The 143875-nt window shown below is 43.8% G+C and overlaps 3 protein-coding genes across 3 annotated transcripts; all 3 read left to right on the forward strand.

The window, feature by feature from the left end:
- Positions 1 to 10473: 10473 nt before the first annotated feature.
- Positions 10474 to 60923, forward strand: LOC117061296 (ovostatin-like). Its single transcript, XM_033174035.1, has 36 exons — positions 10474 to 10716; positions 13710 to 13893; positions 17232 to 17388; positions 18419 to 18471; positions 18591 to 18611; positions 19984 to 20152; positions 22840 to 22924; positions 23751 to 23868; positions 27413 to 27542; positions 27707 to 27816; positions 28091 to 28249; positions 28530 to 28757; positions 31078 to 31132; positions 31890 to 32038; positions 32481 to 32630; positions 33822 to 33992; positions 34804 to 34927; positions 36024 to 36120; positions 36531 to 36759; positions 39014 to 39140; positions 39885 to 39976; positions 41730 to 41781; positions 42624 to 42707; positions 44266 to 44442; positions 45187 to 45268; positions 46458 to 46614; positions 49259 to 49333; positions 49787 to 49952; positions 50909 to 51129; positions 51297 to 51512; positions 51624 to 51748; positions 57907 to 57997; positions 59109 to 59171; positions 59273 to 59375; positions 59655 to 59725; positions 60735 to 60923. The coding sequence occupies exons 1-35, from the start codon at positions 10475 to 10477 to the stop codon at positions 59705 to 59707; spliced, it is 4515 nt and encodes a 1504-aa protein (XP_033029926.1). The 5' UTR covers position 10474; the 3' UTR covers positions 59708 to 59725; positions 60735 to 60923.
- A 13956-nt stretch (positions 60924 to 74879) lies between these two features.
- Positions 74880 to 130173, forward strand: LOC117061166 (ovostatin-like). Its single transcript, XM_033173851.1, has 36 exons — positions 74880 to 74971; positions 79018 to 79201; positions 81246 to 81402; positions 82559 to 82611; positions 83722 to 83742; positions 85124 to 85292; positions 86334 to 86418; positions 89729 to 89840; positions 91283 to 91397; positions 92083 to 92192; positions 94034 to 94192; positions 96398 to 96616; positions 98171 to 98228; positions 99156 to 99313; positions 100188 to 100337; positions 101776 to 101943; positions 103503 to 103632; positions 103779 to 103890; positions 105467 to 105695; positions 106876 to 107002; positions 109195 to 109316; positions 111445 to 111496; positions 113015 to 113098; positions 115409 to 115585; positions 117600 to 117681; positions 119965 to 120121; positions 120679 to 120753; positions 121024 to 121189; positions 122961 to 123181; positions 123696 to 123911; positions 125170 to 125294; positions 126498 to 126588; positions 127893 to 127961; positions 128048 to 128150; positions 128609 to 128684; positions 130140 to 130173. The coding sequence occupies exons 1-35, from the start codon at positions 74880 to 74882 to the stop codon at positions 128659 to 128661; spliced, it is 4401 nt and encodes a 1466-aa protein (XP_033029742.1). The 3' UTR covers positions 128662 to 128684; positions 130140 to 130173.
- A 2531-nt stretch (positions 130174 to 132704) lies between these two features.
- M6PR (mannose-6-phosphate receptor, cation dependent) lies at positions 132705 to 142828 on the forward strand. Its single transcript, XM_033174043.1, has 7 exons — positions 132705 to 132890; positions 134776 to 134948; positions 137962 to 138122; positions 138215 to 138324; positions 138875 to 139005; positions 141063 to 141189; positions 142318 to 142828. The coding sequence occupies exons 2-7, from the start codon at positions 134791 to 134793 to the stop codon at positions 142438 to 142440; spliced, it is 810 nt and encodes a 269-aa protein (XP_033029934.1). The 5' UTR covers positions 132705 to 132890; positions 134776 to 134790; the 3' UTR covers positions 142441 to 142828.
- Positions 142829 to 143875: the final 1047 nt, after the last annotated feature.

Consider the following 143875-nt stretch of genomic DNA (forward strand, 5'->3'; position numbering starts at 1 on the left):
TGCGCAATTTGCTGTCTCACATTATGTCTTTGATTTTTCAAAATTTCTGTGGTTTTGCAGTACTGTGAGTTGATTCAGAGTTCAACTTCCACTTTCTTGCTGCTTTTAAACATTTTGAAATGTCGTCTTGGGCATGGACCCATTACTATAAACATGACTTGGCTTCTGTTATGATCCAGTGGTGCTCAGCTCTACCAAGTGAAATGGCCGGCATTTTAAAAAAACAAAAACAAAAAAAACAAGTACCCTGCAAAATCTCAAAGTCACATTCTTTCTATTCCCACACATCCTTCCACCACCCATTTTGATGTAGAGAGAGTTCTGGATACTTTCCTGTCAATCTTCCATTCTCTGGCCAATCAGTTCTCTGTACCACTCAGCCAATCTCAATCCACAAGTATAGCCATCGCCAGAAGGTCCCACCCATCTGTCTCCAGGCAGAAAAAAAGCCAATCTTAATTTTACCTTGATGTGCAGCTTCCCTCTCATTTTCATTATCTCAACCCAAGTAACATGTCTAATATTAACTGGCTTTTGGGTTTGTCCAGGGGCTGTTTGGCGCATGCTGAGAGCTGTTCTCCTAACATTTTTCGCAAGGAGGCAGGAGTAAGGAGTAGTTCTTCGTTTGAGCAGATTGTATTTGCCAAGTGAGAGAGAGCGTGGAACAGAGGATAGTGTGAATTTCTTTCTATAATAAACATGTGTCTATTTTGCAACTCTTAAGCTATTTGCGTTTATTTTTGCACACCATAGGAGGAGAAAAAGCAAACCGTGGATAGCTTGTGTGTGTTGCAGCAGAAGAAAGACTGCTATCTGCTCTTGGTGGAGGCAAAGGATCTCCTTCTTGTCTTCCTTGAGCAGCTCCTCTGGCTTACTTCCATGCTACTTAGTGACGAGGAAGTACAGAAATGCTCTCCTCCCCCAGATTCATTTCTCATCTTCCAGCCCAGAGCTTCTACACCCCATGGATGTGTCTGAAGAGGTGTGGGTGTGGACCAGACTAATGCGAGGCCTGCAGGTGTCACATTGACATGCCCTTGTGGGCCCTTGTCTGCCTCAGCCTCCTAGAGCGTACTTCCCACTGTTCCTTACCCCTAGGGGCTCTGGCGATTGGTCCTGCTGCTCTGGTTCCTGGGCACTGACTTGCATTCCCTCACCATCCTCCATCATCCTGTGAAGACTTTCTGCCCCAACCTCTCCTTCTCCATCCCCAGCCTGCCCTGGTGTGCCCCAGTTATGGCTACACTGCCAGCTGGGATCCTCTTCCTCCTCCCTGCATGTCAGGGACTGGGCAGAAGAGGAATGGTGGAGACCACCTCCCCAGCCTGAATCTTCCAGAGAAGAAGAAGGCAGTTCAGAATTACAACAGGGGTTTGAGGGAGATCACAGCTCAAAGGCAGATGAGGGGGAAAGCTGGGAAATAATGGGAGAGAAGGAGGAGGAAGAAGAAGCACCAGTGGAGCCACAGCTGATGGACTTACTGTCTTTAGAAAGCATTCCAGACCCCTCCTCTTCCAGAACAAGGTGGGCCTTGAAAGTAGGAGAGCAAAGTGCTCAAAGGCAGAGGGCACTTTCCAGCACCTGTAGCAATTACTCATGAGGAAGTGAGAGAGATGGAGTGGAGCTTCACTCGGAGCAACGCCATTATTCCAAGAGGCTGCATTTCTAAGCCTCTCTCTGTGAATATTGAATAAAAAGCTGTTGGTAAGAACTTTCTGCAATGCGCTCTATGTGCGGCTACCTTTGAAGGTGACCTGGAAACTACAACTAATCCAGAATGTGGCAGCTAGACTGGTGATTGGGAGTGGCTGCCGAGACCATATAACACCGGTGCTGAAATACCTACATTGGCTCCCAGTACGTTTCCGAACACAATTCAAAGTGTTAGTGCTGACCTTTAAAGCCCTAAACAGCCTCGGCCCAGTATACCTGAAGGAGGCATCTCCACCCCCATCGTTCAGCCTGGACACCGAGGTCCAGCTCCGAGGGCCCTCTGGCGGTTCCCTCACTGCGAGGTTACAGGGAACCAGGCATAGGGTATTCTCAGTAGTGGTGCCTGCCCTGTGGAACACCCTCCCATCAGATGTCAAGGAAATAAACAACTACCTGACTTTTAGAAGACATCTGAAGGCAGCCCTGTTTAGGGAAGTTTTTAATGTTTAATGTTTTGTCACTTTTTATTATTATTACTATCATCATTAATTCTGTTGGGAGTCTCCCAGAGTGTCTGGGGAAACCCAGCCAGATGGGCGGGGTAAAAAAAAATATTATTAATAATATTATTTCCTTGTCTTATCCATTCCTGGCAACCTACTGTGAGGGTTGGATCCTCTGACACCTGACACTTGCAGTCCTGCCGGTTCATGACACTTTGCTGTTTTGGCTTATACCCTTCTTCCACCATCTCTCCCCACACAACAGAAGGTGAATCTTACCTGCGAAGTAGCAGTTGGCTCCAGAGCTTCTCCCATCCTGCCCTCCCTCAGCTAAGTCTTCTTTTGCAGGTTAACCTCTTCTCCACAGGTATGCGGGTGCTGCTACATCATGGTTGCTGTTGAAGGGCCAGAAAGGAATTTTCCTGCATGGGCAGGTTTTGCCTTTCCCGTAGCAAAACGTCACAACTTTGGCAGTTTCAGGCCTTGGGCGGAATCCTTTAGCCTATCTTCCTAAATTGGTGTGTGGGTGTGGGTGTGGGTGTGAAGCGGTGACCCACTCCCCCCTTGTGGTGGTGATCCCAAGGTTCCCCGTTAAAGGGGTCTTGAGGGGAGGCATTGGCCATACGCCGAGAGGTTGTCATTGCTCTCCCCTGCGACGGCGGCGAAAGGGGGGGGGCGGGCTCTCTGCTTGAACATATGTTCTGCAGAGCCAGCCCAATCAGCTGGGGACTGGGAAGGATAAATGCCCAATGCCTGAGCCAAGGCCTCCCTACACCTGAAACTTAATAAAGTTGTGGCCAATTTTAATCCCATAGCACGTTCTCTTGAGTCATTATTCCGCTCGGGGGTTGCCTGGGGTCGGGGGGGACTCCGCCTGTCCATGCAAAGAAAAATCTTATTTTTCGTGGTCCAAAAAAACATTTATCACAGGACCTTCATGCTCTCTAATTCTATGTAGCAAATGCTTGACAAGGGCAAGTTCAGCGGCAATGATTCTGCTGACATCTATGTATGTCCGTGCAAACCATTATGCATCCCTGGAAATGATTACATGCTAAGCTGGCCTAATGAATCTGCTGAGAACACTTAACTCTGTCTAAAGTAAGCAGGAAAGCAACCGCTGACATTTCAGAGATGAACAAACAAGGCAATAGGTGTCTTTACATTCAGTAGCCTGCAGAGCAAGTTTGAAGGGCACAAGCAGCAGAGTGATGTGCAGCTTTATATTGTTTTGAAATTCAAGAATTACCCAGTTCCCAGACACACCTTTTGTGGAATGTGTTATTTAGAGTATCAACCCAGCAACATGATCAGTGCAAAAGTATATTAGAATAAAAGCTGTTGTCTGTAACCCACAACTATGAGTTTCCTTGCAGATAAAAAGGTCATGCCACATTATATTTGTCTTAATCTGCACAACTGGTCTGAGTAAAAACTGCAGTTTGTAAGACTATAGCCCATAACTGCAGGTATCTTCACAATAACAGAAGCTACAAAATTACCTTTCAGCATGCAAAATCTGCAGATGCAAATCACAAAGATGCCTTTGAAAAGTGTTCGGAAACTTCAACTGGCCCAAAAAGCTACAGGCAGATTGTTGACTAGGGTTGGTTATAGGGTGTACATGGCTCCCTTGTTACAACAACTCCACCGGCGACCAGTCTGTTTCCGGGCACAATTAGGGCTGCCATATTTCAAAACCAGGACCCCCCCCCCGAAAGTGAGTTTTTTTTAGGAAACCAAAAATAAGTAAATTGTTGGGCTTTTTTTGCTTTTTTTTTTTTTACAGAAATGCCCACAAACACAAGTTTTCAATTGACTTGCCTAAGATCCAGGACAAAGTGCCGCCTTTTGGAAATTCCCTGGACATCTGGGGAAATCCATATGGCAGCCCTGGGCTACACAATGGCTCCCTCCTTGTTGTCCTTCTACCAGCAGATGAAGGCTTCCTTGTTCCAGCAGGCTTTTTGGAACTGGTTGGTTTTTTTAAAAGGAAAGAGCTTTAGTACTGCTGTTGTATTTTAATATATTTGTTTTTTATATTGTTTTAGTTCTACTAGACTTCAAATACTCCTTGACTGTTATATTTTATGTGTTTTTAGCTTTTTGTATTTTATCTGTGTTATTTTAATTTGTGAAGACCGCCTTGCGAAAAGGGTGGGATAACAAACAACAACAACAACAACACTGGTGATAAATTAGGAAATATTTGGGCATGAGACAAAGAGTGTTAAAGGTGCTTAATTTTAATTCTGCAATACATAGTATGCAATAGCCATTTCCCTCTCCCAGTCCAGGCTCAAAGGGCAATTTAAATACTGAGTGATCCATACAGGCGATCGACTCACATGCAGCCATGTATATGTGTGGCCCCGGGAAATCCATCCTTCCATCTATCTAAACCTGGAAATGGCAGGAGGGAGCTGGAGAGTCTTTGTGGCTCGCAAGAGGACCCTCCCTGGAGCCTGAAGAGAACGTTAGTGAGGGTAGAGGAAGCCCCAAGGAGACTGGAGGTTCAGCAGGGCTTTGTTTATGCTGCTCAGCCTCCCCACCTAACAGCTGAGGTGTGAGGTAGCGCAGCAGCAGCAGCAGCAGCCGCTTTCCTGCATGTCCTCCAGCCTCCAGCCGCCCCCAGTGTTTCAATTCTAGTTGTGGATATTTTTGGATACTGTATTTTTGGTCTGGATTGGAGAGAAAGCAGCAAGGAGGGTGTTTAAAGGTGTTTAGAGGGTGCCCCCTTTCCCTAGTTTATGCAATTTCACTTATGTGCGCAGGGGCGTGGAACATAACCCCCATGTAAGTGGGGAGAGGCCTGTATCCGATCACGTGCTGAATGCCAGCGATTCAGGTTTGGTCAGATTCCCTTTGACTTTAGTGGAGAGTTCTGCCTTCTTGTCTGTTCTTTGATGATTTCACTGGTTGTTAACTCAGAAGTAATTCCAGTATTATAGGAAGACTTGCTTGGCGAGTCCTCTGAATGACCTTTCACAACATTTATTAACTGCCTCTTGTATCCCATCAAAATAGATGTTAACAAATGCATGTAAATTACAGTGGTTCAGGAATAATGTAACAGTCATGGTGACTGTTGTAATAATTGTTTCTGAAACACAAATCGCCATATTGCTCCAACTTGCATCTGAAAAGGAACCCTGGGATGACAGAGTGCTCATTCACACCGGAGTTTAATGTAGATTTGAAGAAGCTTGTGTCTTTATTTGTGTGTGCCCACCCATGTGTGCATGATGTCCTTATGATGTCCTCTTCACCCAAGTGGCAGCTCTCTCACACACCCCAGCTAAATGTAGATTTTCTCAATCTGTGGCTAATTCATTATGGGGAGAAAATCCAACACACACACACACACACACACACACACACACACTGAAGTGGTATATACATTTTAATGAATACATAAATAAAAAATGTGTGCTTGGTGGGATTTTTTTTTAGTGCATGTTACATTTTTCTTGGCGCTATCCTTCACCACAACCCAACTCCATTTTGTTTCCATCCATTGTGTCCAGACGAAAAGATGCAGCCTGCCCATTTCCACTAGTTGTTGCTGAACGCACAACCTAGGTATTTCTATTTTTTTAAAACAGCTCATTTACATAGCAGCAGCAGCAGCAGCATGTATACTCTAATCATTACTGATGTTGAAGGTTACTGTTAATATGTCAGCTCCTGCAAGAACAAATGGATGTATGGGTTGCTAGGGGAGGGGTAGTACCTCTGGTGGGGGACATATGCTCCTTCTGGAATAAGTCTGTCCACCTTTGTCCCCATCCTGCACTCAGCTCTCATCTGTGGATCCTAGAAGCTGGCAGCATTCAACAGGGGCCACATCCCAGGAATGGATTTGACTGGCTGGCTAAACCAGGTGAGGGTAGTCAACTCTTGGTGAGTTAGAGACTTCCCCTACATGCGAAGACAGGATTCTGTGGGTTGAGCAGATGAGACCACTAGTGATTCCAGCCATCCAAAAAGCAGATGGGACATGCCAACCTGGGAAGGTAGCCCATCTAGGAGGAAAGTTCTGATCCTAAACCTCCGCTACCTTGCAGGATATTTGGGAAAAGAAAAGGCTAAGGACTGAACTCTACGCAAATCAAAAGTTAGGGTGCCAATTTGAATAAAATAGGGGGGGTGCAGGTAAGCCATCTCCCACATAATCGATCACAAGGTGTGGTACACACACACCATTTGAATGACAATGGCTTTGGGGGGACCTGGGCCCATCAAATATTTTATTGGGTGTGTGTGTGTGTGAAGGGACCTGGGCCCCTAGAAGTTGACTCCTATGTCAAGAGTGGACTCCCTAAGACAATTGGATGGTGCCTTGTATGCCTCCTTCTGGCAACTCCTGCCTCCAAGCTGGTGCCAAATGTATTGCTCTGCTTTCCTTTGGACCACATCGGTGAGGCTGAGAGAGGAGTCGTGTCATCTGGGCATCCCAGCACCTCCATAGACACTGTCCATAAGGTCACTTTTGATGCTGCTAGTGCAGCAGTTTGACTTCATCCCCAGAGGCGCACAGTCAACTGTCTCTTGAGACAGACGGATGGCAAGAACAATAGGAACAGAACGTGTTTTGCCACCAGGGAAATGGTTGCAACAAAAGTGTCTGCATGGTCAATAAGAAAAGGTACCTCCAACTATTCATTTATCTCTGGTCTCATCTAGGTGTCAATAAGCCGTTACTGGAAGGCTATTAAAGTCTGTCTGTGACTCACTCAAGGGTCAATTCTGATGCAACACTGGGCAATAATCTATTTGTTCTAGTTAAAGGCAGTTTTCTGCAGAGGTTGTTCACATGTCTGTTCTTGCTTTATTCATGTTTCCATGCACAACTGATTTAAGCAACCCTCTATAGTTCACTCCATGACACTTGTAGGAGGATATAGACTCAATGATGATGCATCTGCTCTCTGAACTCTCTACACCATATCTGTAGCACAGGCTGGCTCTAGAATATTTAGAACTGCTCTCAGAGCTTTCTGTAGCAAGTTACTCAGGTGATTCATACTCTACAGCGGTGGGAAGGAAACACCATGGATGCAGAATCAGAGGAGCCATCCTCCAGTGCAGAAAATAATCTGCTTAGAAAGGAGTCTAGTTGTGGAAATAATCCTTTCCATCAGTTTTAGCCTTCTTAATCTCTTCCAAGTCAAATCTTAGGAACAGAAATGCATTTACTACAGTCAAACCTTGGCTCCCGAATGCCTCCATTTTGCAATGTTTTGGCTCCCGAACGCCAAAAACCCGGAAGTAAATGCTCTGGTTTTTGAACGTTTTCTGGAAGCCAAACGTCTGACGCAGCTTCTGCTTGAGTGCAAGAAGCTCCTGCAACAAATCGGAAGCCACACCTCGGTTGCCGAACATTTCGGAAGCCGAACGGGCTTCTGTAATGGATAACGTTTGACAACCGGGGTTTGAGCATATATTTGAGGCACCATAATTACCCTTTGCAAAATGCAGTTTCTGTTTAGACCTCCCAAACATATGGAAATTAAATAATTTAAACCCCTATCCATTTCATTTCTAGCAATTTGAAATCCACACACTTTTCTATTTCAGGATTTCCTAAGCTTTCTTTGGTTATGGCTCAAGGTGCCATTTGTAAGCATTTAGGAATGCTTAAACCGGCCACAGTTAACATTTCTAAAGATGCACTTTATTGCTTTAGACCCAAATGAGATTTTTTTTAAAGTGGTGTGTGTGTGTGTGTGTGTGTGTGTGTGTTTTAATTTTTATTTTTTTTTATTTTTTTTTACCAAGGAACTTCTTGTGTTTTCTCCTACATCCAGGGGTAAGCCACATATATTTTAATGCCAGAGGCAGAAAAATCCAAATAACATTCACAACATAATGTGGGCAACAATTCAGAGAACCAAAATCATCTGCCAGAGGGAGCACCCTCATTGTATTTAATGGAGTATGTCTGGCCCAGAGGAAAAGAGAGTTTATTGGCCTCTTTACAACTCCCATGATATTCCATTGTAGTCCAGAATATCTAGAAAAGCTGATTTATGGAGTTCACTGTCACCCCAAAGTACAGTAACACATTTCATTATTGACATTTGGGAACAGTGTCAAGTACCTACATTTCTCAATAGTGTGTATGGAAGTCATTTTAAGACAATGATCACCATAGTTGTACTCACAAACCTGGAGCAGTTTTGGACACAGTCCAACAAGAACATGTCACTACACACCCACCCACAGAAATACCTGTAATCATAGTGAGAGAGGCTGTGGTTGTCTGACACATAGAATAATTCAGTGGAGAGAGGATGAAAGTTAAAACAGAGTCACACTAGAATACACAACGCAGGAAGGACACAACACACACACACAAGGAAGTTTAACATTCAGCACCCCCGGATTAAGACACTGTTGTCAGAGTGTACTTCACGTTTGACATTTGGAGCAGTTTGTGGCACGTATGCCAAGGATGCTATCAAAAAAGAAAGTCAGAGTTTCCAGTGTGATAAGATATTTTAGTAGCAGTTTTTCCGGCGATATAAAAATGCTGAGCAGCAACCAATTATTCCTATGGCTGTATTCTAGATACCAAAGTCTTTGGGTTCTGGGGGAAATACTCTGACATTTGGAGCAGTTTTCAGTTCAGTCATTTACAGCATGCCCAACTTGGAAAGGTACAGCATCTGTAGACTTTGTATGGATAAGCATAATGATATTTGGAACACATTTATATAAAAAAATATAGTCGGTTATAAATAACCATATATGTATTTGGATAATAATAACATTTATATACCTATATACTAGACAAGCATATAGGAAATTGTAGTTGTTTGCATATATAGTGGTATAATGTATCTTTTTTCTTTTCTTTTTATTCTTTTGTTTTGTTCAACTGAAATACTTTCAATAAAAAATACCGGTAAAAATGGAAAACAAAACATCATGACTCTCAGCCTTGCAGTGGGATCCTGGGAAACGGGATCCTGGCCTGAAACTCTGCTGACATTTTGGGCATCAATTAAAATCACTTGTTTCCTGTCATGGAAATATAAACCTCAGGGGCACATGCTGCTCATTTCAGATGTGAGGTGAACATTTCAACCCCATAATTTTTCGGTAACTCAGAATCAAGACGGAAGAATTATACAGGAACTCCTTTAAAAAGATCTCACCTTCTGAGGAATAAGATTTTTGGCATATGATTATTATGATTTATGAGATTAAGGTTAGTTGTGAGAAAGAAGATTTTATAATGTTATAAAGTTACTAAAGAAGATTAGAAATGAATGCAGAAGAGAGGACGCGAGGAAGTCCCAAAATAATGATTATAAAGAGGATAAGGATTGATAAGTGTGTGTAAGTTTTCTTTTTTGTATTTTTGTATTGTTTTGTAGTTTTTTTGTAGTGTTTGTATTTTGTATGTTTTTATTCTTAAAATCCAATAAATTCTTGTTAAAAATAAATAAATAAAAAGATCTCACCTTCTGGATGTGTGTGTCTTCATTTTTATACAGTGGTGCCTCGCAAGAAGAAATTAATTCGTTCCGCGTGTCGTTTTGTATTGTGAAAATTTCGTCTTGCAAAGCGTGGTTTCCCATAGGAATGCATTGTGCAAAAAATAAATAAATCACAAAATGTTTTCGTCTTGCGAAGCACGACCATAGAAAAATTCGTCTTGTGAGTCACCTAAAAAACCGCAAAACCCTTTCGTCTAGCGAGTTTTTCATTGCGCGAGGCATTCGTCTTGTGAGGTACCACTGTATTGTACATTTGCAAGTGGGCCCTTTGTTATTTTTAACAAGGCCCAGAAATTTTAAGTGTGTCATAAATTTAAAAAAATCACCACAACTGTGCACCTAACCAAGACAAAAGGCTTATCCTCTCAACGAAAGTCTGACTCAGATGACTCTTGGGGGGCATGTTGATGAAGATTCTGTGTCTTTCAGGTCATCCTCCTCACACAGTAACATCAGCTGCCCAGACTGTAAAAGGGAATGCTGTCTGGGGGGGGGGGGGGAGTTGGTTAAAATGTAACAGAGCCTTTGGAATTCCTTTCTTTAGATCCCCGGAGGAATTATCTTCTACTTTGTGGAGTTTGGCCAGGGCCTATTTATTCACTGCTTTAATTGCCCTCCAGCAAAATAGGCACACTGTGCTTTGAGCAATCTGGCTCTTCTGCAATAACAGCCTTGGAACAAACTCTGGGTTTAAGTGATTGACGTATTCGGCTGCTGTTGACAAACCCTTTGGCAACATGTGCAAACTGGATATGACCTACCTGAGAGAGAAGCCAAATATTTCAGCAATATGGGAATCTCCTGAAATCAATGCAAAGGGCAGCAGCAGAAGAACCGAGAGAGGAAGGAAATGTGAGGCAGTATGCAAATCTTGCTCCTCACATTTGCCACGGGACTTTAGAGGAAGGGGTGGAGCAAGTTCACCAAAGCAGTTTAAAAGGCACAGGACTCGGTCCTCACTTTCATCTTTCCCACACCAGAGCAGATATGGGCTCCTGGATTTTTCTGGTGGCCCTTCTTGCTCCTTTAAGTATCGCAGCTCCTCCAGACCCGTAAGTAATCACGTCTGTGTATAGCATTTTCCTGCTTTGGAGTCAAAAGCCTGGTGGTGGCAATTGCAAAAAACTAACTCAGGTGGTGGTCTATTAGGCACAGCCATTTGTTGCTGGGCAGATGTTCCTTAAAGATGCATGTTGAATGCAGCTGTGGCAGGCGTAATGTGGCAGCCCTGGAGGATACAGCCTCCTGACACCAGCATCTCTGCAGAATACCTGGGGAAGCATTGAGAAGTGTGCATCAGTGGTGAGGTTGGGCTTGCACAGGTACACAAGCATAGTTAATCTAGTGCTTCGGGTGGTGTGTCAGCACCTTGCCAGCCCAATACCACCCAGGTAAGCTACAGAGATGGTGGCTTTCTGATGCTCCTGAACCACATTGGCTCCTATTACTGACTAACTGGTATCCTGTAGTGTTTCAGAGTAGGACCCATGAATCTGTCTTTCTGCTTTATTATTATTATTAGAGTGCCTAAGGCATGTAAGTTGTCAAAATATAAAGTAATCCTTAAAAAAAAAAAAGTCAACTGCAGAGCTTGGTTTGAAGGAGTTGCTTTCATTGCTGCAAAGTGAATACTTCAGTCTCCACCCTGATTAACTAGGGCGTGAAGAGATTGACAGCAAGAGACACAAAAGAGAGAGACAGCAGGACGGCAACGAAACACCGGTGTTACCTGTTCGTAGCCCAACCCAATTTCTAGGGAATGAAGAGGGTGAGCAGCCACACAAAAAGACAATTAAAGCAGGACAGAGAGAGGAATCACAGGGCTGTAGAGTCGGAAGGGGCCTTGAGGGTCATCTAGTCCAACCTCCTGCAATGCAGAAATTTCAACTAAATCCATACATGACCATCCAACCTCCGCTTGAAAACCTCCATAGAAGAGCAAAGGATCCTGTTTCTTTAGCAGACAAATCCAAAACGGGGCTATTCTAATTCTAAAGTCCATTGCTGCCACAGACGCATGACGTTCCTAGCCAGTGTGGGGAGGGCCAAGAGAATGGACACAGGAGACTGGTATTGGGTTGAATTAGGCCACAACTTTCTTGATTACTGGACAGAGCAGGTTTGGCTAAGGCACTGGGCATGCATCTGGCATCAAGCAATCTGCACACTGCCTGATAGGATGGATGAGGTACGTTGGCCAATTGGTCTCTGTGTGGACTCCCTCTGATTGGATGAGGTACGTTGGCCAATTGGTCTCTGTGTGGACTCCCAGACAGAGTCACCCCTCCTGGACCCCTTTTATGCAATACCCCCACAACTAAGGATCCATGCCCAATGCCTTATCTGTCCAAGTTATGACAGTTGCTATGAGGTAGGTGAAAACCTGCAAGCCGGCCAGTTTGCTTGCAGGAGAAAATTCCTCCTTGGCCCTGAATATGGTGACCGAGTAAGCCACAGCAAGTTCCATGTGCCAACTCGCCTGCTCCCCCACTGGCAGGGCCCTAACAGGCTGGCTGGGTGACCCAGGACCCTGCCCCAATTGGCCTTGAGGGTGAGGCCTTCCCAGAATGGAGGGCCCAGTGTGGTTGGAGGTGGCAGGCACCAGGTGACCATCCCCTCCCCCAGATGCGCCAGAAGATGGACACACACACACACACACCCCCGCCAGACCAGCCACAGCTGTGATATACAGCAAATGCCACTCACCCAGAGCCCCAGGTGAACAATTACTCTTAAGTAGGCTTACTCATAACCAGGTTTGCTCATGAGGGTCTCGTGGTGCTTGTAGAGCTCCATTGTCTCGTGTGTGGGATTCAGTCAAATACCAGTATATTCAAGTTACGCAACTGAAGTGAGTTTGGCACTCTTGTGCAACAAACTCAAGAAAGCAAACATTGTGCAAAGAAGGAAGATGCACTGGAAAGTGGGGTGGGGTTGACAATTGCTTGGTGCGTACAGTTCTCCGACCTGAAAACCTACTCCACAAAGTGATGTGGCGAGTCATTTGGGGGGGGGGGGTTTCCACTTGGCACATGTTCCACGGTAACTTTGGTTAATAGTTTGCACAGAAAAAGACTGCTCACTTATTGTCCTATTTCCCAAGTTCTGCCTGGGGTGAGGTGAGAAATGGGTGTCATGGCTCCACGCTGCTGCACCCCTTTCCCACACAAATGCTTCCCCATATGTCCTCCCTCCTCTGTTCCATTTTGAAGGTCAAATAAATGTGTGTTCTCCCCCTTTCAGTTGAAATAACTTCTGTCCACAGTGAGAGTGATGGAAGTAAATACTCTGCCTTTCCGTCATGACTGCATAAAAGCTTGGGGGAAGGTGCACTATGTGGATAAATGGCATGGATATAAATTTTTACATTTCAAATTTACCAATAAGGTCATATGCATACACACACAATTAAATAACAACGAGACAATACTAAATAAGGGAAAACAGAATACATTGCCCTAAAGGTAAAGGTAAAGGTACCCCTGACCATTAGGTCCAGTCGTGGACGACTCTGCGGTTGTGGCGCTCATCTCGCTCTATAGGCCGAAGGAGCTGGCGTTTGTTCGCAGACAGCTTCCAGGTCATGTGGCCAACATGACCAAGCTGCTTCTGGTGAACCAGTGCACGGAAACGCCGTTTACCTTCCCACCGGAGCGGTACCTATTTATCTACTTGCACTTGACGTGCTTTTGAACTGCTAGGTGGGCAGGAGCTGGGACTGAACAACAGGAGCTGACCCTGTCGCGGGGATTCGAACCGCCGACCTTCTGAGCGGCAAGCCCTAGGCTCTGTGGTTTATACCACAGCGCTCTAATAAGATGTAATTCTGAAATATTCCATTGCAAGGTATATTGTGATGTAAAACAATGAGCTATTTCTGTTTCCCTTGAGCCAATTTGACAGATTTGGCTCTCCTTAAACATTTCCTTTTTTTTTTTTTTGCTTAGAATTTAGTCCCAATTCTCTGCATTGCTGGTTGCTTTCAAACTATGTCCCTTGATAGTGATTTGTTGCTGACAAGCTGTAAACCTTCTCTTTATTGCAGGCAGTACATCCTGATGGTGCCTGCAGTAGTTCAGAGCAACAATACAAATGAGGCTTGCGTGCAACTCCTCAACCTCCATGAGGCGGTCTCTGTGGCTGTTGTGATGGAGTACAACGTGGACCGCTTTCCCCTTTGGGAAGGGACTGTGGACAAAAAACACTTTTCCCAATGCATCAATTTTACGGTAAAGAAATCTTCATTCTTTCTTGCATCACCCTACATTGCCAAACACGAAGAGAAAGGCAGGGGGAGGGAGTAGCATGTAAAAATGAAATAATAATCATATCTTGTAACTGTTTTTCACCCCATTTGGGATGAAAGTTGCTGCATATGAAGGTCATTCTTAAAGGTGGGTGGCGCTATCTCTTCTGCTGCTTAGTGCCCCCATATGTAATAATAATAATAATAATAATAATAATAATAATAATAATTTATTTGTACCCTGCCTATCTGGCTGGGTCTCCCCAGCCACTCTGGGTGGCTTCCATCAAATATTAAAATACATTTAAAATATCACAGATTAAAAACTTCCCTAAACAGGGCTGCCTTCAGGTATTTTCTGAATGTCAGGTAGTTGTTTATTCCCTTGACCTCCGAACCTAGACATCATCTTAAAAAGCAAAGACATCACCTTGCCGACAAAGGTCCGTATAGTTAAAGCTATGGTTTTCCCAGTAGTAATGTACGGAAGTGAGAGCTGGACCATCAAGAAGGCTGATCGCCGAAGAATTGATGCTTTTGAATTATGGTGCTGGAGGAGACTCTTGAGAGTCCCATGGACTGCAAGAAGATCAAACCTATCCATTCTCAAAGAAATCAGCCCTGAGTGCTCACTAGAAGGACAGATCCTGAAGCTGAGGCTCCAGTACTTTGGCCACCTCATGAGAAGAGAAGACTCCCTAGAAAAGACCCTGATGTTGGGAAAGATGGAGGGCACAAGGAGAAGGGGACGGCAGAGGATGAGATGGCTGGACAGTGTTCTCGAAGCTACTAACATGAGTTTGGCCAAACTGCGAGAGGCAGTGAAGGATAGGCGTGCCTGGCGTGCTCTGGTCCATGGGGTCACGAAGAGTCGGACACGACTGAACGACTGAACAACAACAACAACCGATGGGTGGGCGTTCCACAGGGCGGGCGCCACTACCGAGAAGGCCCTCTGCCTGGTTCCCTGTAGCTTTGCTTCTCGCAGTGAGGGAACCAACAGAAGGCCCTCGGCACTGGACCTCGGTGCCCGGGCTGAACGATGGGGGTGGAGATGCTCCTTCAAGTATACAGGACCGAGGCCGTTTAGGGCTTTAAAGCACCAACACTTTGAATTGTGCTCGGAAACGTACTGGGAGCCAATGTAGATCTCTCAATGTACATTTGTCCCAGTCGCAGAGACTAAGGCACAGGCATGGGCATAGCCGGGGGGGCGGGTGGGGGGGGCAGCTGCCCCCAATCAATAAAAAGCAAAACAAATCTGAGGTTCTGCCTTCCCTAACTAAAGCCTGCCCCCCTTAACAAAAATCCTGGCTATGCTCATGGGTAGGGCAGGACGTTTTGTAGGAAGTGAGTATGAGGAACTGAGGCAGGCAGAGGAATGAGAGATTACGTTCTAGGCAGTGCCGGATTTACGTATAAGCTAAACAAGCTATATCTTAGGGCCCCATTCTCTTGGGGCCCCCAAAAAATTAAGGGGAAAAAACTGAATGTACTTTGATAAAATACATATTTTGTTATGTGCAAATGGCTTTAGATACCTATTAGGTCCATAAATTACCATATAGCATATATTCAACACAAAAAACAGCAGCAATTTGTTGTTGACAAAGGACATCTGGACATATAAAGGGCCCCATTACCTTCAGTATCTTAGGGCCTCATCAAACTTAAATCTGGGCCTGGTAAAACTGACAAATTGCTGGGTCTGGATAGCATTCACTGGAGAGTTCTCAAAGAAGACAAATGTGAAAATGCTGATCTTCTAACAAAAATATGTACCTTGGCCCTCAGATCAGCCTCCATATCTGAGGACTGATAACACCTTTTATTTTATTTTTAAGGGTTCCAGCGGTGATACTGGAGATTACAGGCTGGTTAGATTAACGTCTGCCCTGGGAAAACTAGTGGAAAATATTTTTAGAGCTAACATAATCAAAGATATAGAACAAGCCTCGCTAAAGCAGATCCAGCATGGCTTTTGCAAGGATAAGTCCCGTCTCCCTAACAAGAATTAAGGAGACAGGAGTTAGTTCTTTGTGAGAGTCAACAAGCAATATAGACAGAGACGAGCTGGTTGACATAGTGGGCTTTCAGAAAACTTTCAGAGAGGTTTCTCATCAAAAACTCATGAGTAAGCTTAGCAGTCACAGAATAAGAAGAAAGGGCTACTTGTGGATCAGAGATTGGTTAAGTAGCAGGAGAGCTGTAGAAAGTTTAGTTATTCAAGAATCATTATTCAGACCTTTGCTTTTTAACTTGTTCATGAACGATCTAGGGTTAGGAGTTCGCGGTGAAGTTTGCTGATGATACTCAAGTTTGCTGATGATACTAAATTGTTCAGGGTTGTTAAAACAAAAACAGATTGTGAAGAGATCCAAAAAGACCTCTCCAAACTGAGAGAATGGGGAGTAGAATGGGAAATGCAGTTCAATGTAAACCAGTGTAAAGGGATATATTTCCGGGCAAAACAAACAAACAAACTTAATTTCACATCTATGTTCATGAGGTCTGAAGTAGCAGTGATTGATCAGGAATGAGACCTTTGAAGGTAATAAAAGATAGCTCATTGAAGAAGTTACCCAGTGTGTAGCAGCTGCGAATAAGGGAAATTCCATGCTAAACCTCCCAAATGATGCCATTATGCAACACTATGGTGCAACTGTATTTCAAATAGTGTGTACAGTTCTGGTAGCCTCACCTCAAAAAGGAGATTATAGTGTTGGAAAAGGTCCAGTATGAGGGGATAGAACAGCTCAACTTTGAGGAAATGTTGCAGCATTAGGGACTTTTTAGTTTAGAGAAAAGGCAAGGAAGACGTGCCATGATAAAAGTGCATAAAATTTGTGTGGCATGGGAAGAGTGGGCTGTTTTTCTCCCTCTCTTGTAACACTGGAACTTGTGGGTCTCCAAGGAAGCTGAATGTTGGAAGATTCCATACAGACAAAAGAAAGTATTTATTCATGTAGACTGTCACAGGAGGCAGTTATGGCCACCAACATAAAATGCAATTCAAAAAATTCACGGAGAATAATGCTACCAGTAGCTACTAGCTGTGTTCGCTATGTTCTGCATCCACAGTCCAGTTGCTGGAAACCACAGGAGCATAGAGTGCTTTTATGTTTGTGTCATGTTTGCAGAGTTCCCACAGGCATTTATTTGGCCACTGACAGAATAGGATTGTTAACAACTTTCGAAACCATAATACAAACAGGCCTATTAACCTGATGCAGAATCACTTCTTGTCAATTTCTAGAGTGAAAAGGTAAACGGATCAGCTTTTATTCATTCTTCCCCTCTTGACTATTTTCTCATACACAGGTCCCTCCTGCTGATTCTAATTCACTAGCTTACATAGGTTTTTCAGCTAAAGGCTCCTCGATCAGCTTCAATGAAAGGAGGTCTGTGGCTGTTCGAAACATAAGTACAGTTGTCTTTGTCCAGACAGATAAACCTATCTACAAACCCGGCCAGAAAGGTGAGTTCAGCATGCATTGTAAACCCCTGCAACTACCTCTCAGAGAACTGAAGAATTTCCTTCACTGAGCCAACAAGTAGGGTTGCCACCTGTCCCTAGAAAAACGGAAACACCCCATTTTTGGACAAAAGTGTCCCTTGTCCCATTTGGACTTCCAACAGGACACCTTCGGCTGGCCCAAAATGGTGGTTGTGTCACCCCCTCCTTCCTTCCCTCTCACTGGGGCTCCCCCTCAGCTGCTACCCACTAGTCTAGCATGGTGTGGGTCTGCTGCTGCTTGGCCATCTCTACCACACCGACCTGACCTCTCCTCCTCCCTCCTCCTTCTCCACACTCAAGTCTCTTTTGATGCCAGCATAGGCAAGAGGCTGGAGCTACAGCTCAAGTCGCCCATGGGAGCTGGCTGTCTACCCCTGGTCCCTGCCCATCTTACATGAATTGAGGGGAACAGTGGGGCCAGGGTGGTGAGGGAGGTGGGAAGCCAAATGTGGGGAACCCCCTTCACAAAAGGGGGGAGGGTTTGGTGTCACGTGAGTGTGTGTGTACCCCCCAATCCTCATCCTGACCTCTCCTTTATTTTGCCTGACCGAAGGGGTCAATCCTACAGTCAGTGAAGTTGCAACAAGGCACAGGTCACCCTTCTGACTGAGATTTGGGGTTTGTACAAAGCAGATGCACATGTCTGCAAAATGCACAATCACAATTTCTAAAGGGTCTGCATTTTTTGTCGTCGTCCCCCCCCCCCCAGGAACAGTACTATGAGCTGCTAATATGGTACATGATAACATACACATAATATTAAACATGATGGCTTTATGAGCCCAATTGACAATTCTATATTTACTTTTGAGACTGGCAGATCCTGGATACTTTCAACTTAGTTATTTACCAAATAAAGTTCCACTAATCGCTAGAATGTTACATTGCTCGTGGATGTAAACGTGAGCGAAAAGTCTGTAGAAATGCAATTTTGAACCAACCGTATTTTTAAAAAGAGTAAATGGGTTTATTTTCTCTCCCCTCTTTTTAGTGATGTGTAGAGTTGTTTCTATGGATAAAGATTTCAAGCCAGTGAACAAAATGGTGAGTGTAATTGGAACTCAAAAGGTTTCCAAGGAACTCTGATGTTTTAAAAATAAGAAATTGTTCTGTTGCCCTTCAAATACAATGTTGACCTTTTTCTTTCTTTCTTTCTTTTCCAGTATCCTGCAATCTACATCCAAGTAAGAGCTACACCATGCTATTTAAAGCTTTTTTACCTGCTTCCTTGATTAAAAGAACACTTTTCCTGGCCTTGCAATTGCAGCAAATCCTAAGCACCATGGCTTTATACTCACTGACTAATGTGCAATAATTCTGAGCAGGAAACGTAACATAAAACATTTTTCTAGAGTTAAGTGGACTGACCCAACCTAAGCTCACTCCTTTTGCCTTTTCTTTTCTTTTCTTTATTTTTTTCAGGACCCATGTAGGTATTTTTGTGTTCAGGGAACTAATACTTCTGCAGAGGAATAATGGCCCCAGAGTGAATTTCCTTAGCTGGAATTGGGGATGGGTTACTCTTAATTCTGGTTCATGTCACTTTCACATGTATTCAGAATTCTGATTCATGGAACTTTTGCATTTTTTATTTTTCACTGAACAGTAATAGTCACCCTAGGTGGCTAGAAATGCCAGCAAATATGAAGTTCTGCCTTTAAACAAACAAACAAACAAGCCCTATGGTTCTTCTGGATAGTTACTTTGATCTATCTATTATGTAGTTCACATTTCAATGCTAAGGGTACCTTTTCCCCACGTCTGAGGTGCGTAAAGGCCAAACTAATCTGTACTAATCTAGTGCTAAAAGTATTAATCTTGTTCTTTGTTCAGAATATATAGCGTCTATCCCTTTAAGGAAAGGTTGTCCTATATCCATCATCTCCAAATTTTTCTTCATAAAATGCCAAGAGATGTTATCAAATGCTTTTTCCGCATCAATAAACATTAATGCAACTTGCTTATCGTTCCTGGTCTCAATATATTCTATTATATCAAGTATATTTCTCACATTATCTTTCATCTGTTGACCAGGAGGAAGCCCACTTGATCTTTGTGTATCACCTCCATTAAAATTTCCTTCAACCTGTTCTCTAGAATACTGGCAAATAGTTTGTAATCATTATTTAACATAGATATTGGTCTATAGTTTTTAACTTGTAATAAATCCGTATCTTGTTTTGGAATTAAAGTAATATATGCCTCCTTCCATGTCAACAGAATCTTTCCTTTCATCAAAATGTTATTCATAACAGCACTTAAATTACAGTATATTAAGCATATCCTTCACAAAAATGGCATTTATGCTGGCTAGATATAGATTCCAGGAATGATGACTGGCATGGTGTAAACCTTAAGCAACCTTGCAGTCCTTTATGATCTTTCTGATGCTGATGGATTGCTAGCAAGGCATTCCAGTTGACAATGACTAAATGTTGATAAGGCATAGAGATTCATAAACTGAATCTCACTGACCCAACCCCATAAAAGCTGGTCTCATAGATTGAAGAAAATATTGTAGAAAATGGCATGGTTTATCTCTTGCTGCTTTCCCAGGATCCTCAAGGAAATCGGATTGCTCAGTGGCTGAATCAAACACCTTCCAATGGCATCCTCCAATTTGAACTCGTAATAAACCCAGGAGCAATGTTGGGAACCTACCTAATCATTGTTGAGAATCCACCAAACTTTAATACCCATCACTGGTTCACTATGGAAGAATATGGTGAGTACCACTGTGAAGCGTATCTGCTTTAGAAATCTGATTTGGTATTAGTGGCAGCATTTTGGCACATAACCTCCCCAAAACTTTCTATAGTTACTTTTTCATAGAACCTAAGTCTGTGAGCATCTCATTTTTGAAGTTTGGCAGAGAAAATGGAAACATGTATATGAAAAAAATGAGCAGCGTGTTTAGGTGATATAACTGGACCCCTAGCAAGTTTCACATGCATATATAAATGATAGGAGGAAGTCATTGACCAGTAGACCAACTGCAAGGTCACTAGCAGCGTATTATATGGTTGTGTGTGAAATTTCTCCTGCCATCCCGTAACCAGATGAAAAAAGGAATAGCTCTGATCCCTCCATACCTTCATATAATACATTTCTGTTCCAAAACCATGATTCCAAAATCATCAATCTTGTTTGTTTATTTTTCATGTTGGTCAAGATACACTTTTAAGTCATTTGTATCCTTGTTTATTTTTGCCCTCCTAATAATTCCTCTTCATGTCTAAGCAGTTGTCTCAAAGAGACCACCTTCCTCGTTATGCCACATATCCAATCTGTTACTTGGCCCGACTAGACTTTCTTTTCTTTCCCCCCCAAAAAATTATTAATTTTTTTTTACATAACACAAACAAAACACAACAAAACACTACATACAATAAGAAACAATATAACAAAATACATACAAAAACACTTATTTAAACCTATCTATCCTTCTTTATAACATTGTAAATTGACTTCCTCACATCCTCTCCGTCTGCTTTCCTTGTAAATCATCTTTAGTAATTTCTTTACCTTTTTCTATTCTCATATTTATATTCTAATCATCTTATCTTATTTAATAACCTTAACATTACTTCATCTATTACTACATCTTATCTAACTTCTATATCTGGAGCCTATCTGTTTCTTCCTGCTTGTTTTAAATACTAATTTTAGCATACTTCTCTGGTCTCGGAGTTTCCCGGTCAGTTCAGAGAGCTCCATATAGTCCATCATTTTCATCTGCCATTCTTCCATCATTGGTAGTTCCTCTGTCTTCCAGTTTTTAGCTAATAAAATTCCTGTTTGCTGTTGTGGCATACATAAATACTGTTCTGTCCTCTCTTGGGATTTCATGATTTAAAATACCCAGCAGAAAGGCTTCTGGTTTTTTACTAAAAGTAATTTTTAACATCTTTTTCAACTCATTATATATCTTCTCCCAGAAGCCCTCTACGTTTGGGCACGTCCACCACATATGAAAAAATGTCCCTTCTACTTGTTTACATTTCCAGCATTTGTTGCATTGTCCATGATACATTTTTGCCAACTTAACCGGAGTTAAATACCACCTGTACATCATTTTCATAACATTTTCTCTCAGTCTATTACATGTTGAAAATTTTATACCTGTCTTCCATAGTCTTTCCCAATCTTCTAAAATGATGTTGTGCCCTATATCCTTTGCCCAATTGATCATTGCAGATTTTACCATCTCATCTTTCGTATGCCACTACAGCAATAGATTATACATCCTGGACAGATTTTTAACCTTTGGTTCTATCAGTTCTGTTTCCAACTTGGATTTCTCTGACTGAAAGCCATACTTCTTATCCAACTTATACAACTCATTAATCTGATAATATTGCAGCCAGTCAGATACTTTCCCTTTCAACTGATCATATGATTTCAATTTTATAATTTTGTGCTTCTTGAACCAAAATGTCAATATATCTTGGCCAATTACCTTCCATGTTTATTCTTTTATAAGCTTTGGCTTCTAATGGTGATATTCACCTGGGTGTTTTCCTTTCTAGCAAATCTTTATATCTCAACCAAACCTGAAACAAAGCATTCCTGATAATATGGGATTTAAAGCCTTTGTGGGCCTTGACCTTATCATACCATAAATATGCATGCCATCCAAATACATTGTCATAGCCTCCCAAATCCAACACATCTGTATCTTCTAAAGTAAACCAGTCTTTCAGCCAACAAAAGGCAGCTGCTTCATAGTAAATCTTTAAATCTGGCAGAGAGAATCCCCCTCTATCTTTAGAATCAGTTAAAATCTTAAATTTAATTTTGGGTTTTCCCCCCCTGCCAGATAAATTTAGATAAATCCTTTTGCCACCTTTTGAAACATTCCGTCTTATCAATAATTGGTAAAGCTTGGAATAAAAACAAAATCTTTGGAAATACATTCATCTTTATCACTGAAATTCGGCCATTCAAAGATAAATTCAGTCTTGTCTATATGTCTAAGTTTCTTTTTATCTCGTTCCAGAGTTTGTCATAATTGTCCTTAAACAAATTCAAAAATTTTGCTGTCATATTTACACCCAGATACTTCACCTTCTTGACAAAGTTCAAACCTGTTATATTCTGTAACTGTTCTTTTTCCAATGATGTCAATTTTTTTTACTAACATCTTAGTTTTGGCTTTATTCAGTTTAAAGCCTGCAACTTGCCCAAATTCTTCTATAGTCTCCAGTGCTTTAATTGCACTGTTTTCTAGGTCCTGTAAGGTCAAAACTAGGTCATCCGCAAAGGCTCTTAACTTAAATTCCTTTACCCCCACCCTAAACCCTTTTACACTGTCCTACTTTCTTATCATGTTTAGCAAGACCTCCAAGACCATTATAAACAATAATGGGGAGACTAGACTTTCTTAATCATATTTGTTATATATTTTTCCAGTGTTGCCAAAGTTCAAGATAGACATCAAAACACCAGACAGGCTCACTGCTTTCGATGAAGAATTCCAAGTAGACGTCAGTGCTCAGTAAGTTTATGAGGTAGAGCAAGTGTATGTGGAAATTTCAGCATCTTGAAATTTAGAGGGGGGGGAAAGGATACTATTTTGTCCCACAAACCCAGTGGAAACAGGTAGTTGGAACTGAGGCTGAGCTGTATCAACTTGTCCAGGGCTGATCCTGACTTATGCCTTGACTGGAGTCTAATGAGAACTTTGGGCGCTGGCTAGGGAAGAAGCATTTTCAAAGTGGGGATCAGGGGTTCTGTTATATTCCACCTTGCTCTGAAAGGTACCACATACTGGCCGCAACAGACACTTTGGACTCATACTGGCTTACTTTTGCCCTGCAGCTTCCCCCAAGAAAATCCAATATTTAATGCTGATGGGTTTTGCCTGGATTGGCATTTGCTGTGAATTATCACCCAAGAGTGGGTTTTCCTGGGGAAAGCACTGGGTCAAGGATAAAACTGATCAGACTCTTGCCTAGAAAGGATGAGACAAGTGGAAAACCACTCAGGACAGGAAAGCGCATATCTGGATGAGCCCTTGGAGAATGTGAGGTAATCTACAGCAGCACTGGGATGTTTCTGGGCAATAGTAGCGCCCCCCTTCACACACACACACACACACACACACACACACATGTTTCTCAAAGCAAAGAAGCCATATTTGCAAATGTCTGGAATGCATTGTGGAATTCCGAGTCTTGCTGGCGTGAAATCCAGTTATTTCAAATGGCTCCCTATTAAATCTAGGCTTCCCTGAAGTCAGTCACTTAACCTGTGACTAGACTGAGACTTGCAGCGTGACCTGAATTTTCCTTTCTGATTTAATTTATGTTTTGTCCTGTTAGGTATACATTTGGCCAACCTGTTCAAGGGACAGTCCAGATCAGAGTGTGCAGGAGTCGCTATTACGATCCAAAATGTAATCGAGATTCCGATGGGATTTGTGAAGCTGTTAGTGCTCAGGTAACAGGAAAATTGGTCCTCTGGACCACTGTAGAATGTTTTCAGGCAAAAACCCAAACCAGCCTGCTTTTGAAATTTGATCAGGGTATATTTTGAGACACTTAGAAAGAACTGAATGCTCTTTCCTACTTTATTCATTAGGGCTGCATGTTTGGGGCTGCACGGTTCATCAGAAATGCTACTCCTCACCTGCTTCAAATTTGTGTAGTGTTGTTACTAACTTTTTTGCATATAGATGTTGTGGGAGTATTGCGCGGTCAGGCGAATCCCCCCCGTACCCCGGGGCAGCCCCTGAGGGCAATAAAGACTCATGACAACATTCTATGGGATTAAATTGGCCACAACTTTATTAATATTTCAGATGTAGGAAGACCTTGGCTCAGGCATTGGGCGTTTATCCTTCCCAGCCCCCCAGCCGGGGTTCTGGGTACCTTCAGGGTTATCCAGCATGATTGGGAAGTGGGCTAGTCTGGAGAACATATGTTCAAGCAGATAGCCCACCCCCCTATGCTCGCCGCCGCTGGAAGGGGAGGGCAATGACGACCCTGGGCGTTTGGTCAATGCCTCCCCTTGAGACCCCTTTAACGGGAACCCTGTTATCGCCGCCGCAATGGGGGTGGGGGGTCACCGCCCCCACACCCCCCAATCCTGTAAATGACTAAAGGATTCCGCCCAAGGCCTGCAACCACCAAAGTTATGACGAATTGCTACGGGAAAGGCGAAACCTACCAATGCAGGGAAAGTCCTTTCCGGCCCTTCAACAGCGACCTTGTCATAGCAGCGCCTGCGTGGCTGTGTGGCTGTGGAAAAAAAAAGGGGTGGTTAAACCTGCAAAGTAAGCATTAATTGAGGGAGTGGAGGGTGGGGAAGCTCTGAATCCAACGGCCGCTTCCCAGGTATGACTCGAGTTCTATTGTGTGTACTTTCTAATCCCTCCCTCTACCTGGCCAATCCCACCGGCAACACCTCCCCAGCCAGGATTGGGCAGCTGCTTGTGTAGGTGGAGTCCACAGGTATCCCAACCTGGGAAGGTGAAGCCAGGCCAACTGCCAGGAGCTGCCACCGTGATCCAAAGGGGGCCCCTTCGCAACCTCGCAACATGCGCACCCCGTTTGATGTGGGGGAACGCTCATTATTTAAACACAGATATGGTATCAGAAAGTGTGTAGTTCCTTCCCTGCGTGTGTTGGCAGAATGAAGCCCACAGTGCGACAGGACTAAACTGCTAGTTGTTTAGCCCAAGTAGACTCGTCATGGAATACCAGTCTTATCACACAGCTTGATGGCCAGCTTCAGGGTGTGCAAAAGTGGGATTCAACAGCAAACTTTAGGCCCATCATTAAATGAGAGTCTCAGCCAAGGCCAACCTGCTTATGAGGTGGACTGAGGAAGCCGCCTCAGGCAGCAGAATCCCAAGGGGTGGCACACCTACGGGCTACTGCCAGAGAAGCAAGGAGAAGAGGTGGTGGCTTCTGGTGAGATCTCACAAGTTCTCACTGCTGTTGCCACTTCTCCTATGGCAAGGGGTGTCTGCCTGCCTGCCTACCTGCCTGCCTGCTGCCACAGCCGCAGCCGCAGCAGCTGAACAAGCAATGAGAAGTGGTTGCAGCTTCCTGGTTCTGGTGAAATCTTGCGGAGCTACTGCAAGATTTCACTAGAAGCCAGAAGCTACAGCCACACAACCCAGTGAGGTGGAGGCAGTGTGGCAACAGCACTTCCCTGTTTCACTTAGGCAGCAAAACGGGCCAGGCTGCCTCCATTTCCTGCATGTTACATTGGACAATTTACCCTTTGTCTGACTATAGATATACAGTACCGTATTTTTTGCTCCATAAGACGCACTTTTTTCCTCCTGAAAAGTAAGGGGAAATGCCTGTGCGTCTTATGGAGCGAATGGTGGTCCCTGGAGCTGAATTGCCCAGGGGCCAAAAGAGGATCATGCTTTTTATTTTACAAAGAGAAAAGGGAGTGTTGAAAGGACCCCGCTCAGCAGCTGATCAGCAAGAGATCGGGAGAGAGATAAGAGTCCCGGCTCCCTTTCAGCCCCGCCCTCCTTTGTTGAATGTGCTGCAGAGGGAGGTTGTTTGTTTCCCCAGGACATGTGACTGGCTGATTAGATTATCTGTCTGGAAACTGTAGAAATGGCTCCCTTTCCTTAAGATTTTTCAGAAATGTGAGTTAAACCTCATAAAAATGGGGCTTTTCCTCTTTGCTTTTCCCCCTTTGCAAAAGGAGCTTTGCTTTTCCCCCTTTGCAAAAAAAAGCTGCAAAACCTAGCTGATCCTCGGGGAAAAAAACTCAGGGCTTTTCCCTTTGCAAAAAAAGCTGCAAAACTTTTAGCTGATCCTAAAAAAAGCCTTTTGCCTTTGCAAAAACAGCTGCAAAACTTTCAGCTGATCCTCAAAAAAGCCAGGGCTTTTCCCTTTGCAAAAAAGCTGCAAAACCTTTAGCTGATCCTCAAAAAAAAACAACAACACAAAAAAGGGCTTTTAGAGGAGGAAAACCAGAAAAATATTTTTCCCCCTTGTTTCCTCCTCTAAAAATGAGGTGCGCCCTATGGTCCGGTGCATTCTATGGAGCGAAAAATACGGTATTTTGTTTTGGTACTGCTTTAAAAAGCTGGTTCGGTAGTGTGCTTGTCCTGATAAAGCTTGAAGAAAATGTTCAATCATATATTGTATACATTCAGGCTGCAGTCCTATAACTTGCTTATCTTGGCGCAAGTATTGTTGAATGGAGTAGGGCTTACTTTCTCCAATGAAAATAGGGACATTCCAGGATCAAATCTTCTGTAAATCTGGAACAGTCCCTGGAAAATAAGGACACTGGTGCAAGAGTTGCAGCTTACCGAATAGAACAATCCCTCTCTCCTCCCTTCCCCTGCTGCCCTGTTTTGGGTGTTGTCCCAATTCTCCCAGAGCAAATTACGGGAAGGGAAGAAATGGGGGAAGCAATCTGCTGACATGGGTCATCAGGAGATTCCCGTCCCAAGGACTGAGAGTGAATCATCCCAAGAAACAAAGGGTTTCCGTATGCTCATGACTACTTATCCTATCTTTCCCTTTGAAACAGCTACTCATGCCCTCTGACAGAGATGGGCAGTATTTAAGCCTGTAAGCCTGATTCTTATAGATAAAGCTGAGGAATAATTTTCCAGGGCCTTGTAAAGAACAGTCAGTACAGTTTTATACTGTAGAATTTGGGATCCATTGTAACTGGAGAAAGGGACTTTCCCAACACTGAAAAGCTATTTGTTTCTTTACAGGTGAGAATTCTTTCTCAATTGCTGTGCAACTTACCATTCATTAGTCCCCAATTTGATATTATTTATGTTTGGGCTTGGTTCAGAAATGTATTGCTTCTCCTTCTATTATGTGTTTATCTGGTCCTGTCCCATTTACAAACCATTACTTCTCTTCCCAGTTTCCCCACTCCCTCTCATACATGTGTTCGTAGCCCTGCAACTCAGACTTTTTCATACTTGACCCCAGTGAAGCTCCACATACCTTCCACGCTTTTATCATAATTTTCTTTCCCTTTTCAGCTGGACAAAGATGGCCGGATTTCCAAAACGATCAGCACCAAAGCATACCGCCTTTACGCAAACATGGACACGGAGCGTTATTTTTATGTGTCACTCCATGCAGAGGCAGTCGTCACAGAGAAGGGAACAGGTAACCGTTTTATAATGGGGCACAACAGAGTAGGAAGGGGGAGCTTTCAAAACCTTGCTCTGAGAATTGGCCTCTGGGCACCATATTCAGCATTTGAATACTCCAGATATATATATAATCCAGCTTGTTAAACAGGTTCTTTTATGCATTTATGTATCTGACAGGCATCCAGATTTCAAAGTCTAACTACATCTCTGTCCATCATCCAAAAAAAACCATCATTTTTCAGAATGTAGATCAATATTATAGAAGAGGGCTCCCCTTGACCGGACAGGTAGGACAATGGGGATGATCTTCTCTGTGAGGAACAAAATTCTAAAATGTGTATTTTAAGGAGGCGGGAAACAAATTATGTGGGGTTGTTGTTTTTAAGAAGCAGATTAATGCTGAAACAAGATGGAATGGAAAGAGACATGGACGAGAAATGGACTAATTGTTCCATCCCTGACTCTCTGCCGCAACGGGTGCCACCACTTAGTTTCATCAGTCCAAGTGCTAAGCACTGTTCCTAAACATTTTGCACCTGTATTTTCCTGTCCCACACCCAGATGAAGGTGAATGATGAGGATGGAGCACCACTGGCAAACGGGCTTATTTTTCTAGAGTTTGACGGCAAGGTTGTGGCCAACTACACTACGGACAACAATGGCCGTGCCCAGTTTTCCATATCAACTTCTCACCTCTCTGAACCTCGCTACACATTGAGAGTAAGTCACTGAAAACTGAGGTGGGTGGTGGTGGTTGATATGACCAAGTGGGAAACTGTCCTTTGCTGGTAGCTCAGGTGGGTCAAGCCCACATAACCTACTGATCCCTTACCCTTCCTTTACCACCCACCAGAGACATGTGTTACAGCCCAATCTGTGGAGTCATCCAGGGGAATGATCAAACAACTCCTTTTGGGAAACCCTTCCAGAGGAATCACCCTTCTGCGGAATGTTCTGTTTCTGGTACATTTTACTTTCTTTTGCACCTTTCTCTAATCAGGCTACCTATGAACCAGATCAGTGCACTGAGTATGGCTGGCTGGAAACCTACAAGCCAGAAGCTGTTCGTCACGTCCAGCGCTATTTCTCCCGGACCAACAGCTTTATGAAGATAGAACCGGTGCTGGGTGAACTGCCGTGTGACAAACGGGTAGCAATCTCTGTGCACTACATCCTGAACAAAGTTCAAAATGAGGAATTGCCCTCCGAGCTTCACTTCTACTATCTCGTAAGTGCAGAAAGGCCGAGTGGCTTTGCCATGACCTCCCTCTTAGCTTTTAACCCTCACTGGAGGTTGAATGAGTATGGAACCACCTGCAACGCCTCTGTCCACATGGTGGCAGCAGTTGCAATATGAGCACCATCACATCGCTAATCTGATTTCTATTCTGAATTGCTTAAAATGCCTCCAAGTGGAGTACAAAGAAAAAATAAGCAGGTCCTGGACAAATGCCCTACAAATATGCTTGACCCATACCCTGTAGTAGATCCATGACAGAAGTAACAACAACAACAACAACAACAACAACAACAACAACAACAAATTATTTATACCCCACCCATCTGGCTGGGTTTCCCCAGCCACTCTGGGTGGCTCCCAACAGAATTAATAATAATAATAATAATTAATAATAATAATAATAATAATAAAGCAATAAAACATCAGACATTAAATACTTCCAAAACAGGGCTGCCTTCAGATGTCTTCTAAAAGTCAGGTAGTTGTTTATTTCCTTGACATCTGGTGGGAGGGTGTTCCACAGGGCGGGCGCCACCACCGAGAAGGCCCTCTGCCTTGTACCCTGTAACCTCACTTCTCGCAGGGAGGGAACTACCAGAAGGCCCTCAGAGCTGGACCTCAGTGTCCGAGCTGAATGATGGGGATGGAGATGCTCCTTCTGGTCTACTGGGCCGAGGCCATTTAGGGGCAGTGTAGGAGAGGTTGGCAGGGCTTTACAGCCTTGGCTTTTACCCTTTAACCGCATGGTCTACTTGTAAGTAGAACTGTTAGTATTGATAAGCTTGCAAGATAATTTGTTCTTGGATAATTGAGGTTATTGGGTTTTTTAATGAATTTTTTTAAAAATTCTGTATTTTTTAAAATTGTGTATTATGTTATCATTTTGTATTTTTATGTTATGAATCGCTCTGTGATCTTTGGATCAAGGGCAGTATACAACAGCAGTTCTGGTGCATTAAATTTACAGAATGGCCAGGTGGAATGGCACTGTGTTGGGTGGATTCAGGAAGCCACTTAGTAACTGGTGCTAGCTGGTCGATTGAAGAGTCGTGAAGGCCTGTTCTCAAGTGTAGATGATCAAATCCAACCCTCTGGTGTTTGCCAAGGGGAGTAGCTACTGAGGGAAGGAAATATTGACAATGAGATAATTTACAGGAGATATTTTAAAGGAATGGAAAACAAGAGAATTGACCTGCTCTTGAAGAATTTTCAAGACACCTGTGCTGTGCTGGAGGCTCAGAAATTACCAATGAGATCCTGAGCAGGACTCAAGGGACTTGGCATTGGGTAGAGAGAATGCAGCTGGAATACTAATAGTGTAATGGGGCAGGCCATGACGGAGGTGCGTTGACAGTGCCCAGTGGGGTACTTGGTTGCAAGATTTCCATGTGAGAAAGAAGAAACAGCATGTTATTCTTTGAAAGAGAACCACATGAAAATGATTTACACGGGGTATTTAACTTCAAGTAGGCTTGCAAAGATGCATAAGACTGAATCAGATAAGTGTTGGAGATGCAAGGAGGTTGAGGGGACGTTTTATTCATATGTGGTGGACCTGTAAAAGAGTATTGGGGAATGATCCATAATGAATTGGGGGAAAAAATGTTTAAAAGTCCCTTCCCAAAAAAACCAGGCTCCTTTTTCTCAGGGATAACTCAGACGGGAATTCCCAGGTGTCAAAAACGGTTATTTATGCATGTCACTACTGCGGCCTGCGTTTCGTTAGCCCAAAAATGGAAAATGAGCAAAGTCCCAACTAAAGAAGAATGGCAACTTAAACTGATGGAATATGCACAGCTTGCAGACTTAACATATAGAATAAGAGAACAAGAAGAACATACGTTTAAAGAAGATTGGAAAATGTTTATTGAATATATGGGGTGGAATTGTGTACACCTGAAAACGCTGGCAGCATTAAGATAAATTCAACAGTGTAAATAAATTCTGAAGGTTGTAATAATGGAATACTGAATGGTTTTGTTTATGTAAAATATGTAGGGATTTATGGTATGCAAAATGAACCATGGAAAGAGAAGAAGGGAAGTCATTGATATTTTAAGGTTGTTTAAATGAATATTCTAAATTGTAAGAAAAATCTAATAAAAATTATAAAAAAATAAAGAAGACACCCCAGCTGAGAATTTCTCCATTACTATGTCTAACAGTCTCAGCAGTTTTCTGACCATGAAAAGCCTTCCAAAATATGGAATTGTGTATATAACTCATATGCACCATCTTGGAATAGCAAAACAAAATGTTTTATTTCTAGCAAAAATTATTTAAGCTTTGGTTTCTTTTTTGCATACAGATGATGACAAATGGTAGAATTGTTGATGGGGGTGAACACCTAGTCAGCATTAAGGGTAAGTAGTCTAATTCTGTTCATTGATTGTGGAGAAATGAAAGTATTTGGCAGTCTTGGAGAAACAATCAGCAGACCTGTAGAATGAGTCCTAGCATGACCTTTCTCTTAAAAATGAATTCCATTTATAAATCTTATAGTAAGTCACAGGCTGGATCTACACAGATATAAAAAAACGCCATGGAGAAAACGCCATAAAAATATACAACTCCCAATGTAATTTACCATTGACTTTGGATCGCTGCTCTACAGCACCATCTGGTGTTATATTTTTATAATACATTTTTAACATTATAATTGACCACTGTAGCTGAGTCCACAGAGTGACTGATTGTCACTTAGTCCAGCGGATATAATAATGATTTGATTCAGCATGAATTTGGATATTCTTCTTTGATTGAACCATCTGAGAAATTTCAAGGAAAATATAGAGTTACAGTAAGACTAGTAACACTTCTTCTCCACATCCCTAGCTGTCATGGACCTAAATTAATTCTTGATCAGCTTTTCTATGGTGTGTAAACCAGCAAGGGGAGCTTTGCTAGGGGGCAAAGTGTGTGATTATGAAGTACAATCCCATCCCCAATTATCTTGCACATCAGTTGGTTCCATCTGAGGGGAGACAGCAAGACCACCAATGCCCAGGTCCCTATGGGATTCACGCCTTAATTTTGTACGCAACAGAGTCAACTTATTAGCTCATCAGCTTCTCTTGACCTCTTTCCTTGACTCCTTTAATTTCATGTTTTTCCTCACAGATGGACAATATAGCAGATTCTCAATCCCACTGATGATTGACCAAAAATCAGCTCCCAGAGCAAGTCTGCTGGTTTACACTCTGCATCCTCATGGCGAGCTGATCGCTGATAAAATCTCTTTTCAGGTTGAAAAGTGCTTCAGAAACAAGGTAAGAGCTGATCAGTCTGTTCCCCACTCAAGAGTAAAGGGTGTTTTCTATTCCTAACTCTCTGTTTATGCTGACAAGGAGTACAAAAGTCAAATAGGAAAGGTTTATTGGAAGTGGAATGGTTGGCATGTCTTACGGATGGCTGAAAACAAGCTAAAAGTAGCAATGTATCTTGCCTAATCCATGTACCTTTTGCACGATTTAAAATCCTAATGAGTCATTGATGGTTTGTACCTAATCTGAGAAGAGCTCATGCCATGTTATAAAGTAGTGAACTATGGCCATACGGTCCAGACATTATATCTTGTGATAATTGCCAGGGGAATACACAGCTGTTAAGTAGGCTTTCACAACAGACAGAATAGCTATGGGTGGGGACTGTACCACAATAACTTCTGGGATGATCCCCTGACAGATATCTGACATCACCATTCAATTCCAGGTCAGCTTGCAGTTCTCTAAGAAAGAAGCCCTGCCAGCCTCAGACATTGGCCTTAACCTCAAAGCTGCCACCAACTCATTCTGTGCCCTGCGGGCTGTGGATAAGAGTGTTCTGCTTCTGAGGTCTGGAGAAGATCTGACTCCTGAGACAGTAAGTCCTGGATTTTTGATGCACCTTGAACCCAAAGCCATTCCAAGTATTAGATCTCCTTTCAATGGTCCCACCACTGAAAGCCACCATCTATAGAAATGAGCACAGAATCAGGTTGTCTACTCCTCTGGCAACAGAAACCCTCCCCCTGTGTCGTATTCAGAAGTATAACTCTGTGGGAAACCCTTAAAGACCCACTTGTATTTTGGTCTGCTTTATCCTGAGTTGTTCTGTTCCAGACATATTTTTTAAAGATATGGGTGACAGAATCCTTCAGAACTCTGTGTGAGCATGAGAAGGTACAAAAAGAGAACCTTGAAGAATGTTTTTTTTTTTTTTAAATGCAGCCTGTTTATGATTTTGATGAGGTTTAGGTAATAATACCGAATTCCTTTGGGGCTTCCAGAAACTGTTACCTGAAACCAAGAACAGAACAGGCATGTTATCTTTCCCCACTGGAAACTGGGAAGCAATGTGGCCAAGCACCAGGTTTCTCTAGAAATTTCTGTTCATTTATCTTCTTGAGGGTAGCCCATACCTTTTCCTTGACACACCTGCGGCAGGGTGGCATTTTCTGCAAATGTTTTTCAAAGAAAAGAGCAGTAATGATAACCAAATTTGCTTATGATGCTATTCAGTTCTGCAGGGAATGAGAAAAAGACTATTACAACCATATATTGGTGAATAGGCCTACATGAAATCTCTTTGACTCTTCCTCATCCCAGCAGTGCAATATTCTACCGTGCACTGAAAAATATTAATTAAATAGGTCTTGCTAATAAAAAGCTTCTACTACATTGTGTTCCAGGCATGCTTCATCTGCTGAAGAAAAATCAGAAGGAACAGATTTCCACTCATATATTAAGCCATTAAAGGATACACAGAATAAGAATGATTTTACCTATAAACCTTCAGTATCTCCATAACTGGAATGCCCATCTTGATGTTTGCTTGTAGATATCACTGCTCAGTGTTTTTTTTTTCCTACAAAAAAAAATGTTTAGGGGTACTCTCACTTTCCTACTCATATTTAAATACTGCTCCTCAGTGAGGCCAAACTTAGATTCGCAAAATGTTTAGGGGTATGCTTGCCCCTGTGTCCCCCCAGAAAAAGCACTGTCACTGCTCATGTAAGGCAGGCTTTTATGCTCCTCCAGGTCTCATCTGTGTTCATTATTCATTTCTCACCAGGTGTACTCTCACCTTCCTTATCAAGAACTTTATAGCTATTATTATAATGGGTTGAACCTTGACGATACCCCTAAAGAGCCATGCGTTGAGCTGAAAAATACTTTCTTTGATGGCCAATACTACATACCTGTGAATCTGACTGATGACGGCAATGTCTATGATGTTTTCAGGGTATGTTTGTCTCTATGCTTATATTGGGACTGGCACTGCTGCTTTTGGGGAGGGCAACTTGTATATGGCTACTACTGAAAACCAGTTACGAACTAGAGCAGAGCTGAGCATGAGTGGTGCTCTTTTAAGGTAAAGGTAAAGATCCCCTGGACGGTTAAATCCAGTCAATGGCGACTATGGGGTTGTGGCGCTTATCTCACTTTCAGGACAAGGGAGCCGGAGTTTGTCCGCAGACAGCTTTCCGGGTCATGTGGCCATCAGGACTAAACCGCTTCTGGCACAATGGAACACTGTGACGGAAGCCAGAATGCATGGAAACGCTGTTTACCTTCCTGCCGCAGTGGTTCCTATTTATCTACTTGCACTGGCGTGCTTTTGAACTACTAAGTTGGCAGGAGCTGGGGAGCTCACCCTATCGCGGGGATTTGAACCGCCAACTTTCCGATCAGCAAGCCCAAGAGGCTCAGTGGTTTAGACCACAGCACCACCTGCATCTTTTATTATAGATCACCCTTGCATTATAGATCACCTCTTCACAAAATAGATGGATTCAGTTTTCATGATCAAATGACTGTAGCAATTTAATCGACACTGCTCATCTAACGGCACTTTACCCCCTTAAGCCCAGTTAGTAAGTTATAAAAGGATGTGAAGAACCAGTGAGGTGGCTTGAAATATGTGTGGTAACTCTGGATAAATAATTTACCTCACCTAGAAAGAACCATATTATCAACGAGAAGGTCTAAAAAGTGTGGTAGGTTTGGTTGTCTAAAGAAATCAGCTAAACAGCGTTTTATCTATTCCTTTTAAGAGCTTGGGTCTCAAGGTTTTCACCAACTCTACACTACAAAAGCCCGTTGTATGCCAAAGCGACTTTGAATGCAAGAAGATTTCGTCTGATTGTCCTGAGAGTGTACCTCCTACTATGTCTGAAGGTTGGAGAAGGACTCGTTGAAATGTTATAAGGGTGATGGGCTGTTCTGTTTTAGGCTGATTGTTTCAATCCATTTCACACGTAAAGCGAAACAGACAATTCATATGTTCCTTTCAGGTGAAGGCCTTCCTATGGTCTTTACCAGCGCAGACGGTGTCATGCTAGTGCATTGCAAGGCATAAAATAAGATAAAGCCTCCCTCCAAAGTTTAGCTTTTAAAAAAAAGAAAAAAAAAGAACATGTTTAGACTCGCTATTAATGATCAAACCCATAGCGATATCATGATGATTGCCCCCAGGGCCATCTTAAGTATATCAGGCACGATGGCCAACTCGCTCTCCTGTGCTCCGCCGGGCAGCCGGAGGACGTGACGTGGCGGGCGCTGGTGGCGGGGCTGGAGGGCGGAGGCGCCCTCCAGGCCATGGCGCCCTGGTGCCTTGCGCCAGTTGGCTCAATGGTTAAGACGCCTCTGATTGCCCCCTTATTAGTTTTACCTACACTGAGAGACAATCAAACTAGATGTGCCTACATTTTCTTTTTAATGAACAGTCAACACCAACGAAAGCTTTTGTCCCATTGTGAGCAGCCGGCATTGGGATTGTGGGATTCCAACTGACATCAGGGTGAGAGCAAAGTCTTTATGCCTTCCTGCCCCTCACACCATGATCTCAGTCCAGTTCAGGGGACAGGACCCCACCACACTGGTAATTTGTTTAAAAGTCCACCTCATGTGACAAATGTCACGTCTCATTTGGCCGCAACAGACATAGGAGCCACAGAGTTTCTGATAAAGGTAAAAAATAAATAAATAGAGGAAGTCCCTTGTTGAAGGCTATCATTTCCCAGATTTAAAAATGCTGAAATCTTATTTTGTATAATGGCAGCAACTTGTGCAGTGGTGTGTCATGTTGGTGTATCATGGCCCTTAGAGCTGGCAAAAGGAGGTTATCCATAGTTTCAACATCATTCTTGCTTGATGTCCTTTTATTGTGAAGCATTAATTTCACCATTAAACACTAAACCTTTCCAGTACTATTTCTGTTATAGAGGCCAAACTCCCTTTTCTCTCTTCATTTTGTCCTTTCTTTGTTTTTCAGCAAGACTTGCTTATGGTGGAGACATTGGAGCTCGAGGTACAGCCACAAGGAGAACATACTTTCCTGAAACATTCTTTTGGCAGCTGCTTTGGGTTGAGTGAGTCTTTCTAGTATTCTATCTTGTTATTTTCATTTTCATTTTCTGGATTCCATTTAAGAGTCCTTGTGTGAAAAAAAAGTTAAGAGAATTATTAGAACCTCATTTACCTGGATAATCCTTTCTTCATTGTGGTTTTTTTTTATTGCTAGTTTTATTTTTAGATAATTGGGCAACTTGTTGGAAAAACACACACACACACACACACACACTCAAGTGCTGTAAAGCCCTGCAGTGTACTGTATGGGATGAAAAATCCATCCACAATATTGTTACCTGTATTTTAATATATAAAGGTATTTGGGGCATATGCATACTCTTATATGATATGAAGCTTATATTAGTTACAAATTTAATTGTAGACACAGATCCATTCAAAAAGTCTACAATTTTGTCCTCTTATGCTTCAGTTCTAGTGGGAAAGCCAGTCTCTCATACACCGTGCCTGACACCATCACTGAATGGGTAGCCAATGCATTCTGCATGAACGACAACATTGGGTTTGGCCTCTCAGGAACTGCCTCCCTGATAGCTTTTCAGCCATTCTTTGTTGAGACGGCTATGCCCTACTCCACTATCCGAGGGGAAGAATTCCTTTTTAAAGGCAATGTCTTCAATTACCTGAACAAGTGCATTGAGGTACGTTCTTCTGTCTCCAGTTGGTGCTCTTAAAACCTGATACAGGGTATGAAGTGTAGGTGGGTTCCCACGAGGCAAGACACAGCGATAGCAGAACAAACTTCTATTGAACTAACAGAACTGGACAACAGGGGCAAAGCAACTGCTTATATACATTCCTGAAGCCTGGGCCACTCCCACTCTTAACATGATTGGCTGTCTAAATTTCCAAGCTGCAAATCACAACTCAGAGTTCAAGGGCCGGTGGCAGAGGCCCAAATCCTGAAATGTTCTGTGATTGGACATCATGTATCGAATCAGAACACAGAATACTTAGACCAGACTCAAGCTCGGGCAAACACAGACCACTGAATACGTAACAGGTTAGCAAAACACAGAAGTGGAACACATTACAGAAACCCTGTCCCTGCAGGCAATTTTTTTTTTAAACTTACTTTAGCTGCTATTATGACTTGGCATCTTATATAATTTAGGAGAGCTGGAACTGAAGAATCCACAATCCTTTACTCATCATTCACTTTCCTTGGGTGCTTTCCTGTTCTATCTGTGAGCAGGACAGCAGAGAGCAAGAGGAAAGTCCAACAAGAGAGGGCCAATCTAGCTAAAATACAGCCAGTCATTCAGGTAGAGCAAATGCTGTATTTTTCGGTCCATAAGACGCTACGGACTGTAAGACGCACCTATTTTTTAAAGGGGGAAAAGCAGAAAAAAAATATTTTTCTGGTTTCCTCCTCTAAAAAGCTGGGACCAGTCTGGTGAAGGGGGTGTGGGAAGAAGAGGCAGACCAGTAGCGATGCTGTCAGGCTTCCCTTTTCTCCCCCCCCCCTCGCTTTCCCCGGTTTTGGCAGGGGCAGGGGAGGCAGCAGGGAGCAGGGAGTGGAGCAGATGCTGCTGGATCCTCCCCGCAAGCCTGTTTTTGTGAACGGAGGTGTGGGGAGCATCCAGCAACATCTCCGCTGCCGCTACAGCGGAGAAGCTGCTGCTCACTTGTCCCGCCGCCCGCCAAAGCCTGCTTTAGCGGGAGGCGGGGAGTGGTGGAGGAGCAAGCAGCACCTCCTCTGCTGCCCGCCTCTCGCAAAAGCCTTCGCTCTTCGCTCCATAAGACGCACCAACATCTTCCCTTTTTAGGAGGGGGAAAGTGCGTCTTGCGGAGCGAAAAATACGGTACATATTTGCTGCATAGGGTGCCTGACTCCAGGAAGTCAGTATGTTGCCTACCCTGGGTGGGGCTGCACTTTCCCTGAAGAAGCAGGTAAGTAGCCTGGGGGTCTCCTGGATCTAGCACCATCACTGGAGACTCAGGTCCCTGGTCACTAGGGGTGCCTTTTACAAGATTCATCTGCCAAAACAGTTACAGTCCTTCCTGGGTTGTGATCATCTGACCTATTGACATTTTCTGGTCCAGGAATGCAAGCTGCAAGAGTAGGAAAAATGCCTTGTGCTGGGTTACCAAATAGGCAGAGTAGGTACCAGTATATGGGGCCCACCCAATGGATCAAAATAATATCATCATCATCATCATCATTTTATTTGTTTGCCGCCTTTCCATAGTTGAAACGATTCTCAAGGCGGCTTACAACATGACAAGATTTACATAATTACAAACATAGCAGAAGTCATAAACGATAAATAAAAGACATCAAAAAGTACACATCCAAATGGAAACAATTTCCCCGTAAATCATAAGATCTAAAACTAAAGATACAACAACAATATCGATAACAGCAACAGTAAACAATACTCCAGCCCAAGAATCTGTTCAACAGCCTCAGGCCAGATTTGATCTTGAAAGAAAATGGCAATCAAGCTTTCTTTGTTCAATGTTATTCCTCTAGATAATTGGGGGGGGAGGGGTGTCGAGATTTTGATTGCCATGGGGACTCCACAGGGTGAAATCCGGTACTGCTTGTAATTTGCTCCCAAGTCAAGATGGCAAGGTTTTAATTGGCACATGGCAGCTCCTTATTTATCTTGCTACACACCACCCCAGTCGGCAAGTGGTGTGAGATTCCAGGAAGAGACTGTGTGCCTTGCTCATGGCCTTTGTGATGTGACATCACCCTATCTTTTGCATTCTCGAGTCTTAATGGTCCATCTCTTCAGGCGATTATTTCATCAGGAAGCCAGCCTGGCTTTTTTTTTTTAACATGTCTTATATTTTAGCATGCTAAATTCAATGTCTGGCACCCCAGAAGTAGAAGGGGAGCCCAGGCAACTCCACAAACTTACAATACATTGTTTTCCCCACTCTCAGTTAGATGTTGAGCTGGAAGAGTCTCCGGATTTCAAAGCAGAAAAGCTGTCTCCAGGGAGCAACTCCGTAACAATCTGTGCGAATGAAACACAATCCTACACGTGGAGAATTAGCCCTCAAAGACTGGGTAATCGCCTTCTCTTGCAGAATTTTGCGGTTTTAGCTTTCCTCTGAATTTCTTGAATTTCTTCCCAAATTGCAACTTAGAAAAATAAATAAATAAATGCATTTTTTAATGAAATGAGATGGAAAATGAAATTGGAAACCCCAATAATCCTTATGGCTTTGAGCAAGAAAGGGGCTGCTACTGTTTACTGCTAGGAATGCCCTATGTATCGGTACATTATAAGTGATTTGTATATTAGTTATCTAAAACATGCAGCATACAAGGGAATATATATGCTGTTCTTCTTGCTTCAGTGTCATGGCAGTGACAATTTGGACTTTAGATGTAAGTTTATGCTTTTTTTGCCAGTTATTTTTTTATTGATTTTTCATAATTTTTAACAATTTGTCACCAGGTGAATACAAATTAAATTCAAAGATTTGAGGAGTGAGGTTATTACCCCTCTATTACTGTCCGTGCCGGGTCGCTCAACCATTGCTACTGTGTCCTTTCTTTTAGTAGATCAGGTGACAGCAAAAACTGCAAGGTTTTTAGTGGGGGCAATTATAATAAGATCTATTATTTCATTATTGATGTAAACCTGCAAAATAGTTGAGTTTTTACCTCTGTCTTCAGTACATTTTATTTTATTTCATTGCTACGGCTAGTGTCTGGTGCAAATAAAGATCCTTCTGATTCTGAATACAGATTTAAAAGCTGGCTTCCCAGGCCGTATGTAAGTTTTCTTTCCATTCTTTCTTTCAGGTATGGTGAATTTCACTGTCACTGCTGAAGCCAAAGGAAATGAGCTGAATGATGGACGAAGGGACATCGTGATCAAGCCGCTTTTGGTTGAGGTGAGCATGAAAACCTTGGCATCTGCAAGAGATGGAAAAGGGTTTCGTGGACCACAGTGGTGCACATTAGCGACCAGCGCCGTTTAGTGGTGGAGAGGTTTGGGGCTGCAAAGGTTTAGAGGCAAGAGGACTGGCTTGGATTCATTTGTGCAGCCCTGCCCTGCCCTGTAAGGCTTGGATCTCTCTCTCACACACAAGCAGTTAATTATTTCAGATTTATTAGTCAAATAAAAAAATCCCTGTCGGAACTCAGCTGATCTCTGTCCTCCTCAGATAGCACAGTTGCCGGAACTGAGATCCACCCCCTTTCCCCCCAACAGGAAAAACCCCACCTTCTCTTCCTGTCCTTTTCGTGCTTCTCGGCCAGTCTTGTGATTCTACGAGATTTTGGAGAGGGCACTCCCTGTACTCCTGTATCCGTGTCACTGTCTGAGCTGACAAGTTGCATTCTTTCCCTGTGTCCAGAGATCAAGTTACAGCTGCTCCCTGCTGTTTCTCCCTCCCCTATGCACTCCACTCTTATCTGTTCTCTCTCTATGCCTGCGTTCTCGTTCCCTGTCAGTGAAGGAACGTCGCTGACATGCCCATCCATCCATCATCATCATACGGGGACGCAGGTGGCGCTGTGATCTAAACCATTGAGCCTCTTGAGCTTGCTGATCAGAAGGTTGGCGGTTTGAGCTCCTATTGCTCTGTCCCAGCTCCTGCCAACCTAGCAGTTCAAAAGCACGCCAGGTACTGCTGTGGCGGGAAGGTAAACGGCATTTCCATGCACTCTGGCTTCCATCACGGTGTTCCGTTGCACCAGAAGTGGTTTAGTCCTGCTGGCCATATGACCCAGAAAGCTGTCTGTGGACAAACGCCAGCTCCCTCGGCCTGAAAGCGAGATGAACGCCGCAAGCCCATAGTCGCTTTTTACTGGACTTAACCGTCCAGGGGTCCTTTTTTACCTCGTCATCATCTTTTCATTTGTATGCTGCTTTCCCACAGTTAAAACAATGCTCAAGGCAGCTTACAATTTGAAAAGATTTACATAATTGCAAACAGTGCAAAGTAGTTATAAAAATAAGTAAAACACACCAAAAACTACATAACCAAACCAAACAATTTCCACATAAAAATACAGATGCAAAAAAGTTAATATCAATAAGAACAAAAACTCCCAATTAAACTTTTCCCAAAATACCTCAGTCCTTGCTGGGCAGCAGCAGCAGCAGTTCTTACGAAGCCTGCAGGCTCCGCCCTGGGCCAGGTGGAGAGAGGCAGGAGCAGGGCCTTCAGGTGGTATATGAGCACAAATGCAGCTATGGAGAGGAACCAGTGTGTGCATAGGTTTGGCATGATCCATTATGGAAGCCTAGAAGTACATGGGTGGAAAGCAGAAGCTAGCTGACAGTCCCGAATGAGGAGAAATAGGAAGCAAATTGTTCCTTCACTGGTATGCATTAATTGGGACCTGCAGACTGGAGGGTCTTCAAATGAAGCACAGGAGAACTTGGGAGGCAGCTAATGGGCGCTCTGTATTATTCTGGCTTCCATTGTTACCTAATTGCAAGCTTTATGTTCTTTTAAAGTGGGAGGGGGGGGGTATTGTTTCCATATTTGTTCATTTTTAAGTTAGGCATTTTTGTGTTTTTATATTTTAAGCTGCCCAGTGATCCTTGGGTGGTATAGAAAATGAATGAATGAATGAATGAATGAATGAATGAATGCATTCTGTATTGTTCATTTAACCGTTTCCTCTGTCGTCCAGCCTGAAGGCATCAAGAAGGAGGTGACCCAGAGCTCTCTGATCTGCGTAAAAGGTAAAGGGAAAAATTCTGCACTACATGCATAGAATGAAAACTCAACATTTCCATAATTGTTTTTAGACTTCGACATCCATTTATTTGGTTTTGTTTTGGCAGGTGTAAAATACAGAATTGTACCAGCTGCCAAACATGTTTGTTATAGTTGAATTTTCTGTTACATTGTTGGCTGCCTTAAATATATATTTTTTTATTTTTTTAAAGGCAGAACACAAATGCTATAAATAAAAATATCCAATATTAATACCATTACTTCTTAGCTTCAATTACTGTTTGAGAATAATAACCTGACTCACAGCAATCCTGAGCCTCTAATAGCACTGTATCCAATACAATGCATTTAAAGCACTTTAACAGTCATTATTATTATTGTTATTTATTAAATTTCTATGCCGCCCTAATACCTGCAGGTCTCAGGGTGGTTCACAGGATAAAATCACAATATAAAGACACAAAATACACAATCAAAACAAAAACAAGAACAACCCAAGAACTTCGGCTTCTCCCAAGGAGTCCTGGGAACTGTAGTTTAAGGGTGCTGGCCTCAAAGAGCTAGAATTCCCAGCATCATTAACAAATGACTGTTTCCAGGATTCTCCATGGCTGTTGAAGTGGTATAAGAATGTTTTAAATGTATAGTGTAGATTAGACCTAAATACTGAAGTCAAATATTCACTGGCTATCCAATTATAACTGGTGGGTAAATTAATTTCAGCTCCATTACCACCATTTGCCAGTTTCTTCACTTAAAAGCTATGACAATGGCTCCCATGCTATATAAAGAATGTTGAAAGAGGACCCACACCCAATTCCCATTATTTATTGCTGTAAATCCTTAGGTACACCAATCTCTGAAACAATAACCTTGAACTTGCCTTCAAATCTGGTGACTGGATCAGAAAAAGCTACACTTTATGTCCTTGGTAAGTTCTTAGAATGTTATCATACTTGAAATCTTTATTTTCTGTTTGCGCCTTGTGTAAGATTGTTGTGACATTTCATATTTGATGTGATTTTTTTTTCTAGTATGGCATTGCTCCATCAATATACAGTTGTACCTTGGTTGTCGAACGGAATCCGTTCTGGAAGTCCCTTCAACTTCTGAAAACGTTCGACAACCAAGGCACGGCTTCCAGTTGGCAGCAGGAGCTTCCTGCACTCAATTGGAAGCCACATAAGCCGTGTCGGACATTTGGGTTCCAAATAACGTTTGCAAACCAGAAAACTCACTTCCGGATTTGCGGCGTTCAGGAGCCAAAATGGATGAGTACCAAGGCGTTTGACAACCAAGGTACGACTGTAATTGTGAGGTGTTTCCCCTAAGTCATTGCTTGATCTGATACACGGCAGTCTTCAGCACCCCTGAGTGTGCAGAGTGTCAGAGGACTGCCGTTGCCGGAAGGCAAGGAGTTGCCAGGGCTTTATCGGTATCGCGAGCCCCTGTCTCAGATGCTGAGCAATTCATCTTCCTCCAGTGGGGGAAGCAGTGAATCCTCTAGTGGGGAGGGGGAGATGGGAGCAGGAAATAGGAGTCAGGGCTCTGACAGGGGAAGAGAGCCCTCACACCAGGCAGAGGCTGGAGGAGAAGCACCCCTTCCATCTCCCCATTTGCGCGGGGGGGGGGGGAAGACACAGAGGGGGTAGGCGGGGGTTCCACATCCTGCGCCTTTTATGCTGGGCAAAGAACCGGAAGGGGTCATTCCCGGACTCTGCCGAAGGATGAGCTGGACATCTCTTTCTTAGCTGCACTGTGTATAATTGCACAATAAAGAAACTTAGTTTCAGAAGCTTCTGCATCAGCCTGCTTACTCATGAGCAGCCACTGAAAACCTTACACAGAGAAAGGCAAAATTTGCTGCTCATTCTCCTTTGCCATTCTAACATCAAACCTCCTTCCCAACACACACGTAACAATTCCCTTCTTTACTCTGTGCTTAGCCTGGAGTTGTGTATTTATAATGAACCAGGAATTAATTACAGACATGATAGTTGGCTAGGGTAAAGATTTGGTTTGGACCCCATTTTGGTGCTTCAGAAAAGAGCAATGTTTATCCTGTAGCCCTTGGGAGACCGTGATTTGACTCACTAGTTGTAGGGATTTCCCCCCCTAATGGTTATAACTTTTAAATTTTTGACAGGATTGTTTAAAAATTGCAGATATTCTAGGTGGGGGAGAACTAGAGGGGATTTGCTCCATGCCCTGTGAGTTTGTGGGCAATCATTTTATTATGAAAACAGCATTCATTGTAGAGGTAACAATCGGGGTGCCAACTTGAATAAAATTATTGGAGACCTGCCCCCACATAATCAATCACAATATGCAGCTCACGCACACCATTTGAATGGAAATGCCCACCAACTTTTGGGGCCCCCAGCCCCCTCAACTATTTTATGGGGTAGGGCTGAAGGGACCTCGGCCCTTAGGAGTTTGTTCCTATGTGACATGCAGTGCATAAATGCCCATATTCTTTTGCTCCCAAGGTGACATTCTGGGCACAGCCATGAAGAACGCTGAAAATCTTCTCCCAATGCCCTATGGTTGTGCAGAACCGAATATTGCCATTTTCTTGTCCCATTTATATATTTACTTCTACCTGACTGATACAAAGCAGCTGACAGAAGAAAAAAAATCCAGGATCATTGGAAATTTAAATGCTGGTGAGTACTTTCAAAACTGACACCGTGGATATTTGTGGTGGCATCTGCCAAGTCGCTCTTTCATTTCAATGGCTGCAATGTAGGCAGCCATACATGTTTAGGCACATGAAGGTGTGACACGAGCACAAAGAGGGCACTGGCATGTTCTGTCAAGTTGTACACATTTCATGCACACCTTTTGCATAAAATACATGCTTCCCCATGCATTCGCCAGTACAATATGCATTTTGTATGCGTATTTCATATACGATATGCACATTGTGTTGCAAAATCTAGAGGAGTGCATCAACCCAGTCAGATGGGCGGGGTAGAAATAAATCATCATTTCATGGGGAGCTGCGTAACAATTTGCTGGCAAGTTTGGGGCACATCAGGTCAGTGCACTGTGGAAAGCAGACTGAATAGATTCTTCCCCTAAAATGCAGCATTAAAACTTTCCTTCCTGGTGAAGGAGAAATAAAACCAATTTAGCAGCTCAGATTATAGACTAAAACACAACTGAAACATTGAGTCCAGGGGTTTTTGTTTGCTTTCACAGGCACGGGGGAATGGAAAGTTTTCCTTCTGGCATAAATACATAATGCACCAGGCAAGCCTCCCAGGGGAGCCTATTCCATAGCCAGGATGCCACCACTGAGAAGGCCATCTCTGTTCTTGCCATCTTCCTCGCTTGAAATGTATTTGACAGTTAAAGGGGGGAAGCACCTGAAAAAATTGATTTGCTATATTTTTCTTCCACTTCAGGATACCAGAGGCAGATGCCATTCAGACACCATGATGGATCCTTCAGTACTTTTGGGAGCAGGGAGGCAGAAGGAAACCTTTGGTAAGGCCTGTGAAGTTGCTTTAAGGCCTCGAGCGGAGACAAGATGGCAGTGCATTGTTCCTTCAGACATGGGGCTGATGGGCTTCCAGGACTGAATGCCTGAGGAAGGCACTGGGTTCCAACCCGGGAGCACTTGGGAAGATGAGTTCCTTCCTGCTGTTCCCACTGGTGCAGGCATCATAGGTTTGTCCTGCTAGATCAGAACAAGAATCCATTCAATCCAACCCACTGGCTTCAACAGTTGGCCGGCCATTTCAAGTGGGAAGCTCATGAGCAGCGCATGAAGTACTAGCCACTCCTCTTGTTTGCCCTCAGCAAATGCTGGCTCTAATCCATGGCTTCCCAAACGTGGGTCTCCAGCTGCTTTTGGACTACAGTTCCCATCATCCTTGACTGCTGAGTCCTGCTAGCTAGGGATGATGGGAGTTGTAGTCCAAAACCAGCCAGAGACCCAAGTTTGGGAAAATCTGCTCTAATCCATTTGGGTCCATTAGACTTGGGCTGGCCATTATTTATTTATTTATTTGTTTGTTTGTTTGTTTGTTTATTTATTTGAATTTATATACTGTCCTATACCCAGGGGTCTCAGGGCAGTTCACAAAAGAAAGTGGTTCACAGAATAATATCCATTTATTGATCTATTATCTGTGACTGCCTAATCCTTTGAAAAACAAAAACAAATTCAAGTGATAAACTCTGCTACCAGAGTTGGCTTCTATGTCTGCTATAAATAGGAAACGGTTACTTCCAGTCCTTCCACTGAGCTTTTCATCAGCACTGAGCTTTTCATCGAGAGCCAGTGTGGTGTAGTGGTTAAGAGCGGTGGACTCGTAATCTGGTGAACCGGGTTCGCGTCTCCGCTCCTCCACATGCAGCTGCTGGGTGACCTTGGGCTAGTCACACTTCTCTGAAGTCTCTCAGCCCCACTCACCTCACAGAGTGTTTGTTGTGGTGGAGGAAGGGAAAGGAGAATGTTAGCCGCCTTGAGACTCCTTCGGGTAGTGATAAAGCAGGATATCAAATCCAAAACTCTTCACCTCGCCTGGATTTATCCAGCTTCCCTAATTCCAGATGAATACAATCCCTTATGCATATTGAAGCATTAGAAGTGGTGACTCTGGTCTAGACTTCTGCCTGCTTTGCCAAGTGCTGTTCTCATCTCAGGCCCCTCTGCTCTTTATCCTTTCAGGCTCACCGCCTTAGTCTACAAAGCATTTGGACAGAGCTCACCTGTTATATTTATAGATGAAAACATCATGAAACAAGCACTCATCTGGATTTCAAGCAAACAGGGGCCAGATGGCTGCTTCAAGTCGGATGGGAAAATCTACAACCAAGCCTTAGAGGTGGGAATGGATTAATCGCTTTCCCATGGGAAGTTATGGACACAAAAGTATAAAGGGAAATTGTTTGTGTGCTACAGGTTCATCCCCTATTGAGGAATGTGATTTTTTAATACGATGGACTGAAACCCTCCTTCCCCCCCCCCCAATTTCCTGAAAATATGGGGGGGGGCAAAGTGTGCTTTCTCATTGGGGAGGGGAGGAAATTGTTGGAATTTGGTGTGAGGGGTTGTCACTTACCTTACAGTGTGTTTCCTGGAAGTGCAGCTGGTAGGGAGCTCTGTGCTGCTCTGAGTTGCATGGGTCTTTTCTCACTTGAAGAAACAAGGGGATAAACAGAAAACTCTTGACCACCTTGTAAGGTTCTGTGAGATATGTGGCAGCCCCTTCTAAAAAAAAAAATCCAAAATAAATCTATTATCTCTACCCAGTGAACTTTTGGGAGGGTTTTGTTTTGCCACTCACTCACCCAATGAATGGGAAAAAGAAATGTTCAGTACAGCTCTACTTTAATCTGAAGATTGCAGGACAGGGCATCGGACTTCCCATACCCCAACTCATATAAATAAGAGACCAATAAGAGACTGGTTTTGGGTCAAAACAGACCACAACTTTATTGAATACCTATGAAAGAGGCTTGGCTTGGGCATGGGGCAATCTAAGTACTTCTGGCCCACCCACCGGAGGTGACGCGTGGTCATTCCAGGCAGGGGTTCCTAAGACATACCTCAAATAGGGTGACCGCTGTCTGAGAGAGTGCCTTTGGCCCTGGCCCCCCTGGGCACATGGACATGGCCACTCTCCCCCGGATCCCTTTAATGGGATACCCCAACGTTTGGAGGGGTAGGCAGAGACTACAACCTCCCCTCCATCCAAAACAAAGGATTGCCCCAATGCCCAGGCCCGTCTTAGAGGGATCGGCCGCCCTGGCGCAGCGATCCCTCGGCGCCCCCAGCCTGCCGCCTCTCCGCCCGCCTCCCTCCCGCGCTGGCCGCCCCTCGGGAGGGGGGGTGGGCGAGCGGGGATGAGAGGCGTGGCGTTGGAGCGGGCGCCCGCGCTCCAGCGGGCGGAGGATGAGGGGCGGGCGGCCGGGCGCTCGCGCACCGGCGGGAGGGCGGGCGGGCTGCAAGCCGCCCGCCCTCGCCTCCCAGAGCCCCAGCTGGAGAGCTGGAAGGTCGCGCAAAGCCCCGCGCCGCTTCAGCGCTCCAGCTGGGGCTCCGGGAGGCGAGGGCGGGCGGCTTACAGCCCGCGTGCCCGCCTGCCCGTGGGGGCGGGGGCGGGTTGGGGAGGGGGAGCCCGGTATGCCGGTGGGCTTGCGGTGGCGCCCCTGGGGTGCCCTGCGCCCTGGCGCGCCGCGCCACCGGCCTCTATGGATGAGACGGCTCTGCCAATGCCCAACCAGGGGGCAGCTCCGAGAAAAGCCCACCATTGGCTCCATCGGCTCTGCCCCCTGGCACAGCCCAGGTCCCAGCCTGCATCCCCATTTGCCAAAGCAGGGTGCAGGCTAGGATCTGGTTCCTGGTAGGCGGCGGGGGCTTATGGGCATTCCGCCTATCAGGAAGGGCACTGCAGTTTGAATTCCTCCGTGGGGACCCCAGTGAAGCCTCCTCCGTCCTGCAACACTGTGGCACCAAAAGGGGTGAGCAGACTGGCAGACCAAATTCATACAAGTAGAAAAAGTGCAAGTCTACCTGGAAGAATTAAATCCCACTGATGAGGACTCATCCGCATTTCCACTTGTGCCATACCTAAAAAGCACAGATTCAAGCTGTTTCCCCCTTGCCCAGCTCATTTCCAATGGAAAACTCGCTCTTTAGCAATAGATCAGAACGAATGGCAATCCAAGAGTGCTGAAGAGAAAGCAGCAGGACAGTAGGAAGTGTGGAGGAGCCCTTTTGTTGTTGTTCAGTTGTTTAGTCGTGTCCGACTCTTCGTGACCCCATGGACCAGAGCACGCCAGGCACGCCTATCTTTCACTGCCTCCTGCAGTTTGGCCAAACTCATGTTAGTAGCTTCGAGAACACTGTCCAACCATCTCGTCCTCTGTCACCCCCTTCTCCTTGTGCCCTCCATCTTTCCCAACATCAGGGTCTTTTCCAGGGAGTCTTCTCTTCTCATGAGGTGGCCAAAGTACTGGAGCCTCAGCTTCAGGATCTGTCCTTCCAGTGAGCACTCAGGGCTGATTTCTTTAAGGATGGATAAGTTTGAACTTTTTGCAGTCCATGGGACTCTCAAGAGTCTCCTCCAGCACCATAATTCAAAAGCATCAATTCTTCGGCGATCATTCTTCTTTATGGTCCAGCTCTCACTTCCATACATTACTACTGGGAAAACCATAGCTTTAACTATATGAACCTTTGTCGGCAAGGTGATTCTCTGCTTTTTAAGATGCTGTCTAGGTTTGTCATTGCTTTCCTCCCAAAAAGCAGGCGTCTTTTAATTTCGTGACTGCTGTCACCATCTTAAGGAGGAGCCCTTAGTTTAAGGGTATTAAGTCTCAAGTATGTATACTTAGGGCTGCAGGTTGAATTTCATTTCCAGGGATTGTTGCAGGGAAGCAAAATAAAAAGTCCAACAAAATTTCTCTAGGGAGGGGGATTTTATGCTGTTATACTCCTGTTTTAACTGATTTTTCCTTTGCAAATAGGATGGAGCGGATCAAAATACCATACTCACGGCCCATATTATTTCATCTCTACTGGAGAGCAACCACAAGAGCTCGGTACTGATTTACTATTACTCTAGTTTTCATTGATATTTCTCAGACAATTCCTTTAAGATGTGTTAAAACTCCTCAGTTGCATTTCAGTTTCCATAATCTTTCATCTTATTTAACGCCACCGAGAAATGAGCATCAAGTCAATATAGAATCTCAGCCAACTCCAAGGAGATGTAACAAACCTTTCTTTTGGACCTTCCTTTATTATCTGAATTAACTATAACACAATGTAAAGAGTGCTCCTTCATTCAAAGTTCTAATTAATCGCATTTTTGCATGTCTCCTTGATCATTCTTGAGTACCTGAAGTAAACAAAGAGCACATCCACTGGGAACAATAAAATAAAACAATAAAATGGGTCAATAAAACAGTAAAACGGTGAGAGCAGCTGCCTCACCTTGCGTCAGAGGCTGGCAGCCATCTTGATAATATATAACCATCTCTCTTAAACTCTAGTATCCTGTGGTGCGGGCTGGCCTCTCCTGCTTGGATGCTGCTTCTGATGGGCGTGTTAGGAGCACGTTGGAAAATGCTCTCCTGGCCCATATACATGGTTTAGCTGGCAACGCAGAAAAACACAAACATTTCTTGGACGCCTTGATGAAATCTGCTACTAGAAATGGTAAGTGGTGTACTGTTCTGATTTGTGGCTTGCCTCCGTGAAATTTGTCATCTGGAACTGCTTGCATACACTTTTAGATTTCTAATAGTGGCACCACTTGAATTTTGGTTGTTTACTTCAGCCATGCCATGGCATTGGGTGGCTGTTCTCTGCCCATAGTCCTACCCATTCAGGGACACTGCTTCATCTCTGAAGTGTTGGAGGGTATGCAACAGGCTGTAATAATTTGGTGGTCCATATTGTGGCGGCACTGCTTTGGTGGTACCCCGAGCGTGAGCGCAACCAAATAACTGACCAAGAAATGAGTGTGTACGAAAATAAGCCACGACTTTATGACAAGCAGATGTAGGTGTCCCTATTAAATTTCATTATGTTAGTTTTGGCCCAGTTCTCAAATCTGTTAAGTTCATTTGGAATCCAGATTCTGTCTTCTGCGGCATTAGCTCCCCCCCGCCCAGCTTGGTGTCATCTGCAAATTTGATGAGCATCCCCTCAATTCCTTCATCCAAGTTGTTTGTAAATATGCTGAACCACAACGGGCCCAGGACAGAACCCTGTGGCACCCCACTTGTCACTTTTTCACCAGGATGAGGAGCTACCATTAATGAGCAGTCTTTGGGTTCAGTCAGTCAGCCAGCTACTAATCCACCTAAGAGTTACCTCATCCAGCCCACATTTTACTAGCTTCTCCACAGGAATATCATGGGGTACTTTGTCCCAAGCCTTCCTGAAATCAAGATACATTACGTCCACAACTCCAGAACTGTTCAGCTGCCTGCACCTCACTTTGGCAGATTAGAAGGAGAACTACTTCAAGTTGGTGGTTTGTCTTGCCCTTAACTTGTGGCACACACCTGAGAAAAGATTGGTTGCTGCTAATCAGTATGAAAGCCAGGAAGCTAGACATAGAAGTACATTGTTTCCCTACAATTTAATAGCCTCTTCTGCATCTTCAGGTGGTCTGCTGTACTGGGAAAGGAAAAATAGGCCTACAGCAGAACATTTCCCTTCTTTCTACACTCGTGCATCATCTCTTGAGATTCTGACGACCAGTTATGCGCTGCTGGCGTGGCTTAACCGACCAAACCTATCCCAGGAGGACCTGACAATTGGCTCACAGATGGCGCGGTGGCTGGTCAGAAACCAAAATTCTTTAGGAGGCTTCTCCTCCTCTCAGGTAACTTATACATTAATTGGGGACTGTATGAAGAAGTGCCTTCTGCTGTCTGTCCTGAATTGATTATCAAGTCAGTTTAACTGGATAACCCTGAGTTTTAGGGACATGAAAGAGGAAGGGAAACCCCTCTCTACCCACCTTCTCTATATATTTATGATTCTTTCCAGGACACTCCTGTAGCTCTCCTGGCTTTATCTCGGTTTGGGAATCTGACCTTCACAAAAGATGCAGAAAATACAGTGGACATCAGTGCTGGGGAATCTTTTAAGAAGGTTTTCCAGGTGACGAGTAGCAACAGTGTCCTGCTGCAACAGGTTGAATTGCCCAACATCCCCGGAAACTACAGTGTGGAAGTGAAAGGTTCTGGGTGTGTCTACATTCAGGTAAATGGCATCCCTAGCCCACAACTGCCTCTGCTACTTAGTCACAGAGCTATTGTCAGTAATAAAGTAGTTGCCCCTGTTATATGTGCTATACATCATTTTCTGTTTCAGACATCCCTGAAATACAACATCATCGTCCCTGCACATGGCTCTGGATTTGCTCTCACAGTGCAGACAAAAAATGCTTCCTGTGCAGGCAACTTTCTGCCCAGATTTGATCTTGAACTGAAAGCCAGGTAATGAAAAGACTGCTAAGTTATATTTATTCCCTGCTGACAACTTTGCCATGCATTGCTGTATAAAGCAATATAAGGCATTTTGGTTATTCCTGGTGCCTCGCTGGGAATCCGTTTGGTATTTATACAAGGGACAATATATGAGCAGCAGATCTGCATATTATTTGCTGGGGCAGATTGGGATTGGCAGGACTGTGTTTGCCGTAGCTCTGTTGACCTACGGAAGAGGTACAGAAATCAGCATCCTAAATTTGTCCAGGTTTCGTTTAAAAACAAAAGCAAGTCTAGCTCCTGAGGTTGTGAAGATGTGCTTCACATGAGTTTTGGGAGTCAGAGGGGAGGTGCTGAAAGATATATCCAGTGCCTGTTATAATGCCTTTCCTTTCTGCTAATTCACATAATACTTTGGTTTTTTAAAAGGCAGAGTAAGTTATGCCAAAGAAATACATTTGCATATTTTTTAGAAACTAGAATAGTTCTCAAGTCAGTACAGTCATTCTTTCTTGTGGGAGAATGTGAATTATCTTGGAACAGGATTCAGCATTCTGTGTCTGAAACGTGGAATTCAAAAATGAGGGTCAAACTACGCATTACTTTAATTGTGCAACATCTGGATATTCATTTTTAAATTTAATTGCAGACTTGGTGGGGGATAGATTATTATCAAGACTGCAGACAGTGAGGTGGTGTCCAACATTCTGCTCTCCAGCCTTGATTCTAAGAAAATCATTCCTACTTCTGCTATGCAGCTCAGAAAAAAGTTCCCAGTGGCAGCAATGAGAGTTTGTTGTTTTGTTTGTTCTTTCTATGCTACATAACCATATGCAGGTGGCATTTTTTTTTGTGGGATTGCAACTGGGGAGTGCAAGGTTAAACCTTCCCTCTCTACATGCTGGAGTCCTGGTGACAATTCCTCCTTCACTGCCTATAATTAAAAGAATAGTTGATGGTGATGAGAGAGAGAGAGAGAGAGAGAGAGAGAGAGAGAGAGAGAGAGAGAGATGTCAGCACAATTAAAGCAGTGTATTGTTTAAAGCAAAGGAAATTCTTTAAAGTGTACTTCTGTGCAGGGACCAAGGGGGATTTGTGACTTTAGTTTTACTTCCCTGTGGATTACAAATTGATTTAAGAAGACACCGCTCATCCTCTGGATTAAGGAGACCGGGTCAGTTACCGGGCAGCCATAGTTACGTCACAATAGACTTGATTGTTTGCTACTTTCGCTTCCGACTTGCTACTTTGAAACTCTGCAGAGTGTCCAAATGGATACTTGTTGACTTTTTTAACACTTTAACATTGCAACAACTTATCTTGGATTATAAAACAGAACTTTAGCCCTTTTTACTGACTCTGCCTATTAGTTTTATAGGATTACAGGATTATTGACTTTTTCCATTGATTTTTGCCATGGAAATTTTGGAAATTTTATGTGGGTGGACTCTGTTCAAACTCTGGCTCAACTGTGGATTGTTTTGTTGGAGATTTCCCACCATTACAACTTCAAAACAAGCCTAGGCGACCTTGAGATCCCAGCTGCAGACTGAACATTGAAATGGAAAGAGATAGTAGCACGCCAGTAGAACCTATCTCTTCAAGGACAAGAACAAAACCAGAGAAGACAGAGAAAAAAGCTTCAAAAACATTTGAAGAGCAGGTACTAGCAGGCTTTGACAATGTAAATGCAAATATACAATCAACTACAGAAAAATTGGCTCAAAGCATTAAAGCAGTGGAACAGAGCGTGTATGTAAACACTGAAGATAAGACAAATTGGAAAGGAAGTAGGCTCTCTGAAAATGGAAATTGAACAAGCTAAGGTACAAATTGCTGGAGTGCAGCAAAAAGTGGATGATCTTGAATCAGAAAAAATTCAAAGTTTGGAAAGGCAACAGCAAGAGGTGAGAGAGGCAATTGCTACACTACAGCTTAAAGAGAGAGAACAGAATTTGAGACTAAGACATCTTCCGGAACTGGAACAAGAGAGCCTTAAGGACTTTTTGGTTAAGGAATTGTCTGCCTTTTGGGAACTTGAGGAAGCTGATCTGGCAGCATCAATAGTGAAGGCCTACAGATTTGGAGCTAAAGGCAAGAGAAGCTCAAAAACAGTTAATGATTGCATGATAGTGTTTCAGAACAGGGAACAAAGAGATCAGATACTAGGCGTTCACTACAACAATAATTTGGTGGTTCAACAACAGCCTGTAATTCTTTACAAGGACATTCCTAAATACTTTTTGGATTTGAGGCCAGGATTTACAGACTTGACAACCAAACTAAGAAGAAAAAGAATCTTTTTCAGGTGGGAATTTCCACAAGGTCTTTCATTCAAATATAAAGAGAAGAAGGTAAGGACAAGAATGATTGAAGATAAAATTAAATTTCTGGATAAGTACGCATCAGACTTCGAGGACGGGACCCCATCGAACTTGGACAAGTTGTATCCACCACCACCAGGAAAAGGATTCATACCAGACGAAGAAAAAGGAGCAGTAGGAGGAGTGGATCCAAAGACAGGATAGGACTGTATTTTCTTCTATCTTCGCCTGGAATTCTAGAGAAACATGGCTTTAAAAATTCTGACTTGGAACGTTCACGGTTTGAACCAGAGGTCCAAAAGACACAGGGTGAATTACACATTGGAAAAAAAGAATTTGGATATAATTTGTCTACAAGAGACCCATGTAATAAGACAACACAGAAGAATTCTACAAAACAAATAATTAGGTCAAGGATTCATTTCATCAGACAGAGTCAAGAAGAGAGGTGTGGTAATTTATGCAAAAGAAAAATACAATCCAAGACAGGTGTTCAAGGATGAAGAAGGTAGATACATTGCAGTTGAAATAACAGTGCAAGGTGAAAAACTTTTAATATTGGGAATTTATGCACTGAATGATGGTAAATCTGACTTTTTCAAGAAAATCCATGACATTCTGTTGGATTATATGGAATATAAATTGATCTGTTTGGGAGATTTTAATGGAGCAGTTTCCACTTTGATGGATAGATCGCAAAGAGCCAAGATTACAAATGAGGGAAAACTCCCAAAAACCTTTTCGAAATGATAGAAAATTTGGACTTGATTGATTCATGGAGGTTAAAGAACCCAACAGAAACAGAGGCAACATATTATTCAGAATCCCAGATGTTGTGGTCAAGATTGGACTACATATGGATCTCTAGAGTACTTTCACCAAAGATTAACAAGGCGGAAATATGCCCAAAGACCTGCTCTGACCATAATGCTGTGCAATTAGAAATAAAAATCTATTCCAAGGACTCATTTAGATGGAGGATGGATGATTCTTTATTTAGAATGCCAAAAATTGTGGAAGAAGCCCAAAAAGCTATCAAAGAATATTTCGAGCTCAATCTTGTAACACAGGTGGAAAAAAGGACTATTTGGGATGCAAGCAAAGCTGTAATGAGAGGATTCCTAATAAGAGAAAAGGCAAAGAGGAAAAGGGAGCAGAACCAAGAGAAGGAAAAAATCTTGGAAAAATTGAAAGAGAAAGAACTAAGAGGACATCCCCAAAATCAACAAATACAGAAAGAAATAAAAGTCTTGCAATCCCAATATTCCAATTTGATAAACCAAGAAATAGAATGGAAAATAAGACTGATGAAACAGAGAACCTTTGAATCGGCAAATAAATGTGGAAAATTACTTGCATGGCAGTTAAAGAAAAGAAAGAAGTTAAATACCATCACAAACATCAAGGTCGAAAATAAGAATGTTGAGAATCCAATGGAGATTAGAAGATGCTTTCAGAGATTCTACAAACAACTATACAAAGAGGATAAGCAGGAGGAAGCTGAAGTGGAAGGGCTGCTGAAGCGAGAGGGGTCGAAGGCTCAGTATCGTGGATCACCACTACCCCTTCAGCAAGAAGTAGCAGCTGCTGGCAGAAGGAGCGCTTGATTCCTCCACGATTAGGATCTATTTGGACTTTGTAAGTACCTATTTAACATAAGAAAAATCCTTTGAAATTCGGCATGGCAGGGAACCAAATACGGAGGTCATTCCCTGACGACTGACTGCAGTAAGAGACAGTGTAACAGGATATCTGAGGCTGCGATAAAAGCTTGAAACAAAAGGAGACTTTTGTATCCCTTTTTCCCGGGGAAGGGAACTGGCTTTAGGATTGATTTGACTGGTCTGGGAAATCTATACCCCCTTTTTCCTGGGGTCTCAGAAAATTTGGCAAAAATTAATTAAAATGGCACTGAAGGGCAGAAAGGAAACAAGTTTGTTATGACTGGAAGCTGTTTTTCGACCTTCAATATGGATAAGCGAAAATGGACTCGGAGTTCTAGAAAAAAAACCTTGGAACTTCTGCAGCAGTTGATTGAAAGAACACAGCAGTGGGGGCAGACTATTAGAGAAGTGATTTCGCAAAATAAAGAATTTGAGACTAAAGACACTATGGAGGATTTATTGACAACTCAAAAGGAAGAAGAAAAAATCAACAAAGAGACAACAAAGGAATTGTTTGTGCCAAAGGAAATGGACATTCTCATGGTTCAGGAGGAAGAAGTCGTAGAACAGGAAGAAGAGGAATTAATGCAATCATCCAGTGCTGGGCAAATTTATTGGGAGAGAGTGGAGAGGCTGCAAGATGATGGACAAGATAAAAAATCAGCAATTTCTGACTCCTGGGGAGGGACTTTGGAAAGGGTTGGAGTAGGTTGAAGAAACTGGTTTTATGATATGCTATTTTAGTTTCACACGGATTGGATTAATGGATATGGATATTGGTAAATGGAAAATGTTAAGTAATAAAAATCAGCCAATTTTTTTTGGAGGCCAAAAGGGAAGGGGATTAAAAAATTGGTTAAGGAATTAGGAAGGTGCAAAAGTATAATGAAGCTGAGGAAGAAAAGAAAGTTTAGTAAATAATTACGGAATATATATGTTAATAAAGGTGTTAAGGAGGAAAGAAATTTGGTTTAAGTTAGGTTTGGAAGATGTGAGGAAAACTGGAAATTATATGTTACATTTGAAGTCAGTAGGGGGGGGAGGGGGAAGTCAATTTAAGAGATAATTTTGTTGAATGTATGAATACCCAGCCCAAGAAAGGGGCTGGGATTAAGCAATGATTTAGTGTAATATGAGGTTAAACGTGGAATAATTTTATGTGCTCCTGTGAGAGAGGGGTTTTGATATTTTGCTCCCCTTGGTGGGAGAGGGGGGAGTATGAAAAGTTTAACCATGCTATGATTTGTGCTTGTAACTGGGAAATCTTATAAATTTTTAATAAAAAAACAATATTTGAGAATTGAACTAGAAGATCAGTGAGGTTACAGTTATAGAAAGTTGATAAGATTAGAAAAAGATAGAAATTTGATAAGGAAATTAGATTATGAATAAGATTAGTTTGTGTCAGATGATTATAAGATGTTAAGAATTTACTAACGATGTTATACAATGAATGCAGAAGGAGGACGTGAGGAAGTCAATTAACAATGTTAAGGATTAGAATGATTATAGTTGTTATAGTTATTGTTTTTTGCTTTTTGTATTTTTGTAATTTGTATTTTGTATTTTTGTTATTCTTTGTTTAGTGTGTTTGTCTGTTTTCTTTATGTTTTTGTTATATTGTAGAAATTTAATAAAATTCTTATAAAAAAATAAAATAAAAAATAAAGCAATGTATTTTTTGGTCTTTAATGAACTATGTAAGACAGTGAGTAAAGGTAAAGGGACCCCTGACCATTAGGTCCAGTCGCATCCGACTCTGGGGTTGCGGCACTCATCTTGCTTTACTGGCCGAGGGAGCCGGCGTACAGCTTCCGGGTCATGTGGCCAGCATGACTAAGCCGCTTCTGGCGAACCAGAGCAACACACGGAAATGCCGTTTCCCTTCCCGCCGGAGCAGTACCTATTTATCTACTTGCACTTTGACATGCTTTCGAACTGCTAGGTTGGCAGGAGCAGGGACCCAGCAACGGGAGCTCACCCCGTCACGGGGATTTGAACCCCCGACCTTCTGATCGGCAAGCCCTGGGCTCTGTGGTTTAACCCACAGCGCCACCCGCGTCCCAAGACAGTTACTATATCCTAAAAGAGCTCTTTGCAGTGTCTTTGCAGTTTGCTTTTTACTAGGCTCATTCAGAATACAAAATGACCCCCTTTCCCCCTCCCCTCTTGTTTCAAGATACACTGGAGAGCGCAACACATCCAACATGGCTATCATTGACATCAAAATGCTGTCTGGTTTTGTCCCTGTCTCGTCATCCCTACAGCAGGTAAGATTCAGAACAAAGTGAATGAGTCGCCCTAGGAGAAAATGGCTGGATGAAGTAAAATGCCAGGCTTAAAAAGTGTCATCTTAAATGATGTCATAGGAAATCCATACATAGGAAATCCTCCAGCCTCAGTTCATCATTTCTGAAGCTGCGGACCAACAGGCTAAAGTCTGTGACCGTTTTCCAAGGCGCGATCACTTTTGTTTTCACACAGAAGTGGCACTGGTAAATCTGCAATCTTGTTTTTTTGCCTATGGCACCCACCCAAATACATAGAGTGTCTGCATGCCAGCAGCCACAGTAAAGTGCAGAACTGAAAAAGGAAGCCATGAGCCATGGGGCAGAGGCTCAAAGCAAGGAGGTTTGTGTCAGGATACCCCAGGGGGTTGCTCATGAGTAACGACAGAGTCCTCTTACTCTAAAGACTACTTTATTCTGCATAACTATTTACAGTGCAGAGCTAGCTAAAAACATGACTGCTCAGTCACTTGAAGAATCCGGAAGTGCTCCTCTCCGGTTTTCCGCCCAGCACCAAAGCCTTGGCACCCTAAAACGATGTCTTCTGGGTCTCCTAGCCCCCCGATGCTGTGCCTGCACCGGAAGCTGCAAGTCTTCCTCTGATCGCGTCTGGCTGGTGGTGCTGGGTCTCTCCCTAGCATCCCTGACCCTCTGCTCCTCCTCCTCTTCCGTGGGAGAGAGCTCTGGCAACGGGCTTTGAGGGGAGTCAGATGACAGCAGTGGCTGGGGCTCCCTGTACCTGAACAAGACCTTCTCTCGAGGAAGTTCTCTGCCCCGATCCTCCCCTCATGGAGGATCTCTTTCCCCTCTCTCCTCGCGAAGAGTACTCCCACCCTGGCTCTCCTCATGAGTAGGACCTCCGCCCAGGCTCTCCTCACGAGGAGAAGGCAAATCCCTGACAGTTTGAGATTTCTGTATGGGGTAGATCCAAAAGGAAGAGCTTGCCAGGTTCAGTAATGTTTGCAAAGCCTCTGGCTGTTTTTTTATGATCTGATTGCTATAAATCTATCTGAACTATTCTTCTTCACTTTGTCATGATGCATCCCTTTCCTGAAAGCAAAAGTATCTTTCTCTCCTTGCTTTTATTGTACAGCTCCAGAACAAGGTGATGCGTACTGAAATCAGAAATGACCATGTCTTCTTATATCTGGAGAGTGTAAGTTTGCCTGAAGTTGCATCATTACAACAAACCTGCAAAAGATCCCCCTCTCATAAACCACAATAGAAACTGTCGTTGATATTTTCTGTCTTCCTCAGGTATCATCAAAGGAGATTTCCTTGACATTAACTCTAGAAGAATCCCATCCTGTGTCCAAAAGCAAACCAGCTGAAGTTCTAATGTTTGATTATTATGAAACAGGTAAGAGACTTGCTCTCACAGTTTAGGTGTATTTTGTATATTTTGATTTCGTAGTTCCCAGGAGCCCATGTAGTTTCATCACTAGGGGTACCATAAATTTTACTGCCTCTTCCTTCAACAAGTATCCTATAGGAAATGAGTGTCCCATGTTTGTGTTCCAAAGCCATTTCAATTGTCTCTTCTAGAATTGAAGCTAGCATTCTTTTCTGAACACCTGAAAGTGAAAATGTGGATCCATGCAACATCTAATGTTGTACTCTCTCCTGTTCCTCCTACTAGATATAGCTGCCCATAGTGAATATAACACACCATGCCACCAAGCGTCAGCTTGAGCCCGAACAAAGAGGAAGGTAAGTCAAAGGAAGGGATGCTAGCTATGCAGGCGCTAACAGAACAAAGAAAAGCAAAACTTGCATTGATAAAGAAGAGCTATTGTGGACAGTGGTGTAGCATGGGTTGCCAGTGCCCGGGGCCAGGTAGAGAGGGTGGGTGGGAAACAGACAGAGTATGCATACACATCCAACTGCCTAACGGCATCCACATCACCCAAGAGATCACAGCCACAGAGATAAGGAAAGAAGACTCGTTCCGTTGTCTGGAGAGGTCACTTCCTGATTCTCATGCAGAAGCCATTTTCAATGGAGCCCAGCAACGGAAACATACAGCTGTATTGAAGAAACACCGGGTGTTGAAATTCAATCCCTAACAATTCTGCGCCCAATTCTGGCAACCTCCCCAGTAACCCCCCCCCCCCCGCTATGCCACTGGTTGTGGATTAGAGTTGCTCCTTGCTTTGAGGCACTCCCAGCAAGGATAAGTTTATTTAGTCAGATGAATGTGTTTCCCACCATTGCGCTGAAAAATACAGCGTTCGGGGTTATAGACTTACAGCATATAAAACTATTCATCGTACAATAAAAGCAAAGCCAAAAAATGATAAGCAGACAGCGCAGTAGAGAATAAATATTAAGGAAAACAGCCAGGTGTCTTGATTCCTCTCCTTTTTAAGTCTTAATGTGGTTTGTTTTATTTGTATGTTTGCATCTTATGCCAGTCTGTAACCATAATAAAGTTTTTTGTTGCTGTCTTTGACTGCTGCATTTTTTCTACAATTGTGGCCTTTTTTTCTTTTGCTAGATGTATTCTACCACTAAAATTGTGGAGTTTTTTAAATAATAAAATGGCATATAGATTGTATGAAATAAATAATTGCAACTTTTGCTATTCCCACTTACAGAGGGTAGGAGAAATGGCTCCAAAGCCCCATTTAAACATGTTGACGCAGCTAAGACTTAAAATCACATTTTCAACTTACTGATTCCTATGTCCATTTCTTAAATGTCAATTTTTTTATTTCAGCAGGAAGATCGGAAGCTAAATCCCTGTGTCTGGTGTGGTTCAGAAAATCACCTTTCCAGAAAATCTACTAAAAATATTACACTGGGTTGAAATGTTTTTGGCTGGGATCTCGCTCCACATCTTTCCGACTTTCAGAACTGTATTTTGAATGTCTCGTTTGTAGAATAAAACTATTTCTAGTTGCTACAACCATTTGCAAATATCTCTCTTTCTGTTGTGAGTTTCTTTGCTGTTTGATGATTAGAATATTTCAAAAATAAAACAATTTTTTTTTGGCAGAGCTGGATTGGGCCATCAAGTCAATGGGACAGGAATGAAAAGAGTTTTGTGTCTATCTGTGTTGAAAAGCATGCAGCCATTTTCTTCCATACTGACAAATTATTATAGAATCTCATAGTTTTTGCTGTGGGAGAAGATTGCTTTGTCAGCACAAGCAATTCGGGTTGCCTGATTGAATGACCTTCCTTCTCTTTGTGTGTTATGCTGGGGATTCTCTCAGTCTTCCCAGAGTCAATTTGTGGGGGCACATGGTAGGATGAGGGAAGGAGGCCTTGTTTGGGCTTCTGCTGATGGGGTTCATTAGCTGAATCTCACCTTAAATATCAAACCCTATTTATAATGGCTCTCTCAGGAGTTATGTGTTCCCTATTACAGTATATTCATTTCATTCATGTCCCACTATTCCTTATTTGATTGTAGCCTTTTTTTGGCAGACCTTTTCCGTTAACCTTGGGGTTCGCGTTGCACCACGAGGTGAGGGAGAAAAAGGGGTCAATAACGACTCCGAAGAAATGAAATAGAGAAAGAATTTATATTCTGACTGCCTAGGACTGCAGAAGGCATCCACGTGATAATTCACAGCGAAATACAACAGGCGAAAAGATACATACAGCTTTTATCCTCTTCAGAATCCCTCTCCCCTCATTCAGCCTCATGAGTTCATGCACGTCACACCATTAGTAACATCAAAGCAAAAAGGTACTCCAGCCAGGCCACCTGTCAATGACTCATCTTGTGTCTCTCTGGCCAAGACAGCCCTGAGTTTATTATTGGGTGAAAGTTAAAGCTTTTCACCCCCAAGATATGGGTCAGTCTGCCCTTTGGCTGGCTCCTATAAATAAAGCTTTTTGCCTTTCCCTCTAATTGGTAGGATCACCCATCAAAGGATTATCCAATCCCCTTCACATCTCTGGCCAATTTCTGTACCTTCCACGGGAAGGGGCACTCTGACCTACAGCTTTCCATTGATTAATGATATGCCAGCGAAGAGAGAATATACACAAAAAAATAAGTTTCACAAAGAGAGCCTACAGAAAAAGCTGAATATTAAATGGCCAGAAAATTATATGAAGCAAACAAAGGTATGCACTAAGAACATGTTTCACAAAAAGAGCTTATACTAATAACATCCAGAAAATAATATCAAATAAATGGGGCTAAAGTTTTACAAACTCAAATAAGCAAATAATTGTAGAAGCTACATGTCAAATAAAAGAACTTAAACCCCCCATTAGAGAGAGAAAGAATCTAAATTTAATAAGGCTTAAAAGAAACTTACATCAAGCTATCCAGGGAAGGTTTCCAATATAAAATCATAGAATAGAATCATAGGGTTGGAAGAGACCACAAGGGCCATCCAGTCCAACCCCCCACCAAGCAGGAAACGCCACCAAAGCATGCCCGACAAATGGCTATCAAGCCTCCGCCCAAAGACCTCCAAAGAAGGAGTCTCTCCTTGGTAGCAAATTAAAAGACTGTCTTTCAGAAGCAGAACCTACCTATATTCAGGGAGAAGGAGGGTCTAGCTTATCCAGGGGAAGCCTTCTTTTCCAAATAAGATTTTCAGCCCAGAACATCCAGCTCAAAATCCAGCTCTCTCTTTAGAAAGGCAACAGACTCCCAGAGGAAATAGACACAATCCTCAAAAACTTAAAATCACACAAAGCTCCAGGCCCAGATGGCTTCACAGCAGAATTCTATAAGAAATTCAAAGAACCCCTGATGCCCTACATGACACGCCTGTTTAATGACATCATGAAAGGAGGGCCCATCCCCAAAACCTGGACCCTCTCCAAAATAGTCTCCATCCCAAAACCATTGAAGGACAGCCTCAAGATAGAATCATACCGCCCAATTTCATTAATAAACCAAGACTACAAAATATTCACATCAATCTTGGCCAACCGCCTGAAAAAATTCTTATCCAAGCTAATAGCTCCAGACCAAACTGGCTTTGTCCCTGGTCGCAATATTACAGACCCCATCAGGAAACTACTGAACCTAATTGAACACAGCAAGGCAACTAAACTCCCATTGACAATTATGTCCCTAGACATCCTCAAAGCTTTTGATTGCCTAGAATGGAAATACCTATCAGCAGTACTAACTAGCATGAAATTTGGCCCCTGCTTCCTACAAACCATCAGACAAATATACTCTCAAGGCTCAGCAAAATGCAGAATTAATAATATGGACTCAAATACCATAACAATCCAAAGAGGCACAAAACAAGGGTGCCCACTATCTCCCTTCCTATTTATCCTGGAGCTGGAACCCCTAGCAATCCGAATCCGAGTAGCCACAGACATCAAGGGGGTGGAAATAAAAGACAGAACCTATAAACTAGGACTTTTTGCAGATGACCTAATGGTCACAACACCAGATCCCTCAAACACAGCACCCTCCCTAATTAGAGAACTCAACACATTTGCAACGGTTTCAGGCCTACAAGTAAACTTTGAAAAATCGGAAGCCATGTGCTTTAACACCCCACCTTACATCCAAAGAGAACTCACTAACACCACCAAGATAAAACTCTGCCACACCAAGTTCAGATACCTAGGAGTACAAATAACCAAAAACCTTAACAAATTATACCTCCACAACTACAAACCCCTATGGCAACAAATAAACAAAGACTTAAAGAGATGGAACAACATGAAGTTCACTCTCTCAGACAAAATAGCCATGATCAAAATGGACACCCTTCCAAAACTGACTGGAAAGCTCCAAGGTCCTGGGCACTATTCGCTTTCAAGTGTTATTTGGCGAGAGCAAGGCTAGAGGGGCTATAAGTGGAGGTATGCAAGGAAGAGAAACAAAATCAGTGATTTGATTAACATGATTATTATTATTTATTACATTTGTTAGACGCTCAATCTTGGCTAGGGCGACCCAAAACAGCTTACAAACAAACAGTTGAACATACATACATACATACATACATACATTAAACCCCACAGAGGTACATTAAAAACCAAGAGACGAGTAATTACTTTAAAATCACCCTGCATACTTCCATCAGGCAAAATAGAAAGGGTCAGACTGGAGTTACTGGGGGAAGGTTTGGGTGTGTGTGTGTGTTTTTGCTGGTTTTTTGCTTGCTTGCTTTTGCAACAGAAAGCTGACAGAGCTGTCCCTTTGGAAGCTGTTACAAATATTCCTTACTATTGTTTCTCTTCTGAAATCTGTGTCCTTGAACAATTAAAATTACTTGTAGTTACTCTTATTCTTGCATGTTGCTACTTTCTTATTAAATGCAGACAGAAATGTGTCAACTGGTATTCACAACCAACTAAGACTTCCGCAGTGTATGTTCCATTATCATTCTGAGATACCTTTCTAATGGTCAAATTGCCAGATTCCATGTCAATAATTGCTCCGTCCTTCAAAGGTGAATAGTATCTGCAGCCTTCATCTTCACTTTCAGCCACTGTATTTGCTCCTTCCCCCCCCCCCAAAAAAACCCCCGACTAATGTGCCTTTAAATACCGGTGACAGAAGCACATCTTTCCCTTCAATACCAGCCATGAGGTTCTTATTGAGGCAACCTAGAACCAAAAGCACAAAGCAAAAATGGAAAATAAACTGCTTGTTCGTTATAGCAGGACTGTAGGACTGAATGCTGGTAGAGAAAAAGGTTTCAACACACATATACACACATCCACAGCTAAAAAACACAAAAACCCACAAAAAACATTTGGTTACTGTGGCGATCACACAGGGTCCCCGGTCGTTTGACGGACTATTGATCCCTGTGCCACCACGCGCTTCGCTGCCACCAACCAGGATCCCCTCCCTGGTAATAACTTTCACAGTCAGGGTGCAATTTTAAACAAAATAATAAGTGTTTATTTAAAAACTCCAACAACTTAAGATAATGGTTACAACCCTGCCTACGCTCACCACTATACCTCACCACCAACCCTCTCAATCAACAACCACCCACCAACCAACTCCCTCGATCAACTCTCTTCATCAACTCCCCTAACTCCTCGCTCTCTAACTCTAACTGACTCCTTCAGCTGCCCCTAGCTCCTCCCCCCCTCTGTTTATTGGACAGCCTAGGGTCAGCCACTTAACCCCTTTTTCACTCCTGCTCTTATATGTATTCCCTAGAAAGGCAAACGCCACATACCTCCCCCCTTAAATAAGTTTGATTCAGGAGGGATAACTGCACAGAGTTATACTCCTGATCAAACTGCGGGACACATTAATTCAAACAAACATTTCCTATGTTTACTAACCTTAACTCCTCATCTTATACTGGCTTAATAATTGTTTTTCCCCACATTATATACAATAGATCATGCAATATTAAACCTTTAGTTAACTGCAAGAAAATTTGTAACCGTCCATTTTAATCTTTGCCTTCGGGTCTTCGTGATAAGGCATCTGCAACGATGTCCAGGATCCTTTCACGCTCCTCATTGTCCTTAACCGCCACAAGAAGTGTCTTTCTCTGGGCACCAGTCTTTTCTCTGCCACACGTGATGGGATGCGAGTTGTCTTCCTCCGCCATATGACACAGTCCCACCCCGATCCCTGCAGTCGATGCGTCTGTAACGATTGTGGATTCCAATCCGTGTAGAGTCTTTGTTTCTCAGGGTCAAAAGCTCTCTGGGATCACCCTTGCTCTCCTTCAGGATCTCTGTTAAGTGTTCAAGCTCCATGCCTTGTGCAAACGTCTCCAAGTCCTCAAAAGCAGCATAAGCACTGGTTATCTGGCTTCTGAATTCATTGGGAACTGCTTTCAGAAGTTTGTGGAAAGCTGCTTTTTTAATCAGCTTGCTGAAGCTTTTTGGACACACAGGTTTACTTAATGAAAGTAGATTAAAAAGCTCCAATTGCTTATTGCTCTTAGCAATCTCCCTTGCTGTCAGTTCATCTTTGGTCTGTGTTGAATTATCAGTTCCCACTTCAAGCAATTTGAAGACTACTTTTTTATGTCTTTGACGTGGTGGCCATGTTAATGCTGTGTAACCACGTTCATTTTGGGCATTCATTTGTGTTGCATGAGTAGCAGGGTACCCAACTTCCCACCACACAATCTCTAGTGTAGGAAACACTTTCACTTTCATAGAAAGTTGATGGGACACCCTGGCAACTATAACTTTCAGTATGTTTTTCTTTCTATATTTCCAACTGATGAATGTTTTATCATAACTTTGAATAGTTGTTCTAACTGATCTCACAGATAGGTCACTTTTTAAAACAACTCTGACTCCTCTTGAAGGGACATAACCCATAAGCTCAGGGTCATATTTTCCAAAAATCGCCACTGTGGTAATATGTGACCAGTCATAAACTTTCCAGGCCTGCCCCCCAATGTCAAATATAAAGACCTTGTATTCTAAATATGGGGCTTCCTGTTCCTCATCCCACAGGATCCCGGAAATGAGACTGTTTACTAGATCCATGTTTACTTTATATGGGCGCTGACATCTTGCCATGTCACTGCATGGAGCCCCTTGGAAAGGAACTTTTGCAATTGAACAAACATGGGCCTTAATTGAGTCTAGACAGGTATAATCATAGCCATACCATGGAACACTCATCACCATCTTCTTTGGATTAATGCCCATGTGAATGTATTTTTCATATTCCATTATGGTGTGGTTATATGGAGCATTGGCTCTGGCTTTGCATTGCAACCACACCTGACTCTGTTCATCGTACGGCATAACAAATATGAAATCACAAGACTTTGCAATCCCGGTGTCAGTGTGATGGACTACCCCTTTTGCTAGTCTTGGAGTATTACTGAAAATCCTTTTAAATTTTTGTAGGTTGTTTCTCATTTCTTCCTGCTGTGAATGGGTTAAGGTAGGGGCTAGCTTAACTTCTTGTATATTACATTCTTGCTCCCCTCTCCCCTCCCAGCATGATATTTCTGCTTCTTCTGGGTCCTCTCGGATAGCACAGGGAGCCCAGCTTTCGGTTTTCTGGTAAGGCTTAATCATGTTTACGTGAACTACCTTGCGCCCCTCATCCCCCTGCTGGATAAGGTAGTTTACATTATTTATTTTGGACACGATTTGGGATGGTTCCTCCCAGGCTAGTTGCATTTCATTCCCCTTTTTGGTTGCTCTAGGCACGGGTTGTGCCACGTCGTGTCCTAAACTCTGGACTGGTGTGGAGATTACAGGTAAAGGACACAGTTTTGCCTTGGTTTTGTCCTGACCTGATCCCCGCCTCTGGCAAATGTCACAGGCTTGGCAATACATTTTAATTTGCTTCCCCATTCCTGGCCAATAGAAATTTTGTGCCACTCTTTGTTTGGTCCGAGTTATCCCCATATGTGCCCCAAAAATACTATTATGGGCTTGCTTTATGATTTTTTCTCTATACATGTGAGGAACCACTAGTTGTCTGCGGTTTCCTCCTCCCCCTTTATAAGGTGTGCTAAGGGCTTCACGATATAACAGCCCCTCCTCTAGGCAGAACCTCTCTGGGCAATCAGGGGTTAATGGAACAGTAGATTTTGCTGCCTCAAAACAGCTGTTTAGTCCTATGTCATTCTTTTGTTCCTGAGAGAAATTAGTCTTTTGAGTAGTTTTAAAAGGTATTAGGAAGCCTGGCTCACTCAAAGTTTCAACTTGAGGACTTTGAGTCCTGCCCTCATTGGCAACTGTTTCGCTTCCCTCAGTATCAGTTGACAGTTGGCCCCCCTTGGAGCGGGTAATCACAAACGCACTTTGCACATGCTCCAGGAGATCCCAACCGATAAGGACCGCAGTGGGGATTTCCTCTGAAATGGCCACTTGCCACTTCCCCTTCCAGTCATGTAACTTAATGTTTACCTCAGCCATTTGGAGTCTAACTGGCTCTTTGGCGATTCCTTTTATTTCTATAGTTTTTCCTGGAATTACTTTATCGGGACTGATTACCTCAGGATGAACAATTGTGATTTGGGATCCGGTATCTTTTAACCCTAGATATTTTTTGTTTTCAATCCAAATATTTTCTCCTGACTTTCTCAAGAGCAAATCATTCTGTTTAATCAAGTAACAGTGTATTACTGAGGCCTCAGGAATCTCCTCTGTCTCAGGCCTAGCTAAAGCTTCGGTTTCCGTGGCAACCTGCTTAGCCTCACCCTGCCCTACTGAGTGGATACAATAAGAGTGTTTTTGAGTGTTTGTGCTCCCAGATTTAACTTGTTCACCAGTCTTACATTCAAAGCTTCTGTGGCCCAGTTTGTTGCACGACCAGCACCTCATATCTCTTCCCCCAGTATAATTAGATTTATTTTCTTTTACCTCAGAGGTATGGGTGTTAGTTTGGCCCACGTCACTTGGGCTTTTTGACTGTGGTATGTTTCCCTTTTTCATTGCCGGAGAAGAGCTTCCTTTAGCATATTGAAATGGGTTTCTGGGGTTCCCCCACAATTTCCCGCCAAATTTTGGACTATCAAATCCATGGTCCCTAATTTCATTAATTTGGTCAGCTATGGATGCTGCCTCCTGAATGGTTTTAGGACTTCTTTCCTTTACAAGATATTTCAGCTCCCCAGTTATGGTGGCATAAAATTGCTCCAACGCAATAACCTCTCTGATTTTTTGAATTGAATCCGCACCCTCCTGCTCTAACCATTTTTTGAGGTAATTTGTAATTTTTGCCCCCAACTGAGCATACGTTTCTTCTCTCAACTTTGTCACACTCCTGAATTTTTTTCTTAGTTGTTCTGAGGTAATTCCAAACCTCGTATAAATTAATTGTTTAAACATCTCAAAGTCTGTGGACTGTTCTTCTGTCATTTGGGCGTATATTTCTGCCAATACCCCACTAATTCTAGCCCTTAAGATCACCATTTTCTCCTCATCCTTCACTTGGAAATCTTTACAGGCTCTCTCAAATGATATCAGAAAAGCCTCTGGGCTATCTTTCTCCTTGAACTCAGGGAATCGCTTTAAATCCACTTTCCCTGGTGTTTGACTACCGGTGTTATTACTATTGTTTTGATTCTCCATTGCTGCTAATTCTAGTTTCCTCATTTCCAACTGAAATTGCATTCTTTCGCTCTCTTGCTGAGCTCTAATTCTTTCTTTTTCTAATTCAAATTTATATTGTTGTTCTAGTTTCCACTTTTCTAATTCTATAGAAACTTGTGGCTCTCTCGCCTCAGGTAAAATATTAGTGGCATCTTCTAAGCTCTGCTCTTCCCTCAGAGGATTCCCATTTTCCTCCCCCTCAGAGCTATCTTGAGCTGGTTCCCTCACAGGGTTCTTTGTCTTTTTAGGTGGCATATTGTGTGATTGAGGATTGACAGTTAAATTAACAAAATAAGAGAAATCTCCTCTCAGCACTGTTCCCCCTGGCTAGGTTTCTCCAGACTCGGGTCTCAAAGTTCTGCTATGGGTCTTCTCTCTACCCGTTAAGCTTACTTCCTCGGACCCCAAGTCAAAACCCCCTGCCAGAACAGATTTGTGAGCTCTCTTTTCTCCTTTTGTTATCTTAGCCTTGCAGCGTCCTTGGGTACCCACAACTACACCCCCGGGCTAGGTTATCACTTCACAGATTTACCCTTCCCCTTCCAGGTGTATTGTTTAACCCCAGCTGCTTCTGCCAATTTTGTGGTGAACAGGCACAACGATTTCAATATCCCTCCACGGGCTTATTGATGTCTCCTGCCGGCGTATTGATCTTATCCCGTCGCTGCCACCAGTTTTGTGGCGATCACACAGGGTCCCCGGTCGTTTGACGGACTATTGATCCCTGTGCCACCACGCGCTTCGCTGCCACCAACCAGGATCCCCTCCCTGGTAATAACTTTCACAGTCAGGGTGCAATTTTAAACAAAATAATAAGTGTTTATTTAAAAACTCCAACAACTTAAGATAATGGTTACAACCCTGCCTACGCTCACCACTATACCTCACCACCAACCCTCTCAATCAACAACCACCCACCAACCAACTCCCTCGATCAACTCTCTTCATCAACTCCCCTAACTCCTCGCTCTCTAACTCTAACTGACTCCTTCAGCTGCCCCTAGCTCCTCCCCCCCTCTGTTTATTGGACAGCCTAGGGTCAGCCACTTAACCCCTTTTTCACTCCTGCTCTTATATGTATTCCCTAGAAAGGCAAACGCCACAGTTACAATTACAAAAGAATACTTGGATACAATTATAAAAATAGAGATAGAATAAATTGAGGAAATGGGGTAATGGGCAGTGCAGGGAGGGAGGAAAGAAAATTGCTTTATTTGACAGAAAGGAGGGGAAAGGATTTGAAGGAGGGGAATAACGGGAGAGGCGAATTAAAAGGAGAGCAGACTAAAGGCAAAATAGAATAGAATAGAATAGAATAGAATAGAATAGAATAGAATAGAATAGAATAATAATTTATTGGCCAAGTACATTTTTCAATATACTCGGAATTTGCTTTGGCTACATTACAATGTAAAATACATTATACAAACAATAGTAATTTACAGAGCAAGAGCCAAGGCTGCCCTTCTCGGCGCCTCTTAAGCTGTGTTGGTGAGTGTTGGCCCGCCTCCTAGGCCCGATGGAGTTGGCCGGAGGAGGGAGCGGTCTTCCCAGACACTCACAGCAGCAGCAACAGCAGCAGTGTTGAGGAAAAGGTTTATATATCATCATCATCATCATCATCATCACTTTTAATTTGTATACTGTCTTTCTATTTTACAATATCCAAGGTGGTTTACAAGCTGAAGAAACAAAGAATGTACACCTTATAACAATCTAATCCAATACAGATATGTGATAATAAAACATAACTTTAAAATAAGGAACTTTAATCAAATAAAGCAATATTCAATAAGTGTATGCCACCTATCAGGAGCCAGATTGGCAAATGGGGGTGCAGGCTTGGACATGGGCTGGGCCAGGGGGCCAGAACTGACGGAGCAAGAAGGCTCCCCTCAGGTCCACTACCTGGGCATTTAAACAGCCCTCACCTGGGGCCCCACCTGCTTTTCCTTCGTTGATTTCTCCACCCACCCTTGGTTCAAGCTAATGGTCAAGTAGCTGTGGCTACAGTGGTCCCCATTTTATGGGGCTGGGTAGAAATTTATGCACCAGGCAAATTGGCTCCAACCCGGTGGTTTTGCCTACCTTATAGCAATCATCACAACTGGGTTGGGCATTGGGGCAATCCTTTGTCTTGGATGAAAGGGAGGTTGTAATCTCTGCCTGCCCCTCCAAATACTGGGATATCCCATTAAAGGAATCCTATTTGATGTAAGTCTTAGGAACCCCTGCCTGGATTGACCTATGCATCACTTCTGGTGGGTGGGCCGGAAGTATTTTGATTGCCCCATGCCCAAGCCAAACCTCATTTATCTGTACAGTGGTGCCTCGGTTTTTGAACGTAATCCATTCTGGAAGAGCCAAGGGACCCAGGTGGCGCTGTGGGTTAAACCACAGAGTCTAGGGCTTGCTGATCAGAAGGTCGGCGGTTCGAATCCCTGCCACGGGGTGAGCTCCCGTTGTTTGGTCCCAGCTCCTGCCCACCTAGCAGTTCGAAAGCACATCAAAGTGCAAGTAGATAAATAGGGACCGCTCCAGCGGGAAGGTAAACGGCGTTTCCGTGCGCTGCTCTGGTTCAGAAGCGGCTTTGTCATGCTGGCCACATGACCCGGAAGCTGTCTGCGGACAAACGCCGGCTCCCTTGGCCTATAAAGCGAGATGAGCGCCGCAACCCCAGAGTCGGACACGACTGGACCTGATGGTCAGGGGTCCCTTTACCTTTATTCTGGAAGACCGTTCAACTTCTGAAACATTTGAAAACCGAGGCGCAAAGGGCAGTCTGCAGATTCATTGGAGAAAATGGGGGGGGGAAAAACCTCAGTGGAAGCCATTCGACTTCTGAGGCATTCAAAAACAGAAGCATTTACTTGCAGGTTTTCGGCGTTCGAAAACTGAAAAGTTCGGCTTCTGAGACGTTCAAAAACTGAGGTACCACTGTATTCAATAAAGTTGTGTCCTGTTTCGATCCAAACCAGTCTTGGTGGTCTTTTATTTATCTATCTGGGGGTTGGGGACTGGGGAGCACAATGCCTGGACCTGCAAATATGTTTTGGTGAATGCTGCATCTTTCCCTTTGGATGAAGAGAAGCAAAGTAGGGAGTGGGGGTGGATGGCTCCTGTGAAACATCACCACACATGTCAAAGAAGCTGGCGCACAATGTGCCTCCAGAGAGCCAGTGTGGTGTAGTGGTTAAGAGTGGTAGACTCGTAATGTGGTGAACCGGGTTCGCGTCTCCACTCCTCCACATGCAGCTGCTGGGTGACCTTGGGCTAGTCACACCTCTCTGAAGTCTCTCAGCCCCACTCACCTCACAGAGTGTTTGTTGTGGGGGAGGAAGGGAAAGGAGAATGTTAGCCACTTTGAGACTCCTTCGGGTAGTGATAAAGCGGGATATCAAATCCAAACTCTTCTTCTTCTCTTCTTCCATTAACATGGGATTTTATATTGGATTTTCTTCTTTTATTGATGTCTCCCTGTTGTGGGAAGCTCTCTAACTTAATGGAGGTGGGGGGAGTGCAGGCAACCTAATGGATGAGAATGATTTCATGTGTATGAGGCAAAAAAATTTTTGAAGCACGTACAATTTCAAATACACACCACCCTCTATGGGTATGGAGTTATATACACCAGGGAAATCCATGGGGGATAAGGCTGGGTGGAGGGGGGGGTAGTCAGGAGCACCCTCACCCAATGACTGGTTAATCAAGGTACCTCATTAAATGGACCCAGGGGGTGCTTCTGTCTGGGCACCCAGAGGGGGGTTGATGGGCCATAGCACCCCCAAAATGGGGGTATTGGGGGGTCACCCCGATTTGATGTATGACATAGGGCAATCTTTAACCTGGGGTTAATTGATTCAAGATACACACCCAGTGCCTGTGCCAAAACTTGTTGACATCTGTAATTCATAAAGTTGTGGCCTGTTTAAATCCCAAATGGTTTATTGCAACTCCACCACTAAAGAAATTCCATGGATTATGCTGGGGTTTCTCCTGGCAGAGAAGTCCTTGTGCTGGCTTCTGCTAGCAGAATGGGTTAGTTAAATCTGCCTATAATTCCCCCCCCCCACACACACCTCCTCAGCATTGTGGGCCATCAAGCTAAAAAATGCAGCAGGTGCTCTTCTCATTGGGAACTAAAGTTCATCCCCAGGTCATCACAGATGCCTCAATCTCTTGTTTCCCAAAAGGAACAACCCTGTCAGGTAAACTATGGCATCCCAGTCTGACATGGGGAGAAGATATAGGCCCAGGGGGCAAATATCTGTGTGAGAAGAAAATGTGGCCTTTGAGCCTCCAGGGGGGTCATCCCTCTGTTAATTCAGTTTATTGCAAGATGTCCTTCGAAGAAGAGGAAGACATTGCGCAAGAAGGAGTTGGTGCAAAATCAGTTCTGGTGCAAATCTAACACAATCTGTTGTTCTTGTACGTCCAGCACAACCAGTTATTGCAGGATTTCTTTGCCACTGGGAAATTGCTTAATGCTAACACTATGAACCTCTGGTTATCAACTTTTCACTTCTCTATTTATTCTATCTATTGCAATCTTCTCCGGATGTGGAGAGATTCTTTGTTCTTATTTCTCCATACACCATTGTGGACGCTCCTTTGCCCTCTGCTTGGACAGTGCACACTTTGCTAAGAAGATGCCACAACTCTCAGGTTCTTTCTCAATGAAGTTAGCTAAATGGGAAACATTTCTAATTGGATGTTTTAACATCTCAGAAGTACCCCGTTTTGGTTCATTACAATATGATTCAATTCTCATGTGGTTAGAGCAGCTAGGAGGATGCCCTCCTCTTTGATTGGCTGCTTCAGGCAGTTCTTGAAGGGTGTGACTGTGTAACACAGGAAACGCTTCAGTACCTGAGTGAAGGGGGACAATCCCTGGAGGATGAGATTGCAAAATGTATGTTCCGGGGGGGACAGGACACAAAGGGCGGAAACTCATTGACCCCACAGGGCTGTAACTGCTACAGAGAACATTTCCTGAAGAAAAATGAAAAAACGGTTAATGAACCCTGGGAACAAAAATTGAATCCATTGTGTTTTTCGTTTTTTAAGAGGTGACCTTTCATAGAAACTACAGAATTATATAGTTGTGGAGTTCACCTTCTGCCAATGTTACATTTTTCATCTCACTGTGCACTACGTAGCTATGAGTTATACAACATGATTTACACAATTATTTACGTGATTACTGACTTAACATAACAATGCAATTATTTTCCCCACCATTCGTGCCAATGCAAAGACCCCTTTCAACAGACAATGCAAAATAAATGCAATTTAAACGAGACAGGGGGGAGCAGTCTATCACATATCATTTGCAGACTGAAAAAAAGCAATACCCATTGTAGACATGGGGCAAGTCAGTGAAGGCCAGCAGTTCCCACTGCTATTTCTGTTTTTCTCAAATCCCCTGACATCCCTGTAAGGTTCTGATTTGAGCACAATTTGAACAGAAGCTCAAAATAGTCATCAAAGTTCATTTTGATATGGTGTCAGATAATGTCCATAACCTCAGGTGTTGACCTCCTAACATAAAAGTGCCTGTGGGAATTTGTGGGGGTTGTGTGCCTGGCACATGCGGTACCGTCAAGGGCCAAGGTTCCTCGCAAGAATGCCCACTTTGCCCCCATTACATATTCAGCTGAATGGCTGGAGAGAGTTTTAGTGATGGCGGCAGGCCAGGGAAAGTGGAGCCATAGAGGTTCTACACTGCAGGTCTAACACAGTATAGCACATTTGTCATGGGGGCGGGCAGGGAAGGGGCATGCTCTGCATCACACCAGGCAGCCCCTGCCATATCCTTCCTAGGGGCGGGAGGAGACCAGCAGCACCTCCTATTCCCTGAGATGCCACTGTAGAGATGGGCACAGGGACTGCCAAGGAGGTGGCAGATCTGGCCTCCAATGAGTGTACCATAGCTGTTGCGGTTACTGTGCTCAGTAGCGGAGCAAGGTGGGGGCGGGGGGCAGGTCGCCCCGGGTGTCACCACTGGGGGGGGGGTGACAAAATGCTGCGCGGCACTCACCGCGGGGGTCTGCAGCATGCCCAAGCCACGCGTCTCTCCCCAAACGGTCCACCTGCCGCCTGGCCCTGAACCGCAGGGCAACTGAGTGGTAGGAGGCAGGCAGACTCCTTGGAGGGCCCATGGAGTGTCCTGCCCCAGCTGGCCCCGCCCCTGTACATGGCTGGCCCCACCCCCAGTCACAGGGCACACACACCGCCCCAGGCACTCGATTGGCTTGCTCCACTGCTGACTGTGGTGGCAGCAGTGGTGGTGGCAGGCAATGCATCCCTTTGAGGCTGGGTGTGCCCACCCTGTGGATCCTGCCACTGCAGGGGGTCCCCTCACCCCGCCTCATGGGTGGGCCAGCCCTGAATGTGAGAACACCTGCTTCTGAAATAGCAGAAGAGTTGCAGAAATGTGTTCTCTCCCCTCCCTCATTTCAATTGAAATGCCACAGGTTCCTGATTATGAAAGCTCACCTTTTCGATTCAGAAATGTGGCGGGGGATTGCCTTTCTAATCTGCTTTCCAAGTCTCCGCTCCCACTGACTAGCACATCTTGCCAACAACAAGTGGAGGAAACTTGGCTCATAACACAACCAATTTTCTTAATTTGTTGTTGTAGTTCATTCAGAGGCCGTCCCTCCGGGCATAAGACAATTTGATGATAATCCCTACTGGAATGCAAAAATATTGAATTACCAAATTCAGGCAATTAACATTACTAAAAGTACATGTCAATTGCTTCTTGTTGAGTAAACAAGATGGTTAGGAGGAATAAGTTTCTCACTTAAATGGTGGATATTGCTGAGAAGGAAACTAAGCAGAGGAACTCAGAGAGGGTGATATTTGCTAGGATATTTGTCAGGGAAGGATGGGGGAAATCCCCTCCCATGCATTTAACTGACAATAAAGAGGGTTTATATTTGCTCAACTGAACCAGTTGAACAATTTCCCTCCCCTGGGAAACTGTCCCTGCAGATAAACAATCGATTATGGGCTCATCCACATTTCTGCTTGTCCTGTGCCTAAAAAGATGGGGTCCAAGCAGTTTCCCCCCTGTTCTGCACATTTCCCAGGAGAAACCCACTTTTTAGCTCTAATTTGGAACAAATGGCAATCTGCAGAAAACTCAAATTGCTGTTTGCTCTGATTGAGCACTAAAGAGCAGTTTTTGCCAGCAGGACAAGAGGGAGTATGGACAAGCCCTAGGTTTTATGCAGCATGTAGACCCATTGAAATTAATGAACCTAAGTTAGTCATGTTCATTCATTACAATGGGTTTACACAGAGCAAAACTTAGATACACCATTCTGCTTCAGAGCTGCATAGCAGGGAAGTTCTGTACCAATCTCCAAATAACTTAAGAGTGTTGAAAAATTCAAATTCAAATGAGACAACATCATACACACATTATTTCACTGAAATGTGGTTTTTAATGATACCTTTATTATTTGACTGCGTATAACACATATACGTATCCTGTGTCTGTTGTGAAGGTACATGTTTTGCATAAAGATAAAAAACATGTTCCTCAGCTACCTTTGCCCATACTGCCATTTAATCCCAGGATGGGGAAACCGGACATATCATCATCATTTACTATATTTGTATCATGATGTCATCAACAAAAACCACAGAAGAAAAGCACAGAAATATGTGAGTATGGCTTGTGTCCCATGTGCACCTTGGTGTGACATTCAGGTGCAATGACTACAAAGAGAGAACTTGTGGGATGAAACATGGCCACAATTTATTTTAGTTATCAGAGTTTGGTATGGTGTGAAACAAGGGTCCATCTATTCGGGAAGTCCGCTTGCTGAGCAATACCTCTCTCAGCCCACCTGCCGGGCAGCCAAGAGGAAGTCTCCACAAACCTGGGCCCAACATGGCACAGGCTGCTGCAGCCAGAGCGTGTGGCAGGTGTCCTCTGCTCGCTGAATTAGGGCTGAGGCCTTAAAACTCCATTCCCCAAGCCTCCTTTTGGGAGTCCCCCCACAAGGTGTAGATCCTGCCCACAGCTGTGTCAAATTGGAACTGCAATACAAGCAGCACATAGCCTTGGGGAAGTGAAAAGCTCGCCACCTCAAGCCAGTTGAGTGGAGCCAATTCCTTCCCAACCCCACCAGCCAGTGGCCAGTCAAAACCTGAAACACAGAATCAAGGGAGAGGAGCAAGTTTTCTCACATCCAGGGCCAGATTTAGGTTTGATGAGGCCCTAAGCTACTGAACGTAATGGGGCCTTTTGTATGTCCAGCTGTCCTTTGTCAACAACAAATTGTCACTGTTTTCTGTGTTGAACATATGCTATATGGTAATTTATGGACCTAATAGGTATTTAAAGCCGTTTGCACATCTAGTTCATGCAGAATGTAGGCACCCTATATATAGAAATGAGCAAACCAGTGATATTTTAGGGAGCAGGCGAGGCCCATTTCTTACATGATAGGATCCTACATGACACAAAACACTGTTGCTTTATATAGGTTTTGTTTCATTTGTTTATATTTTGTACATCCAGGTTTTTTTCCCCTTTAAATTTTGTGGTGGCCCCCAAGAGAGTGGGGCCCTAAGCTATAGCTTGTTTAGCTTATACGTAAATCCGGCACTGCTGACATCACACGGGCGTCACAAAATGGCCCTGTTACGTAATGGCACTGTGCCAAGATTTCCGATACAACAAAAAATGAACAGCAAACAAGATAAGCTCTTCCCTTCCCACTTCAGATCAACCACGACAAGTAGCTTTTAAGACTCCATAAATGCCTTCAGAACTGGAGGCCAGGGACTGCCAATGCAAATTCAAGTGACCCACAACAGGCTTTTTCTGGCTTCATTATTTTTTTTACTTTCTTGCATCAGATTGAGGAGGATGGCCCAATTTTCCTGCACTAGGTCACAGAAGATATTTAGATAGCCACAACCAGCTACAGCTGGGTGGCAGAAAGTTCACCTGTTTTCTGATAGGTTCTGAGGAATGTCAGGGGGGTGGACATGTGGCTCTTTCATGTCTTGCTGGGGTTATAAAGCTCTGGCCTCCAAACGCATCCAGGGAGACAAAGGCAGAACTTGCTTTTCCATTGTGGAGATTGCAACATTGTGGTCATCCCCAACAGAGCTCCAGCTCTCAAATCATTCAGGGCCATGTTGGGGCTGCGGTTTTTCCTCGGTATTCTTATATTCCATTTTGCTGCTGCACAGGAGGCAACGTTGTAAGTTATAACCGGCATCTTCCTTTAATATTTATTAGTTTAGTGTGATTAGCTGCTTTGTTTAGCACAATGCTGCTGTTATCTGATGTTTATGAAAATCCAGGCCTTTGGTCAGGCTGACATTTCCAGCTAAGATGAATAGAGAGTCGTCGTAACTTTTCTCCAGGTATTATTAACAGGGCAGGGTTAATAAGAGCAAGGTGTGAAAGTCTTAACTGTAGGGATTTTTAAAAATATATATATATTATTGATTTATGCCCTGACTTTCCCCCCCAATGGAAAGACGGCTTACAGATAAAAACAAGAACCGCTAAAAAAGTAGAAAAACACTATGAAGCACTGATAAAACTAAAAGTATATACATTATAGATATACATGTATAAAATCAGTTTAAAACATACCAATGATTACAATAAGAACAGCACGATTTTATGTCAAAGTGTTGTCAAGCTTTCGTTGGTGTCAAGTGGCCAGCAGTTGTACAGAATGTCTCCTGCTTGACAAGTTTCACCTGACAAAATTCCCTTACCTGTATAGGTATTAAAGGTGCAGTAGCCTGAATGAACCAGAATGCATTTGTTCCTAATTGACTGTGAATAATAAAGTATTGAATTTTATAATTAACTCATAGTTCTTCTGGGTCAGTATTGCCTAACGCCATAAAAACTTTCCTCATGCATCTGAAAGCAGGGTTTTTGCCTAATAGCTAAATGATTTTTTCATGTGCTGCGAGTTGCTTTTGCTGGTACGAACTAATACAGCTGCTCTTTTGGGATTTCACAGGCAGTATCTCCTAATAGTACCTTCAGTACTGCAGAGTGACTCTGCAAATACAGCCTGTGTGCAACTTCTCAACAACAATGAGACTGTAAACCTGAATGTCTTTCTGGAATATGAGAGACGTAACGTAACTGTTTTCCAAGAAACTGTGCGAAGGAAAAACTTCTTCAAATGCAGCTACTTTATGGTAAGTATTTCTTGCCTCCATGACAATTAGAAAGAGACATACATGGAGAAGAAAAAGGGAAAGGGGACCGTAGACTTGTAGAGGTGGAAGGAACACCAAGGGTCATCTAGCCCAACCCTGTAAGGATGTTGAAATTACAAAATAGGATAGGGAAGAGGAGCAAGAAAGGATAGGAGGCCTATGAAAGAGCAGAAAATATTGTTACCTGCCCCCCCCCTCCAATCTCCAGGCGGTGCGAGATCCCAGGTGTTCCAGATGCTTACTCAGGGTTCACATTCACTTTTGGAAATGAGGCACAGCAGAAACTGTGGTGTCATTATGATATATGGTTTATTTACACATATATACAACCTCAGCTTACGATGGAGGGGTTCCAAGCAATGACTTTCAAGCAAATTCTTTTTCTCCCATTCCAGCCACTTTGGAGTCAAGTTGCTAGCCCACATTGTCCTCTGATCCCCATCCCCTCTTCAGTTTGCAGTGTTTTTACACAGGCACCTCCCCCCCTCACATCGGGCAAACTGCTCTTCTGAAACTCTCTCCTAAAAACTCTGGCATTATCTTCTGCCAACCCCCCAGAGCCCAGGGCGGGGCTCCACCCACCTACTGGCTGGCATATCCTTTACCTTCTTGCCTTATTTTTATTCTGTGAACTATCCTGAGATCTTTTGATGAGGGGTGGTATATAAATATAATAAATAGATAGATATAATGCATAAATAATTGGTCCTTCACCACCTCTTTCCCCCCTCTTTTAGTGGCCCATCTCTCTAGGTGATTTCCTGAATGGCTTGGCCTGTATTTTAAGCACTTTGCTAAGTCTGGCATCTGGCACACAGGAATTAGAAGAGAGATTCTGGGATGAGAAGGGGAGTCTTATAACAATAAAATAATTATTAGCTGAGAATGCAAGCGAAGCATTTTAAATGCTGTCTTTGCAATAACCCTTTGGAATAGGTCGTTATTCAAAATATTCTTATCTTCCTATGGCAGACAGTACAGAGGCGGGAGGCCTCACACTACTAAATAAAGGTCCCCATCAGGAACTGCTTAACTGAGAACTTCCCAACTCTCACCTGTTACTTTGCCATGGTGCTACATCACCCTACCATCAGAAACAGGGCAGCTGGTTAAGTTAGTCAGTATGCCTCTTTCAGAGCATTATCTATCTTGTAGCTCAAAATACAGTGCAAATCGAATTGTGCTTTTAATTGGAACAACTCATGCATTCCTGTAGACATTTTTCACTAGGCTTTCAACATGTGTTCAGAGAAAAGAGAATCTAACGATTTGCCTTGTTTACATCCTCACACTCGGGGTTTTTGTTGGCATTTGTCTGATTCGAGAGACAATGGACTGCGTCTCTGGAGGTGAAGTCAAACTGCTGGAGAATCGCGGCACCTGCTGTGGTTGCAGAGACCAGCAACTTGTAACAACTGCTGCCTCCTGTGTTGTTTTTGCTGCGTTAGCAGCACTGAAGTGATCTCTCTGGGGCACAAGCCTGCGCAGTGTGTATGGAGGTCCTGGGCTGCCCAGACAACAAGACCCCCTATTGACCTTTGCTGATAAGGTCCCAAGGAAATCAGAGTGATATGTTTGGCAACAGCCTGGCTGCAGAAGTTGCCAGAAGGAGGCATTCAAGGCAGCATCCAACTCTACTCCAGATTTGTGAAGGGTTTACTCCTTAGCCTTTTATGCTCCCAAAGATATCCTGCAAGGCAGGGGATGTTTAGGATTCGTTTTCCTTCTCCTAGATGGGGTAACTTCAAAGGTTGATGAGCCCTATCTGTTCCACAAGGCAGCACGGGGGAGATTAAGTCCCCAGATAGATAACATATCCAATATTAAACTGATAAGAACTTACTTTGGCTAACATCAAGTGTATTATCTGTTCTATCACTTATGTTTACCAGACAGGTAAGCCATGTAGCTATGAGACGCAAGGGGGGCAACTACAGGTGCTGGAATCCTTTGGACAAAATGGTGGCAAACCTCCACACACTTACAGGTCTATTGTAGTGTTGCTTGGTTTCTTCCCTCACAGGTCCCTGAGGCCAGTTCGAACCCTGTGGCTTACATCACCATCTCTCTCAAGGGCGCCACGGTCAATGAGACAGAGAGGAGGGTTTTGGCCATTCAGAACAAAGGCAGCGTTGTTTTTGTTCAGACTGACAAACCCATCTACAAACCTGGACAGGAAGGTAAGTGATGGTCACTGCATTATCTCTTCTACAGCAATGTGTAAAAAGTGTTTTGCAGCCCTTCTCAGACTCATCAGGAATAGTCTAAATGCTGTAAATATGGGGAATTATGGCAAGAACTGCATGTTCAGCAGCAGACCCTGGTCTGGAGAGCCAAGACACTACTTTTTATGGGACAAATTTGTGGAGGGGAGAATTATGGATACATCATCATCATCATCATCATCATCATCATCATATAATTTACTTATACCCTGCCCATCTGGCTGGGCCTCCCTAACCACTCTGGGTGGCTCCCAACATATTAAAATCACAATTAAACATCAAACATTAAAAACTTCCCTAAACAGGGCTGCCTTCAGATGTTTCGCAAAAGTCAGGTAGTTGTTTATTTCTTTGACATCTGATGGGAGGGCGTTCCACAGGGCGGGCGCCACTACCGAGAAGGCCCTCTGCCTGGTTCCCTGTAACCTCACTTCTTGGAGTAAGGGAATCGCCAGAAGGCCCTCAGAGCTGGACCTCAGTGTCCAGGCTGAACGATGGGGGTGGAGATGCTCCTTCAGGTATACTGGGCTGAGGCCGTTTAGGGCTTTCAAGGTCAGCACCAACACTTTGAATTGTGCTTGGAAATGTACTGAAACGTGGTCTGACTGCTGACATGTCCATAAATCTGCTACCAGAGGCAGTGTTAGGTTAGTGTAACCCATGTGGCACCACTCAGCACAACCACAATGCTATAGAACGGAGGGCAAGAGGCAGAGGGAGGAGCACTGAATTTTAGCATCATACAGGGTGCTGCGGAAATTTTCGAGCCCAAAGTCCACCACTTCTACAACAGATTAGTACAGGCTGTATACTGGGTTGGGAATGCAAGGAGGAAACCTAGAAAGGCTAAACTACTTAGGTATTAGGTATAATAACCCACATTTCAAACTCAACCCACTTCACAAACCATGGTGAATAGAACTGGTAATCTGAGTCAACCTTCGCTGTATGGCCGAGGTGGAAATTGAATGAAGGTTTTTTCATGTCCAAATTGATCCACTTGATCTCTTTTTTTTCCTGGATTGCAGTTTCCCAGAATGATAAAACCTTGCTGTTAGCCAGCGGGAAAGCAAGTGAATTTCTCTCAGTCTTTTCCTTTCCCCTTCCACAGTGCTCTTCCGAATTGTTTCTCTAAATACGCGTTTCGAACCTGATCCTCAAACTGTAAGTAGGCCCTATATGGTCAGGAGGAAGAATTTCCAAAAAGCTCCTGGTTTATATTTAAGTCTTTGTGAACCATCTCATCCACTTTAAGTAAGCAGATGCACAACCCCTAACCATAGCTTAACACCCAAATAAGCACACACAGTCTGAGGCAAAACTTTTTTGCTCCAGTGTTTGCTTGGTCTGCTTCTAAATAGTAGTCTATGCACGTAACTCCAAATGAGACTGAATCAGACGAAAGTAAACAGTTTCAAAGAAGCTCTTTGGCCTACTAATAAGTGCTTAGCACACATGCAGGATTTTTGCTTTGAAGTTAAAAGCTAATGTTCTCCACTAAGGTTCCTGCAAATGGACTGAACATATCTATTGTGTCTGTGAATGGTTTTGAATACTGCTTCTAGGAAATGAAGCAACTCTGGTCATTGTTGGAAAGTCAGTAAATAAATTAAACTTGTGGTAGATGGAATGGAAAGTTTAGCCATGAAACAAAGGGATACAATGACGTTTTAGTTATCCATGTAAAACGTATAGCAGCCTTAGAAGCTGTTTTAACAGCAATTGTCTGCATTCTTTGCAAACTTATCAAAGCAGCAAATCTACAACATACTCAGACAACAATGGTTTAGTACATGTTACCAATGCAGGCTGACTAATTTGTGAAAATCTAGAATTTCTTTTACTTCTGTTCTGATTAATGATGTCCTCAGGTTTTGCCATTTATTGGGGAAAAGACAGTCTGCCTTGAAGGACAGGAGAACTGTCTATGGCTGTCTGCTAGCAAGCATATTCACCTGATATATTTTTGTTCATCCGTACGCACAAAATGCAAAATATTGCAGCATTTTGGCTGCAAATACTAAAAGAAGGCTTGTTTCTAATCTTGCTCATTGCCTAAAACATATTCCCTTATTTTGTTCCACCATCACTGTGATACAAGCTATGCTGCCTCATATATTTAACAGAGCGAAACTGTGCTATTTTTCATTCAGGGTTCAAATCATCCCTTTAAACACTTGTTGATTAGGAGTTTTGATGCTCAACTCTGAAAAGCTGTTGACATTTAAAATATTTTTCAAACACTAACATTCTCTTCACATTCATCTCTTTCAGTATCCTTTGGTCACCGTTCAGGTAAGAGTCTTTTTTTTTTTTTAGATGCTATTCTGTATTGTATTGTATTGTATTGTATTGTATTGTATTGTATTGTATTGTATTGTATTGTATTGTATTGTATTGTATATTGTTGCAAGCCCAATTGTTGCACCCCAGTCTCTGAGCAGTGTGAGATTCCAGGGGCTCCAGGCATGCTTACCCAGGATTCATGTTTCCTTTTGGAAATGAGGCACAGTAGAGATTGTGGTGTCTTTATGATAGATGGCTTATATACACATCTATACAAGGGGTTCACAGCTTCAACACCCCCCAAAGGGTCTTGCTTCTCCCTTAGCCCACAGCCTTGGATTCAAACAGAACTCAAGACATTGCTCTCTGACCCTCTGCTTGCTGCTCAGAAACTCAGGCTTTGTTCCCCTATCTAAGAGGTGGAGAAAGGTGCTACTCATTTGCTGTCTAGCACAGAGCCTCCTTTTCTTTGTTCTCTTTATGGCCCATCACCCAGGTGATGGGTAGCTTATATTTAACACTTGCTGGATCCAGCAGATGGATGAGTCTCAACTCCCCATTTCCCAAACTCATAACTCTATTGTGCTTGAAACTGATTAAGTTGATGTGATTATTTGTAATATTCAGCTGCACCAGCGAATAAAGCAATTGGCAAACAACTTGTATGAGGAAAAGGAAAAGTGCAGTTTGGCTGGGCTTAAGGCACAGTCCACATCTATCTTTGTTTGAGAGGCGAAGGACTGGGATGAGGGTCTAGGAGGGAAGGAAGAGAAGGTACTTGGTGCCAGGGCTGGCTCCTGTGCAATGCCCCAGGCGAGCATCCCGTCAGGGACTGGCTAGCTAGATGAGGAGGAGTGGTGGGGGTACCAGTTGGGGAACCCCCAAAGGGAAGCTGCAGAGGAGGAACACACAGAGCCCTAGGATTGGTGGCGGGGCACTGAGGTGGGTCAGAGGAAGAATGGAGGGAGGAATGGTTGAATGCTGAAGAAGCAACATGCTTTATTTTAGTGAGCAAGGAGAGCCTGTGACAGGGAGCAGCTCCAAGGACACACATGGCAATGGGTAGGGCGGAACAGAGATTACAGGTGCCCCGACGTAATTTGAGGCTGCTTGGGAAACATCCGGCAGAGAAGGAGACCTAGAAGAAGTAGAGGGCAGGGACAGTCAGTCCTGTCAACTGTTGGCTTCCTCGCAAGCATATTAATAATGATGATGATGATGATAATAATAATAATAATTTGCCTCTATTGATAAGTGGCCTTCAGATTTGCACTGGGATTGACTGCTACCTGCTACCTGCTGACTGCTAATCTAGTTTCTCCTGAAACGAAGCAACCTGAGTTGAATCTTTGGCTTCTCGCCTTAATGTGCCTTTATTCTGTGCTTCTAGGATCCCCAGAGGAACCAGATATTTCAGTGGAGAAATGTAACATCTGAGATCTCTATTGTTCAGCTCTCATTCTCAATAATTTCGGAGCCAATTCTGGGAGACTATGAAATCATCGTGCAGAGTCAATCGGGAGCTAAGACCTCTCATTATTTCTCTGTCGAGGAATTTGGTAAACATATGTACCTGTTATTTTCTAAGGTTCAGAAAACAATTAGGACTTGCTGGAAGATGAAGGTCCTTAATTTTCTGGCAATTATAAGTGAAGGGCCTGGTATAAAAATGCAGCTACTTGGATTTTCAGAAAAGCCACATACAACACACAAAATGTTCAAAGGCAAACACATACTTATCAAAGCTGGAGTTGTATGTATTTGCTGGTAAACAAACCTATTAAATCAACCTGATGGTAACTCGACAGCAACCTGACATTTTAGTAAACCACCTAAAATGCAATTATGAAATGAAATGGTAGAACAAATCGTTCAGTGAGAGTCAACTGTTTGTTTCTAATGCTGTTTCCTTATAATAGTATCACCATTCTCTTAGACGATTCTCAGTGCAAATGACATAAATTATCTTTAGAAGGTTTTTCCCTTTAAAAGCAGTATAAAATGTATTTTAAATAATAATAATAATAATACTCAGTGGCGCTGATAATCATCTGGGAAGTGTGAGGGTGGTCTGTCTCAGAAAGTGGGTCAGCTGAGGAAAAGGCTGACCAGACAAGCCTCAAACTTTGCCTCACACACATGCCAAATCACTGGCAGAGCACATACTAACAGTGCCCCCAGGGGGTGTGTGTGCATGAGGAACAGCACATGGAGGGAGCCTGCCGCAGCTCACTTGCAAAGAGGGGGGGCACACTCATGCGGCACAGTGCAGCCGATGAGGGGGGCAGGGAAGCAGCTGTTGACTCTCCTCCTCTTTGCCCCCAGCCAGATCTGACCTGACCCAGGAGTGGAGCTGTGGCCTTGGGCCATTGTGAGAGGAAGTTGTCTCCACAGCTCCCTTGTGTGCCAAAGCAAAGCTCCAATGAGAGAGAGCCTGTCATGGGGGCGCCTAGTTGTGCCCCTCAAAAAAATGTGCCCAGGGCCACGGCCCCCTCACGCGCCCCCACTCCCCCGAATGCTACACCAATGTGCCAAAGTGTTCAAAATCACAAACTGTTTCTCTGGAATATATGTTTGAATGTGTCTTTTTCCCTCTTCAGTATTGCCAAAGTATGACATCACTATCAGTGCACCGAAAACAGTCTCTGTGGAGAATCCAGATTTCATTGTGAAGGTGTGCGGCATGTAAGTATCGGACCCAACGGCTGAAGTAGAAGTGTTTAGTGGTGGAGACTGATCTACTGGGGCTGATAGGGCACAACACTACCTTTGAAAATATCAGGCTATTATTAAAAATTCCCTACTTACAGTCTCAAAGCCATGTACTCTTTCCTGTCCCACACATAGTTCTCTCCATTCACTCATTAAAAGCTGCAGCAACTGCGGGGTGGAGCCAGGTAAGTTAAATAAGTCTGAGCCACATGTGCAAATCCAGAGCATTTTTTCCAGAAGGTATCTATGGCTCTGCTTCCAACAGACCCCTTCCCTAGCTTGAGTTCAGAATACCTTGAACGTAGAAGGATGAAAGAAAATGCTGTTACTATCATTTATAGCTTGCTTTTTGTGAGCTTATCAGTGAATTTTCAAAACAAAAAGCTTGGTCTCTGTATGTATCTGGATATGACTCCACAGCCTCTCCCAAACCTGGGAGATATTCTCCCAAACTTCAGTCATAGCAGCAGCTGATAATGATTATTCACATTTTTAAGACTGAGATATGCTTGGCAAATATGTTCTGCTGTGCTCTGATGTATTCAAATCAAATGTTTGTTTGCTTGCTTGCTTGCTTGCCTGTTGCTGGAATGCTTTGTTTAGAAAAGTTTTTTTTTTTTTTTAATAAGATTTTTATTATTTTCCATTAAAACAGAGGAAAAACATAACATAAACATCAACATTAACACCATAAAAACACACTACATAAACACATCAAACAATAACAATAAAAAGAAAAAGAAACTTATACAAACCTTAAAATAACACTAATCTTCATACTTTCCTTGTTTCTATCTTCTCTATTTGGGGACTTCCCCCCATTCCCTCCACTGTCTTCAAAATCATATATATCTTCTAGGTAGCTTTATATCTTATTCCATTAACATTTGCCCAAGTTTTTAATATGCTTAACTTTACTTAATTAAATACCTGATCAACTATAAGTCTTATCTTAGCATCAAATCTTAACACATTTTAACAAATACATCATTCGCATAAAAAATTTCCTCTTAGCAATTTTATCTAACATAAGTCTACTAAAGCCGATTCTATTTAATTCTGCTCAAATGTTCAATTTAACTGATTTAACTAAATAATCTTTAAATTTTTTCCAATCCTGTGACACCTTCTCCTCCCTCTGGTCCTGGATTCTGGCGGTCAGTTCTGCGAGTTCCATGTATTCCATCATCTTCATCTGCCATTCTTCCACCGTTGGTATCTCTTCACCTTTCCATGATCTTGCCAATAAGATTCTAGCCGCTGTTGTGGCATACATAAAAAACACTCTATCCTGACTGGGTATCTCTTCGTTGGTTATGCTCAGAAGAAATGCCTCTGGTTTCTTACAAAAGGTAACTTTCATTACCTTCTTAAGCTCATTATAAATCTTATCCCAGAAAGCATTTACCGCTGGGCACGACCACCACATATGAAAAAAGGTACCTTTCGCATGTTTGCATTTCCAACATACATCTGACATTTTGGTATTCATCTTAGCTATCTTAACTGGTGTCAAATACCATCTATAAACCATTTTCATTATATTTTCTCTTAAACTATGACAAGCAGTAAATTTGATACCTTTCTGCCACAATCTCTCCCAGTCATCCATCATAATATTATGTCCTACATCTTTCGCCCAATCAATCATTGACGATTTAACCAGTTCATCTTTCGTATGCCACTCTAGCAAAAGATTATACATTTTGGAAAGGTTCTTAAAGTTCGATTCTATCAGTTCCGTTTCCAGTTTTGATTTTTCTACTTGAAAACCAAGTTTTTTGTCCATTTTAAATGTTTCATACACCTGATGATATTGCAGCCAATCGGGGACCTGACTTTTCACTTGATCGTAGCTTTTTAGCTTAAATGAGTCCCCTTCCTGCTGCAATATGTCCATATATCTTAACCAATTTGCAGACATGTTCGGTCTCTTATAGGCCTTGGCCTCCACCGGAGAAATCCATCTAGGAGTCTTTCTCTCCAACAAGTCTTTATATCTAGTCCAAACCTGATACAAGGATTTTCTAACTATATGAGTCTTAAAAGTTCTGTGAATTTTAACCTTGTCATACCAAAGGTATGCATGCCAACCAAACATATTATCGTGTCCTTCCAAGTCCAGCACATCAACATTCTCTAGTTTAAACCAGTCCTTTAACCAGCAAAAGGCCGCTGCTTCAAAGTAGAGTCTTAAGTCCGGCAGGGCAAAGCCTCCTCTCTCTTTAGAGTCTGTTAAAATCTTAAACTTGATTCTAGGCTTTTTGCCCTGCCATATAAACTTCGATAGGTCCTTTTGCCATTTCTTAAAACAATCCAATTTATCCAAAATTGGTATGGCTTGGAATAAAAACAGCATCCTTGGTAGGACATTCATTTTAACCACTGCTATTCTTCCCATTAACGACAGTTTTAGTCTTGTCCATATTTCCATGTCTTTTTTTACCTTCATCCACAGTTTTTAATGTTTGATGTTTTATCGTGTTTTTAATATTCTGTTGGGAGCCACCCAGACTGGCTGGGGAAACTCAGCCAGATGGGTGGGGTATAAATAAATAAATATGTATTTATTTATTTGTAATATATTGAAGGGGTATGTGCAAAACTCAGTATCCCACCTTCCCCCTTCATGTATTCTCCATTTAGAGAAAAAGATATTTTGGGTACTGAATAGTTAAATAAATCTTGTGGTGGAGAGAAAACACTTGCAACAGGAAGCCCTTTCCCTTCACATTCTAAAAGTATTTGCATTGGGTTTTTTTAGTGATGGATGTGTAGGTATAAACAGTGCATGAATTCAAAAACCTATGTCGTGGTATGGTTTAATTTCTAAATATGCAGTTTGGAGTCAATCTTGTCTGAAAATCATACTTGCCCCCCTCCCTCCTTACATGGAAAGTCTTCCCTTGTCCATAGATGTGCAGAGAATAATTGATGTTTTTTCAGCGAGGAGGAGACAATGGTACTCTGCACATGTGTTACGGCACCCTTTCATTAAAAAAAATGATGCACAGGTCATGTTGTGATGATAACGGCAAGGTTAAAAATTGCAGCCCCACCACTTTAAGGAAGGTATGTTAGGAATCAACTGATGCCTACAAAATTTGTGTCAGCATGCAAAGGCAGCTGACATTTGCTGATGCTAAGTGCAAAACTCATCAGGTGCATTTATCATAGGAAACACATTTCAAATGCACCTGCGAATCTGCAGTCCTCTCTATATTTCTAGCTCTTACGTCTAGGCCATCTATTCTCAAATACTGTATGCTTCTTTCCCTTCTAGGTATACCTATGGGCAGCCAGTTCAGGGGAAAGCTCAGCTCAGTGTGTGCAGAAATCTCAATTTTTATGGAACTTGCAAGAGGGACCCTGTCTGTGAATCTGTTAATAAAGAAGTAAGAGACACAGTTCCTTATCATTTTCCGTGATTCTTCTCCTTCCATTGTCTTCTCCTGTTTTCCTTTCCCATTAGACCTTTTTGCACAGTCAGAAAAATTATTCCACAAATAATGATGGGTGTATGCAGTCCAGTTTTCAATGAAGTAAAAAGTGCTGTGTCGTCCAGTCCTTTGAATTATACTCCACAGACCTCAGCCCAGTGTAATATCCACAGTACTTCTCCTGCCCTCATGTAATGGATAGGGATGGAGCTGCGTGGGGGGGTGGTGTACAGACTTGCTGCCAGGAGGCAGATCATAGAGAATCACAGTATTGTAGAGTTGAAAAGGGACCACAAAGGTCATCTAGTCCAACCCCCTGCAGTGCAGGAATATGCATCTGTCCCATGAAGAGATCAAGCCGGCAACCTTCGCATTATCAGCACCACAACAGTGGCGGAGGAACAGTCTCCAGCGCCCAGGGTGGGATGCTGAGGGGCGGGGTGAGCCTTTGACCACTCTACAGCTGGGGGGAGGCAGGGGCCATCTTGTCACACACACCCCAGAATGGCACCCGGGTCGGACCGCCCCCTCCACCCCCCCCCCACTTCATACGCCCCTGCACCACACTAATCAACTGAACTAGCCTCCCCCTTTTTCCAGTCTGTTGGATGTGAGCTCTAACACTGCCTCCACAAATCTGAATAAAACATGAGATTTGTGGGAATCTCAGAAGGGAAAGAAATCTGGGAGAGAAAGCTGCAAAGATAAGGAAAGTTGGCTTGTATTGATTTAAAGACCTCTGATATTTCTCTAATTTATTAATGGTGGGTTTCCAGAAGCAATTTCCAGCATAAATTGGATACTGCATGAAGAGGAAAATGTTGCTTTTTTAAAGGACTGCCTTGGCTTGAAGAACTTAGGAGCAAAGGATAGGGCATGCACTCATATTTTCTCAATGAGCCAACTGGACATAGGCGAGGGAATTGAATCATGTCTGCAGGGCCTTTGCAGCTGTCCATGTATAAGGGCACCTTTCAGATCTTCCATTGAACGTGTGGAAGTCGGGGTGGGAGCAGTTCTAGCAGGGCTACAGCTGTGTGAACAGGGCTCTGGCCACTCTTGCCAAAATCTTCCAAATGGATATTGGTTAATTTAAGCAAAAACACGCATGGGAAACAATACTTGGAGCTGGACCACGGGAAATTGAGGGGCAGCATGTTGCCTTCAGACTCGGCTCTCTTAGGGATGCTGCAAGGACTGGGCTCCATGAGATCAATAGTGAATATCAATCTAAGTAGGTGGACACCCTGGACCATATTCAGACATCTGGCATGCATTAAAGCGCACTGGCTTCTTGGAAGCTGTTTCTATTGTAATCAATGGCACTGGGCCATATTTAAGCAACACCAATTAATTTTCCTTCTCGTGTTCGATTCCTTACCCCTCCTCTTTTTCAGCTGGGCAAAGATGGCTGCCTTGCCCATGTCTTCAGTTCCAAGACTTTTGAGCTTAATCGTTCAGGGTACTGGATGAACCTAGATGTGAAAGCCATCGTCACTGAGAAAGGAACAGGTAACCCCTTCCATGTAATCAAAAAGAGACTGCTGGGAAGATAAATAAACAGCAGGCATGAAACTGTTTTGGATAGTTTATTTCCAGGCCCGTCTTAGAGGGATCTGCCGCCCTGGCGCAGCGATCCCTCGGCGCCCCCAGCCTGCCGCCTCTCCGCCCGCCTCCCTCCCGCGCTGGCCGCCCCTCGGGATGGGGGGTGGGCGAGCGGGGGATGAGAGGCGTGGCGTTGGAGCGGGCGCCCGCGCTCCGGCGGGCGGAGGATGAGGGGCGGGCGGACGGGCGCTCGCGCACCGGCGGGAGGGCGGGCTGCAAGCCGGCGGGGGGGGGCGGGCTGCAAGCCGGTCGCCCTCGCCTCCCAGAGCCCCAGCTGGAGTGCTGGAAGGTCGCACAAAGCCCCGCGCCACTTCAGCGCTCCAGCTGGGGCTCCGGGAGGCGAGGGCGGGCGGCTTACAGCCCGCCCGCCCACCAGCGCGCGAGTGCCCGCCTGCCCGTGGGGGCGGGGGCGGGTTGGGGAGGGGGAGCCCGGTATGCCAGTGGGCTCGCGGGGGCGCCCCTGGGGTGCCCTGCGCCCTGGCGCACCGCGCCACCGGCCTCTATGGATGAGACGGCTCTGTTTATTTCATATTAGTATAGTTTATTTCATATTTATTTCAATTACAATGTTTGCTCTTGGACTCTTGCACAGGGATACAGAGTGAACGTTCAGCCTACATTTCAGTTTCTCGGATACTGGGGACTGTGACATTTCAGAATATGGACCGGGACTATAAAAGGGGGATCCCCTATTGTGGTCAGGTAAAATGAGAAGCTGAGTATGACCCTGCCTAAATGCCTATATCTAGAGATGAGTGACTAAATTTCATTTCCTTTAGGAGTGAAACAGCGAAACTGCCTTTCTAACTGAGAAACAAAACCACATTTGTCACTGAAATTTCAGCTGAAGGGAAGTTTTAAGTAAATGCAGGTTGGGACATAAACAGATTTGCACAGGCAAAATATCTGATAAAAACTGAGGAAAGCCAGTTGTACTAGTTACAAACATTACGACTGTCCCTAGATTTCATGAAATCTGAGGTGAATCTGAGAGCTGCTTTTTACTATGAAATTTTTGTTTTATAATAAAACTGTTGAAAACAATAACTGGGTACAAGTCTAGTTATGGAATACAATCTCTACAAAAACATTAAATTGAGTATGTAGTGTCATTTCAAGCATATTCTTAAGACATAATCCACAGACAAATTTGAGAAGTTGGTGGGAGGCAATTGTTATCTTCTTCCCTTACATATGAAAAGAAAGGAGACCAGAATTCAACTGAGGTAGTTTTACTACAATTCTAAGCCTTGTTAGTCACTCTGAGATAGTCACATCCTGAATGTTGTTGAACCTCAAGGGGTAGCTCAGCCTGAGATTTCCAAAAGTATGCTATCACCAAATGTTTGGCCGCCAATAGGAAACCCCCCCCCAAAATCTTTGTCAAAAAGTGAGGCTAGAATCTATGCTTAACGAAAGCAGGGCTACATCTGGATTTGGCAAGAGAGGTTGTTTAACGATTATAAAAATATCGAAGACCCTGGTCCAGAATGTATGAACGGTTTTACATTCCCACTAAGCATGGAAATGTAGGGACGTGGGTGGCGCTGTGGGTTAAACGACAGAGCCTAGAGCTTGCTGATCAGAAGGTTGGTGGTTCAAATCCCCGCGATGGGGTGAGCTCCCGTTGCTCGGTCCCAGCTCCTGCCCACCTAGCAGTTTGAAAGCACGTCAAAGTGCAAGTAGATAAATAGGTACCGCTCCAGCTTGAAGGTAAACGGCATTTCCGTGCGCTGCTCTGGTTTGCCAGAAGTGGCTTTGTCATGCTGGCCACATGACCCGGAAGCTGTATGCCGGCTCCCTCAGCCATCAACGCAAGATGAGCACCGCAAGCCCAGAGTCGGACACGACTGGACCTAATGGTCAGGGGTCCCTTTACCTTTTTAAGCATGGAGATAGGTTTTGAGATTCCCACATCCCCTTCAACAGAGGGGGGGCAAGGCTTAATTTTTTTCTAAGCATACCATGAAACTGAGAGCTCTTGTAGAATACTAGGAGTAGGAGCAGCAAGCTGGAAAATCTCCAGTTCAAGTCCCATCTCAGTATGTGGAGCACTATGAATATTTGAAATTTACTCTGTAATTATCAACATTAACCTGAAGGTTCTTCCTCATGTGAAACCCATGAGAAATGTTGGGGAAACCAAAATAAACAGTGCAGTCTTAATTCTCTGATCTTTGCTGCTTGATGGGTGGGTGGGTAGGATTTGGTGGAGATGATCCTCGGTCAGCAGTGAAATGTCCGCTTCTGTAGAGACCCCTGCTGTGCCCAGCAGTTCTCCTTCCAAAATATTGTGTTTGGAGGCAAGCTGCCATTGGCTTTGGATTCACTGGATCAAAAGTCCCTCTGATTTCTCAAGGGGCCCAATTTTAAATGCCACCCGACTTCTGCAAGGTGACAGGCCTTCAGATGCAGTGATCGCTTCACACTGCTGCTCCTTAGCTAGGGTTCAGGATCGCTCTACAAGATAAAGCCTTGGCTTTGGAGAGCATTGCTGAGTCAGATGAGCCACTGATGCTTCTGGCGTTTTCCTTCTCCTTCAGATAAAACTGGTTGATGTTGATGACTCTCCCCTTGGAAATGAGATTGTCCAACTACAAGTCAACAACAAAAATGTGGGCAACTACAGCACCGATGGAAACGGCACCGCTGAATTTTGCATTGATACCTCAACGTTCTTTAGCTCGGATATCTCTCTCAGAGTAAGTGACCGACAGAAGCCAGGGCTATTGCACACTTCTCCAAACACTTCTTCGCCTTTCTCTTTTCTTAAAGGTGCCAGTGCTGTTTTGAACATGTTTGTATGTCATAGGTAGCTAGTACCCAAGTCCAGGAATAGGGAACTGTCCCCTTTAAGTAACTACCATATTTTTCCTTGTATAAGACGACCCCGATTTTTTTAAAAATCAAAATTAAGAAATTAAGCTGTTTAGCTTTTCTTGGGGGGTGGGGGGAGGTCACTTCCGCCAATCGCTCACTTGCCTGCCCGCCACTGCCGATTGCTTGCCACAGCCACTGCTGATTGCACACCTCGCTGCAACCGCCAATTGTCTGCCCGCTAGCTGCCATCAACAGCCCACCCGTCCACTTGCCGCAACCACAGCCTATTGCCAGCAGGCCTTGCTGCAGCCACCAATCACCCACCCATTCGCTGCTGCCAATCTCCTGCTTGCTGCTGCCATTAATCGCACATCCCCCTCTGCATTCACTATCAGTGTATAAGACGACACCCAATTTTTGCCTAATATTTTTTAGCAAAAAGCATTGTCTTATACACAGAAAAATACGGTATCTCCAATAATAGTTGGGGCTCCTGGATCCTTTGCTGTCGCTTGAGGCTCAGGTGGCCTCAGTAGCCTCGGAGTGCCTTCCATCAGCTTCAGCTGGTGGCCCAGCTACACCCCTATCTGGCCAGGGGTAGCCTAACTACTGTTGTCTATGTTAGCAGGAGCTTCCTACTCTCGTGTAGGACCCTGGCAGAGACACATGCCCGACTGGCATGTTCTCTCCCTTCCGGTCATTCGTTCGGGAACTTCAAAAGCTTTCTTCTGCCTGAACATCACAGCAACTGATACCAAGAAGCATCAGCACACTTAGGGATCCACAGAGTCTTCGCAGCATGCGTAAACAGACCTCAGCAACTCAGCATTTTGGCTAATCTACTTTATTTACATATAAACATACACGGAGCACTGCAACATGGCTCCCTCTCTCTTTAGCATCAAACAGCAAAGAGAAAGAGCAAAAGACAATAGTCCCACAAACATCCTGTCTCCGTCACTTCCCACTCTGGAATGAAAACATACACCGTCATGTGATAGACAACAATCCCATGACTGCAGACACGGGGAATGAATCTCCAACAGTCTTTGCCAGGGGTCCCCAAACTAAGGCCCGGGGGCCGGATGCAGCCCAATCACCTTCTAAATCCGGCCCGCGGACGGTCCGGGAATCAGCGTAGTTTTACATAAGTAGAATTTTATTTAAAATGCATCTCTGGGTTATTTGTGGGGCATAGGAATTCGTTCATATATTTTTTTCAAAATATGTCCGGCCCCCCATAAGGTCTGAGGGACAGTGGACCGGCCCCCTGCTGAAAGTTTGCTGACCCCTGGTCTGTGCTCTGGCAACCTCTAGGTGCAATGCGTTATACATAGGGCTGCCCCTGAAGATGATTTGGAAACTTCAGCTAATGCAGAATTCAGTGGCCAGGTTGCTCACCAGAGGAAGACGGTTTGAGCATATTACACCGATCCTGGTCTGACTGCACTGGCTACCAATTAGTTTCCAGGCCCAATTCCAAGTGCTGATTTTGACCCATAAAGCCTTAAGTGGCTCAGGACCGCAATACCTCAAGGACCACCTCTTTCCATATGAACCTACCTGGACCCTGAGATCATCTTCTGAGGTTCTTCTTCATGTGCCTCCACCTCAAGAGGTCCAGAGGGTGGCAACACAAGAATGGGGCCTTCTCTGCAGTGGCTCCCCACCTGTGGAAAGCTCTCCCCAGGGAAGTTTGCCTGGTGCCTTCATTATACACCTTTAGGCGCCAGGCAAAAACATTCCTTTTTAACCAGGCCTTTGATTGATCTTATTTACATCCCATGCCCTTTTAAAATGTTGGGTTTTTTGCGGGGGGCTATTGGGTTGTTGTTTTCGTGGGTTTATATCTTGATTTTATTCTGTGAACCGCCCTGAAACCCCCCCTGCTATAGGGCGGTATCTAAATTCAATTAATAAACAAAAAAATAACAAATCAGTCACTAAAGCTGTGTGTCCCTATTTGCAGCTTGTAATCCGAAGGCTTCCAATGACCCTGACTTGTCCAATTTCCCATAGAGAAATAATGTGATGTGCTGATTTCTACATCTTCCTCCCCTCTGCCCTCCCTTCCCCGTTGCCTACAGCTAATATACAAACCCAATGAAAATTGCAACAGTGATGGCTGGTTATTACCCTACTATCCAGAGGCCTATTATTCAGTCCAGCGCTTCTACTCCAGAACAGATAGTTTTGTGAATATACACCAAGTGCCAGAAGAGTTGCCATGCGGCCAAGTCAGGAGAATCAAAGTCTCCTACAGCCTGAATATAAAAAGACAGAACACTGCAGTCTTCTATTTCTTTGTAAGTATCAAAGAGTTGCTCAGTTTTCTTTATTTGACATGGAAGTATTTATTGCCGGGGGGGGGGCATATGCCTGCAAGCAAGCAAGCAAACAAACAAACAAACAAACAAACAAACAAACAGGGCCCCACCAAAATGCGAAAGGGGGTATGTGACCCTCAATCAGATGTCGAGAAGGCATTTTTATTAAGCTACCTGACTTGTTGCAATGAAATCTTTTTCAGGAATGATTATTGTAAACCGTTCTGTGGCGAAAATGTGTTCCCAAAGCATTTGAGCCAATGCAGAGCCAGCAGCGGAGCAAGCCGATCAGGCGCCTGGGGCAGTGCATGTACCCTGCACCCAAGGGCGGGGCCTGTCGCCCACAGGGTGGGGTGAGCCAGGGCAGGACGCTCCGTGGGGCCTCCAAAGAGTCTGCCTGCCTCCTCCCACTCAGCCACCCTACAGCTGAGGGAGAGGCGGCGGGCAGACCATTTGGGGCAGCGCGGAGCCTGTGGGCACCCAAGCCACCGTGTCACTCCCAGGAGAGACGCTTGGCTCGGGTGCACTGCAGGCCCCTGCAGTGAGTGTCACCCGGCATTTTGTAGCCCCCCCTCAGTGGTGACACCCGGGGCGACCCACCCCCACCGCACCTCCTTTCCTCTGCCCCTGTGCAGAGCAGCAGGATATAGCAGACCAGAACAAACCACAGAGGAAGAGAATGGCTATAATAGTAAATCATAGCTTGGTGTTACGGAGAATGAACGAGCCTGCATCCACTTTGGGTTCACATACTCCAACCTCCTCCTCTGATGGAACTGCAAATAGGACATTCTACGCTTCCATTTCTGTTTTAGAGCAATTACAGTTTAGCATGCCATCTCAACAATAGACACTGGTTAATTTAAATGATGGTTAGTTAAAAGATGGAGCCTTTATACAGTAGGGTTTGAGGTGATGTTTTCCCCCCCAAGAAACAAAGTCCCTCTAAAGGAGGAGGGTGGGAGGGTGGGATGCTCAAGGCTCATTGTGGCTCGATCGCATAACACTAAACCCGGGGTGGCCTGAGACATTTGGGCTCCTGAGGCAAAAAAGGCCCTGAGCTTTGGGGGGGGGGTCATGAGGTTCTGCAAGGGATTTCCCTCAAGAAAAAGCCCTTGCAAAGCCTCGCCACCCAGCTGGGAGAAGTCCTTGCAGATTCTCCCTTCCCGAGTGTGCTGAGCTCAAAAAAATTGAGATTCACTTGCTCAAAAGGATAAGAACTATCAGGAATTCCACCACTGCTACTATGGGCCATAGTTACTGAGTGACATAAGGACAGATGACAACTATTGCACAGTAAACGTTGCCAGTTTTTGTGTGCGCAGGATAATTAATATATTTTGTACAAGGTGAATAAGGATTCACTGAAGAGGAAAGAGAAAAATTAGTTTTGATACATTTCAGAATTTGAAAGGGGTTCCAAATCTGCATTCATAATTTGAGATTCTGCTGTGAAGCGATTTTTTGAACTATACTTTCCCCACACCCTTGAGTTACACTGCCTATTGCTTATTTCCCACATGGTATACACAGGTACTGGTGAAGAACAAAATTATAAACTCAGGCAGAAACGTTGTCACCCTCCGTAGGGGTAAGTAGGGCTGTGCCAAAATTTAGTGGTGTTTTGTTTTCCTCGTGAAAATGGCCATTTTGAAGGGTACGAGTAAACCCCCTCCTACTGTTGCGTGTGTTTCCTCTTACCACAGCTATTGTTGCTCCTCATTCTGCTCTTAGCTGTTGTTGGCAAGCATTCAGTTCCAATATGCCCAAAACGTTGAGAGCTTTTCTTCATTAGTTTCCAAATTGAACTACACCGTATGGTTGATCTTGGAAAAACTGTTCAACCTCCCTGCCTCATTCCACAGTAAACCCTTAGGGTATTAGACTTCAGGAGGTACCACATTGCCCCCACAACAGCAGTTTGTTTGTCCCCCCCCCCAACTTGGGAATAATCTGGGACCCTCCAGCCTTTGAAACCTCAATCTGGCTACTACTCCATCTCTCTTCCCCAAAGTGATTTGTTTTCTTGGAGGGAGGTACCATATGTTAGAGGCTCTGGTCAGGGCCAGCCCGCCCATGGGGCAGACTGAGATAGCTGCCTCAGGTGATGGAGTCCCCCAGGGCACCGCACCCAATGACCCTGGTAATTGAGGCTTTGGCAGAGGAAGGCAGGGGGGAGGCAGCAAGGTCAGCACATTCCCATTTTGCCTCAGGCGGAAAAACTGGGTGGGCGACCGTAGCTCTGGGTATAGGAAGAATGAAGGTGAAATGTCTTCCTTGATTTTGCTTGAAAACTGTGCTCATGTGTCAAATTCCTGCCCCACCACATACATTCTTTTTTTTTTTAACCCCATTGGTTATTTATTATATTTGTGATTGAGTCTGTTGAGCCAGTGTAAATTTTGTAAGTGTGCAAGCCTCTTTATCGTCTTCTCTCAAAGCCCTCTGCTAGGAGCCTTGAGTTTCAGGCAGTTGCCAGCTGATGATCCCAGCTTGTCTCTCATTGTTCTCCATGCAGATGATTTGGGAGTTTCCAAAGGCCACTTTTACATCTCACTTTCTGTCGATCCAAACATGGCTCCCGTTGCCACGCTGCTGGTCTATACTCTACATCCTGAGAGGGAGGTGGTTGCTGATACTGCCAGATTTGAGATAGAGAAGTGCTTCCACAATAAGGTAAGATAACACAATGAGGTTAGAACCACAAAACACTGCATATGCTGCTAAAGGTAAAGGTAAAGGGACCCCTGACCGTTAGATCCAGTCGTGGATGACTCTGGGGTTGTGCGCTGACATTAATAGTGTGGAGCATGGCAATTTGTTCTTAGGAAAGCTCCTTGAAAAGCTGGGTGGGTTAAGATTTGGTCTCTTTTTGGTCTTCTGGAATTTCAGAAGTTTGCTCATTGTATGGAAGTTGTATGGCTTACACCAGATTGTGGGGACAAGTGTTTAGTGGTTGTCTAACAATCCCCCTTTGGCCACCTCATGAGAAGAGAAGACTCCCTAGAAAAGACCCTGATGTTGGGAAAGATGGAGGGCACAAGGAGAAGGGGATGGCAGAGGATGAGATGGTTGGACAGTGTTCTCAAAGCTACTAACATGAGTTTGGCCAAACTGCGAGAGGCAGTGAAGGATAGGCGTGCCTGGCGTGCTCTGGTCCATGGGGTCACGAAGAGTCGGACACGACTGAACAACAACAACAACAACAACAACAATCCCCCTCAGCATCAGCTTTCCTCCCTCCCTGATGATGTTTCATAGCCTGGGGACTAGCCATCCGTTCCAACAAGCATAAGGCATGTTCAGCTAGAAGATGAAATAAATGTGCCCCACTCCATAATTCATTTTCTTATTCAGCTATACAGGAAACCCCTACCGATAAGTGAAACAAACCCGGTGTAACACAATAGGCCACAACAGGTGTGTCAGTCTAAGTATGGTGGCTTTCTAAGAGTCTGAGATGGAAAGAAGGTTTTGTATTTAGATCAACTAGAAATCAGTTGGCCCTCCCGTGAAATTAACCCTTTAAATGTTTTATACTTGATTTCAGGTCAGCCTCCAGTTCTCCGTGAAGGAAGCTCTTCCAGCTTCAAATGTCAGCCTCCATATCAAAGCTGCTGCCAACTCCCACTGTGCTCTGCGAGCTGTGGACCAGAGCGTTCTTCTCTTGAAGCCAGAGACAGAATTGTCAGCTGAAAGTGTAAGCGCACCAGCCACCTGCCTGTTTCTGCCCACACCGAATCTTGTATGCCGAGTGTAATGATCTCGGGCAGGCAAGCAAGCCCCAATAAGAATTAAAGAGAGTCTGGCAGTTTTATGCCATGTTTTATCTACAATTTACATCCAGAGCACAGCTCTGAGCCTGCCGCTCTTAGCTAAGAGTTGGTCACTCTGAGTCTCCGCCCCTGTCACAATACGAAGGGCGCCAAAGTCCAGTCCTTCCTCTTTTGTACCTCCGTTGCATTTTAACCCTTTCAGCTCTTCTGGTTTGGGGAGAAGATGGATGAACTCTCCCCCCCCCCCGCTATCAAACAAAGATCCCTCTAAATGCTGTCTACCTCCTGGTTGCCTGCCAACTCCCTCAATGTCATCTATCTCCTCCCCTCCCTCTGCCTGTGAGCTTTCCGAGTCTGGGAACTCTTGATGAAGGGCGGCTGAACTAACCCACTCCTGCTGTGTCTGTGGCTGCAATCCCTCGCTTCCAGAGTCAGACTCTTGCTCCCTTTGTACTGACACTCCTTCGTCTCCAGAGTCAGACTCTTCCCAGGCATTCAATTCACCCACGTCCCTGATACTGAGTGACACAGTAAAGAATGCCGCCACCTTTCCAACCATGGCCAGAGGTGGATCTAGGGCAGCGTGACCAGTTCCCCTGTGCTGCCCACCGAGTTGAAGGGGACGCTGTAGGGCACTGCAAGTATGACGCAGTGCACACGCAGAACAGAATATGAGAGGTGGGGGCACCAAATTTGGGGCTTGTACAGGGTGCCACTGAAATTTGAAAGACCAAACTCATTCACGGTGAATTCACCAGCTCTGGCGTTTCTAGACCTTTCTCACCACCTTGCTACTTTTCGGGCTTTTGTGCCCTAGTCAAGAGACATGTTTTGTCGTGCTCTGGGTATGAGTCTTTGCTTGTTCCCACCCTGCCACCCTAAGTGGTAACCAGGATGACAAAGGATTGGCTGAGAGGTTGCGAGGGCAGCAGAGATGTTTATAACAGAAACTTCTGCTTTGCTGATGTGCCTCTTCTGTAAGAGATGCACTAAAAGCTAAAGTGAAAATCCAGACAAAGTTGTAGCTTTATTTGGAACATCTCCCCCCACCCACCTCCAAAAAAGCTTTTTGAGACTTTTTTTGGATTTATAAAAATCGCCCTACTTGCCATATTGCTGATTCTGCAAAAAAAAAATCTGCCCTGACTCCTTTTTTGCAGCCTGATTCCCAGACGTATGGCAGCCCTACTAAAAGCCAAGGTTGTACAATATGGAATCTTCCAAGGCAAGCACAGGTCCCACCCTGTGCAGGCTGAACATTTCAGTCATTTGTGACACAAAATTTCAGTGTCTGTGTCCAGAATTTCATTTTATTTTTAGCCCTGTTTATAACAGACTTCTGCACTGGTTTCTCCTTCTTAGGTCTACAGTCTCCTTCGGTATGATATGTTTGATTACTACTTCAATGGGCTCAACCTAGAGGATGATCCCCAAGAGCCTTGCATTCCACCAGAAAACATATTTTATAATGGCTTGTATTATGCTCCTGCTAACATAAACTATGGACCAGATATCTATGGACAAATAAGAGTAAGACTTGCACATAGTTCTTTTGTGAGCAGTTAAGAGAAATGTCATGTCTAACCATCTCCATTCTCAATAGTGTTTTGGAGGGTTTTTTTTTTTTTTTTAGTGATTCTCAGCAACATTCCACTGGTACATGACTAAAAATGTATGATTTGAATATTCCTAACTAGCTTTCAAATTACACAGCAGTCAATGAAATGGAGTTTGGAATATTAAAGGCTATACATTCGAAAGTGGGCAAAGTGTCAGGTGACTCAGCAGGAGACCCATATGACTCAATCAGCTGACATCAAGTGGAGTAGAGCTGGAATGTGGTCAAGGAGGAGAACTGGTGTAAACTGTTTTGCAAATATGTTTATATTAGGCAAAAACTGCATATAATATAAGGAGAAATTTGCACTGAGATGTTGATTAATTTTCATGAGAAATCTTTTTTTCAAAAGTTGCAATCATCTAGAAATGTGGAGAATTTAAGATTAGAAATATGAGAAAGGGAGAGAATCTGAAATTGACAGATCCATCTGTCCCTAGGAAGAAATGATCTAAATAAAGAAATAATGGAGATGATAGTGATATTAAGAAAAAGAGGAATTTGCACAAAATCTTGAGCTATTTATTATTATTTTCAAATTCAGGCTACAGGTGTAAAGTTTGTAACCAACTCCCGGCTTCGGCAACCAGTTATATGCTCCAGTGGCAGTGGCCCTTTTCGGCCTTTTGATGAGTCATTTGGTCGTTTTGCCACAACCACATCTGGTCCTATCTTTGCAGGTAATTTGGGCCTGGGGTGGTGCACACCCGTAAAGTTAGATGGAGAATGAAGTGTAGTACTGCAGAATATCCTGGACTTTTCTCAGCTTTTGCTACTGAAATATACTCGGAGTCTAGTGTGAATTTCATGCTCTTTATTCAGCTCATAGTAGCAATGAATGGATCTTTCCCCAAAACGTCTGCTATATATACATTATTTACACAATGGGCCCCACGTGATTGGCTAATTCTGGGCTACTCCTGTAGGGCAATCAGGTTGTGGATTCACTTCCTCCAGGAGCCTGATTGGCTGCTTTTGCAGGCCAATCAGGTTGCAGATTCACTTCCACCTGGAGCTGGATGGCTCTTGCAGACCAATCAGACTGCTGCATTCTGGATCCTATTGTTCTAGGACCAATCAGACTGCTGCATTCTGGATCCTATTGTTCTAGGATTCAGCTCAGTACATAACAGCTACCATTGAACATGGTCTCCTTCTGGAGTGCCTTTTAGGGATGGGGGGGGTTTACTATTCTGGGCTTACCTAGCGAGTAGTTTTCAGAAGGTAGCAATGGGGAACTGCTGTTCTGCCCTGTGCCAAAAGCCTGTTGCATCTCACAGGCTTTTTCACATCTACATGAAGTTGCTAAGAGATGTCACCTGGAGTTTGGTGTCAACCATATGTAGATGGAGGTAGTGGAAGTTCTGAATCTGTATGTGGCAACAGTTTTGGACTGGATGAAAGTGAACCAGCCAAAGTTTATTCCAGACAAGTTGCCTGGGGTTCTAGTAGTCCTGGATTATATGTTTAGCCTATACGGGATAGTACTGCATTCCTCCTGGAACAGCAGGATTATCGTTTGGGGAATACTCTCTTGGATCCAGACCTGAACCTGGATATCCAGGTGATTGTAGTGGCCAGCAGTGCTTGCCCATTGCTCAGTAATTTCAACATCAAATGATGCATTGTGTGTGCATGAAGACCCACCTGCATGTTATCAAAAACACGGAGATACTGCTGGAAATATTAGCCCTGCGTCATTCTCTCATGGAACTAAGAGTCCAGATATCCTTTCTTATTGTTTTAGAATCTGCACCACCAGCACCTCCTCCTCCAGGAGATGTATCTCTAGATAAAGTTATTGAGACTGTTCGGAAGTTCTTCCCTGAAACTTGGATATGGGAACTGTTTGGTATTGGGTGAGTTGATATTGGCTGTTATTGGCATTGGCCAAAGATTTTGCAAAGAACAATGATTATCCAGAGTTGGTCAGCACCCAGTTTGTTCTACCTGGGGATGAGGGAGGATTCTGTTATACTTTGCATTTAAAGGTGAATATAGCTAATTCTCACTTTCTGAAGCAATATGCAAACCAAAACAAAGTCATCCTTCAGAATTTGCACGTCTCCAAATTTTGCGGTGAAGTTCTCCACCCATGTATAAAAAATGCATGTATCAGTAAATGTAACTTAGAAGAATGTGTAAGATTAGGGGAAATATGCTTTGCAAAAAAATTATGTATTGGGCAAGATTGCATACAAAGCTGCGTGCAAGAGAAATTTGCACCAAAATGCTGATGAATTTTCATGAATACTTCTTTAGAATAACAAACTGATGCAGGAATGAATTTAAGATTGGAAAAACGGAAACCTGAGAGAAGCAAAACTGGCAGATTCAACCATCCCTGGTTCTACCCCAGGGGTGGTTAACCTGTGGCCCTCCAGATGTTTCTGGACTACATTGGCTATGCTGAACGAGGATAATGGGAGTTGGGAGTCCAGCAACATCTAGTGGGCCACAGGATCCATCTTCCTGATCCCTCCTCCTTGCATGTCATTCCTCTTTCAAGTTAAACGGATGCTTCTGAGGGTACATTGCCTGAGATCTACCAAAATCTAGCTGGGACATTCCCTGGGTTCAGTGCATATTCTGAGTCTTGCAAATAAGGTTGCGTTATGCAAACCACAGAAGGCCTTTCACTGCCCTGTCTGGCAATTTCTGCACAGGTTTGATTCTGTTTATAGAATCCTAGAATTGTAGAGGTGGGAAAGACCCTGAGGGTCATCTAGTCCAACTCCCTGAAATGCAGGAATCTCAAGAAAACCGTGCATGGCAGATGACCATTCAGCACCCACTTAAAAACTTTCAAGGAAGGAGAGTCTATCTCTCGTGGGAGTCTATTCCAGTGTCACACAGCTCTTACTGTCAGAAAGTTCTTCCTGATATTTAGTCCAACTCTTCTTCCTTGTAACTTGAAGCCATCGGTTTCGGTCCTAGCCTCCGGAGCAGGAGAAAACAAGCTTGTGCCATCCATCCTCCGTGTGATAGCCTCTTAGCTATTTGAAGATGGCTATCGTATCTCCCCTCAGTCTCCTCTTTACCAGGCTAAACATACGCCATTCCCTCAAATCTCTTTGCTGCTCCCCGCTAGCAGAGTTTCTATGCTGCAAACCAAATGATTTTTGCATCTGCTGTAACTCTGGACTTGGTCCTTGCGAGGTCATGTTGCTTCTCCCACCCCTACTGCTATCCAAAAACAACGAGGGTCCTGTCTTTCTCCAGTTATCAGAAGGGGGTTAGCAAGAACAGTACATAAAGTGTAGCCTGCTGCAGTAGGGAGAGTGATTTTTTTAAAAAGTGATGTGGATTTCAACTTAACCCAACACCATAAGAACATGGTGAGGCTTTTCATCTCAGTATTGTGGATATAAATAGTCAAGCCTGTGGTTCTATATATCTATATATCTTTTTTTGTTTTTTTTTCCTCCTTATTAGTTCAGATGGACATGCAGAACTCACCTACATCGTTCCTGATACCATCACAGAGTGGAAAGCCACTGCCTTCTGCTTGGAGAAGCAGGCTGGGTTTGGCATCTCAAAGCCTGCCACCCTGATTGCCTTCCAGCCATTCTTCGTTGATATAACGCTGCCTTACTCCATAGTTAGAGGGGAAGATTTCCTCTGTAGAGTCAATGTCTTCAACTACCTGGAGGGATGCATTCAGGTTCATCCTCTCACTCCTTCTTTGCTCCCTTTCATGTCTAGAAAAGACCCTTGCATATTGTTTTCTGGGGGGATGGGGTTGGGGTGCAAACCACCCACATCAGTGAGATAAACAGGAAAAGGTTAGACTAAAGCACATTACACTTACAAACACATAGATTCCTACTGAGTTTGTACCAGTTTAGATATTGTGCCTTTTCTTAGGAATCCTGGGGGCTGTAGTTAGTTAAGGTGCTGAGAATTTCTTTTCAGAGATCTCTAGCTCCCTTCTCACTACAATTCCGTGGGAAGTGAGACTGATGGCTAAACCAGTTGCACTCTGTCAGGCCTTTATTTGGCCTATATAAACAACTTGTCTTTTTAATTAGCTGGCTTAATTTATAACATATTCCCATTTATTGTTTTTGCATTTGTATTTAAAAAATTAGAAGCAGTTATGTGCAAAGGATATACCTGGAACATTTACAGTGCCTTCTGATGGTTGAACTACATTGGTTCATTGATCTGGCAGAGTTATTGTTTACACTAGTGCTGTGCACCAGATTCAGATAAATCCTGAACCCAATTGGGCCAATTCAGGGCCCTTTGTGCCCTGTCTGGCTCAAGTTGAAGTACCAGTAGCTACAAATAACTGAAGAATGGATTGAGTTGTCCCAAATCTGTAGATCACTACAGTTTCTCAGAAAGCCAGACAGACTGTCTCCAAACTGTTGCAATTATTAATTACAGCACCATATAGGGAAGGAAGGGAACTGAAAGAGGGCTAGAATGATCTCACCCAACCTCACCAATGATGGTGTTTGGAGAGAGAAGCTAGATTTTGCTTAATGAGAGCTGCCAAGGTAGTCTAGAATGCTATCACCCAACCCAACACTTTCCAAGTACTGTCCTTTAGAAAGTGTTTAGTGGAGTTGACTGGCATTTATTCAGCTTGTGTTCATCCTCTATCCTTTCCCAATCCATCCCAGTACTGTCCTTATTTTATTTTGTCTCCAAATTTTGGCTCTAGTTTTTAGGTAAGTTTTCTGTTACTATAGATCCCTGCTATAGTATAGGAGACTGAAAGAAATACCTTTTTGTCTTGGTTTTCTCTGCCCTGTCTGAGGTTAAAGCATCCTCCCTTAGTCCTAGGAAGCCAAGCTAACTGTGTTAATTAACTGTAGTTTCCCCCTTTATGGCAGGTCAAGGTATCAATGGCCCAATCTCAGGATTTCCAAGCCCATCTTCTCTCACCTTTGAATGATAACGGATGTGTGTGTGGCGGTGAGAGGAAAACATATATTTGGAATATTAGCGCTAAAAAACTTGGTGAGTGAGCTTTTTCTTCCTCTCTGCTTTGTAAACTGGTAGTCTTGTCTGTTTTAAACTTGCATAAGAAATTCAGTTCACCAAATGTAAATGCGGAATGCCTGCACATCTGACCAACCAAGTCTTTTTTCTATAACCCCCCCCCCCGCAAGACAATAAAATCAAGTTTATTGTCTTGATGTTTGGGGATGGGTGACTATGTCCATTTTGTTTTCTCTCACTTTCTGATTTTTCCATTCTTGAATTTAGTTCTCTACTTCAGTTTGTTCATCTTTTTCTAATAAATAAATTAAAAAGCCATGATGAAAATTCATCAGCATTGGGGGGTGATTTTTCTCCTACGGTACGCACAGTGCCAGATTTACGTATAAGCTAAACAAGCTATAGCTTGGGACCCCACTCTCTTGGGGCCCCCCAAAAAAATTAAAGGAAAAAAACTGGATGTACATTTCCAAAATATAAGATAAAAAAAACAAATAAAATAAAACCTACATACATTGTGTAGACTCCTGTGATTTAAGTCATGGGCCCTGCCTGCCAGCCTGCTCCCTAAAAATATCACGGGTTTGCTCATTTCTATATATAGGGTGCCTACATTCTGCATGGACTGGTTGCATGGCAACATGTGCAAATGGCTTTAGATACCTATTAGGTCCATAAATTACTATACAGCATATATTCAACACAAAAAACAGCGACAATTTGTTGACAAAGGACAGCTGGACATATAAAGGGCCCCGTTACCTTGAGTAGCTTAGGGCCTCATCAAACCTAAATCCGGCCCTGGGTACGCATTTTTAGATGCAGGTTTGTGTAGCCCTCCCCTTGTCAGGGCATAGCAGGAGTGTCTCAAAGAGTTCTCTCTAGAAAACCTCCAGGAAAAATTCTGTGAGCTTCAACTCATATCATGTGCCTATAAATTGTTGGCCTGACTGCCATTTGAATATCCCACTGTTAGCCTAATACACACATATTTACAAGGCAACATACAAAAATTCATTTTATTAGAAAAAATTAGTTTCACTAATTTATGCATCCATATGCATGCTTTACATGCATTTATATACACATTGCTTGGCTGGAGAACTGCATTGCAAAATTAACGGAAGTGAAAATTTTGAAGGATGGCTGTGTGTCAGTTTGCATGTTATGTCAGGAAATTATAATTACTGTAGGTATATAAACCTTTAAATACAAACTGAAACAATTTTCTCCCTCATCTGTAACCACAAATTTGCAGGCATATAATTGGCCTGTTTTCCAGTGTTGATCATCTCCCTAATTTTGTAGCTCCGTAGAACTCTGTAGTTTAATTCTGTTTTTGTTCATTTGCATGAACCACCAGCTCTGCATTCTAGCAAGCTCAGGTCCAGTTTCCCAGTAGGAATTTTTCAGTATCCTGACCCTTCTTGCTTTCAGAGTTGTGTCTGTGGAAGAAATCTGAGAAGCTGAAAATTTGCCCATGAAAGGCTTTTGTTTGGGTTTTTGCAGCATCTTTTCCAGGAAGGATATCAAAAAGGCAACCCACTGTGGGTAATTTACATGCAAGTCCCAGAGAGAGACTGGCACAATGAGAGCCAGATCCTTGTGCATAGAGAAGGCAAAAAAATCTAATCGGTTTTCTATTTGTAACCTTCTTTCTAAGGGCTCATCCAGACTTCCTTTTGCGTTGTGCTTTAAAGCTCCATATCCAAGTGGGTTTTGTTTTCTGGTTTTTGTCCCAGCTCTTTTAGCAGGAGAATCCATGTTTTATCACTGAATCGGAGCAAATGGCAATCCACACACACACACACACACACACACACACACAATTACTGCTTGCTCCAATTCAACAGTAAAATGCAGGTTTTCCCAGGGAAAGTGCCAGAACAAAACTAAAAACTAAAAATGTTCTTATATGGATCTTTAAAGCCTGGACTTGTGCCTAGAAACACGGTGCCAAAGGAAGTCTGGATGAGCCCTGAGAGTGTAGATGCAGAAGGTGAGGAATTGCCTTAAAAATATCAGGGCCATGAGATCACAATCCCATTGCTCTCTCCAGGCCAAGATTTGAACATGCACACTACCCTCAGTCAGGTTGGACTTGGCAGATAACTTCTCCTGTCTTTTCAGGACTAAGGCTTCTCTGAAGTTTTCTCACCTGTCGCATGAGGAAGGAGAGCTGATTTTTCTCCCCCAATGTTTGCTTTCAGGTGATGTGACCTTGTCTGTTACTGCTGAAGCTCCAAAAGACAGCGGGGACTGTGGAAATGGAACATCTGGGGGCTTGGATGTGGGACGGAAGGACACCTTGATCAGAAACTTGCTAGTCGAGGTACAGTGGGAAGATCTGAGCTTCAAAAAATGTGCTTCCTTCTCAGTGGCTATTTAGCTAATTCGGTCAGGATCAAATGTGGAACAATTCCCTTTTTTCCCTGCAAGGGTATCTCATACTTGCTACACACTGCGTTTTACACCCAGTGGACTGGACATTTGTTTCCTTCCACCACTTTTCCTTTTCTTCCACTACTGTGCAAATACGGCATAACATCCAAAGTACTTCGTGTTATTGTCATTTTAAAAACGTAAGTAGCCTTTATGAGTTGAAAGGCAGGAAAGAAAAATAAGTTAAATGTTGGTGATAATTTATTTATACCCCACTCATCTGGCTGGGTTTTCCCAGCCACTCTGGGCGGCTCCCATCATCATCATCATTATCATCATCATCATCAATAACAAAGCAATAAAACATCAAACATTAAAAACTTCCCTAAACAGGGTTGATGTCTTCTAAAAGTAAGATAGTTGTTTATTTCCTTGACATCCAATGGGAGGGTGTTCCGCAGGGCGGGTGCCACTACCGAGAAGGCCCTCTGCCTGGTTCCCTGGAGCTTCACTTCTCGCAGAGAGGGAACTGCCAGAAGGCCCTCAGAGCTGTACCTCAGTGTCCATGCTGAACGATGAGGCACTCTGCATTGTGAAATTCCAGTAGCAAAACTGGGTCAAAAGCACCCCCCAAACTGTGAGCCTAATCCTTTAGCAGGGAGTACAGCCACCCTCCAACAGGGACGCGGGTGGCGCTGTGGGTTAAACCACAGAGCCTAGGGCTTGCTGATCAGAAGGTCGGTGTTTTGAATCCCTGCGATGGGGTGAGCTCCCGTTGCTCGGTCCCAGCTCCTGCCCCACCTAGCAGTACAAAAGCACGTCAAAGTGCAAGTAGATAAATAGGTACCGCTCCAGTGGGAAGGTAAACAGCGTTTCCGTGCACTGCTCTGGTTCGCCAGAAGCGGCTTAGTCATGCTGGCCACATGACCCAGAAACTGTACGCCGGCTCCCTCGGCCAGTAACGCGAGATGAGCGCCGCAACCCCAGAGTCGGACATGACTGGACCTAATGGTTAGGGGTCCCTTTACCTTTACAGCCACCCTCCAGAACAACTGAATATCACCATCCAAGACAGAAAAACCACCAACCAACAGGATCTCTTTCTTTGGTCAGGATCCAGTTTTCAATTTATTGGCCCTCATAAACCTAAGTGTCATTCATAGACAGAGGTCCAACAGATCTGCCACAAGTGGATCTATTAGCTTGAATCACTGCATGAACTAGAATTAAAACAGAGCCAGTAATGATGGCTAAACCTTCATTGACTTTGGACTGGAACTTCATCCAAAAATGTAGTATCTTGATTCCTTGGGTGGGTCTTCAAAATGTTCTTGTTGCAGGAATAAAATTTGACTTTTAGTAATACACTGGCATAGCATTCTAAAATAGGTATATTTTTTAATGGCAGAAGGTACTAGTATTGTACAAAAGGCACTAGAAATCAATGTGCTCTTGTTCTGCTCCTGTTAAGTTCCACGGGTCTCATACCATAGAGTTATCTGATAGGTTTTGTCTTAAAGATCTAAACAAGTTAATAATAAATATAGGTGGCCAATGTGCAGAACTGCAGTTTCTGTCTTATAACTAGCCGAATGGTCAGTGACTACTGATCTCAAGAGGAGATGGAGGCAGAGAAGAGTGGGGAGATATGAGAACTCAACAATTGTTTATATATGCAACAGATCATATGAGTGGTGGAACTTGACAGTTTTATGTTTTGACAACTTGCATGGGGCGTCGGGGTGTAGGCTATATGTTTAACTTGCTCTTAGACTGTCTTGTTTGTTTTCGTGAATTGCATTGTAATAACCAGCATCTACAAACAACAAAAATCTGATTGACGATAAGCAAGGGAATTCAGAGAGTTACATTCCAAAAGTCATAGTAAGCCAAGACAGATTTAAATCAGCATCATGTTACGCTACAATATAATACTGCTTCTCAATGTGAGTGGTGATAGTTATCGTTTATAAATATCTAGGATTTCCGTTTTGCTATTTCTTTGTTTCATTCATTCATTCATTCATTCATTCATTCATTCATTTGTATGTCCTCTTTCTGCCTCTTTGTTCTCATAGCCTGAAGGCATTGAAAGAGAACTAACTCAGAGCAGCCTTATCTGTGCAAAAGGTAAGAGGGTTGCTCTCTTCTGGTGGACTACTATGAGCATGGGAACTGGAGGAACCTGTCAAAAAGTAATGAAGGGTTCATGGGATCAACTAATAGTACTGTACTGGGGATGCTGCCTTTTTCCTGCTACCTGCAAATAAAATAAAAATAAAGAAGAGCCTTGCATCACTTCTGCTGCAAATTTTCTATGCTCGGCTTATATGGGGGAAATGATTAAACCTGGGTTTAGGGGTTTGTTTTTGAGCTCTGTCAAATCATTAGGATGTACCAAGTCAGAAGAGGAATGGTTCCAACATTCTCCTCTCCTCAGCTGAATTTCTGTTGATTTTTGGTGTTCCAAATTACCTGGGATTGTTTCTGAAGTGGAACTGGGTTCTTTTGTTCTAGTTTTCATATATATCTGAATGTTGTACATAGCACAAACACAGGCAGTTTGCTGCAGTTCAATTCATTTTGTCTTCCATTCCTCTACATACCTAGTGTGCAAAAAAGCAATTTTTTTACAGTATTTATGACTAGTTGACTATTCTTTTTGCACAGTGTTTCACTAATGTGCAGGAACATCAGTAAGAAAATAGACAAAAAGCCTTGTATGGTAACATCAAGACTGCTCGACTGTGAGTGGGTCGTCATGAGATCTAGGGCTTCAGTTCTTATGTCCCAGTTACTGTATGGAATTCCTTGTCCAGAAAAAAATATGCCTGGCCAATCTTTGTGCAATGGCCGGGCAATTTTCTCTGGGCAAGATCTTTTGTGAATGGGATGGTGTCAGGGCTGAGCTGCTGTCAGCTGTCAGAGATGAACCAGGAATGGTGTCATGGTATCGCAGTGGAAGAACTGAGATTGACCCCTATCAATCATGGAAGGAAGCCAGGAGAGCACTTGGAGGCTGTGTTGCCAAGGGGCCCTTCAAAACCTGGAGACCTAGAAAAAACCTGCCTCACATAGCAGTGACACTCACAGCAAGCTTTTGAATTGTATATGTGAACAAACAGAACAGGACTCTCCCACATTTATAAATAGGTAGCAAGATCAATCTCTTGAGGTTGACTGTCGTACACCTATTTATGCTTATTTTCTGCATGTAGCACTTGGTTTCTATACTCCTTTGCATTTAAATAAATAAATAAGATTGGTAAAATAAACTATTGAACTATGCAGGACAAATTAGTTAATTTGAAACCCAAGAAAGAAAGAGAACTCTGAACTTTAAAATAAGGGCTAAATGTTTAATGCATATCTGTTAAGCTTTGTGTATAGATTTTTACATTAGGAAAACTTATATATGTCACTTGTAACACGATGAAGATGATTTAAAATTGAAACAGTAAGAGTATAAGGTTTTTTAAGAACGTGCATGAAAGCGTATTAAATAATGAAACCAAGATCGGGAGGGGAGTCCATCAAAATTATGGTTCAAAATTTTGTTGAACGTTTTTTGTTATATTTAGAAATTTAATAAATGGTTATTTTATAAATGCATTTAAATACATTTTAAGTTTAATGTTTTAATTGCAGGTGCTGTCGTCTCTGAGCCAGTGTCTCTGAAACTCCCTGAAAATCTGGTGGAAGGATCAGCCAGAGCTTACTTCTCTTGCATAGGTCAGTTTATAGGTTTCTTGCAAGGACAAGGTTGTCATTCACTCTCACTCATTTGGGTAGTAATCTTGGAGATGTTTTAATTGGAATCTTACTTTGCTTCTTATGAGTCAGGGGACATCTTGCATGTCAGAAAAGATTTGTCTGTTTTTCTTTTAGCCTTTTACTACCTCTCCATAGGGACGCGGGTGGCGCTGTGGGTTAAACCACAGAGCCTAGGGCTTGCTGATCAGAAGGTCGGCGGTTCGAATCCCCTTGACGGGGTGAGCTCCCGTTGCTGGGTCCCAGCTCCTGCCCACCTAGCAGTTCGAAAGCACATCAAAGTGCAAGTAGATAAATAGATACCGCTCTGGTGGGAAGGTAAACAGTGTTTCCGTGCGCTGCTCTGGTTCGCCAGAAGCCACTTAGTCATGCTGGCCACATGACCTGGAAGCTGTACGCCGGCTCCCTCGGCCAGTAAAGCGAGATGAGTGCTGCAACCCCAGAGTCGGACACGACTGGACCTAATGGTCAGGGGTCCCGTTACCTTTACCTTTACTTCTCCATAGGCGTAAAGGCTTTACTTCCACTTCTGACTTTGCAATTGGCAAAGCTACAGATTTCACATGCCATGCAGCTCCTCCTCAGTAAACCATTCTTGTCTTGGCAAAGATATATGGCATTTTTACTGGTGTTCCTGTGACTATTTTTGCTCCCTTGTTGAGCCTCCCTAGTTCAAATGCAAGAGCTCCCATGTTCAGGCATCAGGAAATGAGTTCCACATGGTAACAATCCATATAGATGTCATATGTTCATAAGTCTAACTATGCACACCAGCCCAGTCTCAAGGAGCACAATTTCCACACAAGCATATGTTCTCAGCAACCAGTGATGTTTGATAGCTCCATGGAATAAGGCTAGCATGTATGCAAAAGTGTAGCAATTTCTGCATGTGTAATGAGCATCCAGAAGCATTTTTGGGCAGCTTTCATGAGGGGACTATTCTAGGGGTGTGCATCAACACCAATATTTAGCTTAGACCCCCTCCCTCCCTTTGCATTTTAAACAGTCTGATTTGGCTCAGATCACTTTGGAGCTGCCTGATCCATCTTGAGGGTTCAAGTCTTCTTGGTTCTTTCTTCTCCATTCACCATTGGGAAATTTAAAAAATGACCTTTACATCTCTCTCTCTCTCTTGGTGTTATGTCTCCCCACCCCCACCCCTACTACTAAAGAAATAATAGTCCCTCCAGAAAACATTTTTCTGAAATGTTTAAGATAATTTTTATTGTTGTTAATTTTACTGTGTTAAATGTGCATTCTGTCGTTGACCTCCTTGGTAATGCATTTATTTTGAAATCTTTAAGATAATATTTTAGTTTCCTGTTAATGCATTCCTGCCTTGAATGTATATTTTATATTTGACATTTATTCTGGATTGTTTTGTTGGATGTAGGTTGTAAACCTCTTGGAGAATTTTTTTTCTCTTAAAAAATATAAAGCGGTATAGAAATGAAATGATGAAGAAATTAGAGCAAAAAGGTCCAGAGCCTTTTGTACAAGGTGCCTCTAAAATACAGAATGTGATCTCTTTTTTTAAAAAAAAAAGAGGCTTTTTTTATTTTGGGTACAGAATTGGATGAAATTTGCAGGCAAGGCTGCCGCTTCTGAGTGTATGAATCCTGGCAAAACTCAGCAGGGTAGCTTCAGTGGTTTTCTCACAAGGGCAGCCATTGCAGTTTTAGGGTCGGAATCACTTAATCTCTCCCAGTGTCTTCTGAACAATTTGTCTAAAATATTATAGACATAAGAGAGGTACCTCTGGTTAAGAAACCTGCTAAACAGGTCCAGGGTTTTTGTGCTCAGCATCTTTAAAGTTCCTTTTGGGTTGGGAAGAACAAAAAGGGATTTGCTTTTCCAGGTAAAATCATTCCCTCTGGTTTTTAACTGAATTTGGCTGTCCCAGCAGGGCTTTTCATTTGGCTTTTCACCACTCTATTGCTTGCTCTTCCTCCAACATCCCTGATATTACAATGTAGGATAAGTAGGTTGGAGAAGAAAATTGATCCGGGTCTCATTTGAAGCCGAACCTATCAAATTCACACTTTCAGAAGCAATGTGTGAATGGAAACACAGCAGTCTTTTGAAATGTTCACAGTTTGCTGTGCAGTTTGCCAAGCGAACAATGCTTACAAAAATGCATTTGCAAAAATGAAGGGGGAAACGTGCAGAAAAATGAAATATGTTGGTGAAAATACAAGTGCATTGTGCTGGGGGGAACGGCTTGCAAAAATATGCACATATGCCATGCTCACGAAACAATATTTTTGACAGGAGACCTCATGGGCACAGCCATGCAGAACCTTCACCAACTTCTCCGGATGCCCTATGGCTGTGGGGAGCAGAACATGGCGCTCTTTGCACCCATCATTTACGTCATGGAATATCTAAATGCAACAGGACAACTGGATGAGGAGACCAAATCCAAGTCCATTGGATACTTAACCGCTGGTAGGAGGCTTGTGGGCTTTCCATGGTCGTCACGTTTGCCACAGTGTGAACAGAATACTAGACTAGATGGACCTTTCCTCTGATTGATTAGTGCTCTCCTTACATCCTTATGGCTAACACTTACCTTGGCATTCATTTTGCCCGGGACTAAATGTGGCATTGGATTGAACTGCATGTACACAAACACACATACTGCCCGTCATCTTCTCTGAAAATTGCCACTGGAAAGGCCATTTTACTTTTGAAACACAACGTGGATCTGCATTTGTGGATCCAGGCTTTTAATTTAATTAAGAACACTTAACGGTCAGGGGTCCCTTTACCTTTAAGTCCAGTCGCGAACGGCTCAGGGGTTGCGGCGCTCATCTCACTTTACTGGCCGAGGGAGCTGACGTTTGTCCGCAGGCAGCTTTCTGGGTTATGTGGCCAGCATGACTAAGCTGCTTCTGGCGAACCAGAGCAGCACACATAAATGCCGTTTACCTTCCCGCTAGAGCGGTACCTATTTATCTACTTGCACTTTGATGTGCTTTCAAACTGCTAGGTTGGCAGGAGCAGGGACCGAACAACGGGAGCTCAGCCCATTGCGGGGATTCAAACTGCTGACCTTCTGATCGGCAAGCCCTAGGCTCTGTGGTTTAGACCGGCATCCCTAAGAACACTTAAGGTTGTTCTAATCATATAGTCACATTTTACGTAACAACCATGTAGATCACCTTGAGCACTTTAGGGAAATCAAGGGTTGGATCTACACTGACCTGTTTAACGTTTCCCCCCTCTATTGGAACAGTATTATATATGTTCTAAAACGTCACAGGGCATGCTTGTTAATTAAAACATTTTCTACCTTGTTTTTGTCCCCGTCAAATGTAAGTAATGCCCGGTCACACCGTTTTCCAAAATGCTGTTTCTTTCCTGCGGCTGCGGGCTGGTTGCCCTGCTCCTCTCTCTGGGGTCGCATTTTAATTCTTCCTCCCTCCGTGTCCTTTGGAAGAAGCAAAGGGCAGGAGGAGAAACTAAACACGGCCCCTTGAATGACATTGGATGGCGTTGGAGTTTGAATGCAGTAAAAAAAAGTAAAACGCTGCATAGGAATATGCAAACAGTTTTTCACCGGTATAGCAGCATAAAATGATTAAAAATTAAGCAATAAAAAGATAAGGCAATAACACATTATGAATGTAAAAAGTAGGATGTCATGTGCCCATCTACATTATCAAAAGCATTTTTAACTCTTCCTTAACATTAAAAACGGTGAGTGTAGGTTCACCTTAGGTACATGTCCAGAGGCAAGATGGTACATCTTGGGTAGGGACTCTACCTTCTTGAAGCCTTCTTTGAATTGCTCAACATTTTGCTCAGAAGATGCACAAAATTTGTCTTCTGTAATAATGCCACCAGTGCCAGAGTAGGCAATTAATCACCCTGGTTAAGGCTGCAATCCTAGGGTAGGAGTCAACTAATAAGTTCCACTAGTGGAAGTCAGTACGAAGTCTCCCATTAGTGCAACAGGGATCCTCACATCTTCTCCCCCTGTACACACCCCAAAATTGGCTTGGGGGTTCAGGAGAACCCCTAGACCAGTGTACAAGGGGAGGAATGGGGGGAACCATTACATCTGCCAAACTGAAAAGTTTGGACTGACAAAACAATTGCTATAAAGCCACAATGAATTCTTCCCCTGGACACATTTACAGTGGACGCTCGGGTTGCAAACGCGATCTGTGCGGGAGGCGCGTTCGCAACCTGCAACCCACGCCGTTGTGTCTGCGCACAATTTGGCGCAGTGCGCAACCCGAGGTATGACTGTGCTTAGAAGTAAGCCCTTGTCGACAACACATGAACATGCTTTGGAAACATGCATAGGATTGTGCTGCACTTTTAAACCGCTACATTGCAAACACAAGTATTGGGGGCTTTTCACTTCATGTTAAAATAATGTTTTGTTTTAAAAATGTGTGCTCAGGTTGTTTAAAAAAAAAAAACTACGGACTTTTCCGCATTCTTTTTTCAGGGTATCAGAGACAGCTGTCTTATAAGCACCCAGATGGGTCCTACAGTGCCTTTGGGAGCAGGGACAAGGAAGGCAACACCTGGTGAGAGCTTGGAAACTGCAGTAGTGTGACTGGTCACAGTGAGTGGATGCTTTAAGCAAGATGGTAGCCAGTTCTTCTCTGTTTACATGGGATAACATTTCATGAAGTGAACTATAGTCCACAGAAAGGTTGCGCTGTAGTGTCACTCTTCAAGGTGCCACAAGGCTCTTTCTTTTTCTCCTCTGGTCACTAACAATAATAATAATGATGTGAAATGTCCTGGGATATCTTGATGAAGGATGGTATATAAATTTAGCAACACCAACAACATTAATAATAATTTATTACTTATATCCCGCCCATCTGGCTGGGGGCCCCCAGCCACTCTGGGCAGCTTCCACATAATAAAAACACCACAAAACAGCAAATATTATAATTAATAAAGATTAAAAGCTTCCCTAAATGGGACTGCCTTCAGGTGTCTTCTAAAAGTCAAATAGTTGTTTATTTCCTTGACATCTGATGGGAGGGTGTTCCACAGGGTGGGCGCCACTACCAAGAAGGCCCTCTGTCTGGTTCCCTGTAACCTCACTTCTTGCAGTCAGGGAACCACTAGAAGGCCCTCAGAGCTGGACCTCAGTGTTCAGGCTGATGTGGGTGGAGACGCTCCTTTGGGTATACAGGGCTAGAGGATTCTAGCCCAATAGCTGGGCTAGAGTAAGGTCATACTGACAATGGGTCAGAACCAGTGGCGGAGCTAGGCTCCCCGGCACCCGGGGCGGCAAAGGAAACGCCCCGGGGACGGGGCGTCGCGACGCCACATTGTGACATCACGATGCCCCGCCCCCGGGGCGTTTCCGGGAGTGCCGCTGCCGCTCCCGGGGGCGACTGAGCCGACTCTGCTGCTCCCGGGGCGACTGAGCGAGCGGCAGCGCGTGGGGGTGAATGGTGGGAGGGGCTGCCGCTTGTCACCCCCATGCGCCACCGCTTGCTCCGTCGCCCCGGGAGCAACAGCGCACGGCCGAGGGAGCACCCCGTCCACGCAGCGCTGCTGCTCCCAGGGTGACCGGCGTTGCGTGGGGAGTGGCGGGAGGGGCCGCCGCTTGTCACGGCTGACACTCGGGGTGTACCGCACCCACCGCACCCCCCTAGCGACGCCCCTGGTCAGAACCATGGAGTCTCAGTGGGTTGCCAGTGATGGCAGTAGTTAGACTGCAGCAAGGATTTGAGTGGCTTATTATGGTTGTATTACTATTATTAGTCGCTTTTTCTCACAGACTGACCCAAAGCAACATACATTAAAACCAATAAAGAGCATCCAATAAAAATCTAAAGAGGCAACTCTTATATATCCCACCCCACTAAAAGACGTCACAGTGCAACTCTTCAAATCAAGAGCAAGAGCACGGGACAAGAGAAAAGTCTTAAATAGATAAAGATGACCCCAGGCGTGCCTCACTGGAAGAGCTTTCCACAAGTGAGAACCACCACTGAAAAGACCCAAACTCATCTTGCCACCCTCCAAACCTTGCCTGGAGGGGGCATATGATGAAGGGTCTCATGGGGGGGAAAGGCAGTCCTTGAGATACTTAGGTCTTGAGCCACATAAGACTTCCCTCAAAATCAGGTTTAATTCAATTTGAACTATAAAGCCAGCACTTTGAATCAAGCCTTGTTTTGTGGGAAATTTTGCCTTAGGACAGGGGCGGGCAGTGGGCCAGATTTTAATCTCCTCACCACTGGTGGGGGCAAATTTGACAGGTGAGCAAGGCTACCCACCACTGCCTTAACTTACAGAGGACAAAAAAGAAGTATTATCTTTATTTAGCTTACTCAGGAATGGAACACTTTAAAATGTAACAGTGCAACCATATGCATGTCTATTCAGAAATCAGTAAAGGTAAAAGGTAAATAATCCCTGGACAGTTAAGTCCAGTTAAAGGAGACTATGGGGTGCGGCACTCATCTCGCTTTCAGGCCGAGGGAGCCGGTGTTTGTCCACAGACAGCTTTCCAGGTCATGTGGCCAGCATGACTAAACCACTTCTGGTGCAATGGAACACCGTGATGGAAGCCAGAGCGCACAGAAACGCCATTTACCTTCCCGCCACAGTGATACCTATCTACTCGTACTGGGCTGCTTTCGAACTGCTAGGTGGGCAGGAGCTGGGACAGAGCAACGGGAGCTCACCCCGTCGCAGGGATCCAAGCTGCCAACCTTCTGATTAGCAAGCCCAAGAGGCTCAGTGGTTTAGACCACAGCGCCACCCACTCCCACTGGGCTCAAGACAGCTTGACCTGAGTTTGGCTGTGATTGCTAATATTCCATGGCATTCTTTTGCAGGCTCACTGGCTTCACGTACAAGTCTTTTGCAAGAGCTTCACATACCATTTTTATTGATCCAAATGTCCAAACTCAAAGCGTCATCTGGCTGTCCAGCAAGCAAAAATCAGATGGATGTTTCCAAAATGTTGGAAAACTCTTTAACAACGCAATGAAGGTGATGGCTATGGGCTTGTTGGTTTGTTGCAAAGCTCTCCTTCTGGGGTGGTGATGGGGTTTTTTTTACTTCCTGGCAAATGTCGTGCTTCCTCTCCCTGAGATTTCTGACCCTTAGTCAGTACCTGTATTGTTTGGAGATAGGCTGGGAGAAGGAGAAAGAGAGAGAGCTGGGGAAGCAAGAGTCTTCTTGTTAGTATTACACATGACCTAGATTTAAGTGAGCCGTGAAGTTTCCTGCCGTCACCTCTGAATCTCAGCTTAAACCTCTCAGCCAGCTGCACACCACAGGACTATTATAAGGATAGAATGGGATAACTACTAGGTATGTCACCTTGAGACACTCGGATAAAAAGTGGGGAACCAATGTGATTTTAATAACAATCATAATGGGCCTTTCAACAGCAGGTAAAGACCTTCATGTTCCAAGATGCTTTTGGGGACCTCACCAAGCCTGCTATTTGCCTCCATGCTGTCCATTTCCTTCCTTCCTTCCTTCCTTCCTTCCTTCCTTCCTTTTTTTAACTTGTTCTCTCTTTTTGTGTTGTGCATGTCAAGGGAGGAGTACAAGATGAGCTTTCACTGTCGGCCTACATCACTGCAGCTCTCATTGAGTCTGGATTCCTCAGCTCGGTATGTATTTTCTGGTATTGTCCAGTTGATTTAGTTCAGGGTCAAAGCCAGTGCATGTAATAGTAGACTGGGGAGAAATAGTTTAGGCATATAAAAATGGTGGAGAAAGAAGACCATACATGGACTATTGTCCATGTTTCTGTTTTGAATATTGGATGCAGTATCTCTGGAAGAACAGCATTGGTTGTTTGTTTGATGTTTTTTATCTGTTTGATGTTTTTTTGTGGCATCTGCAAACTCTGACACAGCCTTTCTCCCCCTCCAACCCAGCATCCAGTGGTCCGAAATGCCTTGTATTGCTTGGAGGCCGGATTAGAAAAGGGAAATATCACTGTCTATGACAAAGCACTTCTTGCTTATGCCTTTCGCCTAGCTGGTAATAAGCCCAAAACAGATCTCTTATTGAATGAGCTGATTAAATCGGCTACGAAAGTGGGTGAGTCGCATTTCCCAAAATGTTGACATATTCAACAGAATGAATGACATGTTGAAACAATAATGAGCAGTCATGTGAGCAAAATTATATAATGTTGCGGACATTCAGGAGTGCCAACCAGGCAGAGGGCCTTCTCGGTAGTGGCGCCCGCCCTGTGGAATGCCCTCCCATCAGGTGTCAAGGAAATAAACAACTAGCTGGCTTTTAGAAAGCATCTGAAGGCAGCCTTGTTTTTAATATTCTGTTGGGAGCTGCGCAGAGTGGCTGGGGAGGCCAGGCCAGATGGGCGGGATATAAGTAATAAATTTATTATTATTATTATTATTATTATTATTATTATTATTATTATTATTATTCGCACATAGGCTGGACCCTCCATTACACTCACCAAATAAGACCCAAATTTGCATAAAATCTGCATACACATTGTGTCACATACAAATTTGTACCCTTTTTTTCAGGCAGGGGTAGAGCACACAAAAATGAATCAGGAGTCACAAGTAATAAGCTGTCCAGCAAACAGAATACCAACAGGTGAAGCAATCCCCCAAATTGTAGTCCCATACAGTACTATGAAAAGCTTACTCAATTGAATAACTGCCTGCCACATAGCTGATAAAAGCATGCGAGCTCTGCTCCTCTCTAGTGCCAACCCTATACCATGCAAAGAACTCAGGTTTAATGAGTTGTAACTTGTAAACGAGCCTATGCTACTGTAAATCTTTTATGGAGCTTTTAGGTAGACAATACTGCATTCGTTGAGTGACCAGATGTGGCATTTCAGGTGGAAGGGGTCAAAAGTGACTTAAGATTTATAGCAGTTCTGCTCAGATGCTCACACTTGGATAAATTCAAGATTTAAATAGTTAAAAAGCAAACAGTGTGTTCATTTCCTGGTGTTGTATATTAGTACCTCATAACAGCTACAGCATTTCTTTCTCTCTCTCTCTCTCTCTCTCTCTCTCTCTCTCTCTCTCTCTCCCCCCCCCCTTAATTTCTGAACAAAGGGGATTTGAGATTCCCGCTCAGTCATGAAGCTCACTCGGTACCCTTGAGTCAGGCACTGTCTCTTCGGCTAACTTGCCTCACGGGATTCTTTTGAAAGTAAAATGGAAAGGGAAAGAACTGCTATCAGAGTAGCTAAATTGCAGCTAGGAAGGCAACATCGTGTGCAATACTGACTCTTTTCTTGAAATTAAAACAATGTCCAAATACTTGTTAAAATATTCAAAAGCTTTAACTTGCAGAACATATAGCTAAAGAAGGATACACACACACACACCAATTCCAAGAACCTCCATAACCAGAGAGGGGGTTTATGGGGGGCATTCACCCTTCCCTGAATATTGCTGCTATAGTTAATTTAACCAACCCGCCCTCCCCCATTCCACTGTTGCATTTCCTTAAGGAAGAAAACAACACATCAAGAGATCATACAACTACTTCAATTATGAAGCACATAGTGAACATTTCTCTCCATTCCACGCTGTTAAAAACAGCAACAAGATGTTTGGGCCGTTCAATATGTTTAAAATTAACTTGTGTAACTGTATATTGGGTGGGGGGGGGAGAGGAAAAAAAGAGGTGATGAGACTAGAAATTAAAGCTGAATAAAGTCTGGTGGTCTCTATACAGTAGCTTAATGAGGCAGATCTCTGCTTCTGTGACATTTCCCCCCTGGATCTGGAGGAAGAGCATCAGATTCCTGCAAGGAAATATTGGTTTGATCTGCCTCTGGACTGTTTCCTTAAGCTTCTCTTTCAATTGTTAGGTGGCTCATTATTTTGGGAGCGTGAGGATAAGCCACCTGCAGAAGAGTCTCCTTCCTTCTACCCTCGTGCCTCATCGGTTGAGGTCGAGATAGCTGCCTATGTGCTCCTCGCACTGCTCACCGGGACCACACCGACTCCAGCACAACTGACAACAGCTTCGCAGATTGTGCTTTGGCTTACCAAGCAGCAGAATCCTTATGGAGGCTTCAGCAGCACCCAGGTATAGTAACTCCTGTGCTCTTTCCTGCATCGCATGGGCTACACCCAGGGCTCTGCATAATGGAAGGGATACCATTGATGACATGGTATCAAAAAGTTTGGCAGATTGCTTTGAATGAAAAACTCACTGATAAATTGAAAGTTGGAAAAGGGAAATGGTGCAAAGATGCAATTTCCCATGGAACAATACTGTTTTATTGCATACATGAGTGGAGAACAAAACGAGTCTACAGGATTTTTTTTGTTGATCTAGACCGGGTACAGTAATATCCTTTACTTTTTACGTATCCATAATCAGGAAAAGAAGAAAGAGATATGTAGATTGCTTTTTGTATTGTGCTGTATCCTGGGGTGGAGGGAGGGAGTGCTTTTAGTTGCCAATTTTGAAAATTTCAAGATATTAAAAGGTGATAAAGGAACAACTCTGGCCTGTAAGAGAAATTTATAAACCTTTTCTCCACATGGAATTTGAACAAAGCTTTAAGCATCCTTTCGTTGCTGCTATTCTCTTGCAGGATACGGTAGTGGCTATACAAGCTTTGGCTCTGTTCAGCCAATATACCTTCTCTAAGGATGGCCGGAACTCAGTCAGGATCCATTCCAACAAGCCTTTTGAGAGAATCTTTGAAGTGAACAATGACAATCGCCTGTTGCTGCAGCGGACTTCCCTGCCTGACGTTCCAGGAGAGTATACAGTGGATGTGAATGGCACTGGGTGTGTCTTTGCACAGGTAATTGCTGATGCACCTTCAGGGCTGTCTTAAGCATATGCGGCGCCGGGGTACAAAGATCCGCCTGGCGTCCCCGTCCCCCCAGTTGCTCAGTCCCAGGCATACAGGAGGGCGGAGCCAGCCGGATGCTGGCTCAGTCGCCCCTGAACTCACAGCCTGCCACGATGCTCCAACCGATGGGTGGGCTCTTCCCCAGACTCAACTCTTGGGCCCCAGACTCTCAGCCTGGAGCCCCTGAGAGCCCGGCACCCAGGTGCCCTGCACCCCTAGCGCCTATGGATAAGATGGCCCTGTGCACCATGCACACTTGCGAAGATGAAAAGGATTTCAAATGCCATTTTTACTATGTGCACATTATTCCTTGTGGCACTAGCCAGGGATGGCGGCAGGATTTCCTGAGCCCGGTACACTATATGTGGATTGGGGGCCCTGCTTCACTGGCCCACCCCACAATCTGTTGATTATGTTGTTGATGATGATGATGATGATGTTCATAGAATCATAGAATTGGAAATGACCACAAGGGCAATCTAGTCCAACCCCCTGCCTGCAATGCAGGAATCTTTTGCCTAACCCACAACCCTGAGATTAAGATTAAGATACAGGTGGGTAGCCGTATTGGTCTGCCATAGTCGAAACAAAATAGAAAATTCTTTCCAGTAGCACCAGTTGGTCTCTAAGGTGCTACTGGAAAGAATTGTCTATTTTGTCCTGAGATTAAGAGTCCCATACCGACTGAGCTAAGCAGGCAATTCATTATTATTAATTTAATTTATTTACCGCTTTATGTTTTTAAGAGAGAGAGAAACCTCAAAGCGGTTTGCGACACATTAAAGCATCAAATAAAACGATCCAGAACAGAACGTTGCTGAAGAAAGTCAGATATAAAGTATACTTTCAAAGCAACATAATTAACAGGAAACTTACCTTAAAGATTCAAAATAAAACAGAATGTCTCTGTGGACACAAATTCTGCTTGCAAAGCTAATTTGGCTTTGTATGAGGGGATAGGTGGTGGTTGGCAGGAACCAAGCAATACTTCTAGGAACTAAAAGAATATGCAAAATATGTGGACATGAGTGATAGCAGGATACACATGACCACCACAGGCAACAATGTCTCTCTCATTTACTATCATTTAAGACTCTAAATAAGCTAGTGACTCTCTTCAAGACTATGCCTTTCACACACATTGTGAAGGCCACATTGCCTTGAGTTTATTTTTTCACTCCCCTGTTTTTTATTCTATGTTTTCTAGGCAGTTATGAGATACAACGTCCTCCTTCCCAAAAAGTCTTCTGGGTTTTTCCTCTCTGTGCAGACGGCAAATGTCTCTTGTGGAGACACCTTCCAGACAAAGTTTGCCATTGCCATCACAGCCAGGTACCTTTTTATCAACCTCGTGTGCATAGATTGTATGTGTGTGGAAGGGAAAGAAAGCGAGGTGTAACTTTAAACCACAGTTGCAAAGAGACAGAGCAGAACAGTTCTGCGGCTGGGTACATTCCTGTATGTGCTTCTATTGCCAACCTTTTAAAATGGGGTTTCTCCTGTGACTTTCTGTACAGTAGTCTGGCATGTAAACAATAAGCTGGCGAAGGTTGCAGTCCTGTGCATTTAGGCCTAATCTCCATTGATAACAGGTGTTTCTCTGGGTATGCATGCAGAAGGGATAACTACAGGGACTGAATATGGATTGATATGGACAATATGAGTGTGTTGCTGGAGTAACTGGACATGAGAAAGGGTTAATTTCCTTCATGAGCATAAATCACCCCATGGATGAGCTAATCGCAAGTGCAAGATCAGCCAGGCCAGTTGCTATGGTAACGGCCCAGTGCCCCAACTATATCTGTGAATTAATGCATGTCAGCTCACTTGCAGAGTCTGTTAGTAGAGTTGTCCAGTGTTACGTCTTTCTTGATTTGCTGAAATTATTTAGAGCAACGGAGATACTTTGTATCTGTATATATCTGTATCTACAAGTTGTACATATCTACATCCATAACTCTTTTACTAAGCCTCATCTTCTGCAACAAGAAACTATCTGAACCTTTCTCTGCTTCCGTGTAGTGACTGGTACAGGGAACAACTTCCACTGTGTGGGTATCTCACCTGAGATTTCCAACATGTGTGTAATTAGCAATTATGAAAATGTTTTAGTACCCCTAAGATTTCAGCCCAACAACCATCAGATGTATAGACAGCAGGTCCCTCTGTCGTATGTTAGCTATCTAGCTTCCCACAAACCGCTCCCCGGTCCCCAAATGGGCAGCTGCTGCCATAGTACTGGAGATTGCGTTTCCTAGAAGTACATACTGGAGTCATTTACCAGTCAAGTGGGCACGGAATGACAGTGGCCAAGGTATTTGAATCTGAAAAGGTCTCATGACTGCTCTGAGATGGTAAAGGAGCTCCAAAGCATAGACAGAGTACAAACACACAATTTGTAAGTGACAGCATTTATCCTCTTATCCTACAGGTGCATTTTACCGCCTAAACAATTAAATATATATATTGCACACTGTATCCCAAGATGGCTTGGGTCTAGGGATTCAGAATGACCCAGTCTTCCATTCCTTTCAGATACACCGGGAAGCGCAATAGCTCCAACATGGCCATCATTGATGTGAAGATGCTTTCAGGCTTTGTACCTGACCAGGCGTCCCTGCAAAAGGTAAGTGTAAAACGTGGAATGGCTTTGGGGGATAGGACTGTGGGGCATTTAAATTTGCAAATGCATCACCTGCCACAAGAGACAGGAAGCTTCGCCTACTGGCTCCCACCAACCTGGCTATGACTACCAATCAGACAATGTGGCCTGCGTGTCACACAGCCAAAGGTCCACACCCATGCTGCTCAGCTGTACCCAGTCCCTGCAAAAAAATGTCAGTTTGTTAGTGCGGAATACTGGGGTGTGGAGCAGTGTGACCTTGAGTTGCTTCCAATGAAGTAAAACGAGGGCTTGGCTGGCTTTCCTCCACGCAGACCCTCCAAGTGTCCCTATTTCCCAGGGACATCCCTAATTTAGAGAAGCTGTTCCAGTTTCCGATTTGATTCCCGGAATGTCCTGCTTTTCCTTAGGGTGTCTCTATTTTCATTGGAGAAATGTTGGAGGGTATGGAGTTATCCAACCCCCCCGAGCCATCTGAAGGCAATCCTGCATAGGGAAGTTTTTTAAATGTTTAATGTTTTATTATGTTTTTTTATATGTTGGAAGCTGCCCAGAGTGCTAAGGCAACCCAATAAGATGTGTGGGGTATAAACAGTAAAATTATCATTATAGAATGGGACGTCCCTATTTTCCTAAGAGAAACGTTGGAGGGTACGTCCATGCCCCATCTACCTTTGTGGGGCCCTGTGCCCACCTCCATACATGGCATTGCAACAGATTTCACCACCAGAATTGTTCTGGGAAGGGAGCAGTGAAGGTCGCCCATAACCACAATATACTTTGATGACTGTTACATTCAAAGGAAACAGGATAAGGAGAATAACCCTACAACTAACTGCATCCTGGTCATTGACGGCAGAGAACTGGCTTCTTTCAAACATACAATGTGGCTTTTCAACATTCTAAAATGTAACAGACTCCACTTGTTCTCTTTTCATAACGATGATACATATATTTTATTTTCATGATGGATTCCTGCATCAATATTATTCTAGCAAAGTTTATTGATTTCTTACATCTGTGTCTGATTCGTCCCATGTTTCCCTTTTGTGTGCGTATTGCAATCCTTTGTCTTAAATGAAAATAAATAAAACCTCTCTCCAATGAAAGCAGGTGAAGGTGAAGGAGTAAACAAATAACTTTGGTGCAAACTGTGCATTTGTTAATTAGGTGTAATCAGGTGCTGCTGCGTGAGCCTTGCAAAGCGTTCTCCTCACTATGCATTAGAAGCCATGCCATACTCCTCCTGGTGTGTCTTCAGATGGCCAATAAAGGTTCTAATCTTCCCTGTACTTCCTTGTTCACAGCTTCGTGATGACAGAATTGTGATGAAAGTGGAAAGCAAAGAAAACCATGTCATCATCTATCTGGACGACGTACGTTCTGCTCAGATCTGCCTCTTGTTTTGTGGAGTATTAACTGGCTACAAGACTAACGATTCCCATTGTGCTTTTATTCCCAGCTGTCATCCAAGGGAATCAGTTTCAGCTTCATAGTTGCCCAAGACCTTCCAGTTTCAAATCTCAAACCAGCCTCGGTGTGGATGTATGACTACTATGAAACAGGTAAAGAAAAATAATATGCAATAGAACAGCCTTTCCTCATCTGATGCCATCTAGATTTTTTCGATTGCCAACTGCCTTCATCCCCGACCAGGGACCATGCTGGCTGGGGCTGACGGGAGTTGTTATCTGAGAGAAAACTTTATTCTATACCTAGGCCTTGGACCTTTAACTATCTGTGGCCTTTTAGAAGTGGGTGGGATGTTTTTAATGTATTTATGTAGGAGTTTTGCTTCTTTGATGTTTGCTTGTAAGCAGCTTTGGGTTGCCTTGGACAAGATAAAGCAACTAGAAATAATAATAAGAAATAATAATAATAATCCTCTCAAGGTTTTATTTTTATTTTTTAAATTGAAAAAAATAACATTAGAAGGCATCAGGTCTGTGTGGGGTAGAATTAATTTGTCATAAAGCATATGGGATGGTCAAATATCAAATTCATATTACTTTTATTGCTACAGATGAAATGGGTATTGCTGAATACACGTTCCCTTGCCATGCTGATGATCCTTGAACCCTTTGGATAATCTGGAGAAAGTAAGTTGGAAGATAGGAGCATCAAACTTGGAAATGGAAGTGAAATGGTCGTTATCAAATCTGGCGATTGGGGGTGGGGGGGAAGGCAGTGAAGAAGATGGTTTCATAGAGAGGATCAAGCAATAGTCTTCTGTAGGTTTCAGTTGGTCTTCTCTAAAAGCCATGAAAAGTCTATTTTTTTCCATTTACATTCATGGAAGGAGTAGATACTCGCTGGCCTCAGAAATTAAAAGTACTGGAAGATATTCACATCATAACTTCAACCCAAAAGGATGAGGGAATGATTTCACACTCCAGACATATCTTTCACTCTTAAAGGCATCCTTGCAAACGAATTTCAGAATTGTATGATATTCTGAACCAAAATGTATTAGGAATTTTGATTCTGTATGTTTAGCATTCAATCAAGAATAGCATAACATCCTTCTCCGGGAAGGGAAATAGTGATTGTAACGAGTGCCCCTGTTTGTCCCACTGAGGGACAAATTTTATATACTGTGTGTGTGTGTGTGTGTGTGTGTATTGTTAGAAAATCAGCAATTTCACATTTGAGTTATTTAAGAACTCCCGGGTGGATGCCATCTGGACTCGGCAATTTGTCAGTTTTTATTTTGTTTAGTAGGCCTAGAACTTTATCTCTTGTCACCACCACCTCCCTCAGTTCCTCAGACTAACTTTCTGGCAAAAGTTATTTCAGGTACTGGGATCTGCCCTATATCTTCCATTGTGAAGACAGGTGCAAGGGAAGTTTCCTTGAAAGCAATGTTCTCCTTCTCCAAGACACTCATTCTCCCTGATAGCAGGGGAACTATCATCGTGGGAGTGGGGCACAGCTATAATGCCCCCCAAGGCCTCATCCACCAACCTCTCTGCCTCTCTTAGCTCTTCCAGTTCTGCCACCTTGGCCTTAAGGTAACAAATTTGTTCCTGGAGGGCCAGGAGCTCATTGCACCCTGTACACACTCATGACTTCTGTCAAACAGGGAGATAAGTTGTACATGTGACAGACAATGCAAAACACTGGGAAGCCTTTATGCCCCTGATGGCATTCTAATTGCCTAGTTGTTTTTGTAGTTTAAATTGCTTTATTTAGAGTTTGGGTTTTCCATAAGTCAATGAAGGGAGGGGCAGAATGTCATGACCTGGCCTCTTCTCTCTCTTCTCACACACATCTGCTTAACTTGCCTTGGTGCTTTGCCAGAGGGATCTCCCTGTAGCTCATGGAGCAGGCTCCCACTAGCTTGCTCTAAATTTATACACCACCTATATAGTTCCTCCTAGCTGTGGTGTCTGCTTCTCAAAACTAAAATGATATTTCTGTAGTTTTACTCTGATAATTGTTCCCAAGTGTCGTATTTCAGTATCTAAAACGAAGGCATCAAGGAGTAGCCTATGGAAGTTGAGCCATTCATCGTTTTAAATTGGATTAATGGTTTGTTTTGTTTGTTTCCACAGGACAAAGTTATGTCGTCATGAAAAGATATTCCTCCGTTAAGTCTGCAGCCATCCTAAGGGAGGTGCTCAAGGAGAATCATATTTGTTAAACTATTTAGTTCTTGGAAGAAAATCACTAGAATCAACTGAGAGTTTTGCCACTCATTTCAATGAGAGGCTGTGTCATCAGTTCTTTGCAATAAAATCTTGTGATTATTAAGAGTGCCTTGTCTGCTCATTTTAATCTCCAATGCTGATGGTCCAGACTCTGTTTACACTGGGTGGATTATATAAGACCTAGTATAGAATAGTACCCTAGTATAGTTGGACACAGGTGGCGCTGTGGTCTAAACCACTGAGCCTCTTGGGCTTGCCGATTGGAAAGTCGGCGGTTCATATCCCTGTAACAGAGTGAACTCGCATTGCTCAGTCCCAGCTTCTGCCAACCTAACAGTTTGAAAGCATGCCAGTGCAAGTAGATAAATAGGTACTGCTGTGGCAGGAAGGTAAATGGCGTTTCTGTGCGCTCTGGCTTCCGTCACGGTGTTCCATTGTGCCAGAAGCGGTTTAGTCATGCTGGCCACATGACCCGGAAAGCTGTCTCTGGACAAATGCCAGCTCCCTCGGCCTGAAAGCAATATGAGCACCGCAACTCAGTCGCCTTTGACTGGACTTAACCGTGCAGGAGCCCTTTACCTTTACCTTTTTTACCTAGTACCCACCTTCCTTAACATTTGGTACCCTCCAGACATTCTGGACTGTAACTTCCTTGTTCAAACCTCAATTTAGCCATAAATTCATTGGATAGCTTTAGGCCAGCCACTGTCTCAGCCTCAGTTACCCCAACCCAGTGCTTTTCTTCTAGAAAAAAAGGTGCCAGTGCTGTGTACCCTTGAGTACCCCCAGAAAAAAGCACTTCCCCTACCTAATATGGAAACACTGATGGTGGGCTATTTTACAATGTGTGTGAACCACTTGGAGCAAAAAAAAATTGCAGCTGGCGCACAGCCAGCCCAGCCGTTATGTGGGTTCAGGCCAGCACCAAGGACAGAGGAGCTGGCACTGATTTTGGCCAAGATGTCTCCAATTTCAAGTGAGATCTCATCAGAAACCAGCGAGATCTCACCTGAAATCAGCCCCAATGCTAGCGCCACTTCTCGAAGGTGGCAGGGCAGGTGACACAGGTGGCAGCAGCAGGGCAGTGCTTCCTGTTCGGCCTTAAGCAGCGAAATGGGACACGCCTCCCCTGAGCTGATATAAAACCTGACTCCCATCTTGGTTCTGAATGGAGAAAATTCTGATAAAGAGCCAGAACATTTGACTGACAGGTGAGGCTTGGGGGTCTGGCCTGCTGTGTCTTCAGCCCATGCTCTCTGAGAGGCCATGCTGCTGTTACCAGCCACACACCCATCTGTCTTCCATGGTAGCCACAGCCGCCTTCAAAAAGCAGCACTTCCCCATTTGCTCAGACAACAATTGACCACGAAGAAGCAAGGGCAGCAACTGACTGAGGAAATAAGGAACTTCTGCTTTAAAAATAGAATCATGATTCATGTTGCTGCCGAGGATGAGTTATAACATTTTGTGTTATGGTCTCCTGGAGCACCCAAAATTCTTTTCTACTTATTACAGCTTATTTCCACTATAGTCTCACCTTGACACCCTCACTGCGGCAGCTACAGCTTTTGCCGTTCCTCTGCAGATTAAAAAAAAATAAAAATCTCCCTCCAATCTCAGTTGTGGTTAGAGCATTTTTAATTTGCATCATTTCCTGGACCAGTATGTGCAAATAAGCAACAGCTGTGTTTCCCTTCATGAGAACGGCAACAACTTCATAAAACATAAGCTAGCAATTGTGAGTTTCTAGTTAATGACCATAATCTGTGCACGTTCTTTAGGGGAAATGCCGATTTAAAAATAAAAGCTAGAATTATGTAGGAGAAAAGCAATTGCTGCGAAGAGGAAGGGGAAGAACCCCGTGCTAAACTTTTGAGCTCCTAGAGGTGAAAAAAGTGCGATATAAAAACGCAAATATGTTATTCATTTTAATCTTGTTTATAAAATTTGTATACACCGCCCTTCATCCAAAGGTCACCGATGCGGCTTGCACCACTTAAGCACCAAAAGCGCGTAGCATAATAGCGAACATCACAATAACACACATACACACACACACGGCACAACATTTTATTTTGTTTATCCCATTCATATAATAAACGGGCAGATATTCCAAGTGTGAAGGGGAGGGAGGGAGGGATCGTGACAATCCCGTGACAGCCGCTGAAGATCCAATGAGAGCCGCCCTCGCCTTCACCCGCCGCCGCCTCCTCGTCGTCGTCGAGATCTACTTAAACACCAAGCACTGGAACAGAGGCTTCTCGCCAACCGGGTTGGGCCCCGAGCCGCCTGTCACGCCGAAGCCCCGCCCCCGAACCCGCTCCTCCGCCTCTCATTGGTCAGGATGCAAGCAAAAGGGAAGGCGGGGCCGGAGGTAGGTGAAGACGAAACGACTCGGCAAGCCCTTTCAACCCGATTGGACCAAAAACCGTCCCTTACCCCGCTTCCTCCTTCCGGTCGACAAGAGGATGAGCGTTAGGCAGTACGGCACGGGCAGCTGCTTCCTCTTCCGCTTGTGTAGCATGACTGGTCACGAGCCACCCTCCTCTTCCTCCTCCTCCGGGCTCCGGTAACGGCTTCGGGGGCCGGCGACAGGCGCGGGGAGGAAGGCCGTGACGCGACGTCGAGCGCCGCACTGGAACGTGGCAGCCCCAGGTGACCCCGACCCTTCTTTCCTTCCCCTTCCCCCTCTCCCCACAGCCGCACCTCGCTTGCTTCAGGCTCCGGGGGGCGGAGCGGAGCTGAGCGAGAGAGGTGAGGGGGCGGAGGACACGTGGGACCCCCACCCCCTCCTCCTCCTCCGAAAGCTCAGGCGTCGCGCGGACTTTCTCGCCTCTGGCGGCAGTCGAGTTGTGAGAATGGCGGGGCTTTGCAGGCACTTGGGGAGCGGGTGGGTCAGGGAAGGGCTTTGCAGGGGTGAGGTAGAGAGGGGGAGCAGCAGGCGGCCTCGCCGCCCGGGGCCTGCCATGCGGAAGGGCGAACCCGTTGCAGGGACACGCGCGCGATTCGTTACGTCTGTACACGAAGCGGGGCGGACACGTGAGCCGAAGGCACGTGGGTGCCCGGTGGCGCGTTCCGAGTTGCGCTTTTCCCCCGCCACTCGAGTGACGGGAACGAGGCCGCCTCAGCAGTTTCGTGCCACCCCCGCCACCACCTGTATGCGGCTCCTTCCAAAGCTCTCTCCACCCATCTCTGGCACAGATTCTTTGCAATTCTGAACACAAGGGCTACCTCCTCCCCTCCTAACCCCAAATCCTTAGGATTTAATGTTTCAAATGCTGCATCCCCAAAACATCCATTTCGGACTATCAAGGGTGAGACTGGATTCTCAGTTACTGAGAGGATGTTGACTTTTCCTGGATTAATCTTTCAGAGCCCACACCCAGAGTTAGAGCAGCCAGAGTGAACATTTCCAACATGATTGGCCACGCTCAGAACCTGAGCAAGATGACACTGTCATATTCCTTTGCTGCAACTGGCAATTTCGCCAAAATGGCTCTTTCAAGTGAGCTAATAAATACGTATTAAAATTTATCAACAAAGTCAATGGCACTTTATGAGCTGCTTAAAATTTGTCCGTGTTGTACCCGTAGTTAGAAAGAAGGTGACTATTCATGCATCAAATACATTAGGCTAGCCTTGCAAATACGTTTGCAGAAATTATCATGCAGCCCACCTACATTTGGATGGCTTGAAATGCAAAAAAAAAGAAAGCAAGCACATACTGACTGATTTTTAAAAGCTTCCATGTGTGGTCTGAGTGAATCATCGTTTATGAGATGCTCACTTCTTGGTTTAATGATTAACAACAGGGGTCCCCAAACTAAGGCCCGCAGACGGTCCGGGAATAAGCGTGTTTTTACATGAGTAGAATGTGTCCTTTTATTTAAAACGCATCTCTGGGTTATTTGTGGGGCCTGCCTGGTGTTTTTACATGAGTAGAATGTGTGCTTTTATTTAAAATGCATCTCTGGGTTATTTGTGGGGCATAGAAATTCGTTCATTTCCCCCCAAAAAGTATAGTCCGGCCCCCCACAAGGTCTGAGGGACAGTGAACCAGCCCCCTGCTGAAAAAGTTGGCTGACCCCTGATTAACAACATAAAAATAGCGTGTGACAATGCAGAATTAACAGCAGTTTCTGAGAATGGTTTGAGATGAGACATAACGATAGTAAGAAACACTGAACAGAAGATGTACTTCATACATTTCAAAGAGAGGATGTGAAACGTATCTGTTGGGGGAAATAAGGATTCAGCCTACTGAGTGGATCCAGTTGGCCGCTTCTGTCTTAAGTAGTGAATTTCCCCTCTCTCAGTGCCAAATTATTTCAGGTTGTCATTTATGTGAGACTAATATTCCAGTCGTCTCTTAATTTTGGACTGTGAGATTGCTTATAGAATGTCCACCTTTCCATGTAAAAGCCATAATGAAAAAGTAGGTGTTGAATGTTCAGTTGATCTCTGCAACTCAGGTTTCATGTCAGGCTGCCATATTAACGCCTTGTCTACACCTGTTCTTCTTTACCTGCCCTTACTCTAGACAACTGCTTGTAGAATGTTCCTGGCTCACTCTTGCTTCCATGCTGTGCTGCTAGCCCTCATAACCTCGGTGATGGCAAAGGACAATGAATGTGATCTACTTGGGGAAGAAGGCAGTGAATCCACAAAAGAAAAGAAGCTGCTGGAGAGGTTGAAGCCAATTTTCGGCAAAAGGTACAGTGCCTGTGGCTGATCGACTTGTTGGGGTGGCTTCAATGTAGCCAATGACAGGAGCAATTGCTCAAGAGGGATTTTTGAGTCACTGCCCTTGGGGAATATCCAACCACCTTAGCTGTTTGTCAGGCCTGGCTAGTGTCAACAAGTGATTCTCATAAGAATTCTACTTGCTCATAGCGATTGTGTTCCTGTTGTGAAAAGATGGGTGCTGAAGGAGTTTATTCCCCCCCCCCAATAAAATTAACAGCTCATTGGCAATATTTTGTTCTTCATGAGGCCTTGTAGACACCTGGTATTGATACTTAATGTCCTTACTGAGGACGTCTCAGATATAATCTAACAGCACCTCTCTGTTCTTGCACTACTTGAATACTTTCCCCACCAATCCGCATTACAAAATCTGCAAAAGGAAATATGCAAATATTCATTATTGACACCTGGGTGAGCAGGCTGGGAAGATCAGGTGTTAACTCAGCTTTTGGTCTCCAGCTACTTGACATGGCACCAATCCCAACTGGGTTGGGGAGTCACAGCTGTAATCCCTAATGAGGCCAAACCCTGCTGACTAGATTTGAGGGGTTTCATGGTGTTGAGTCATTGGAACAGACTGGGGATGCTGCTGGTCTCTTGTCCACCCCATTGCAGGGCACTTCCTTTGCTAACCTGAAGGTTATCTTGAGCATGGTGTTGGACAATCCTTCCAGAGTGGTGCCACATACCTTCAACACCCACTCCAATTCAGCCTCCAGTGAACTAGCTTGGGACCTCATGGCCACCTGGACAACCATAGATTTGTCCTGATCAATCAGTGGTGCAACCCATGTGTCCAAACAAACATACTCTGGACCTGGTCTTTGCAACAGAGTGGGATAGCTTGGTTCAATTGATAGTGGGGTTTGTAATGAGGCCGTTTTCCTGGATGGACCATTTCCTGATATAGTTTGGATTCCCTCCGATGGTATCACCCATGGGGTGGAGGGTCTATTGAGATGGTGCTTCAGAGGTCATCATTACAACTGGTGAGCATGATTTGTAAAAATATTACATGGAAAAAATACGAGAGAGACATTGCACATACCCTTGTAAATCAAGAAAATCTTTAATAAAAAATACTTTTAAAAAAATCTGTTGGCTCAGTGGAGAAGCTGATTATAGTTTGGCTGACTGACCGTTGTCCATCATGACTTACACAGCTATCCAGAGGGGATTAGTGGAGTGGGCTCAAGGACTGATCAGTGCCTTACTGCAGAAGGGGGATCTGCTGCCTTCCTTGAAGGAGAAGGTGCACCATTGCCCTCTTGAGGACCAGAAGTGTCAAATAACAATTGCCTGGTCACAATCTTGAGAGGATGGCAGAAAGCCACCTGGAGGCACTATTGGAGGAAGTAGATTATCCAAATTGATTTCAAACTGGCTTCAGTCCCAGAGACGGAGCCTAAACTGCCTTAGCTGCCCTGCCAGATAATGTCTGTTGGGAGAGAGGCAGGAGGAGTTGATTCCTCTCAAACTTTCCACACCTCTTGATTCCTTTCACTATGATATCTTTCTGGCCTGGCTCTGAGTATGGAAGGTATTGTTTTGCAGTGGTTCAGTTCATGCCAGCAAGACAGGTTCCTGGAGATGATTGGAAGTGGAATGACATTGTTCCACCCAGCGGAATTGACTTGTGGTGTCCCACAGAGCTTCATCTTAACACCCTTGTTGTTCAACATCTACTGTATATTCTGGCGTATAAGACTACAGTGGTGCCTCGCAAGATGAAATTAATTCGTTCTGCGAGTGCTGTCGTCTAGCGAAAATTTCATCTTGCGAAGCACCAACGGGGGAAGCGCGGTTTGACGGGGGGGGGGGGACGTGAAAATTTTTCGTCTTGCGAGTCGCGCCCATAGCAAAATTCGTCTTGCGAGTCAACCTTTCGTTAGCAAATGCCTTTCGTCTAGCGAGTTTTTCGTCTGGCGAGGCACTTTTTAATCCAGGAAAATCTTCTCAAAAGTCGGGGGTCTTCTTATACGCCGGGTGGAGAATCTGTGGTCGAGTATATCTCAAACACTATATTTTAACTGGAAAAGTTGGGGGTCGTCTTATATGCCCAGTCACCTTATACGCCGGAAAATACGGTATATGAAGTTGCCAGGAACACATAATGCCAATGATGCTCAGCTCTATCTCTTGTTATGTCAGAATTGGAAGAGGCCGTTCAGGATCCTGACCAGTGCCTGTAAGTGGCAATAGGCTGAATGAAGACTCTTAAATTGAAACTGAATCAAGACAAGACAGTTTCATGAAATGGGGTTGGGATGTCACACTGCCATGGATAGGGGGTGCTCTTCGATCCAGCTCTGTCACTTCAGTCCCTGGTGACTTCAGAGCAAGGAGTGCTTATTTCTAGCTCTGGCTGATTTGCAGAGAAGGCTTGGCACCTGTGATCCATGCTTTGGATCAACAGTATCTGAGAAAGCCTTCTTTGTGATGGCCACTAAACCCTGGAACTTGCTGCCCCGTGTGTGTGTGTATGCTTCCTGTCTACGTTATATACATTTTGGTGACATGCACACGTTTTCACTCAGGCATTTTGGGGGTGGCTGAATGTGAGTTTTCTGTATCCGAAGCTGTATTGTTTTACTAAGATCAGTGTTTTCAGCTTTTGGATTTTAAATACAGTTGTATTTTAATTTGTATTCCCCACCCTGGGACTTCTTGTAAAGAGCAGGTAACAAATTATTATTTATTTTTTTAAAAATGAAGGAGATACATGCTGATCTCATTTTTTATTCCTCAAGATTTGGGGTGTTTCTCATTCACTTTACAGCAGAATTTGTAGAGTGCGATTTAAAAAAAAAAAGTTTGTGCAAAGCTCTCCTAATGGAATTTGGAATGAAAGAGGGTTCTGGCTGGTATAGATACTCCTTAATTTGAGTGGGAAGGACTATGGTTAGGATCCCTCCCACCCCCACAAATGTGTGAGCACCAATGTCTGTAAGCCTTCTCTTTGTGGCATCTCCCTCTGCAGTTTTGAAATCGAAGGTGAGAGTGAAGGTGAGAAATACACCTACAAGTTCCGGGTGTGTCAAAATGCTACCAATAAGAACAATTCTGGCCTGGTGCAGATCAACAATAAGCAACAGATAACGGTGTTGGGACGAATCAACGAGACTCATATTGCCAGTGGAAGTAAGATACCTTTATCCCTCAACAACTCTTATCCATTGCTCTTCCAATACCACATATGCCTCACAGGATGTCTTGGTTTTCTGTCTTGGCAGGTTCATGGATTTTACTGACCTATAAGGGGGGAGACCCCTATAGTACCCACTGTGGGAAGGAGCAGAGAAAAGCCATAGTAATGATCACCTGCAACAAGAAGACACTAGCAGTGAGTAGCTACTGGAAAGGGTTATTAAAAAAAAAAAATTCCAGGGTATATTGGCCAATGGTTAGGAGTCACCCCTCATTACACTACCTCCAGTATTAATCACACTGGGTATAATTTAAGAGCTGAATTGCATGTTTGGAAAAGGAGATTACTGTATTCAACTTGGCAGGGATACCACTATGCTTGAACTTATATGTTGGTGGGAGGGGAAAGGCTGGTCACTTAGAAAATGAACACATTTTGAGGAAGGGTACTCCAGGGCCACCGGGAGGACTGGGAAGTTCCTGTTGTAAAGAAAGAGTCAAACACAGAGCCTCCTACCAGCATTTTAAAGTACAGCCCAGGAGGCCTACAGCATATATTTATCTGAACATGTATTTCGCTCACTCAGAAGTGGGAGGTTGGCACTATTAGATGGCTCTTGAAGAAGATGAAGGACATTGACTAACATAGATCTCTGGGGAAGGACGGAACTTTGTCCTTGTATATATTTAAGGTGATATGTGTATTTTGCTGGGCTTCCATGAGTCTGCTGTCTTCCCACAAACAGAGTGGTTTCACCATGGTGTCAGAAGAGCGAGAAAAGATTGAGGAATGCTTCTACCTCTTTGAGTTAGAGAGCAGCTTGGCCTGCCCTCCAGAAGACTCTCACTTAAGTATTGGCTCTATATTGCTCATTACGTAAGTTTGCCTAAAAGTTTTAATACTCCATCTTCAGTTTAGCAATTTCCAGGGTAGCTTACATGCATATTCTTTTTAAACAAAAAAAAGGGGGGTTAATAAATGAAAATAACAGTTAAAACAGAGGAGCATCAGAGCAACTTGGGAGATAAAAGCCAGTCTGATAATACAATTTAATAGTGCCTGGTTTCAACAATAAGTTATTTACTTGGTGTCAGAAAGACATGAGATTTGGTATCAACAGCCTGGGGTATATGTGTATCTTTACCAGTGAACAATCTTAAGACCTGTACTTTGGACTAGTTGAAATTTCAAATGCGTCCTCCTATTCAGTGCATCACGGCAGTGTAAGTTGTATGTTACCTGTTCCTGAATAGTGGCTGTTTCTGTTTGGGTGGGTGTGGGTGGGCACCAGACTGAGCATGTAGACAGCACTTCACGCCATAGATGCCACTTAAAGGCTAGAAAGCGTTCAAAGCTGCAAAGTGCAACCCCATCTAAAATAGGCTGGGAACTACCTCTCAAAACAGGCACACACCCTACCAACAAGTATCTTCACTTTCTCAGGACTTGGTGAGCAAGTATTGCAGCTTTTCAGAGGATCTCACTTGGCAGTTCAGTACAGATTTTAAACAGAATTGGGGACAAAATGGGGCTCTGAAGAGTACAAGTGGTATTGGACATTAGTATTCCCAGTATTGCCCTTGTCAAATGAGCATACAGGGTAGAACTGCAATGGTGGAACACATTGTCCTCCATTACCGAAGGGTACCATGGTGCTCTTCCCTACTTTCAGTGCCTTGTTAGAAAGGGTCTAGAAAAGTAATCTGCTGAAAGTTTATCCACAAGACACATTTCTGTAAAGGCGATTCCACAGAATCAGCAGGTTTTGTATTGAGCATAGGGTGACTGAAGTAAAGGTCTTTGGCCATGGGAAATGGAAGGTTTATCCCAAGGCAGTAGCTTTAAGACAAAAGAATACATATGTAGTTAGGGGCACTGGCTTCCTGGTAAATATTTAGTCAGGCATGACAGTATGGCATGTGTTTATATCAGAGCTTTCCAAACTTTTCATGTTTGTGACACACTTTTTAGACATGCATCATTTCACGACACAGTAATTATTAAGTTTTACTAGCAAACCAGAGGTTAAACTAACCCCTTTCCAGCCCTGGGAGGAGTGCGGGGAGCATTTGCATTTGTGTGACACACCTACACACTGCAACCGACACACTAACTTGTCACAACACACAGTTTAGAAAGCTCTGGTTTGTATTATACATGTGGCAAATGCCCTGGGCCTTGGGATTTCATAGATGCACAGGAGAGCCTAAATTACTGCTCACTGTTTAGACACGAATTATAAGCACAGCTTCTGATTGGACTTCAGCAAATCTCAAAAGATGTTAGAAGATTTGGATGTTACAAACGGATACAGTGGTACCTCGGGTTGTGAACTTAATTCATTCCGGAGGTCCGTTCTTAACCCGAAACTGTTCTTAACCTGAGGCGTGCTTTCGCTAATGGGGCCTACCACTGTCGCACGATTTCCATTCCCATCCTGGGGCTAAGTTCGCAACCCGGGGCAACTACTTCCAGGTTAGCGGAGTTTGTAACCCAAAGCGTTTGTAACCCAAGGTACCACTGTACAGGGAAATAAACTTGCACAAATGTCATCAAGTGTAGCCTGCAATTTAGCTTCCCTAAAGTGTACCCATTTTCCTCCCCATTTCTGGGCAAATAATTTGCCTGCCATATTGATCCCTATTCCCTTCCCATATTTTATGCTGCTGTGTATACTTAAGTGTGATACCTAACAACCATTAAGCCTAAAGTTGTGCACATTGGGCTTTCCTCTGGTTGCTCAAAATTAGAATTTGACTAGACGCTTTAGGAGTAACACATATTATACCATAAAGGTTGGAATCTCCTATGCCAGTCAGCCTCATTATAAGTTCTTAAGCAGTTTGAAAGAGAACATCAAGTTCTGAGTTTTATTAGAAATCATTATAGCTTTTGCCTTCCTGTTTTGTTTGTATTTTAACCTTCTCTTTCAGGCTTGCTCCATTGGTTACAGTGTACCTCATTGGGGGATTTCTTTACCAGCGTCTGCTGGTGGGAGCAAAAGGCATGGAGCAGTTCCCCCACTTGGCCTTCTGGCAAGATCTGGGCAACCTAGTGGCAGTAAGTAGCAAAACAGACAAATCCGTACAGTAGAAGGAGCAACCTGTGATTCTTCCAGAGTTTGCATCTGATATCATGCACACAAGCTGCTTCTGGCTGTGCCACAGGAAAGATGTATGCGCATTCAGGCATTTTGATGAATCTTGTTTTAAGCAGGCCTGGGTAACCTCCAACCTGTGGACCAGTCATAGCCCGCAAAGCCATTTTCCTCATGACATCAGCTGATGTGTGGGAGGATGGGTTTGAATCCTGACAAACGCCATCCTGATTAAGGAGCTGGTTTGCATCAGAATCTCGCTAAAACGAAGGACTTTCAAACAGCCCAGTGCTGTTCTTTGAAGTCCTGACAATTTGGGCTTCAAAGCACAGCATCACCTGACACCATAGTGATGCCCACCTGTCATATTCAGCCCTCCAGGGGAAGGAGATAAAAATGGGCCCCCCTAGACAGAAAAGATGCCCCCACCCCTATGTAAAGAAGCTGCAGTGAAGCTTGGGGACCCAGCTTGTTAACAATTTTTATTACTTGCCATTTAGTATGATGTCTAATGCCGGACTGTGGTTAATCTTTACTAATATTTGTTGATATAAGCCACTATCGTAGCCATGGTTTGAAGTTGCATTGTGTCAACTAATGATTTGAGATTACCGTTTGCATTTGGACAAAATGATACACTGTTTAATCAGAAGGAATCAGAGCCTTTCAATTCTTTGTAGCTGCACTGAATGAGAGGCGGCGTGTGTCCGGCTAAATAAACGGATTTATTGTATTGTCCAAATATAGCTGTTGTTTTTGTTGGGAGATTGCAGCTAATAAATTCCTGTCAATGGGCTTCCCTTGAGAGTTGTCTGGGAGGCAGTTGTCGCAGCCTAGGCTTGTTTCCTTGTGGGAAGTTCTGAACTGATGCTCTCATGCTAAGCTTTTACTTACTAGTTGCCTATGCAAAGCCTTTGATGTGCTTTAGGTATGGCAGTTGTGCTTATTTGGCTGGCATGTCTTCTATAGTCCCTTCAGCATTGAGGTCCTCAAATCATGCTAAGAGGTGAAATCTGAATGGAGACAGGGGCTAATATTGCAATCACTATTCATGGTCTGGCATTAGTACATTAACCTGTGTGTGTTTACAGGATGGCTGTGATTTTGTGTGCCGGTCGAAACCAAGGAATGTACCAGCTGCGTATCGTGGTGTTGGTGATGACCAACTAGGAGAAGAGTCTGAAGAGCGAGATGACCATTTGCTACCAATGTGATCTTTTCTTTTCCTTCCCTGTTTGTTCACATAAGCGGGTCTCACCTGGTCACTTCCCCTTCATCTTTCTTGTGATCACCCCTTAAGCGGCTTGCTTTTTACCATGGCTGCCCCGTTTTTCCTCTCCTGCTATGAATGAGTACTGGGACTGGGGCTTGGGGCTTTTATGAATGTAAATCTGTGGTAACAAACTTTGAAATGGGGGGACTGGACAGAGCCCTGAAGGGCAAATGCTTCTCTAGATTGCCTGCTGAGGCTGATTTTCCTCAACTTATGAAGAATTGCTTGTAGGTTTGGAATGGAGCAGCAAGGGGGGACTTCAGTATGTGATGTTAAAGGGAAGAACCTGAAGGTGCAGGGAAATACTAGTAGCCTTGGGTATGGGGGGTGGGTGGGGGGGTAGAGTGGCTGGGATTGAGAGCTTTTACATATTTTGTATGGGCTTTATTCTACAAAACACTGGATTTCTATTTTCAATTATTCATTTGTACATTTTCCTTGAAAGGTGTGGGAGCTTTCCTTGCATTTTTAGATTCACCTTTTTAAGATGCAGTAGACAAGACAGTCTGGAGACTCGTCCATCTTAAAGTATGAATTAAAAGTAGATTTGAGGTCGTCTTTGTTTTCCAGTCGCTGGTACATGATGATGGCAATAATATGTATATTTTGCTATATGGCCTGAATTGAAATAGAGGTGGAGACTTCAGAGGCAAAGAAAGAAAGTTTCTGAAAACAGCGGGGGCACCTGAGTGCAATCCCTGCATTATCACTTCCTTTAAATGCTTTACGAGAAAGAGGAATTATCTAGCTTTAGTTGTATATGTGCTTGTGGCGGAGGTTGAAAAATATAAGGAACACCAGTCCTCTTGGTATTTCAACAGGAGAATAAGGAATGAAAGTCTGTCTGGGTGGTTAGTCCACAAAAACCTATGGAATAAACTTTTATCCTTCCAGACTAGTGCAAACATCACTGCTGGTCTGTTCTCAGTAGGGATGCTAATCTAAATTGCACCTTCATCTGCTTCCTGGAGGGATTGGGACATGATAGGTCTGTTGCTTTAAGAGATTGCTTTCTTTACTTGGTACATGCTATGCTATCACCTACTGAAGAGATCAGAGCTGCAGCTCAAAAATATTCCTTACTTTCGAAGATAAGCCATTTACAGTTCAAAGTCTCCTGAATTCACTAGTAACACCAGCTATCTCTTGTGAGGAATAATATATTTACTTCGTAGGGAGAGCTGGTGGTTCAAACTGGGCAGCATTCTGTGGGGTACACAGCAGGGCAGAATCTCCTCTTTTCTGACTCGAGCAATGATCAGCTGGAATGAAATTAGATAAACAAAGCTGCATCAAGTGTCTCAAGTTCCCTCCAACAGGGATATGGTCACTGCAATGGTCACTTTTTCATGGTGGTGTTTAAAATAACTTTGTAC

The sequence above is a fragment of the Lacerta agilis genome, chromosome 16 (genome assembly GCF_009819535.1).
Source record: "Lacerta agilis isolate rLacAgi1 chromosome 16, rLacAgi1.pri, whole genome shotgun sequence".
NCBI lineage: Eukaryota > Metazoa > Chordata > Lepidosauria > Squamata > Lacertidae > Lacerta > Lacerta agilis.

What these genes read in the sequence shown, in the direction of transcription:
- LOC117061166 (XM_033173851.1), top strand. Translation starts at nt 74,880, where the DNA reads ATGGGCACAGGGACTGCCAAGGAGGTGGCAGATCTGGCCTCCAATGAG. An exon ending in GGATCCCCTATTGTGGTCAG is followed by an intron (nt 92,193 to 94,033) that starts GTAAAATGAGAA and finishes CTTCTCCTTCAG; the next exon opens with ATAAAACTGGTTGATGTTGA. An exon ending in GACAAGGAAGGCAACACCTG is followed by an intron (nt 117,682 to 119,964) that starts GTGAGAGCTTGG and finishes ATTCTTTTGCAG; the next exon opens with GCTCACTGGCTTCACGTACA.
- LOC117061296 (XM_033174035.1), top strand. Translation starts at nt 10,475, where the DNA reads ATGCAAAGGGCAGCAGCAGAAGAACCGAGAGAGGAAGGAAATGTGAGG. An exon ending in AACCTCGCTACACATTGAGA is followed by an intron (nt 28,250 to 28,529) that starts GTAAGTCACTGA and finishes TTCTCTAATCAG; the next exon opens with GCTACCTATGAACCAGATCA. An exon ending in CTGGGTGTGTCTACATTCAG is followed by an intron (nt 51,513 to 51,623) that starts GTAAATGGCATC and finishes TTTCTGTTTCAG; the next exon opens with ACATCCCTGAAATACAACAT.
- M6PR (XM_033174043.1), top strand. Translation starts at nt 134,791, where the DNA reads ATGTTCCTGGCTCACTCTTGCTTCCATGCTGTGCTGCTAGCCCTCATA. An exon ending in GACTCATATTGCCAGTGGAA is followed by an intron (nt 138,123 to 138,214) that starts GTAAGATACCTT and finishes CTGTCTTGGCAG; the next exon opens with GTTCATGGATTTTACTGACC. An exon ending in ATCTGGGCAACCTAGTGGCA is followed by an intron (nt 141,190 to 142,317) that starts GTAAGTAGCAAA and finishes GTGTGTTTACAG; the next exon opens with GATGGCTGTGATTTTGTGTG.